General features: G+C 44.2%; 5 protein-coding genes and 1 long non-coding RNA gene across 17 annotated transcripts; 3 read left to right on the forward strand and 3 right to left on the reverse strand.

Annotated features, from left to right (window-relative positions):
- Nucleotides 1-9,486: 9,486 nt before the first annotated feature.
- WNT7A (Wnt family member 7A) lies at nucleotides 9,487-47,327 on the reverse strand. 2 transcript variants are annotated; one of them, XR_011812549.1, is made up of 5 exons: nucleotides 45,635-47,327; nucleotides 44,536-44,762; nucleotides 33,350-33,621; nucleotides 12,952-13,906; nucleotides 9,487-10,001 (listed from the first exon to the last, which is right to left on the reverse strand). XR_011812549.1 is itself a non-coding variant. In XM_005016509.4 (4 exons), the coding sequence occupies exons 1-4, from the start codon at nucleotides 45,703-45,705 to the stop codon at nucleotides 13,427-13,429; spliced, it is 1,050 nt and encodes a 349-aa protein (XP_005016566.1). In that variant the 5' UTR covers nucleotides 45,706-47,327; the 3' UTR covers nucleotides 9,487-13,426. The 2 variants fall into 2 exon arrangements, 1 of the variants encoding a protein (XP_005016566.1); XM_005016509.4 differs by having other exon boundaries at nucleotides 9,487-13,906.
- A 4,113-nt stretch (nucleotides 47,328-51,440) lies between these two features.
- On the forward strand, nucleotides 51,441-69,381 carry LOC110352140 (uncharacterized). 4 transcript variants are annotated; one of them, XR_005269005.2, is made up of 6 exons: nucleotides 61,820-62,166; nucleotides 62,479-63,556; nucleotides 65,061-65,252; nucleotides 66,430-66,635; nucleotides 67,426-68,402; nucleotides 69,249-69,381. It is a non-coding gene; the product is annotated as an uncharacterized lncRNA (long non-coding RNA). The 4 variants fall into 4 exon arrangements; XR_011812551.1 differs by lacking the exon at nucleotides 61,820-62,166 and adding an exon at nucleotides 51,441-51,672 and having other exon boundaries at nucleotides 63,447-65,252; XR_011812550.1 differs by having other exon boundaries at nucleotides 62,479-65,252.
- A 7,824-nt stretch (nucleotides 69,382-77,205) lies between these two features.
- LOC113841991 (uncharacterized) lies at nucleotides 77,206-119,169 on the forward strand. Its single transcript, XM_072044503.1, has 14 exons — nucleotides 77,206-77,236; nucleotides 78,506-80,235; nucleotides 81,041-81,092; nucleotides 82,012-82,086; nucleotides 92,851-92,965; nucleotides 93,092-93,172; nucleotides 93,920-94,014; nucleotides 94,903-96,952; nucleotides 97,432-97,559; nucleotides 104,390-104,503; nucleotides 106,497-107,931; nucleotides 108,219-108,329; nucleotides 111,503-111,590; nucleotides 118,581-119,169. The coding sequence occupies exons 1-2, from the start codon at nucleotides 77,206-77,208 to the stop codon at nucleotides 79,618-79,620; spliced, it is 1,146 nt and encodes a 381-aa protein (XP_071900604.1). The 3' UTR covers nucleotides 79,621-80,235; nucleotides 81,041-81,092; nucleotides 82,012-82,086; nucleotides 92,851-92,965; nucleotides 93,092-93,172; nucleotides 93,920-94,014; nucleotides 94,903-96,952; nucleotides 97,432-97,559; nucleotides 104,390-104,503; nucleotides 106,497-107,931; nucleotides 108,219-108,329; nucleotides 111,503-111,590; nucleotides 118,581-119,169.
- Nucleotides 84,842-88,821, reverse strand: LOC140003632 (tripartite motif-containing protein 54-like). The gene is made up of 4 exons (XM_072044504.1): nucleotides 88,555-88,821; nucleotides 87,920-88,078; nucleotides 86,564-86,725; nucleotides 84,842-85,450 (listed from the first exon to the last, which is right to left on the reverse strand). The coding sequence occupies exons 1-4, from the start codon at nucleotides 88,726-88,728 to the stop codon at nucleotides 84,842-84,844; spliced, it is 1,104 nt and encodes a 367-aa protein (XP_071900605.1). The 5' UTR covers nucleotides 88,729-88,821.
- On the reverse strand, nucleotides 97,614-121,856 carry PTPDC1 (protein tyrosine phosphatase domain containing 1). Of its 8 annotated transcripts, XM_027468017.3 has the most exons (10): nucleotides 121,737-121,856; nucleotides 108,629-108,721; nucleotides 105,743-105,914; nucleotides 104,820-104,900; nucleotides 104,476-104,594; nucleotides 103,547-103,684; nucleotides 101,730-102,937; nucleotides 100,809-100,994; nucleotides 99,279-99,389; nucleotides 97,614-98,606 (listed from the first exon to the last, which is right to left on the reverse strand). In XM_027468017.3, the coding sequence occupies exons 2-10, from the start codon at nucleotides 108,711-108,713 to the stop codon at nucleotides 98,490-98,492; spliced, it is 2,217 nt and encodes a 738-aa protein (XP_027323818.3). In that variant the 5' UTR covers nucleotides 108,714-108,721; nucleotides 121,737-121,856; the 3' UTR covers nucleotides 97,614-98,489. The 8 variants fall into 8 exon arrangements, with proteins under 8 accessions (XP_027323818.3, XP_071900530.1, XP_071900534.1 ...); XM_072044429.1 differs by lacking the exons at nucleotides 108,629-108,721; nucleotides 121,737-121,856 and adding an exon at nucleotides 106,485-106,698; XM_072044431.1 differs by lacking the exons at nucleotides 97,614-98,606; nucleotides 121,737-121,856 and adding an exon at nucleotides 121,348-121,654 and having other exon boundaries at nucleotides 98,675-99,389.
- A 13,561-nt stretch (nucleotides 121,857-135,417) lies between these two features.
- On the forward strand, nucleotides 135,418-139,315 carry BARX1 (BARX homeobox 1). Its single transcript, XM_027467932.3, has 4 exons — nucleotides 135,418-136,203; nucleotides 137,858-138,146; nucleotides 138,263-138,347; nucleotides 138,675-139,315. The coding sequence occupies exons 1-4, from the start codon at nucleotides 135,999-136,001 to the stop codon at nucleotides 138,837-138,839; spliced, it is 744 nt and encodes a 247-aa protein (XP_027323733.1). The 5' UTR covers nucleotides 135,418-135,998; the 3' UTR covers nucleotides 138,840-139,315.
- The last annotated feature ends 2,296 nt before the right edge of the window (nucleotides 139,316-141,611 follow it).

Raw genomic sequence — 141,611 nt, forward strand, 5'->3', positions numbered from 1 at the left:
GCTCAGCGGGGGCTTGGGGCTCAGCCCACAGCTCCAGAGGACCTGCACAGTGTTGGGGCTGGATTGGGAGTGTGAGAGGGAGTGCGGCACAGCAAGAGCAGTGCCCTCAGCCGCCAGGCCAGGCTGGCACCCCGAGACAAAGGCAGCTCCGTCTCCACGCTGTCTGTGGGTGGGCGAGTGCTTGTGTCTCTGGATTTCTCCTGGGCTGTGCATGAAGGACAACTCCCGCTGCATGTCCCACCAGAGCAGGGGAGGGTTGGTCCTCCAGCTACGTGTCTTTGTGTCTTAGACAACAAATTATGGAATGACTTCTGGTTTAGGATTCTGTGGAGTCTGTCTGAACTGACACATTCAACTAACTCAGCATAAAACTCACCTTCTGTGTCATAAAATTTGAAGGGGTATGTGGGGTGAAGAGAGAAACAAAAACTCTGTCCAAGTGCCCACAAGTGTCTGCTCATGAGAGGTGCTCTGGGTACAGGTATGAGCTGACTTGGCAGCAGCCAGCGTGCTGAGAGGCTTCGCTTTCTGCTGTTGCAACAGATACAAGTAGGACCTTGCTTCTTAAAATTATTTTTAATTAAAACACAATTAAATGCATTAAATAGAAAGCAGTTTTCTGTAATCTCATGTTTCAATAAAAAGGTTTGCTAGAAATGTCAGCCAGCAGAGTGCTCAGGAATGTGTATGCTCAACCACCACCCTTCTTGCTTTTGTAGGTTCGGGCAGCCGCAGCTTTGTACAGCGTGCTGGGCTGGGAGATTTGGGCTGTACCTGCTCTGGTGGAAGCTCTCACCAACCACACTAACCTACTTGCAGGCTGATGAGCTGTTTTATAGCCTCCCTGTATGTAGTTCGTCTGGTAAATAGTGTGGGGCATGATGTCACGCTTGCTTAAAGCAATTTGTTGAGTTGTAAATATCCCTGATCAATTCCTGTGACTGAATCCTGTGACCTTGGGTGTGATCCACGACAGTGCTGACTTTAATGTATTTTCTAGCCTTAGCAGAAGTACTTTTAGCTGCCCTTTCCCATTAACTTCCCATCTCACTAATAAAATACTAAGAGAATTATATTCACCACTTCTGCCAAATTTAACCGGAAACGATTCTGACTCAGGAGTATGAAATGCTGCACGCTGACAGGTTGGGTCTCCTGCTGGGACTGGCAGCCACCTCCTCAGTCCCATCTTAAAGCCAAACGTACCCTACAGTCCAAGATCACTTGGCCACAGTTCCAAACTTAAATTTAAGGGACTTTCTAGTTATACACAAGACAGCCCAGGGAATGAGCCCCTGTATGTGGCTCGGTTTTGTTGTGAGACTCCTCCGGCTGTAAAGCTTCCTTCTTTGAGCCCTGAGTATGTTCCTGCCCTCCCCTGGACTTGCATGTAAGCACTTCTGAAAATGTTTGGTATTTGTTTCCATTTCATCGTCTCCTGAAGGAGGAAAAATACTTTACTGAGTGATTTTATAGATCTTTGGAGGGGATGATTGAGACAGGACAAAGCAACTACCTGACAGGAAGGATATTTGCACTTAGGATTTTCCTCCTAATATTTTAAATAATTCCAGTGATACAGGCCCACATCCTATTAAACAAATTGTTTTTACGTTGTAGATCCTGGGTCATACACCTGGGTGGAGCAACTGATTTGGCCATGTTTCTGTGACTCAAGGCTGCTGAGCCCGAACAGTATTGCAGTGTTGTGTTCTCGGACGTGGTATTTCAAGTAAGGGCAAGAGCTTGAAGAGCAGAATGTCATCTGCCAGAAAGTCTTTCTGTAGTGACATGAGAAATAACTACATGTCAGGTTTTACTTCTAGACATGTAATAGGGTGCAGGTACAGTCAGCATCAGATGCAGGCTTTTAGGAGTCTCGATCTCTGCAGTCCCCACGGAGATTTTACACTTCCAGTTCTCTGTTCTGGGATTTAACTGGCTTGCTCACTCCAGCAAAAATCCTCATTGCTTTGCAACATCATGCTGAAAAATCTGTGTTGTAGCATTGTCTTACATCTTTCCCTGTACTGCTGATGTAGCTTCAGCATCTCTAAGTCTCCCAGCAGTTTAATTTCAACTGTCTTGGTACTGTAGCTTTCAGCAGATGCATCAGGCTCATTTCTGTGCTGCGAACCTGGAGGGCAGAAGTGCAGCTCTTAGTCTGTGCCGGGTGAGGTGGGTGGCGAGGAAGCACAAGGAATGGCCAACAAAGTTGTTGGAAACTTTGTTCGCTAGAATCCGAACTTCAGACAAATAGTACATGCTGGCTGTAATATAAATTCAATCAATATTCAGTTAAAAAATAAATAGAAAGCTTTTTAGATCGGTGATGTAAGGGAATGTTGGTTCAAGGAAGTAATTACATATTATGTAGAAAAAGTCAATTTAAGTTCTCAATAATTTACTTAAGTGATTTACTTGACTGATGTGTTGTCTTGACCCAATAGGGCAGAGTAGCAGACACTAAGTTATGGCACAGTTCCAGCAAAAGCAGCCGTTGTTACTGTCCTACATAAATCATTAGCTACTGTCTCATTCCAGGTGTACACAGGTGCTATTTAAAAAAAAAAAAAAAAAAGTGATAAATTTTATGTTTGTAAACATAACTCTGTCAAAACTAATCCTGTTTCTGGCAGATGAAGATGTTATCCATACCTCTTGGTAAGGCAATATGCATTTTCAGGAAATAAAGCTCCTAGGGTGTAATTAGCTCCAAATGGCAGTCCGCGGGGTCGCAGGGATACGTGCTGTGTTCAGCTGGGTAGCTGTGAAGGAACCTGCCCTCACTGCCAGTCTGGCACATGGCCGTGGGGGACAGCTGAAGAGGCGGCTGGGTGCGTGTGCCACCCGCCGAGCACAGTGGCGCCAGGTCGAGCTGGCGCATCCGCCTCCACCTCTCACTCCAGGCTGCCATCAGACACTGGTGGCTTTTTAAGGATGCTCTTTGGATTCTTCCCAGATTGCATACAGTACGTGTGGAAGACAGGGATTTCAATTTGTAGTCATGACAACGATGCTGGCGAATATTGCCTTCCTCTTTGCTTGCCGTACCTGTGATACACAGGGACCTTTTGTGCTGTGTTCTTTCTATAAGTTGAGAGAGAACTTTAGTCTTTGAAATGATTAAACCCTCAATGAGTCACTTTGGGTAGATGAGTTTGGGTAGCTGAAGCTGGTGTTGAACGTCAGCAGGCCTAAAAGAAGAGCCCTGAGTCCCATGCTCCTTCCGGATGGATGCAAGATCAGCTGAAACCTGAACTTAACCTGCTGTTCAGCTACATTAGGATGTCTGCCTGCATTCCTGTGCAAAGCTGGGAAAGTATTGGGAAAGTATGGTGAGACTGTGCTGAAAAGCTTTAAGTTACCCATTAATCCCTTGTTGTACCCCTGCTTTCCTTTCATGTACTTGGTTTCCTGGGCACATGCAGCAGCAGTGCTAGGGCATGCCTCCTCCCAGCTCAGAGAAGCGTGCTCAGACATGGGTATCAGGTGGGGCTTCCCCCAGCTCCCAGTTTCTGAACACAGTTTTCAACTGCCACTTCTGAAGCTCTGACTGTATTGCAAACTTAAAAAAAAAAAAAAAAAAAAAAAAAAAAAAAAAAAGGCATTGAAAAGCATTGGAAAAAGCTAAAAATTTTCTTCAAAAAAATTTGAAGAAATTTCTTTTTAAAAAAAATTCTTGGAATATAATTCAGCTAGTGCTAATTCAGCATCAGTGCTAATGTTTGTGTTCCCCCTTCAGTTTCTATGCAATGAAGGCTATCAGCTGTAGCACAAATACCTCTGGAAGAAACAGAAAGCTCAGGATTGAGAAGGAGAAACAGACATATGGTAGTTGGATAAGGGGTGGTAAGCAACAAAATACAGGTGCGTTCTTCCTTTAAAAATGTGATTTTGCATTCATAATATGAAAAAGCCTTTTAAAACATAATCAAACTGGGGCCTATAACAGCCAGTAAGTCACTACAGGGTGGTGGACTGTAGCTGCTTAGAATATAGCAAAAATGTCTACTGAGGGTTTTCCACATACATTCTTCCAGTAATCAGTAGCTTAAAAATTCTTGAGCTCGGTTATGTAACTAGATCATTAGATTAACGTTCGGGACCTATTTACTGTGACAGAAAAACAATACCCCTATGATCTACTATGAGCTGGTTTTAGATTTCTAACTCCAACAGAAAGTGTGGTTGATAAACTTGCAGTTAAAATAACGTGATATCCCTGAAATAATAGTAGTATTTTGTGCTCTACAGATGAGAATAGATGTTTAATTTAGTTCTCATGGAATTAATCTGAATTTCAGTCCTTTCAGATCTTCATTCTCTTCATACAGCCTATAAATACAACAGACATTGCTTATGTCATTAGTCTCCTAATGTTATAAACATTTAATGAAGTTAAATTTGAAGTACAACACATTGTAAAATCGATCTGATCTTGCTGGGGAGACAAAGGGAAGAAAATTGAGTCATTTGGAAAACAAATTAAGAATTATATTCACTTAACTTTGAGGTGGATGAAAAATTATGATCAAGACAGATAGACCCTTTCTATTTCTAAAGAAAGCCGGGACTGGAACCAGAAGAAGCCTCTCACTGTGTTAGCTGCCATACTACATATATTAACAGCACTGTCAGCGGCAGGCAGCCTGACATGAATCACTTGGGAGATGACAAGCAGTGCTTTCCTAGAAATCAGAGGAATTTCACTCTCAACATTGCAGCTCAGATTCATCTTTCACAAAGCAGCAACTTAGGAGCTGGAGATTGCAGTGCTTTTAGCGATACATCTTCACTACAGCATCCATCGGTAACTTCTCATGGGGACCTTCACCTGCTCCCGGTGTTGCTCCCATTTCCTCAGGCACGGCCTTCACTGCTTGGCTCTCAAGCATGCTGTTGTGTCCTTTGGCTGGAGGACAAAGCTATTCCTCCCAGAAATGCCAGCAAATGCTTTCCTGTAATTGGCTTTCTAAGGAATATGTTGGAGCATAAGCTGCTCTCACCTCCTTCCGAAAGAGGAGCTAGGGACTTTACTGGCAGCCCAGCCAGTTTCCTAGCAAGGTTTAGCAGCACCTAGCATCTCCTAAAATGCTAAGCGGGAAGAAAAGCAATAAATAAGAAAAAATAAAACCCTATTAGCAAAGGATTACTGTGTAAAAATCCAAGACAATGAACAGGAAAAGTGAAGGGGTAACGGACACGTTAAAATGCTGTGGACAACAAGCTGCTCAGAGGAAAGTGTATTTGTTCTTTCTTTTTAAAACTCACTATTTATTTTCTCTTTTCTTCAGGCTTAATGTCTCACTAATGAATTCCAGGGGGATTTTTGAATCATGGTGATATCATGGGTTAAACTCCTCTCTACTTTTTGAATGTAAATTCTTCTTGACATTCTTACTTATTGCAGAGCATTGACTTCTTTCCTACAACAAAACCAAACGCTATTTGGTTTTGCATAGTTAACATTTCGCTAATGGGTAGCCAAGATTCTCTCAGCAGCTCAACAACATTTTCTAAAGCACGCTGGCGTTGTTGTAGCAACTGGTGGCTGATCTGTGAATAAAGCAGATGTCATTGTGGCAGGATAAAGAGAGAATAATCTATCACCCAGCCACTACCACTCCTGCCCAAACAAGTCATCAAAATGACAACTCTGATGTGTAGTCATCAGTTAAGGTCTGCGTATCACCTTAACTCATCTTCTTGCAATATAAACCATCATTATGTTATAAATGTTGGGAATTTCTCAGCCCTTCACTGTTGCCTTTCTCATGAAGAAGGCTCAGCGAGGATGTGCTGAGGCACTGATGGTTTGCCAGCTTCCTTTTAGGCTTTGATTGATTTTGCATTTTCATCCAAGCTGGTCTGGCCTAAATAAACACAATATACATTCTGGGAAGTTTTTCTCTTTACTGCTTCATTTGAATTCAGTTCATGTGGCTTGCAACTAAAGATGGGCAAGCATCAAAATATTCTGACTGGTACCCAAGCTGAGTACAAAAGGAGAGACAGAAACAGATAAATTACTGTTCTAACTTCTCAGAAAGGCTTTAATCCATTTATTTATTTTTTAGCTTCTATTCTCAGTCTCACAATTTGTACTTAGCAAGCACAACTCATTGACCCGAGTGAGTCACCTCACGTCCCCCTTCTTCGGTGACGGAAAACACCATGCAGTAGCACTTCCCTGTTAAATGTTTTCCATTGGAATATTTGTTAACTTTTTTTTTTTGTTTTCAATGATGCAGCATCACAGAAACTATTCCCTGCTTTATGGAGCCCACAGCTGTTGCAGTGAGTTTCAGCTTGCCAGAAGCTATTTGTACTGCTCTCCACATCTTCTGGCTTAAAAAGCCTGCTCTCCACTAGCTGCTTTGCCACACATCTTTGTTAATCATTTGACTTAAGGAGACAAAACATAAGACCAGGTTTCTCTGATTTCCCTGGTGTATGACTCATACTTAATGTGAAGGCTATATTAATTACTGTGTGCTTAACATTTAATGAGGCTGAGAAGAGGAAGGAGTCTCCTCGCTTCAGCTATATAGAACGTGCAGTGAGCCTACTGCCTGCAGTGAATACTGTTCTAAAACACTAAAATCTGGGCATACATTTTATAAATGAAGGCAAATCAGACATTGCTTGAGTTCCCCAAAACAGCATGGCAAAAGCTGAGAAATCTGGGCCATGGTCCTAATTCTTTCACAGACTTCCTTTTTGCCCACCAGCCAACCCTCTTGTGCTTTGTGTCCTGACTTCCTGTCTGTTTATGAGGATAATAGCAGCTGACTGAGGCCAGGCTTAGGCTTAGTGCAGAATATTTGTACAACTTCACACCACAGCATTATTGAAGGCCAAAAGGAATTATCCTGATTTTTTTTTTTTTTTAAGATATGCATAAACAACATTTGTGGTGATAAATTATACACTTTCAGTTGTGTGATGGCATTATGGTCAAACACTACTGCCTGTACTGCATCTTCTCCGTCCTTGTCTGTTGACTTCTAGTTAATAGCCTCTGTAGTTTAAAACAGTTCTGATCAAACTGAAATAATTTCTAATGCAGCTAGATATGGACAGTTGCGTAGCCCATAGTATGTATTTCTGTGGGCCCACTTATAAAAGAAAAATTTCTAGGAAATAAATTAAGCACAAGAAGTAGCTCACAAAAATTTCCCTTTGCTGACTCAAAGGAATAGATGTTTGGTTTTTGCTTGAGCCAAATGCAATTGCACGAAGAGCTGTGTGACAACTAGGCAGCCTGAGCTTGTGCTAAAATCTATCCACTCAGCTAAGCCGGCTTTCCCTGGTAGACTTCCATGCACTGATGTTTTCTGGGATTTTCCTTCCTATGTGCTTCTTCTGTTTTCCAAAGTTTTTCTGGGCTACACCCTATCTGTAATAGGCCATTGGTTTCTTTATCATTCAAGTTGATTTCATTTATTCTGTAGGTACTACAGGGCCAAAACTAAGCATCAGCTCTGGTGCAATTCCTGTGCAGTCCCATTTAAATTGATGGGTTTGCCTGACAGAGAACAAAACTTAGCACTCCCTTCACAGGTTTTGCTACAATTCATTATAAAACTTTAGCCAATTACAGAACACTTGTTCTGGTCTTCAACTTTCTTTTAAATAACTACCAGTGTAGGTTTATCAGTAATTCTTACACAGTGAATTAGGGGGACGTGGTGTATTGGATGTGGAGTAATTCTAGATTTCTTTTCTTGGTCTGAAAAATTAGAGGTGCATTGTGAGAGGATGAATGATTTTGGTGCTGAGCATACTGCTTCTCTATTGTATTGTAGCTCACGTGCAGACAGAAAATCATGATACACAAGCCACCAGTGACTGGGAGTGGATCAGAGAGATTATAAACACTATGGAGAGCTAAAACTCCAAGTACTGGGAGAGAATAAAATAACTGGCACGTAAGTGCTGCAGGCAAGCATGCTAGTGAAAAGCAAAAAGTGAAACACTGCAGTAACAGAAAGTTGTGTGTAACACAGTGTTCCCGAGGAAAAACTGCCGTGAGTTCTTAAAAACTACAAGTGGGCAAGGTTTTATATGCTGCTAGTTTGGGGCTTGTGACATGCTGCTAGTGAGTTGTTTGTATCAACAGCCACAAAACTAACTGTAGATCTGGTATGATATATACAACTTATTTTTTGGTACAGGGAAAGGATACAAGCTAGCACTGGAAATACAAAAACTAAGGTTATTAGAACTAAGAGAATTTGTCTATGTGCTAATGATCACAGGTAACTGGTACAGTTTTGACACCATTCTCTTCATCTCATTTTTGTTTTTTGTGCATGCAATCCTGGAAACATTTCCGCAAATTAAATACAATCTCATCTTGTCCCAGGGATCTGAAATCCAATTACAAGGCAGGAATACTCCCTAACAAGAGTTTGATACAGCAACTTCTTTGACAAAAATACAAGATCAAGGCCAGGAATTATGTGAACCTGAGAGAACCAGTAGTAAATATATTGGCTGTGCTTAAAAGTGTGATTTCTCTGGAAGTTGATTCTGGCCACCCAGTTGCAAATTACAGTATATGCTATTAATGAATCTATGAATATGTAACAACAAAAGGGAAAAATCAGTTCTTCCCTAAAACTCCAAAGCACCAAAAGAAGCCTTTAAGGTTTTACAGCATCATCTTAGAACAAGGCAAGAGATTCACCAAGTTCTGGTATCCCTCTTCAAACACCTGGAGTCCTTGAAATCCAAGTACACATTTAAACTTAATCATATTATTGTTTGTTTCCAGAAGAATGATTAAAGAATAAGATGCCTGCCTTTGAGGAATTCTTGGTATGATTTTGACTAGAAGAACATAAATTAGGTGAGTCAGCTAGGTCACGTTTCATGGTGAGAGCTATTCAAGATAACCATGAATTGGTTAATAACTATGAATAACCATTTTTGAATAAGATGAACTTCATTATCTGCTGTACTGTGTGATAAAATTGCTGTACCTGGTTCAATCTGGGACATTAAAGCACTGACCCAGGTGGTACCCCAGCTGGTTGACAGCAGCAGTACATCACTTTTAGCCACCCCTGACTCTGCAGGTAAACCACTGAGTCTGCAGTTTAGTCCCACCAACAAGAGCTGGAGGGCTTGTTGTCCAGTTGGGCTTCTTGGGGTTACAAGCTGGGGGTAAGGGACTGTATTAGTAAATACTCTTATTGTGGATATTCACAGTGCATCGTTCCTGATATCTATAATAAAGATAAATGTAAAAATGGTGTAAAAAAATACTTATGTGGAATCTTCATGTGAATATGTTCACCCTGATTGCCATCTCTGATGGTTCTGTATTCAACTAATTGCTGTTAAAGTGTGGTCAGTTGTGTAATCCACAAGGTAATTCATTAACAGCTTTGCATAATATGATGATTGTCCATTATTTTCCTTTTCTGAGTAACTATGTACCCTTACAATAACTTAACCAAATGAGTCACTTAAGAATACATTTGAAGGATGATTTTCATTTAATGATCACTTTTGAAAGACATATCTCCATTAGGTTTGTGCATACATGGCAAAGAAAACTTAATCATTGACTGTTTTGGGTAGATACTTCAAGTATTCAAGCTAATTGCATTCAAGTTAGTTCTCCTTTAAAAAAAAGGCCAAAAGGTAAAATCCTTAAAACTTGCTTAGAAATCCCAGTGTGGAGCTGTATCATTTCCATGAATCAGGGTTTGAATAAGGAAGTGAGATTTCGTAAATAAGTTTCCCAACTTGTAGTTATGTTTGTTCTCTTACTCTTCCTACTCCTCTTACTCTTCCTGCTTCTTGAACGTATGTTTCATTTAAAAGCCTCTGCTAGGTTATTAATGTGACCGGCAATCCAGCACTTCCCTTGGTTAGCGGAGATGAAAAGATATATTTTCTTTTGAGAGCTGTATTGTTCTGCAGTTGTGTGCATTTCAGTCCCATTGTGTGGTTCTTCACCAAGTCAAAACAGAGCTCTTCTATCCCTGAGGACAAAGAACAAACTGTTGTTGGGGGGTGGAATATCTACAAAATCATAAATCTTTCTCCCTCTCCTGTTTATTCTTCATGCCATCCAAGCACGTTTAGGGAATAGCCAATTAACTCCAGACTCATGGCAGGTTCTTATGGGCCATATTCCTCTTCTCTAAGAGGATGCAACCAAATTTCCAAGTACTTTCTAGCTGAATACAGCATTTGTTTTTCCTTGCTCTTTAATTTATAGGTAAATAATAGATAATTTATTGTTATCCTAAAGTGATATCTCAATTATCAATAAAATTGAAATTTTTTCTAAGTAATGCACAGATCACCAGCAGTATTGTAAAATATTAGGCAAGTGTGTACCAAATTAATTTTACCACACATCCAGTTCTTTATTATATGAGTAAAACTGTTTAAAGATATTCGTCCTTCAAGAATTGGCCATTGCACATCATTGCATATTGAAATATATGGGAAGCAGAAATTGTACAGGTGGGTTTCCTATAGTAAAACATGCTGTGAAAGTAATAATTTGTAAAATAACTATAATCAGTGAAGAAAACACACTTTTGATGATGATATTATATCCACTAATTTAAAAAAAAAAAAAAAATCCAAACTGAGGGGGAGGGATTCCAAAGTCAAACGTTAGAACTGAGCTTTTTAACCATAACACAGTGTTGTAATTAACATCCATACTGTATGTACTTCATTACATTTTATGTCCTGTCATTTCTCAATGCGTGGTATTTAGAAGAACTAAAAGCAGTGACTCAATTCCAAGAAAAAATTGCTTTTATATTGCTTTATATTGACAAGTCATACCTTTGAATGTAAGTTATGTTAATAATTTTTTTTGATATCTCATGCTGGTGTCTGAATTACATAAAAATTATATGATGTGTTAAGTGGCAGGTCTGCAAAGAAACTGTATATTTAATCCTAATTATGCAGGATCAGGTACTGCTTGGGCTTGTGTTCTTACATGAACATATGCAAGAAGCGAGTCTGAAAAAATGCAGCACATTCAGGCAGCTTCCAAAAGGTCAGGCTATCAGGCTGAAACTGCAGCATCTCTTGTAGTACTTCTGGATGCCTTTTTCTCAGAAAGTTTGCTGACAGTTTTCTCCACTTTCGCAGCCTTAGGTAGGAGTTTTGCCTCAGAAAGACGATTGGACCTAAGATATATCTATATTGCCTACTGCTTGTAATGCTTGCTCTTATCTAGAGGAGTCAGTGAATGCACTGCGTGCTGGCTACTGGTTTGTTTTCTTTACCGACACCTCTGTAAAGGCATGAGGTCCTGTCATGGGGAAATGGAAGAATCTGGTCTGTCCCTGTTAGAACATACAGTATCATCTGTAGCTCCGCGTCATCTTTCTTACCCAATGAAAGACGATGTTAAACTTGGATTCTTTTTTTTATCAGCCAAAAAAGAATCTAGCAGGAGGAACAGAATGAATCCAAAATCAGAAAAAACATTTGCCTCTCAAATATCCGGAGAAATTAGCAGTGATGAAAAAGGAAATACTGTAAAGGGAACACAAGAAGATTTAACTGGGCTCTGAAAAACAAATGAGCAGCCTACATTTGTCTATTGTTTTTGTTTTTGTTTTTTGATTGTGGGTTGTTGGTGGGTTTTGGGGGGATTTTTGAGCTCTGGCCTTTTAAGAATAATGTAAATGCCAAAAAGAGCTGGACAAAAAGTAAGCGTTGTATCCTATCTATGAGAATCAGACGTGTATCATGCTAGTTGTTACAGTCATAGTCTACAGTCTTCAGTGATTAAAATCAAATTTGACAGTAACACAATATAGAGGTTTAACTGACAGCACACACAGCACATTTGCTAGTCATAACGCCAGAGTTTAATGACTGATGCATGTGGGAAGCTAATTTGGATTTTTTTCCTGAATGGGATAAATGAGCATCCAGTTAATGCCAATCATGAATTCAAGCCATGTGACAAGATTGATGCTACATACCCTGTTCTTGTTTTGCATATTCTGCAAAATGAACTGCAGGAAAAGAGCCAGTTTGTACACACATCCGGAGAGAAAGTTCAATCTGCTTTCTGACACATCCACCAATTGCAGCTGAATGTATCCAGCTTGCTGCTGTTGTGTCCACAAACTAATTACCCTTTCTCTGTTAAATAGCCTAAGAATTACAAATTGTATGCCTGTTTTGAGAAAAAGTACAGGTTGAACAAGCAGACGAAGTATAAATAAAATATTTATATAAAAATAGTCTCTTACAAAATATACTCTCTTATCCTATGGTTGATTTTCCAAAAGATGGAAGTTTGTCTGGAGTTTCTTATTTTTAGACATATTTCAAACAAGATTTTATTAATGCTTCTTTCTTTAATTGAAGAAAAAAAATGGTAAAGATTTGCATCCCCTACCACTTGACTTTTGTTCCAGACAACTAGCAGCAAACAGGAAAAATAAAAAATAAAAACGAAAAAAAACAGTGTGTTTGTGTATGTACATATATATAAAGATGTCAGCTTTTGCACTTAAACATCTAGTACTGTAGAACACATCCTGCAAGTCCAACTAGTAGAAATATCCTAGTTAAGAATAATATATACAACTCCAGTTTTTCCTTGCTGTTTCTACAAAATTATTCCACAAAGAAAGCAAGCTATCTACTTTAATTGCAGAATAGTTCAAAAAATGTTGGTAGAGTTCTTTTTAATTAAATAAATTAATATTAGTTTTATCTGAATAAATTGTTAAATATTGCTATTGTTATGCCCAAGTGTCCCAAATCCCTGTGCTAAATCTGCAGCACACACACACACAAAATGCAGATAAAGCAGTGTCTACAGAACATGTCAACAGTTCTACTCGCTGTAGCAAGTGGTATGAAGTGAAAAGATGGGCAAGACCGGCAGAAGCTTTTCAGAAGTGTAGAAGCCTAAATCTGTGTCATCTGCACACTCACATGGGCGTTTCACGATGGGGCACTGTCCATCCCATCCTGTGCAAAGCCCATGGCTGAGGACTTTTCCCCTACCCCACCCTGCTCCTTATACACACAAGTTTTCGACCATCTTTTTTTTTTCCAAACCGAGTTCATTGTCATGCTCAGAGATTTTTCTCTGGTGTCTCTTCCCAAGGCAGTCAATGCTTCTTGCTTCAGAGGTGCAGATTAACTGAATGATCTCTTCTCTCTGTTTTGTGTGTCAGGGGGCTGGGGGGCGGGGAGGGGGGTGTTTTTTGTTTCTTGGCTGACTTTCTTAAGAGTCTGAAACGTGTATCCACATAAGCAATGAAACATGAGAAGAAAAGACAGGGATCCATTCATCAGCGTTTCTTCTGGGAGAGCAGATCTTTGCTACGGTCTCATGTAGGTACATTGAGCGCATGTGCAAATGTACTCGCAGCCAGGGACACAGCCAGCCTGCCCAGCCACGTACTCATTTACAGGTATATACTTCTGTTCTTTCACTGCATGTGTTGCATTTAACATAGCAGCACCAATGAAATTTGCAGTTGCACTGCCACACTCTCGAGTACTGGTGCGTGTTGTAACCTCGCCCACAACACATCAGGTCGCAGCCATTGGACTGCTGGGCTGTCTTGTTGCACATCCTCCCCTGTGTTCCCACGCTGCCGGTGACGGGGTCTTCTTCACAATAATTGGGAGATTTTTCTATGTACACTAAATCTGTATCCATGGGTTTGCGATAAGAAAGTGGCTTCTTTATTTTGAGGAAGGTCGGACGTTTGTTGCGACTTGCCCTCACTGGTTCGACCTGAACTGCTTCATTGTATTTGTCCTTAAGGATGTAGCCCAGCTCCCGGAACTTAGGCAGGGTTGTCCAGCATGTCTTAGTGGTACAGGATCCCGAGACCCCATGGCACTTGCACTCTAACTTCATGTTTTCTTCCAGAATCTGGATTTGGAAGAACAAAGAATGATGCATTAATAAAAACTAAACACTTAAAAAATAAAAAGAGGTTTATCTGATACCTATTGAATAACAGTTACAGAGAGGGTTGCTCTCCAGCATTAGCTGTCACCAGGCACGGGCCAGGTTCCCACCAGAGCTATGGGCTTTGCTTGCCTGGTGATGCTGTTGTCCCAGGTAGCAAATGCTTACGGGTGTCAGCTAAGTTCTGCCTCCAAAGTTTGCACTTTGAGTTAAACAGGGAATGTGAGTGCCTAATTTCACAGACTGTAGACCAAGTGTAAATTGGGATCCTCGTTAACCACAGCTTTTCTTCACCTTGCCTTGTACAGTGCTTCAGATTCATCTGTTTTCCAATTTTTGGCATGTGGCAGTGAAATGAGGAACTGGCAGAAAATCATACCTTTACTGTAGCAGCTTTACACAAAATGCCACATGCAGAATGCTTTGAAAGTTCAATAATTGATTTTTGTAAATAGGTATTCCAAAATAAATTGAATTTCTGTTCTTGGACCTGAAAATGGCGTAAGCTGGTGTAAGATGTGAACAAGCAGATAAACTCTATCCTCCTGTTGGTGTCATGTTAATCAGCAGCGTAGAGCAGACTACTATTTAGTTATGCAATCATCTGTTCTAAATGTTGCAAGTTAATGCTGCAGTTTGGAAATCTAAGTATTATTTCAGTACACCCCAGCCTTACATTCCTTGCCATGCATATACAGTATACCACAATCTTTCCATTTTTTCCTAAAGCATTTTGCTCTCCTCTCTCACATGGGTAATGGAGCATACAAAATACCTGGGCTACTCTGCCAAAAAATGGCTTTGTCTTAGAGCATAAGGAGTATGAGTAAAGAGGAGGAATTGCTTTCATGTTTTGTCATCAATTATGGTTAAAAAATTTCCACCTCCTTAGTACCACAAAAGCTTCTCAATCACATCGTCTTGGCTCCACCCTGTCTCACGTTCTCTTCTTTGTAGGGTCCTCTTATATTTAAGGCTGAGTTGTCACTACTTTCCTTTTGATGATAACGAGCTTCATATTCCCTTCAGCCTTCACATCCCTTGAAACTTCAGCCTCTCCTGCTCTTTCTTTACCAGCACCAGTCCTTGCCAACTAACACTGGAGACCAACTTAGTCCCTGCTGTCTGACCCAAGCACTAGAGCTGACCTCACTTAGCAGCTACAGTGTTAATGCTAGAAAAATTGCTAATTGATAGAATAATTCCAGCAATTAATTTCCCACTGGTGTTGGCTTGAAAAGATAATAATAATTCTTCTGATTACATTCTGCCTAGCCTGGTAGATAGCAGCAGTGGGAAGCCCAGCTGGGGGATTATCTGGGTTCAGGGAGTGGCCACATCATTTTTCCCCTGAGAATCCTTAGCTGATCTGTGCATCCCCAAACCTGGGCAGCCTGGAAGGCTGGAGGGAGGTCAGCAATGTGGAAATTTGGATTAACCCTTTTCCGTAATGCCCCACTTTTGTTTTTGGACATTAGGAAAGCTTGCCATGCAGACATCGGCTGCTGCTGAACAGGACAGCCTGCCCTGAAGGAGTTGGGTCCAGCTCAAAGGCTAGACACGCGCTGGGACTTCAGGTCTAAAATCTCAGCATAAGAGACTGAGTGGCTAGGAGTCAGAGTACCTCTGAGCTTATGTGGCCAGCAAATCCTATGTAGCACACTAACACTGGTGAACACAACTCCATCCTACTTGTGGAAGCCTTAAAACAGGCAATGTAGAGGCTGCATGTAGTAGCTTATTACTGTCACACCTTTTGGTCTTGAGGCTGTTCACATGTCATCTAGGCACAATAATTGCTATTGCCTAACTTTAGAGTAGTTCATACCTGTTTTTTTTTTATTCACTGTTCCTTCTCTGCCATTTTTAAATGAAAAACTGGATTTAAAAAGCATTTAAACGGCTTTGGTTTTATTTTAGTCCATTGCTGATGTGTCAGTACATGTGGTCTGAAGATGAGATTAAAACCCCTAGAAAGTATAGGTCCAAGGTTTTGACAGGTGTGAACTTAGTTATATTACGTCACGTTTTGTGCTACTGTTTTAAAATTAAATTTTCAGGCAAACTATCCATCCAGTGACTTTCCAAAAACTGAAATGTGAGAAACTTCGATATTCAGATCTACATATTAACTTTCAGTTCTGCTCAAACTTTGGCTTACATTTTGCATTATCTTGTTATCTTGAGTTTCTCTCTCAGCCACTGCATACTTCTTTTATTGCTCACTCATTCATAAGGTAGTACTCTTAGAAGATAAATGAGGAGACAGAAAAGGAGTTATAGCACAGAAACCGGAAAAATAACATAAATTCTTTTAGCCTCATTTGTACTTTTTTAAAAGCTCTCTTTTTTTTAATTTGAAACTAGCCAGGGATACATTTCTCAGCCTTAATTCAATCACTGCTCTCATTCAAGTGGCTGGCCTTATATCTGGTACGATGTTCAAACTTGCAACAAAATATTTCTAACATCAGGAACCGCCAGATTGACTTGAAACATTAATACAAAATACATCATGACTTAGTGTCATCTATCCAGGTAGGGCTTTTCTCTGAAGTGTAAATAGCCTAAATTGCCTTTTGGTTTATTTCATTAACATCCCGTTTACAGACAGCGATCTCTAAGACAAGGAATATTTTCCCCCAGAAAGAGCTGAGCAAGTGGCTAGAGCAGTTCAGCAATGGTGCGTGTCATGTACTTGCCTCTTGCTCTGGGTGACATGATGCCAACCCAGACAAGAATCTGGATTTCTGGCCTCGCTCAGCTAAGGCCAGGCACGAGCAGTTAGGGTAAAAACATCTGGCTTTGCCTGAAGATGAGACATTTGACCAATATTAGTTAAGTCCAAGTATTAGGGGTACTTTTTAGATGACCAGAAACATTTGAAAGTGTGGGCAGAGGATGGACAGATAGATGAGAAAGATTTTTCTTTAAATGCTGTGCTACATTTATTGTTCTCTTTCTCTCTCTCTCAATTTCTCTCTCTCTTTAGGATAGTGCTTTTTAAGATGTTCTGGCTAACTTTGTATTTTCTCTTGCCCTACTGGAGTTGCATTTCTATTGCACTGTGCTAAAATCACTCCAACACATCTGCCTAGTTTGGGCTCACACTTTTTACATTAGACTAAAACTTTATATATGTTATAGACTGATTTTCCTAAAATGTAAGAGCTTGAAGAGCACAAAATGTAAAATCTAGATCCACCGTTTCTTACCAAAAGACCGTATCCTGCTCCATTAGCCATAGAGAGTAAATCTATATGCACCATTGAATGCTCTGAACCAGATTAGATGCTAACAAAGAGCTGGAGTTCATTTAACTTTGTCCACTTTTTCTTTGAGTTCCTACAGTAAACTGTCGGTACTTGTTTCTCTGTGTCTTCTTTGCCATTAGCCTCTGGGAAATAGTTTGTGTGAAGAGAACTTGCTCTGGCTCTCTCTATTGATGTTATCTTCAGATATAGTACCTTTGGGCAGTGCCATAAGGAACATAACATGTTTTTTCTTTGCCTTTAGTTTTGCAGAAAATGTGTAGGGTGCATCACGTGAGGGTGGCAAGCTGTAGCCCTGGAGAGCCCTTCGAGCAGCCTGCGAGCTGCACAGGCTCAGGTGCCAAATGCAGAGGTTGTTTGCATGGTCACAAAGTCCTCTGCTAATGGTCAGGGAAAACACAACCATTGGCTAAAAGCTGTGAATTTTTCATTACAAAAAACAAGGCAGGACTTGGAGAGTGGTCACAACATTTCTGTGGGCTGGAGAGGCCATTGAGGAGAGGCAAGCCTGCACCATTCAACTTGTGGCAGACGAGGATTTATGATTTCTATTACTTTCAAGAAGGCAATTGTAACTATACGACAAAGCTCCTCAAACTTCAGGGAAAATGTTAGATGGCTGTTTGGTTTTCTTTTGCAAAAGGATTCACTTTGTAAAAATATTATTTTAAGCTAATGTAATAAAGACTAATTCTTTCTAATTAAAATAAATAGGAAATTACACTGCCACCTGCTTTATTCAAGTGTGACAGTAATCTCAAAATGATACTACCTTTTAAATAACTTGTGGGACTCTCTTACACCAGAACTCTGAAACTAAATAGGAAAATAGCAATAATACTTGGTGCCTTTTGACTTGAAAACAAAAATTAGCATGAGAGAGCATAAAAGAGGAAATGATGCCATTTAAAGACAAACCCCGTGAAACCTTGTAATGTAAGAAACAGCATACTGAAAAAGTACCAAAATGCAAATCTGAAGTTAGGAAAGACATATCTAAACAGAAAAGGTTATTTCCCATCAGTGGATGTCTGCTAACGATATTAATAGAGCTGTTGTAAAAAGTGTTTTGTAGAAATATAACACATTTTGCATTGATATCCTATGGCAAACTAATTGTGGATGAGTCTGGAACTGCTTGTGTTCCATATTAAGCGTGACTCAGTCCAGCTAATCTTTCATATTTCAGTTGAATGTATTATGAAGCCCTTATTAAGCACAGTTAAATGATGTTCCTTCTTCACATTTTTTCGTTAGTAAAACTGTGCAAAAAGCAATATTTGAAGTCGAAGTCAGCATCAAACAAATTTGTTATGCTGAGCAGTGCGAGTCCTGACTATCTCAGAAATTCTACTGCCACTGGCAGGTTAAACCATTTTTACCATTACAAAAAAATCTCTGTTTCAAATAAAAAATGGCTGGGAAATCACCATAGCATATGACCTACACCGATCAAATCACAATTGTGTTTTCCTACAAACAGATGTCTGAAGAAGATCATGCAAGATATTGGTCTGAGGACTAATTGCAAAGATAGACAAGAGAATACTGATAAATGACAGAATGCTAGAAACATCCCAGGTTGCACAGAGTACAAACATTTACCTTCAGTAATAGATATCCAAAATTTAACTAATTGGAATTCTGATTCTAAGTCTCTAAAAAAATGTAGAGTCCATGAAATTTGTTCTCTCATTAGTTTAACTTTTGTGCCATATTTCTGACTTTTCTTTATGCTGCCACAAAGCAGGAGGTTTCTTACAATTCTTTATAAGTTTCATAATTATCATTATTATTTCTACCTTGGAATATTAGTTGTCCTTTATTTCAGCTTTATAAAGAACCTGACCATATGCAGCAACTATTTTCCAAGTGCAGCTTCTATTTTCACAATATACCAAATGAGTAAAGAAAAAATAGTTGTTCAGTACAGTCACGCTGTTCATGTACTATCCTCAGCACATGTAAACTAATTTTCTTCTGTTTCCCTTGGTAAGTCACATTACTCAATTTAAAGGGCAGAAGACCAAATACACTTTGGGGACCAAAAAATAAGCAGCAGTAGAAGAACAAATCTTACAGGATGCTTTCAGAATTGTTAGTCTGAAGAACATTTGGACATGGGATAGGAAGGGGACCACAGTTTTTTAACAAAAAGGTTTAATGAGACAGATTCTCATACTATATAATAATGCTCTTCTCAAGTTAAACCACAAAGCATAGCTCTTGCATTTTTTCAAACTGTAGGAACTTCTATGTGTAATAAAACAAGGTGTCATAGTCCTTCAGCTTTCTGCCACTGAGGGGTTCTAGGAGAAAACCTTATATCCCATTGTAGCTGCTCCCAGGATAAACTTCTGCCAAAACCATCTCAGCTTTGCAAATGTAACTAGGAAAGGGGATTTCATGTATGCAGCTCAGAGTATCTTGCTTGCTCGTTCCTCAATATTTTTCTCAGACACTTCTGCAAACCTAATCATGGCCACCTGAAAGTCAAATAAGGTTCTTCAGTTTTTATTTATCTTCATCAATATACTGCTTGCAGAGGTAGCAGGCACGATGTGGCAACACCTGATGTTAATAGCTCAGCAAAATCTGATATGGACTTGAAAGGAATGATACACAAAGAAATCTACACTGCCACGTCAGACAGTCCCTCCTCAGAGCAGATCTCATGCCAGGTATTCTCTTCTCCCTCACCCCCTCCCTTTTGCGTCGTATCTGATAACAGCTACAAGCTCGTAGTCTGTGGGATTCCTTGCCTTTTTACATCTCTCATGAACAGATTCCTGTTTTCCCCAGAGAGAAAGTACCTGCACCCTTGTCTCTCTCTATGGTCATCAAAATGTAAAACGAAACCATTAATTCATGAGCTGGAACCGTGAGCTTCAGGTTGAGTTTCACATGCTCTTAAGGGATATGGTTTGTGACAAAGTTTTCTGTGTATCTGTGTAAGACAAAACTGTCTTCCCCACCTTTCCTTCTGTTAGCAGGAAATACTGTTATAAAAGTTTTTCTCAACTATGAATTACCAAACTAATGCTTAGATAAGATTTTATACCAGGAAATGGACTTAAAATATTATGTTCCTCCTGCACTATTGGAAAATAAGTAGTGAGATTGGGGGTTCATAGTGTGGGATTTTTTGTTTTCTGAGTTGCTAATGACAAACACTCTTTACTTGAAAGCTGGCTTGAGAGTTTACTGGGTGGTTACTGCTCTGGTGCCCTGGTGCATCTGTCTGCAAGACTGGTCTGACTTGCGTTTTTTTTCTGTAGATTTTTCTATTTAAAAGCAAGACAAATATTTTAACAGAAAAAAAAAAAAAAAAGGAAAAATTAGAAAACATAACTGTCAATATGTTTGATAAAATACTTGCTTTTTTAAAAAAATAACTCTTGGGAGACCCATTATCATGTAGATTAGACTGGATCAATGTAGGGCCAAGTGAGTGTCATCATGTAGGAAGTTTAAAAATCAGTCAAAAAATAGATTAAAAATAGTTCTGAAAAAAAATATATATATTTTTTTTTTTAATATGCTTTCACCTACAATTATTGGAATATAGTTGAATCGTCTTAGGGTCATTCAACAAGTTAATCTATATTTCCTATTTGCATAAGTGAAAGTATGACTTCCTAGTTCCAGACTGAAATAGGATTGTGAGATTAAGCGAAAACTTATCTAGGATCAGTATTTGCTGCTGTCCAAGCAAAACTGACACTGTGGATACGATAGATTATAGCTCGTGAAATACTGAATAGTCATGTCTAGTCTATCTGGGTACTTTGTAGAATGAAGCTAAAATAGACTGGAAAAGGGGATGATGGTGTTACAGAATTACAGATAGAGTTGTTGGTTGTGTTATCTAATTCACCTTCTTATCACTATGTGAGTTGTCTGTAGTACGTATCTTCCTCTCCAAAAAGATATTGGGCAGTATGTTCATGCCAAAAGTGAATAAAAATGATGATCGAGGTGTTTTGAAAATGAAGCAACAACATGATGTTCACTGACACTAAGATGATTTACAAAGAAAATGAGACAGCAGTTTTTCTGGATTTGGGCATGTTATCAACATAAAATTTACTCTTATATCATATCTACCTTCCTTACATTCTGGTCACAAATTAAGAATCACTCCAAAATACTGTTGCTTCTGAAACAAGGCCTCTCTGAAGCAGTGATCTGTGCAGTATTGTATCACGTATTATAAAGATGATGAATGTCCATTGTTAAAAACGCCATTTTCCCTAATTCTACTTCAGGATAGGAGCTCAGTGTATGGATCAGAGACTAATGAGGTGAATGAAAGCTTGACAGTGATACCTGCAGGTCTGGACCTCTTCAAAGTCATTATAGTTCTCCTAGTATCCTATATCTTATGAGTCTGGCTTTAGTTCTGATCTTGGGATGGTGATCTTCATCCATATTCTGTTCTTCAATGAATCAAGCTGTCATTAAAATGCAGGATGAGGTGCTTTAAAAAAAATACATTGCGCATAGAGTTTATATTTTAGCATGCTAGTTCTGAAGTAATTTGGAGGTATTCCCAGGTAAGGTGAACTAAAACTTATTTGCACTTCACAGTTTGAGAACACAATGGGTTAAAGTCTTGGGGGTTATTCCAGTTCTGTTACAGCCTTGCTCTGCTAGGCAGGGATGTCAATGCTGTCTTTTGCTTTGGGCTGTCTCATGGAGCCTGAGTCATACTTCACTGCTGTGGTAAAAAGGTAGGGAAAACAGGAAATGACACAACTCAAATCCATCCTTGTCATAGTTAATGTACACAGTGAAGGATGGTACAGAGTTGACTCATTCCCACTAAACTTCACCTTCCATGTAATTCTCCAAACTGGTAGTGAAATGCTCAAATGAAGTGGTGCTGGCATTGTATAGTAAAGAATTGGGAGCAACCAGGTAGAGCATTTTGACAAATGCTTGAGCTGTCGAGAGAAAAGTTTCCAAAGTGTGATAGAAACCAAAAGAACAGCCTTACTTGTTCCAGACAACTCATCAGAAAACACCTCTTGTCCTAAACTAATAAAGCCAGGTGCTGGCAAGAGCACTAGTTGCAAAATAATATCACTTCATATCGCTTCCAAACATTTTAACCAATAGCCACACACAGTTAATTATAGGTTCATTTAGTTACATACCACACCATGAGAGTTAACCCTTAGGTACTCAGCAAATAATACTATGCAATATTTCTCGTGCTTCAAAACATAAATTTCAGTTCTCTAAGACAGCATTTTTAGTAAACGGTAGATGTTTTTACTTTCCCTCAAGCTTTTCAGGTGATTTCAAAGTACTTCTACAGTAATGTCTCAGTATCATCTTTATAAAAAAAGTATTTCCTAGCTCAACTTCTTCAGGAACTCCTTCAGGCTCCCCCAAAAAGAAGCACCAGTTACCTTCATGTTTGGTTCACAGGAAGACATCTCTGTGTCAAAATATTCACATGATAATAAAATATCATGTTTTTGGTTATGACAAGAATTGGGATATTCTTGTGGGAGTCATTTTTCCATAACGACAGCTTTCAAATTAAGTTATATACATAAGAGTTTTCCCCCTCCAGTTGCAGTTGGGACAATAGATCCGCGGTTCCATGTTTTCAAATAGCTTCCACTTATCAGAGATAAGATCCTACCAGCAGAGCCTATCTCTGTAGCCTAGCAGCTGCCAAGATTAGCATGCCCCAAGAACAGGCCAAGAATTTTAACACAGAGCTTCTGGCCTGTTGTCAATGAACATTTCCTCCAATACCGAAGAATGTGAAATTTCCTAATTTTACATATAAAGCCCAGTGCAGTCTAAGCAAACCTCCTTGGCTTTGTGTCTTGCCTACCTGGCATATTAGATTTTCTTCTTTTCATTCTAACAGGTAGTTTAGCAATAGCTGAAGCTTTCATTTTACAAGTGAGCAATCACGTATTAAAAGAAATTCACATTTAGGGTGTGTCATATTGATGGATGTAATTCCCCTCAGCCAGCTCACTCTCCAGGCATAGCTGTTGCTCTTTGTTAAGAAATCTGTCTGTTTACTATTTATAGATGAGTTAAGGAGAAATATCCAATTACATTAATAGTTCCTCTTAATAAGCCACTTATGTTATATTAATTGAGCCTTAATATCAAGACTGATGTTTTTACAAAGGGTTAATCAGTTGTAGGTCTTGTAGGTCTTTAGTTCAGAAGGTCATAGGATGCCTGTAACAACAGCTTGTAAGCACCAGCTTCACTTGTTCATAAACCCATCAATAACAAACCATGCATGTCTGTAGCACATTTAATGTGTTAATCAGATATTAATTTTGTTCCTCCCTCTAAGGGAACCTTAATATAAAGTATAACTCCATTAAATAGAATTCAAAAAATCTTAATGCTATGCTAGTCTTTAGTAGAGTTATTTGGATCTATAATGTTGTGGAAAACATTTTAAGATTACACCTTCTAGCCTAAATTTGCTGCAACTACAGCAAGGCAAACTTCTCGGACCAATTTCCAGAGAAAATGAAGCTTAAGTGCTCTCTTGGTGTCTGTCTCCCACTTGCTTTTCATGTCCCATTGGTAACAGCTGAACCTTTTTAGTAATTTCAACCAAATATGACGAAGGGTAGAAATTGTGAAGTAACTTCTGTGAAAACAAACGATCACAGGGAGGAGACAGATCCTATAAATGTGGCAGTGTGAATGCTTGTGTTGTTAGACCTCAGGCAATTCACAAAGAGTTTGCCATCAGCAATAATACATGCTTTTGTAGGAGGGCATCCCCACTGTTGCATTGTTTATGTTTTTGTTTGCTTGTTTAATCTTTTCTTTTTTTAACTGAGGTCTTGATCCAAGCCTTTTGGACACATATTTTTGACTCCTTATTGAACTTCTTTATTTATATATTAACTGTTGTACCATCTCAATAGATAATATTTTCATGGCTGCAGGACTTATATACCCAAAGGTATAACAGAATGTTATGACTCAATTAAAAACTCATGTTTGAGTAGTCTTGTAAGAGCATACGTAGCTGTACTCATAACTGTGTGTGGTCTTATATTTAGTATAAGATTTAGTATGCTTAAGGCAAGGCTAGTTTCCCTAGTAGGCCACCAGCTGACACTACAAGGAGAACCTACAACTGGAGCACTAGCAATAAATTTTGGCTTAGATGTTACTTCAAGTTTGCAAATACTGATGCTTTCCTTCTGTCTGTCCCAGGGGAGCAAATGCAGTCCATTAGGTGCAGCTCACTTTGAAGTACCAGAAGGCTCAGGGTCATTTCGATAACCGGTTCTAATGCAAATGAATACTAGTGCCTTTTGGCACTAATTGACCATGCAGAGCCAAGCATCCTCTCTGCAATTACCTGAAACCCTCATCCTTTAATAGATCCATGCTACACTCTTCCAGTACCAAAACAGGTTTTGTTTGTGTCCTTGGACTAAAAGGTTGTTCTTTATTTAATCGATTATTTAATTGTTTACTTCAAAATACCTGGAAGTTCTTTCCATTAAAGCAAAAGTCTGTTCCATTTGTACAGCAAACGCTAGCAATTATTGCTTTCGGTGATTGTTTCAGGGCTTTGTAACTTCAGAGTTTTCTGTCACCAAGTGTCTAATATAACATTTGGACCAAACCTTGGTTTAACTTCCATCTTTACCAAAACCTGTCCTATGCATTGTTCCAAGTGTCTTTACTTAGCCCAGCTATGTGAGTTTATGTTACTGACTCAGCACTGCAAGGCTCTTGGAAATGTTCCTGCAGATACTGTCAGCTCGCACTCTAGAGGTATGGGTTGTTAAGTACAGAAGACTCCAGCTTCTGTCCCCATTGACACAGCAGGGTCACAGAAATGCAATCACATAAACCTAGAGCTGTGTAGTGTGAATGGGTATGCTTTGTCAGAGATGCAATGAATGAGACTGCATTGTGCAAGTTCTCCAGCATAATTCAGTGTAAACTTTGTGTAGCAGAAACACTGTTTGCTTGTGTATGAAGATTGTTCTTAGTGAATAGCCTTGCTGGGCCTTTAGTGTCTTCCTAACTTGGCCAGTGACTGTTTTCTGTGGTTTTAAATGTCTAAAATATGCAGACAGAAGTGTCCAGCTTTATGCAAGTAAATCAGTCTTAGGTTTGGAAAATTAAATTTGAAGTGTGACAGATGTCATCTGGTGAATACAGGAGCAGCAGAACTGTGCTCATCAGCTATTTCTGAAAATTTGTCAACAACTTAATCCTACATCTAGTCATGAATTTTTTAAAAAATGGGTTCTGATCGAATTTCTCAGTAAAACATTGAAAAATACAAGTTAAACAATACACGGAAAAAAAGCCGTGTTCACGGGTCAGACTTCAGGCCAATAGATGCTGTGTTTTCTCTTTGTCGTGACTTTTATTACATGATCAGCATAAATTTTACAATACTCAAACACAGCAAGTATTTGCTTTAAAGTTATTACTCTTTGACAACTGCATTTGTTTCAAATTAGTATGTTTGTTAAGAAATGAGGGCTTTGTTCTGCAACGTGATAGACTGAAGGCTTTACCAAAGGTCTCAACCAAAGGTGCTGCAAACAGTGCGAGTCTTTCAGGGAGACCCAAATAACTTATACAGCAACTGTTTTGTCTGGATGATGTTCCTTCCTGAGTTCTGAATGACAGGTGTATGCACAGTAGGAAATGTTGCTAACTGTCCAAAGTGAAAGACTGAATTACCTTAGAAAATGTCCAAAAATGTGGGCCCCGTTCAGTGGCTTTGCTGAGCAAATTAATCATTAGAGCAAACATCTAATTATTTCAGTTCTAAAAGGTGGATGACACTAAATTTGGAATTTGAGATCTTTGTTATTTATTAACAGACCCTGGCCCTCAGTCCCAGCTATCTTTGTCAGCAGCATGAAGGATTGTCAGCTCTGGTAATCATATACATGAAATGCGTGTTTTGCTTATAATGTCAGAATCCTCTAAAATTGCAACTGCAAGTAAGTGATAGCATTTATCATTCCCTAATCTTCAGCGTAAATCAGGAATTCAGTTTTCAACCACATAAGATATAAGAGGGAGTTAAAAGCCAAAATACAAGTAGGACCATGTATCACAATTTCTGATTAGCTGAAAGTGGAGGACAAGTGGAATGAAAATTCCTTCTTGCGGATTACAGTTCTTGTGCAGTCCAATTCCCTCTCATAATTTAGACTAACATTAATGTTCCCTTTATCTTTACTCTGGGTTGTTGAGAAGATGCAGAGCTTGTCTCTCAAGTTTGGTCTTGTTTTAAGACTATTATCTAAAAAACACAGGAAAGCCATAAAATAGAACTTTGATCCTTTCAAATACAAACAAAATACTGTAAGAGTGCACAGATGTGTATTTTTTTTTTCACACCCAGCAAAATTGCCCAGCAGCATCTTGTCGCGCCCTGCAAACACCCAGTAGGGATTCAATTTTTGTAATCATTCAACTCTGTCCTGTGCTCCCACCAACCTCAATGGGAGTTTTCCCATTCAGGGAGCTGGACCTCCTCCAAATTCAGTGTTTGGCCTTTCTGGAAATCCCACTCCCCCCAACAAAGGCATGGTGAAGAAGCTGCCAGGAAAGACTTTGCTGCAGCTAACTTGCCTTTTTGAATTGCACCAAACCCCTGCTGCAGTGCCAGGCCTTGGGGTTGGGGTGCTCACGGAGTAGGAAGGTCCTTTGAGCAAGAGGGCAGTGACACACAGGAGCAGCCATAGGGTGGGACAGGACTGGGCAACCTCAGATAATGTGCTCTGTAAGTGGACGGTGCTTCCCTTTGCCTGTACCTTACAACCACGTTAGTTTGCAATGTTTTGCAGGCTTTTTTACTAACTGCTTCTATTCATGGCCATATGTACAGGCCATGTGTGCAAACCTTCTCCTAAACCTTCTCCTTCTGGTCTAATCTGGGCAAAATGTTGTATTGCTTAATTAAGCTAGCTACTAGGACCTTCTAAACAGACACTTTTGAAGCACCTAACATCAGATTTTCTCGATGTTGTGTGACATTTTAGCAGTGGAGCAGCATTTTGTGGTTGCTGTTGTTAAGACTGCTATTGCTTTGTGAGTAGTAGTGCTGTGTGTTGCATTGGCTGAAGATTATTTTTGCTGGTGATTTTGGCATCATCTCTGTTACTGACTGTTCTCTTTATTTGTGCCATTGCTCTGCCCCATTATCCCCCATCAAGCTCCATGTTAAGGTGTCTAGCAGCCTCGTCTATCAGACGACTAAACACAGCTGTAGCTGAAGTCTGTCAGACGTACCACTGCCAGTAACAACAGTGGGCATCTACCCGCTGACAGTCTGAGCTCCCCCTCTGCCTAAGGGAGCCTAATTCTGGACTTTTCTTCAGGCAAGAAACCTTGAAAAGTGCTCAAGCAGTTGTATGTTGCAGGTGCAGCACTGTGCTAAGTGTTGTGTTTGTTGCTGCTATGTACTCAACACACCTGTTGATGCTGGAGATCCACTGAGAGAGCAGTAAGGGGAGCTGTATGTAAATGAACAAGCTCTTACATGGGCATCACAACCAGCCCTGGGTGTCTTTCATTCTCCAGGATCCAAACTTGTAACTACACAAGGAAAGTTATTCCTGAAAAACGCTTTCCGACTTCTAGCCACTCTAAATCAGGAATGTACGACAGCTGCAATCATTTCAGTAGAGGCTAGTATCCAAATATAAAGAGGAAAATCATTCATCAGTTTTGCATTTAAAGAGCATCTCTCGCATTAAAAAGTAGAAGCTTCTGAATACAAAAATCAGTAACATTTCTATGGCTGTGCCAAAACAAAAAGCGAAAAAGAGTTGGAAAATAATAAGCGTGATTGCAAGGGCACTGTTAGGTTCTGGGCGTCAAGAAACGTGGCTGTGCTGCTGATGCTATAATATCACTTGATTGCTGGTGCCAGGAGTATCAGGGCAGCCTCACCCAGTTCTGTTCTGCTCAAAGCTGGTCTCCTAGACTCTCTGGAGTCTATGGTAATTTTCAGCAGCTCCAGACACAGTCGAGCTTTATTCTGGTGTGTATGTGCCATTAGAGACAATCTTTCTGATGGAGTTGTGAGGCAGCTGAATACAGAAGTGCATGGTTTTGGTTACTATCAGCCTGTTGTGCTGCGTGCAGAAATCTCTTGGGGCCAAATTCGGCTGGTGTATGGATGTGGGTAGGAATCATTTGGCTCTACTGTGGGACTGTGTCCTCCTGGCATACTGACCGTACCCTGCTAGCACTGCACTAGCCAGGCATTAAGCATCCCTGGTTGTCTTCTGGGAACAGAGTTCCCACCTAGAGCCACCGGGCTGCCGAGGTGCCCCCAGGAGGCTGGAGCCAGCCCTGGGCACAGCCCAGAGCCTCAGGCTGCCCTCCCTCACTGCTGGACCCAGTCCTGGGCACCAGCAGGAGCAGGGCCATGTTTTCATGCACATCGAGGCTTAACTCAGGCAGAACTAATAAACCCCCAGAATTTCACTCCTATACTCAGGAAAATGATAAAATGCTTGGTAGCCTCTTTTATTAGCCTGTTTTCTAGTGTGCCAGTGCTTACAGTCTTTCAAATGTTTCATCTGCAAGAGCTTGTGTTCTGCTCTGCTTCTTGTCGTCAGGCTAATAGGTTAGTTAAAGGAAAACGTATCCTGAAGCAGAAATAGCTGTCTCCTCTAGAGGACAGTTAAATTCTTGCAGTGGCGTGGTGATCTCACACTATGCAAGCAGGGAAGTCCTGTGGCAGCAATCTCCTTCTGAGGTCAGGGATGCTAGCAAGAAAAAGGCTGAGCATCAGAAAAGTAGGCTTTACAGAATGGCTTGGTAAAACTCCTGAACTCCATGTTTTCCAAGTGCCCGTGTTTCACCTCAACATTATTGTAGCCTTCCCTAAAGGATAAAATACTAAACACTTCAGATTGTTATGACCATTGCTTGCTCCACTTTAGAAACACCTTCTGGTTTCTGGTAGTTTTGCTTGGTATTTGCAGCAGCCCTATTAGGCATGTTTGGCACTCCTACAAGCCCTCGAGCTGAACAGGAAAGCTGAAATGCTACAGATTCAGAGGGTGAAGATGCATTGCAAAGTTAGTGCACCTATGTATGCCTCCAAAGAGAGATGCTGAATAAAAATCCACCTTGATGTGCTCTTGAATTGCAAAAGCCTTCTAATGCAGCCTGTGCCCATGATTTATAACAATGACTCATAATATTGCATTATACTTAATATGATGTAACGCTGATGCAAGATGCCATTCGTGGAATTTCAATGTCACAGAGGAAAAGAGAGGAGAGAGCAATCTGGTCATGTACCTTGCCGTGCTGTCAAAATGAAAAGTATCCAGTCAAAATAGGTAGAGCCTTTCAGTACCTGCTTTGCTATTTTAACAGAATAACTGGAAGAATAACATTTTTATTTCCTGGAGCATAAATATCTCTCAGACATACGTTATTGTGTTACTTACAGTAATTTAATTAACTTTGTACTTGAGAAGACAAATTTGCTAACAGACAACTCAGTCTTGTAATTATAGCCCCTCACATGGAAGTTTGCAGGGCAAATCAGGATTATGCCTTTAAATTAATTCAAGCTTTATCTCTCTTTTCTGACCCAGCTATTATGAATTCTCCTCCTGTTCTCCCTGTACTGCTTGCTTCTTCCTGCAGTGAATCAGCATTTCAGGAAATACTAATTCAAAGAGGAAAGACACCCTAGACTCCATTTCTGGAGGTCAGAAATAGCAGCTCTCCAGTAGGTTTGACAAATGATGTGAGGCTTCTTGGGCTGCTTGCGGCCAGTTCTGTAGGGTGTATGCAACCCCTGCTTTGAACTCTGCCCCTTCCCCTCCCAGTGGCTGGGGAAGTCCGAAGTCATGTGTATGTGCTACAAAACAGAGCCCAGGTGGCTTGGGGAGAGCAGCTGGCCCTAGATGGGGAGAAATGGAGAGCCAGAGCCCCGTCTGGTTTATAACAGTAAGGAAAACTGTTACCTGCCTCACCCCAGCAGTGGAGGCACCACGGGTGCTCATTCTGCAGGAGCCTTTGGCACCTCTGGCCCTAGTCTGGCTGCGGGAGCTGCTGGGGGTGCTGACACTGCTCACGCTGAGCCAGGTGGGAGCCCAGCTCACTGCCTCCTGAGTGTGTGCACCAGCACGTTTTCAGCATTACTCTAGAAGGCTTTCAGGAAAGGGAAAAGCCACGTTTGGTTTTTGTTTGGTTGGATTGGTTTGGTTTTTGTTGTTTGTTTGTTTGTTTGTTTTAATCCACCAATGGCCACTAAAATCCTCCAGGCTTGACATGGCTAATTTTCATTTAACTTCTCAGAGCTGGCAGATGCTCATGCTGTTGCTCTGCCAGGGTCAGGTATTCAGTAGGTTCAGAGAGACAGTTGTTGACACCATGGACAGCAGAGGTAAAATAAGACTATTAAAGTGGAAAGTCTTGAATTGAGACCTCCAAAAAGTCTGGATCGCTTTTCCTGGTGTCTCTTTGCTGGTTTACACTATGAAGTCCTTCCCATACCCAGTTGCCCTGGCAAGACCACCTCCTACTGCAGAGTAAAGTCTGTCATCTCTTGCTCACCAAGATGGGACAGATGAATTGACTGGTGTTTACTACATACCAACATGTGTTTGATTCACCAGGGTGCATCCTGAATTACCTGCATCTAGAGTCATTCTAAAAAGTACCTTTTCACAGGTCAGCCGTGAGCACCTGGGGGACTGGGGCACAGCACAGGGTGTTGTTTCACATTTCAAGACCAAAGAAGCAGAAGGGGCAGACTTTTGAACAAAGTAGCGGTGCCTACAGGTGAAGATAACAAATCAATGAGAACTGAACATCCAGTTTATTTTTGGAAGCCCGGTAGGTGCCAGTCTGTCTCCTAGGTGCATAAATATCATCAAAAACCTAGCCATGGGCAAGTAAAACTAGACAAGAATTTATAGCCCAGAGGAAAGCCACCAAGAATAGATTGTGCAGAGGCTGATAAGATCCATATTGCTCCAAAAGGGAGAGTACCACCTCAAAACAAGACAGTCTTTGTTGTGAAAGGGTTAGGTTGTGAGACCCAGCTTGCCAAATATCTGTAATGGCCTCCCTCTGCCAATTGTCTGTAAATAGCATGATCTTTCACATGAGAGCAAAGCCTGAAAGGAATCTCTCTAGCAAAAACATCATTTATTCATTCTCTGCAGGTTGGTGGAGTAACATGCCTCTTCTCAGTCATGTTACTCTTTCTTTGTTCAAACAAAGATCAGTAATTTTTCTCTGTAAGGGATGCAGGAAGAAGCGTAGAAATATCTCTAGATCAGAACAGTTCCTGAGCCTGCTGGAGAAATGGCAGATCGCCAGAGATAGCACAGCCACTGTTCTCCCAGATAACAATGCGCAGAGCTGAATCTTCCAGGCATATTCTTTTAGGACAGCAAATTGTGCACATCTAGGTGAGAAACACAAGGAGCTCACGTCCTCCAGGGAGGCTGCTGAATGCTCTGCCTTCCCACCAGCCACCTCCAGGGCCTCCTCCCTACTCCATACCTGGGAGATAATGGAGCCAAAGATACAATGAAATACTAAAATAAACTTTTTTTTTTTTGTCTATATCTTTGAACATCACATTTGAAATAATTTTCCAAGACAGAAGCTACTTCCATCTGTATTTGCAGTCCTCATAGGCTGGTGTGTCATTTCTTGGGAATGTTTTACTGACGTCACCTACCAAATAAAAGCAGACCTTTCAGGAAAGTAGCTCTCCCACAAAGGTGAAACTCCTATGCTGTTATTCATTCCTGTGGATTTGTACTTGTCTAGCAGAGCAGACTGTGGGCCTTGATGTCCTACCAGGCTCTACAGTATGCGCCTTTGTGCTACCAGAAGCCAAGTAATAAAGTCAGTGAGTCTGAGATAATTTGATTCACAAATATTAAAGGTCAGTCCCTGAGTTATGCTCAGAGTTCAGTGCTAATTCTGCTACGGTTTTGAAGTACCATGTTTGCACCAGAGAGCAAGACCTGGGCAGCTGGGATATTGGGCAGTCTAAAATCCATAATCTGACCTATAAAACTCCTACTGCGGCATGAAACAAAAAAAGAAAAGGTTAGTCTTTTTTTGGGTTGGAAATGGCTTTTCTCCAATACCATCTGCTTGGCTGCAGCACATGTACCTAAGTGGAGATGTCTCAGAGCCTACAGGTAATTACCACAACAAAAATAGTATCCACAAATTAATGGCTCTTCCTAACTTCCTTCTCCCGTTTGCTTCTAAGTCACACTAACATAATGCTGCAATGAGGATTAATGCACAGGGCTGCGAACAGTGGCAAAGGCAGAATGGAGAGCTAGGAGAGCAGGAGGAAGCGCGCTCACTGGGGAGATGCCATCAGCAAAGGGTGACTCCCATGCTCGCTGCTCAAGGCCATGCTGGACGGGGATGCAGCCACGGCCTGGCTGCTCTGGGTGGGGCAAGGCAGAGCCGCCGGCCCTGGCACTGCCACGAGGTGTGCAGCACAGCACAGCCTGCATGCCTCAGAGCAGCACCCCGACCATCAGCAAGCCTCTGACCAGAAAGCCGGTACAGTTGGTTCCCAGAGCCACCAGGAAATGTGTGTGCTGGAGGCTGCTGAACCCGTCTTCCCCAGCAGTAGCTGCTCGCAGCTACCTGCTCCCAGGCACGGGGAAGGGGCAGGAATGCTTCCGTGCGAAGCGATCAGCCCCGTGCCTAACACTGAGTCAGTCTGCAGTCGGCTTGCTAAAGTATTTTTCTCCTTGTAGAGGTAGTCCTCACACAAAGAACGAGGTTTAAACAGTTGGGTTGAAAATGATCCCTTTTCAAATGAGTGAGAAGTTCATGTCTGAACCTGACGGGAATCCCACTCACCCACACGGTAGCAGGCAAGTGTTTTGTCATCAGAACCATTTCACTTTCCAGATAAAATGTTTGTTTGCTTTTTCTTTTTACAATCGCAAAGAGTAACATTTAGACAAATATTTGATGGATAGATGGCCCAACAAGCGTGTATAACTTCCAAAGGTGCCTACTGCCTATGGTACCATGCGGACATCGGCGCTGGCGCAGGGCATGGGGTCCGGCCCGGGGCCAGGCCACAGGTGGCCACAGCAGGGAGTGGGGCACTTACCTTCCGCCCGGCCTCGTTGTTGTGCAGGTTCATGAGCGTCCGCGCATTCTGCTTAATCTCCCGGGCATCCACAAAGACTTTGGCGAACCCTATCCCGTATCTGATGTCAGCAGAGCAGCCTCCCCATTTCCATCCTTCCTCCTTGTGGTACTGTCCTTGTTTTTCTTTGTCACAACCGCAGTCGCTCAGGTTTCCCTGCGTGCAGGCAGCCGTGATCGCATGGGCTACTCCAGCAGCAATGATGGCATACGTGAACGCCGCTTCTCTGCTACCTGAAATTAAAACAGTGCTGTAAATGCATGGTGCGGCATGGTGACATGAGTCAGAAAAAGGCAGGCAAGTTCCTGCAGCGCAAACATCAGAAGGCTATTATTAGAAGTGCTGTAAATCTGCAAGCATAAGCAGGTCTCTACTCTTCTAAGTATTGATTTTTGTGGATGTTCACTGTCTGGAATGATAGCTCTCCATGAGGCAGTAGGAGATAAAATATTATTTAGACAACTTCATGTATATATTTCCAAATGGTATTAGAAGTAGTCAAACTAAACTATCCATAACAAAGGAGAGGTGGCAAATGCTTTAGGTCAAGGAGAATGAACGAACGAACAAACGAACGAATGAACGAAAGAGAGAGAGAAAGAGAGAAGGAGAGAAAGAGAAAGAGAGAGAGAGACAAAGAGAGAGGGAAAGAGAGAGAGAGAGAGAGAGAAAGGAAGAAAAAGTAGAAAGAAAGAAAAAGAAAGAAAGAAAGAAAGAAAGAAAGAAAGAAAGAAAGAAAGAAAGAAAGAAAGAAAGAAAGAAAGAAAGAAAGAAAGAAAGAAAGAAAGAAAGAAAGAAAGAAAGAAAGAAAGAAAGAAAGAAAGAAAGAAAGAAAGAAAGAAAGAAAGAAAGAAAGAAAGAAAGAAAGAAAATAGGTGGAGCTGGGGGGTGAAATTGCTAAAACAACCAGTTTCCACCTTTTTCAAAATCAGCTCAGAAATATGACTTTGTTTAGAAATTTAATTTTACACTAAAATTGTTTTTACAGGAAAATATTTTTCGAAATATTTTTCTGAAAATACTTTAGCTCAACTGAAGCATGTTTTTCAAGTCATATATGACACTGTTTTCAGCACTGACATTTGCACAGACTCAAGGAAATAGCTTTTTTTTTTATCTCAGAATTTTTCCAAGTATGGGAAAATAATAGACTTGACTTTTTGTAAGTATCATGCCAAAATCCAGGTGAAGTAACAGCCTCACCAGAGGGCCATGAGGAAGTGGTTAAGCCAGTATTATTCTGTGCAATACGGCTATAAAGGCAGGTGTGCATTTGTTTGGGGGAGGAGGGATTCTCACTTTAAGTCTATGATTTAATTGATTTTCTTGAAGCTTTCATGCATTCTGGTGTGTGGACTTCCCACGTGTGGAGCCTATGGGATCTGTGAGGCCTTTGGAAGCTGTTCTGCTCAGAGAGGGTCCATTCAAAACACACCAAGGTTTGCAAAGGTTGCTAATGGATATCTCACAGCCCACTGAAAATTGCCAGATGTCACAGGCTAAGAATCTACCCCTACTCTTATTTCTCCAATGGCTATCAATACAGTCAGGATCAGCCTCTTATTAGGACAGGGCAAAGGGAAGATCAGCTTCCCTTCTCCAAACACCTGCCAGTTGAGTTCTGGCAGACTTCAACTGCTGGCAGTAGTGTGCTATCCGTGCACAAGCACATTTCGGCTGTTTATTGGAATTCACCAAAAATAATCACTCAGAAAAGAAATCTTACAACCACTTCATTATCGGCCACATACCTTTCATATATATGAAATTCTGAATTTCTGTACTTGTCATTAAGGTTCTTTTAATGAAAAATATTCACTTTCTTATGTCAAGGAAGTAAAATGGAAAAGAAATGACACTCAAAATCTGTTAAGAGGCAACTTCGTGCCCTTTTATTGGCAGAGGTAATATTCCCATTTACACCGCTATGCGCTGTGCTTATAATGGAACTTGTAGTCAAGAACTAGATGCTCTCAAAGGATTTCTTGATTTCCCTTGTCAAAAATCAGCCATAAAATGACTAATTGTTGTGACTGTGGACTTTGTATATGAGGCTTTATAGAACTAGGGGGTTATATGAAAATCTGCATGTGGGATAGAAATCACCGGCTTTAAGTATATTCCAGTAGTACTCTGTGTGCCCCTGTGCCAGCTGCATGGGGAGACCAGAGGCAGCCCAGAGTGAATCCACAGGGACCAGATAGGGCATTTTAGTCGTCCTTCTCCAACTTATCCTCAACTACATCCTCACTATTTTAAGTACAGCACTATGAAAAATGCCCTAATAAACAGGGGAGGGTGCAATAAGTAGTCCCAATTTCTCCACTCAGAGGGTTCCTCCCTGAAGAGTCAATGCTTTATGCCAGGTTTCTGTCTCATGGAGTAGCAAGAGTGGGACAGTACCAAAAAAAAAAAAAAAAAAAAAAAAAAAGTTTTAAGTAGAAATTTGCATTTGGTTCTGTTTTTCTTTCAGATGGATGACTTCTAATCTAGCACAAGTTGTTTTCAAGATAGAGAGTAAAAAAACACCGGGAGACTATTTTAAGTCTCTACATTGTAAATACGAAGCTGCTGTTTTTTTCTTAGAGGGAAGCAAAATGCAATATAGAGGATATAAAAACAGCACAGTCAGGAACAGAATCCATTGTCAAGCTTGATCTTAAAATATTTTCACAAGTTACTTTATAAATTGGTCTTGCTTGAGGAAAAAGTGCGGCAGCTTTTCCAAACTAGAAGTTAGTAGATTGCAAAGTAAACAAAGCAAGAGTCTGGAGGAGTCGAGCCAGGTGGGAAGCACCTTGGCACTTGTGCGGTATTGATAAAGTGGCACAGGCTTGTCACGTCTGCATTAAGCTATCTGCTTTCCATAAATGATTCACCTTTTTAAGCTTCTGTAGCTCACGCAAGTGTCAGCACGTAAGGTAGGGGTAGGCATAGTTCATTATGAACATCTTTTGTGGCGCCGTTTTAGATACCAAAACAGTATAAGATTTTTTAACAAAATGGGGAAAACATGAAAACGTGTGTTTTCCTGCCGCTTTTAGATTACAAATACGACTGCTGTTCTGATTTCAGCAGGCAGCTGAAGTGCCTGAAGGATTAAAAATTATTTTAAAAAATAATTTAGAAAGTAAATAATAATTCCAAAATGCATATAACAACAGATCTGTTTATCTTTGTGGAGGATCGGTACACACCATGATCCTAGATGCTGATTCAATGTAAGTGCTTTGTGGAGGCTTTTCCAGCCAGCACCATACAAGGGTGCACCTAAAACCACTTGTGATGGGTAAAACTGTCAGAAGGAAGCAGGATGGCTGCCTGGGATGTAAACGAGCTGTGGAGGAAGGTGAGAGGTGGCTACACCTGTGTGAGAACTGTGATGTGTACTTCCCCTGGTATTTGATGGAGGTGCAACTCATTTACAGGTGCCCCTTCCATTGCACTGCTGTCTGCAGGGTGAACCCTGCTGATACTCCCCAAGTGCTGGGCAGTATCACACCTCTAGTGTCAGCCTTGCAGCAGCTGATGAAAAGACAGAGAAAGCAAAGAGGAACAAGGGGATCCCCAAACCCATCTGTGAGAGCTGTGCCTTCAGCTCCTAAACAACACGGCCTTTCCATAGTCTGAACTGAGCAGAGGCTGAGCACAGCCCTGAGCTGAACTCCAAGCATTAGGGACATCGGAACAGGAGCTGGCAGGCTCTCAAAGCCTGCTCCCTTTATTTACAAGGCTGGGGATCCAACAGGGCTTTCCAACCACGGCAGCGTGCCCAGGTATAAGCACTGGGCTAGCAGAAGTGATGTTCAAGCTCGGTGCAGATGCGCTGGGGCTGGCAGGGCAGTGGCACCCCTGCTCCCAAGCCACCAGTGCCACCTTCAGCACTTGGCTGGGCCGTAGGGTGTGGGCACTGACAACTGCCTGGCTCTGCTCCTCCATCCAGACCAGTCCAAACAAGTGCTTCAGTGCTGGACGAACACAAAGGCTTTTCTTGGCGGGTCAGACACAAATATCTGCCTGCTCTTTCTATTTTTTCTGAACTTACATAATGTATGCATTGTGTCCATGGGAAAAAAAAAAAAAAATGCTCACTCCCCCATGGAGCAGTGCATTGCAGCTCTGTTTGCTTTGATGGTGGGTAGCTTGGCATCCCTGACTTCCTGCAGCTCTGCAACTCCATTCTTCCCATGCAAATTGCCCTTCACAGCACTGAGTCCTGTCTTTAGCCCCTGCACTGGGTAGCACAAGGCAATCCCAAGTGCTCTCACTGAGATCTGCACTGTCAGCCACCACCACGGGGTGTCAGAGGGCAAGGGTGAAGATTATCACAAGTGAGTGAAAACATAAATATTACCAGCACAGGTGGCTCCCCTGTCACTGAACATAACTATATGGAACTCATACATAGCTTGGAGCATTAATCCTGCAAGCAATCACATGAACATCTTTGCTCTTGTGTTTAAGTGTTGGCAGGATTGAGCTTTGGCTGGTCAGCAAGCACCTGTGTACTGGCTGCAAGGAGGGCTCTGCATCCTGGTATTAATTCAGCCACCTTAAATTTTTTACATTTAATCTGAAAATGTCACAATTTATTAAAAACTTTGTTCATGTTGATTACAAATGAGAACTTGGATTTAAGAAGAAGCAAAATAACTTGGTGGAGCATCAGAAACAGGGTGTAAGCCTGCAAGATACAGAGCAGATTTGATTTCAGCAAGGCAACAAGTGCTCAGCCATTTGGTACCTCTCAGGATCTAAGCATGTTGCTAAACAGCTTGGCCCGTCTCATAAATTGACTGAGCTGTGAAATGAAAAAGACAAATTTCTATTTATCTCACCTGAAAACCTGGGTTATATTTTCTGCTATTTAAAGCCAAAGGGTCAAAGAGGGAGTTATCTGCAGTGACATGAGCTGAAATATGATTGTGAAAATATAAAGATGGAAAATACAACGTACCTTGCCAATTATGTGCCACAGCTAGCATTACTTCACATCCCTCTGTAGAGGTCATAACTCATACCTAGTTAGAACGAAGAACAGAATTCTTCCTCTGCCTACTTTGGGGTGTGCCGTCTCCTTTCTTGGTAGACTATGGAGTTGTTTATAATTCGGAGACTGTTTTTTTTTTTTTGGTTAGTTGGTTTTTGTTTGTTTGTTTTGTTTTGTTTTGTAATTTTTATTTAACCTAGCATGTGTGATTAATAAAAATGGTTGCTTAAATATCATTGAAATATCCCCCTTCCATTTTTCTCCTCCCTCCTGTAGTGACTCAGAGCTTTGAGGGGTTCGTACTGTCTTGAAACAAAAACGACTGTTCCCTATAAAACATGGAAGTACCTTCTCTGAAAAGATTAGCACCCATACATTAAATTAGTAGAGTTGCTCTAAAAACATTTGAGACTTTGAGGGTCACTGTTGTCATCACCACAGGACATTCTTAAACAGAAAGCAGCCCATATATAGTGACTTTTTTTTTTAAATACCCTCTTTAAGGTTGTAAAGTTACTACTCAATGTATATACACTGCAAAAAAAATCACAGCAAGTATTCTGGAGCTCAAACGATGGTTTCCCTTTTTCAGATGGCTTTGATCCCTCCATGCCAGTGCGTTGCTTTGGAAAAGCCCACGTACTGACCCTGCAGTAGGAGAGAGCTCTTCTATCTCTCTAGTGAAATGTAATCTTTTTGTTTCTCTGAAACATGTACTCACAAGACACATCTGAAGGCAGGTATGAAAACCTTCTGATGGGAATTCCAACTACAGTGACCTTGGGGCAATGTTTTATCTTACTGTGACAGTCCCTGCTTAGAAAGATTGACTTTTTGGCATAGAGCAGCATGCTGGGTTTTGGATGTTCAGGCCATATTTCAGCCTAGCCTCTATTTTGCCTGCAAATAACTGTTCTTGTGCAAGATATTTACATTGAAAAGTGGTTGGAAGAGTTGGAAACTTAGCACAGAAATGCAAATCCTTGCCCTATTTGAGTAGATAACAAGACTCCTGTTAATTACAGCAGTATTTCTTTTCTGTATATCTCAGGGTTTTCTTAATGCTGATCAGAATTTATCGCTCTCTCTTTTAGATATTGGCCACGCTGCATAGTACAGCACCACTTAGAGCATGTGCAATATGAAAACGACAAGCATATTCATGTTGGTTTGCCTGTGGTTATTTCCCTGGTCTGCTATTTTGTAATTCAGAGAGAATCAGACTGTTTAAAACCTGACAAAAGAGACTACACCAGTACTTAAAATCAGAAAGCTCTAGACAGTGATTGAACATGGAAACCCTTTTTGAACACACCTGTACTGGGATCTTTTCAAAAGTTTTTTGTCTTTATAACAATAACAAAATTAGATTTTACAGTGTTATGTATCTGTTAGCTAGGCCAGACCAGGCTACACAGGAGAACGAGCTAGAACTCGTTCTCTATGCACATGAGCAAAGGAGATGCTTCCAGCTGGTAGCTACCGAGCAAGCCTGTTAGAGGCTGCCTTGTGGGATGGTTGTAATTTGTTTCAGTAAGTGAGAGTGGAAACGTCCCCTCTTCCTTCACGCTTATTTTAATATAGGGAAAGTAAGTCACTGCTGAATTTGGACCAGTGAGCAGTGCAGAGCTAAATTTGGAGCATATACAGGAAAGTTAACAAGCTCTTCAGTTCTAAGGTGTACATCTGGATACATCTGCAGTGATCCCTGAGTCCAGGCAAGTGCACAGCGCTGGGCTGCCTGCTGCACTCAGAATTTTTAAGGGCAGTTTGTTCACATGGATTCTTCTTTTGCTTTCAGCTTTACTGGCATGAGTAATGTCAGATGGGTGGAGGTATTAAGGGGGTTATACTGAAAAGCTGTTGATGTAAAAGAAACCAAGAAGTGATGGATTTTAGAAAGACCTGGATGAATACTTGGCTGAAACCAGTTTTGCTGTAATGTTCTTCAGGGACCACTACATGTCTTCATAGCCCTCAGATGATCGGCTGTATCATCATCAAATCGGCTGTATGCCCTTCATCCTTTCCCATGCAGGGTCCATGACAGCTTCTGCAAGGCTGCACTGCCTTTCTTCTCAGAGATCTGCACTGAAATGAGTTTCCACTTCACTGTATCTCTTTGTAGAGATGCAGTCAAATAGTCTGTATTATTTCTACTTGGATTTTTTTCCTATGAGTCTCATTGAATAGTGGCAGTGAAGCTCCATTGTGACAAAAAGACAGATCTGTATTTTTGCCCTCTAGATGCCATGAAAAGTATGGGCATCCTGAAGTAATTATTTGAGATAATTATGCCCTGCTAGTACCTTGGCCTATCACTGCCACAGCCGGTGAAGTTCCTGCTGACCACCTGGCTGCACGCTGCAGGATGCTCTTTGCCATAGCACCTGCTCTTTCTGTGGTCCACCAGAGCCCAGATCTGATGGTCTGATTCTGTCAAAGGCTTCTCTGGTTGCTCGGATGTTCAGGCTTGAAGCACAAGGGGTGGGTGGGGGTTCTTTGGCCTATCTTGCTTCAAAATCTGGGGTTTTGATTGCGGCTGGCTTTGGGAACAGAAGTGCTGACCACCGTAACAAATGTGTCTGGTTTTAAAAGTGTCCATAATTGCCATGTTGCGTCATCTCCATGGTTATTTTAAAAAATCTCTTTGTGACTTTACATTATTAATAAGGTTTCTACAGAATTGTCTAGAAAAAAAAAATCCTTGTGTTAATCTTGTTTGCAGTTTTATAATTTCTGCTGTAACTGGACCAAGCCTAGAGTAAACTGATGTCATTTTTACTGTTACTTCTCTTCATGTTACTGGCACTACTGTCACCAGCTGTCACGATAAGATATCCACAGCATATTAGTAGGGAAGAATCTCTCTTTTGAATGACAAACCAGATAAAATGACACAAGAACCGGTGTATATGCTGTGCACTAGTTGGAAGCAGGCTATAATGAGTTGGGACACTCAGTCTGTGATCACAAATCGGCTGTATGAAGCATGGATGAGTTTAAATGATTGCAAGTTCTACAACTACATTATCACTGGGAGACAGATTAAATGTAAATTTGTTAAAATACGTACCCACACGTGCTACCGAGAAGAAAAGGAAAATTTTGTTTGATGCTTTCCTTCTACAGACTTCAAAGTGTTTCCCCAAGGCTAGAAGCCCTATTGCCATGTTAAAAAAAAAAAAAAAAAAAAAAAAAAGGGGGAAAAGAGAAAAAGAGAGGAGGAAAGGAGAGTGACAGGGTCCTTCAACCCCGCGTCAGCAAAGCCACTGGGAGAAATTAGGCCTCCTGAATCACCCCACAGTGTCAATGAGAGAATTTAAATAATTTGGGTGCATTTGCACAACATTCATAAACTAGATCACCCAGTAAAAAAGCAATGAAACCTGTTTTCAAAGAGACTTAGCTTGGTGTGCCATCAAAATCATGGGCTGGGAAATAGTTCCCAAGAATATGTGGTATCCAGGGTAACTTATTTGTATGGGCTAACACACGCAAATCCTATTAGCATAAGAGTTACTTAAGCACATCCTCCCAAATTGATATTAGAATTTGCCAGTTGCACGCGCTCAGCAGCGCAGCGGCAAGGCGAGCCGCATTACTGTCATTCTGAAGTCATCCCCTAATCATAGAGCAAGCACAGCAGTGCTGCTTGAGTCCGAGCACCGCTGCCTAACAGGAAAAGAGGAATGAGGTCATGTAGCCCCCGACTCCATCGCCCGTGGCCAGACAAAGGTGCCCTGCAAGCTTCCAAGGGATCACTGTAAGGATGCGACTGAGCAGGAAATATAAGCAGCCTCTGAAGACTATAAAAGTAGTAATGCACTGCTGTTTGAATAGTATATTGCAGTACACGCTGTGTCAGAGGACTGAGAAGCTAGATCTGTTGCTATTAATTAAAAAAAAACGGCGGGGGTACAGTATCTTTACCCTAATGATGACCCAGTTTGTTCTTCTGCAAACTAAACATCAAACACATCTGATAGGGTATACAGCTCTTCCTGCCACAACCTGCTTAGGGTAAGGGATATTGGCCTGATCTCCTGTTTCTGGACACCACATTTGTATTCTGGCTTTGTGGCATGCGGGTGTTACCTTTTTAACCAGATGCAAGTACTAGTCCCTGTTCTGTGAATGGTAACCCAGAGCACAACTCTACACAGAGATCTTAGGGGAGGAGAGGGAAATCAAGGAAAGGTGCTTTTTCCTAACAGCCACAGAAAGACGAGCTGTGTCAGATATTCTAGGTCTCTGTACATGCCGATAGACAAGAAGCAGAGGAACAAGGAGACAACCTGAACCAAGCTGTTACACTGTAGTATTTCATGACAATTGAGGGCCTGAGTATTTTTATCCTTGAGACACCGTTGCATATCTTACATGCATGTAGGATATACTATTGCTGATCTCAGAACCTGCGTGATTTTTTGAAGGTTATTTTTAAATGTAAATGCCAAAGCTGTTTAAATTTGAAGTTTTTGGTTATTCTTTGAACAACTTTTATAATTTGGATGATATTCAACACTTGATTCTGCTCTGAAACCAGCGATGAATTTGCGCTATCCATCTTAGCATCGTAATGGGTAGATAGAACGTATTAAGAGTTATCACCTCAAAGACAGATCAAAGTCTACTTCCTTTAATATTGACTTTCTTTAAAAGGACCTAAATATAACCCAGTAGCTAAATAATTCAATTTTGGGAGGGGTAGAGGAACTGAGTGCATGTTTATACAACAGACCACAATAACTCTGCACTTTTATGATTTGTTGGAGAAGAAATCCTTCTCACATTTTGTGCTTAAGGAAATGTTACTCTTAGGCTAAATGAGCCCAAACCTGTCACCCATCCAAATGGACTCTTCACTGACATAAGTGGCAAACACTTGCATGGATCGCTGACAGGAACAGCCCAGATCAAGGAATAGAAACAATGAGCTAATCTGAGTACAGGGTCCATTTTCAGATGTTTCACAATGTCGCACAGTGTGGTTTTCACGTACCCTACTTGACTTACTGTGCTTGATTATCAAAGGTGTTGAAAGACCTGTTACTCACACTGGACTTCAAAATTTGGTTGGTTTGTTCTCTTTCTGCTCCTTAAATACCTCAAGTTATTGTAAAATACACATATCAACATGCACACATGATAAAATGATGTTCAGTTAATGCCAAGCATTCTTGGGCTTTCCCAAGCAGAGTGGCAACACCGTCTCTCTCCGTGAGAATGTGAGGAATGGGGTACTAGGGCCAGGTCCTGCCATTTGTCCACACACAACTAAATGGCACCTGGAAGCCAGTCCAGTCCAGAGGGTTTCCCCATGAGCTGGAAGCCAGTCATAGCTGTTGTTTGGGGTTCTCATGAAACACCCATGTTTTTTATCACACTGAGCATTGTTTGACTGATTTTGTGGTTTTCCTATCTACCTTCCAGACGGGGAGGAGGCAGAGAGACCTGAAGGCTGGAAAGCACAGGTCCCAGCTTCACCTCCTGGACATGGAACAGCGTACTGTGAGTGATCAGCTTTCGACTACGGCTCTAAAAATTGTTATGCCGCTCTTTGGAAAACTCTTTTCCTTTCTCTTTAAGTGCTGTGGAATCAACAAACATTGAGTAAGCTCCACTACTGTGTGTTCCGCAGTCCAAGGGCATGAGAGTTTCAACCTCAGTTCCATTTCCTCAAATGTGTTCATCATTACTTATGCCAGCTTAGTTAAGAATTTCAATATACTTTGTACTGCAAAAAATGGAAGCTGGAAATGGAATCTTCTGACTGTTAGTTGGAACAATCTGTTTGTAAATGCCCTGACATCTCAAACTGCAGCGCACCCATTCTTCCTGGTGGGAGAGGGGTCACTACAGCAGCTACTGCAGAGCAACTGTTCTGTGTGGTGGGTGACTGCTGGACCTCCATCCTAACAGGTACAACCATCGGGCAGTATCACTGGTATGTTTCTACACCCAGACATGTCATTCAAACCCCGCTCAGCATTCAGTCTCTGAGCACTGCCTTTAACCTTGTTCACATCCTTAAGTACGCAGACACAGGTGGCGTGCACAAACTGCCCCTTCCCAGCACCCCGTGGCCCCCGTGTGCCCCTTTTCAGTGTCATGCAGGTGAGAGCCGGCAGTAGCTAGCAGAGAGGCAACGTACCCACTTTCAGCTCCTTCCCGAAGACGGTCCTCTCTCCCAGGGCTGAGCAGTTCCAGCGCCCGTTGCGAAACTGGAACTGGCACTCGTTGATGCCCATCTGGGACCCTTCCCCGATGACGATAATCGCGTCGGGCCTGCTCTGGCAGATCGCCCGCTGCCGGGGGGCAAGCCCCGGGATCTTGTTACAGATGATGCTGGCTCCCAGGGCCACCACCGAGGAAAATCCCCTGCAACGACAAGAGACCAAAGGTGGCCGGGGGGAGGCTCGGCACGGAGGCAGATGCGGCAGCACCCCGCTGGGACGGCTCGGGCAGGTGCCCCCGGCGAGCAGCCGCCTTTTCCCCCTGCCTCTTCCCTCTCCCTGTCTCTCCCTCCGCAGCCCGAGCAGAGATAAGGAGCACGTGGGCTCCTGCCAAAACGGGACCCAACTTCCTCATTCGTCAATGAAAGCGCAGGCAACAGCGGTGCGTGCCCGGGCACGGGCAGCGGGCAGGGGGGGCTTCGCCTCCCGTCCAGCAGACGGAGCGAGGGCAAGAGTCCGAGCCCCCTGCCCCTGGCCGCGCCGCTTGCCCCGCAGCCGAGCGCACCTGGCCCGGCCCGGAGATGCTGCGGGACCTGAGGGGGACCCGACGGGACCCGCTGTGTCCCCTCGGTGGCCCAGGGGCATTGGGGGGTGGGGAGCTCGGAGGTCGCCAGCGGCAGGTGGCTGCGTGAGCCGGCCGGGACGAGAGCGGCCGCGGTACCCCGAGCCGGGCACGGAGAAGGGGCTACGGACAGCCCCGGGTGTCCCCCCAAAGCCCGGGTGTCCCCCTGCCCCCAGGTGTCCCCCCCGCCGGGGCCACGCATCGCCGGGGCCGCCTTGCCCCGCGGAGGCTGCGCCCCCAAGGGTCGGTGAGGCGCGGGGGCTCTACCTGTCTCTTAAAAAATAATCGTGATCACCAGCATCGGGTGGTGTTTTTTTTTTTTTGAGACTTCCCGAGTTAAATAGTAACACGTCTGGGCAGGTTGGGCTGAGAGCGAGAGAGAGCGCAATTGTTATAAAAGGAGAAAAAAAAAAAAAAAAAAAAGAAAAAAAAAAAAGAAAAAAAAAGTTACTTACCCGATCTTGATATACACAATCCCCAGGCTCAGGAAGATGTGGAAAATCCAGCGCCTTGTTTTCCTGTTCATATTCCCAGCTTGCCGTGGCTCAGCCCAACATGCGAAATGATGCCCGGGGTGCGCTCCGGGTGCCGCCGGGTCAAGGCAGCGCGGCCGAGCGGGGCAGCCCCCGCCGCAGCCCCCGCCGCCCGCCGCCGCCGCTGCGCGCTGGGGACCCCCCGGGGGCGCTCACCATGGCCCTGGGCCGGGGCTCTCCGCACCGCCCGTCCGCCGGCTCTGCCCCTCTCGCCTGCTCTTTTTCCCTCTAGCCGGATTTGTATGCCTGTCACACGTAGCGCTTTATTGCCGGCGATGTATGGGGCTGCGGGATCCTCCCGAGCGCCGGCGGCTCCGGGCGCTCCCCCCAGGTTCAATGTTAACTATCTCCCTCGCTCGCTCTCCTTTTTTTTTTTTTTTTTTTTTTTTCCTCCCTTTCTCTCTTCTTCAGCTACTTGGGCGTGTTCTCCAAAGGAGGGAGTTGTCCAGCCGGGGGGGAAGAAAGGCGGGGGAGGTGGGAAGCAGGGTAACAAGAAATGGCAAACGGATCACCTGCCGGCGAGGAGGCTCACAGCGATCCCCCCCGGGCGGAGAGCTCGGCTCCTCCTGCGGGCACGGCCCGGGGGCAAGCGGCGGGGACCCCGCGGGGTGGCGGCGGGGGGCGCCCCCGGGGCTGCACCGACGGGGCGCCCGGCTGGCCCCGGGGTGCCGGGCGGCATGGGGCCGCCGTGCCGGGACCGGGACCGGCACCGGGACCGGCACCGGGGCCGGGACCAGCACCGCTGCTGCGCGCCGGCCGGCACCGGGAGGGGACCGAAGTTGAACGGCGCGGCTGTCGCCTGCTCCCGGGGCTGCGCAGCACCTGGGGCCGGTTTTATGCGTTCGCTCCGGCCCCGACGCTCCTCCCCTGGCTCTGCCTCCCCGCATGCAACGTGCCGCTTCTCTCCCGGGCTTTGCCCAGCCGAGAGCAGCCGGCGGAGCGGGGCGAGCCCCCGGCACCCGCAGCATCCCCGGCGGCGGCGGGGGCACGGAAAATCCCCCGCGCTGCCGGCGCTCCCCTGGAGCGCCTTCCCCACTTATTTTGCCACCGGTTCTGCCGCGGCCAGGGATGGGGCCGTGGAGCCCCGAGGGGCGGAGCGGGGAACGGGCCGGGACCAGGTGGCTGCGGGACGCGGTCGGCTCCGGCCCCACGGGAGGCACAAGGCGGGGGGGGCACCGGGGGCGGTCGAGAGGAGTATCCCCGCTCCGCGTTGCGGGAATTTGCGCGGATACGATGACTATTTTATTATCCACTTGAAATATTTCAAACAGGGAGGTTACCTAAATGATAACAGGGGTGTGGTGCTGGAATTGTTCTGCTGATAGTGTTTTGCTGAAAACAAAACAAAAAGAAAACAATAAAACGTGCCCGGGATCCGCGCCGGAGAGCCAATCTGAAGCCCCCCGGGTCGAGCGGCGGCCCCGGTGCGCCCCAAACCGGGGGGATAAAGCGGGGGCGGCCGCCGGGATGCGCAGAGGGGCAGAGGGGTCCTGGCGACCCTGTCGCGGGTGAGAATAGGGGCAGGGAGGGGGGATCTCCCCTACCTCCCCGTCCTCGTCCCCCCGTGCCCCTCTCCCCTCGTGTCCCTGTGCCTCCCGGCACACCGGCTGCCCTCCCATCACCTTTACGCCCCGCAGCCCCCGCCCTGGGGAGGGGGCTGCCGGCCCGGGGCCGCCTGCGAAAAGCGGAACGCGGTGGGGCCGGGGCGGGGGGGGCTGGAGTCAGAGCCCCCCTGGGGGCGGTGGAGGGCGCCCGGCCGCGGGCAGGTGGGGCCAGGAGCCCGGCGACACCCGCAGAGACTTTGTCGCGGCGACACCTGGCGGGCACGGCGCGGAGCGGCAGCCGCGGCCCCGGCACCTGCGGGCGGCCCCCGGGGCTCCGCGGCCTCCGGGGAGCGAGGGGCGGCCCCGGGCGCACAGGTTGCCGAGGGTTTCGGGCAGCCGCGGGGATGTCTGAATGGGAAATAAATCCCAGGCTTAGGGCACAGCCTCTTGGGGTGGGAGGGAACCCCCCCGAAAAAGAGGTGAGAGGGAGGCAGGAAGGCGTTATTCCAAGTTGCATCTGTCTATCTATCATCTCCTCAGCTCAGCGAGGAACACGCTGTGTTGAGACCAAAAGTGAGCCCAGCCCTGAGATCGTGCTGGGACAGGCTCTAGGCGCTGCGCACCGGCACAGGCATCGCGGCAGCTGTGCGTGTGGGGAAGCAGCCGAACAGGTGGGTCGTAGCCAGAGACTGTCAGGGAACGGCAGCAAATCCCCACTGAGATGTTCATCGGGCTCTTTGAGGTGTCCAGGCCAGCAGTTCAGGCACAGAGGGATCGCACAGCATGAGGCAGCAAGGTAACACACGTTTGTTCTCAGTTCTGTAAGGGAACATGGATGTGCTCCGGGCACTGTCCCCCTTGCACACCAAGCTGATGTTTTCCAGGTGGCCTTATCACTCCTGTCGGTCACAAAAGCACATGTTTTGCCCGTGCAGATGTGAGAATGAAGGTCTGCACTTTTTGCTCGGTACAATGATGCCCTCATCCACCACTCGGGCTCCTAAGAGTTAGGGTAAAGCAAAGCAAAATGCTGCAAGTGGGCCATGGAGCTGCTACTGAAGAGGCATCAGTGGCAGATTGGAGGAGGGGGGAAGAGGGGGTGGATAGGCACAGGAGCTGCATTTTCTGCTGATTTTAGTGCAATTGGTCACATTGTTTCAATAGCCCTTGAGCAGAAATGGGAAAAAACAGGCTCAGGAGTCCCATTCTGAATCAAAACCTGCTCTCCAAAGAACAAATCCACTCCCCAAGTTAGCCTGTGAACGCCAAAAATACCGGGATATCATTTTAAATGTGCCTCAGAATTTCAGCCCACGTTCCCTGATATAGTGATCTGTCACACCAAGCATTGCTTGTGAGCTCCCTAGGCTGCAGTTGTGCTTTTTCTGTATTTCTGGTGCTGCAGCTATGGTCGTTTTGTCTGACCCGACTTCAACAGGTTGGCTGTTTAACACAGGATAGGGTAGGTCAAGGCTAAGTAAATTGTTGTCTTAAGGTTCAATAAAAGCAGAAAACGGTAAAGCCTCCTCAAAAAAAAAAAAAAAAAAAAAAAAAAAAAAAAAAAAAAAAAAAATTTACTGAACTAATCAATGACTTTCTCTTACTCTGTTCCTAAAAAAATTGTGACCTAGATATGTGTGAGCGTGTGTGTGCGTGTGCACATGCGCATGTGCAGCATACATAAAATAACATTCCAGTGCAGATTACAGGTAGGTAGTTTGTCTTGTTTGGCAAAGTTTCTAAAACATTTTGATTACCATTTAAAATGTTTGTAGACCTTAAATGGTCCTTGCAACCATGTGGTTTTTATGGTGGTCCACAGTAACTAGTATTTACCTACCACCTGTTTTACAGTCCATACGTACCCAGCTTTCTTTTTTGTCCTTCTATTTACTACTTTTTAATTTCTGCATAATAAAACCAGAGTGAGGCGTTACAATAGATTATTCTATTTCTCTTAACAGCATAGCAGAGTTACAGGATGTTTGGTAAATTGACACAACAATTAGAAATTCATGACAGAAAAGTAGGAATCAGGAAATTGCCTTCGGAAATTAAAATGAACTTGGAACCATGGTCTTCAAGGGGTTAAAAAGAAATCCCAGCACTTCCAACCTACAAGAAGCTGTCTGCAGGTGAAAATCCAGCTCTTAGCAGTATCCGACCAGCACTGTGTCTGGGACTGAACCTGGACAGTCGGAACCAGCCTGCTCCTTTCATAATGTAAGGCAGCAATAACCAGCATTTCTGTTAGCGGTGAGGATCCCCCAGGTTTTATCATTTGGTGCTCTGACAAATGGGTAGAAGTCAGGGTTTTTCCTGCTTTTTTAAGCCAACGTAACCAGGGCTGTGTGGTGCTCTTGTAGGGATTTAGAAACGAACTTTCTTACAGTGCCCGATGTTCTCCTTTTGATAATGCAGTCCTTTTATCCAGCACTTAAAAGGACTCTGCGGTCTCAAAACCTAGACAGTTGTTGCAAGTCCACAAAGCCAAAGTAGCTGCCAACACCATCAGACGGTGGCGGACCCGTTCCAAATGCATTTGACTCTACAAGGGAGGGAGCTGAATGCATCTGGGAGGCTCAGACCCACCACCCCCAGGGATCCTCCTGGTGCAGCAGCCTCCGGAGCAGGTACGGGGCAGCCTGGGGGGCCAGGGGCAGCCTGGGGGGCCAGGGGCAGCTCTTGCAGAGACTCAGGGAGTTGAGAGCCAGGCGGGGGGCTCTGCAGGCCTGAAATCACCACGTCCTGAATGCACACAGGGCAGAGACCAAGCAGCCCGGCTTACTGCCCAGCCAAGCAGGCGCCGTGCTGCGCCCACCCAGAAGAGGGGAAACTGGGAGAGCATTTTGTCCCAGGCCGTGCAGAAGTAGGGCTGGTGTGCAGCAGTTTCTGTCACACGTCCGCCCTGAGCGATGGGGCCTGCCTGCCTCTCATGAGATGCTTGCTGCTATGAGGAAACATACCCTGAAGGAGAGCAAATAGTTTTATTCTAGATATGATCTGTTCACTCTCACCTTTTACTACCCAATTCTTTATTTAGCAGCAGCAACTTTCTTCTGAACAAAGGCCAGGCCCAAGCTACACCCTTGAACCATCCATCACTTGTTGCCACAATGGTGTTTCTATTGTTAATTGTTTGTCAGGGTTGCTTTTTGGGGTTAGGCAGTGCAATGATTTAGTAGGCTAGCTAATCAGCTCTGAAAATATATTCTCAAAATAAATTATATTTTAGAAAGAACGAGAAGCTCCAAAAGCCTGTAGGTCTCGATGCAATCCTTCTGGACTTTTGGACTGCGCTCACAAGGCCAGAGCTGGACCCTGTGGTTTCCTCCAGCTGAATGGATTCACGGCTGCTCCTGCTCTCTGCACCAAGCGAGGTGAGTGAAGCTATGGGGGGAAGTTTGCACAGTGCCCGTCTGCTCGGTGTGTGGCTCTGGTCAAGGTTAGTAATGTCTCATTTTTCATAAACATAAAGAAACACAAGAAAAATATCCACATAAAACAAAAAAGAAAGGTTGTCTGTCTTTTTTTTTTCTTTAAGATGGCCTCTGATAACATGAATTCACAAGGGAGAATGTGGTTAAAAGCCCATTTTGTAACTAGATCCTAGATGCACATACCATCAATACTCCAACTCTGGCTCCCTTTTATCAGGCTAATCATAGCTGCACAGTTTTGTTGTCAAAACAGCTCTGTAAAAGTCAGGCTAGAGAGTCCTTTCAGTAGCAGAAATGTGAGCTTAATATATCAACGCTCCCTGTATTGCAAATCTCCTAACTCCTAAAAGGGCGCTTGAAAATACAAAAATAAATATAAATAACATTCACAAAGGCAGTTTATTTCCTGGGTCCTTCTTCACCTGCTCCCCAATATGTCGTATCACTGGCAACTTCTCCGTTTGCAGATGCATTTGCAGGCCTGCCAGACGAGCACTAAGCAGCCTGCTGCAGAGTTTTGCTCCGAGAGCAGCCGGTGACGTAGGAGCTGCGGCAGGTCAGGGCACAGGAAGGGCGAGAGCTGCCCTCGCTGCCGGGCTGGGTTTCCAGGATGGGTCTCGGCTGGCCGGGAGCGCTCGTGGCAGCACAGGGGCGACACGTGCCCTGCGATCGGTCACCCCGTCATGGGCTTGGTGATGCAAAACTGGGTCTGGTGAGCTCAGGGCAGGGCTCAGGGGGTTTGCAGCCTGTGGGAGGGAAACCCCAATCCCCAGACCCATGGGCAGGGGGCTCCAGGTGGAGCCAGGCTGGTGGTGACCTCAGGGGTTAATGTGAGCCAGCAGTGGTTCGGGCAGGCAGGTGTACCTGGGAGCCAATTACCTGCGGCTTCCACAGACAGTAACTGACTGCTCAGAGCTTTAGAGGAGCTGGAGCTGGCAGGAGCTGGTTCATTAGAAACTTCTGGAAGTTTTTAGGGGTAAGGAAAACATTGATGTGTTTATGTTTCTGTGATTTAAGAGTCTACCAGCTTGGAAGATGCACTTTTTTACAGTGACAGTGTAGAGCTGTGTCTGTGTGCAGGCACTCGTAGCTGTAGTCTCTGTGGTGTCTGCTGGTTTTTAGAGCTGGATGTGGCTGAAGGAGCTCTAAAATTAAGGTTTGGAAGCCCAGGTTTTCTCAGAGCTTAGGTTGTCTTGAACTCTTGAATCCAACTATGCAGAAAAGAATACATTAAAGGCAAAGTAATACCTTGGTGAAGCTGCTCTAAGCTTGAACTGCTGACTTGCACCCAGCTATGTTCGGGGAGAAAGCTGTCTTCAGGTTTTGGGACTTAGTCAAGGATATTTCCTCAGGTAAAGACATGATGCTCACCTTGTTGAGTGTTTAATAAAAAATAGTTTAAAAAAAAAAAAAAGGTAGAACTCAAGGGCTGTTTATCCACTGTTTTGAAACTTTCTCAAAGTTGTTCTTTTGTTTGTTTGTTTTCCCCCTGCACAGTCTCGAGGACTGGGTAACTGTTGCTGCACCTCGAGGGCTTTCCTCTGCCCCTCAGGTGTGTGTGCACGCCTCAGGCCTGGTGGGGGCTGCTTCCCAAAGCAGATCGGTCTTCAGGCTGCACGCCGCCATGGGCTGTGGCTCCCTGGGACCATCCTGACAGCTTGGAGTTTGGACCCTGCAGTTGTTGCACATACCAGAGAAGGAGCTAATGATTAATGCACGTGAAGTAAGCTGCTCTCGAACAGTAATCTGAAATGGCAGGAGCAGGATTGGAGAAGCAGGCATATCCTGCTTTGAGCTAAGTACATGAACCCCCTGGTCTGTGTGTCCTGTGGTCAAGTGATGTGGAAGTGCCACTGGGTGCCAGTTGCACCACCACTTGGGCACCTCCAGTTCTACAACAGTGCGTTTTTCCTCTTTATATCTCTTGTTCCCTGACAGGTATAAACATGGCTACTTGTGTAGAGGGATGCTACTCATCCAGATGTTTTTGTTGTTATTTTTTTTCTTTCCTGCCTAGTTTCTCTAGGAGATTTTCCTGATTCTACCCTCATATCAAATGTAGTGGGGCGTCTGTTGCATTTGGAAAAAAAAAAAATAATACTCCCTGTTTGTCAGAATGTGCACTTAGGCAAATATCATTTTTGTCTGTTTTTTAAGGAAAAAATTACATTTCCTTTATATATTTATTAATGGACACAGATGTGAAATGAACTGGCAGAGCAGATTATCTGTTGCCAAAGGAAAGTCTTAAGCACCATGGATGTGATCCAGCAAATGTGACAGTCCTCCAGAGAGCTACAGATGATGCTAAGGAAGAGGAGAACTTGACAGCTTTGGAAATACCGGGTCTACAGAGAGATGGAGTAGCAATAGCACACATTGAGGGATAAGAGATGTGTTGTAAAACTGGATGTCAAACGCACATCTTGGTTAGCCATAGCCAGCCAGTGCTGAATATGTGAGTCCTGGTGGTATATCTTCAGGTAACAAAACCTGCTGGATGCTAGTGATTTGCCACAGAATATGCTGAGCTCTGACAATTGTTCACAGTGCTGGGGCAATGAGCTGAGGGGATGGGTGAGACGGAGCTGTACCTGATGCCAGTCACTGCAAAAAGTAAGGCAGGCTTTTTGTTGGACAGAGTGCCTGTGTGCACAGTGATGTGCAAAGCAGATAGCACGTGTGGCTGGGTGGAGAGCAGCAGCGTGGACAACAAGGGTGTTGTCTATTCCCTGAATGTGCGCAGGGCGGAGTCACAAAAATTGTGTATGGGAAGGGGTAACAAATAGCATGAGGAAATCATGTGGAGATCAGGGGAAGCAAACTCATGTTCATGGCAGGAAGGAGAGAAAGGGTGGAGAAAATGGAATGATGGAATGATGGAGAGGAAGGCACAGAAAGACACAGGTCTACTTTTTGTTCTGATGAAGGCTGACCTTGGATGCATCTGTAAATTTGACAATCAGCAGAAGAAATCTTGAAGTTATCACTGCTAGCAATGAGTCTAATATTACTAAAATTATAGCTTTAATTAAAATAATAGAACTGAATACCCGTCTCCTCCAGAAGGAAGTTCCCTTTCCCCCCCCTATTCAAAGGTTTGAAATGCTTTTTTACAAGGCTGATGTCAAGATGTCACTAGAAATGTGGGAGGGCATGGTGATATCATGGTGTGAGAGACAGTTATGGGCAAGGCACATAAACTTTATGAAATATATTGTAACTTTTCTCCCTTCCGTTTTAGCCATTGCCTAAACTGTAACCATAAAACTGTTCTTAAAATAGCACTGCAGGTTTAAAAAAACAAAAAAAAAAAAAGGAAAAGTACTGAATTAGACTTATTTATTTATTTTCAGCCAACTTGTTCAAACAGCCTTTGTTAATAGGAGAGCTTCAGGGGGATTCTGTGGATCCTACGAAAGGGAATCGTATTGTGGCTACTGGGGCTCTTACTAATAATTTTCTATCTCCTTGCAAAGTCAGGAACTTCTTCCTATCTACCTATGCACAGAAATGTATGTCTGCAAGACAAAATAGGTTTGCATTCAACATTTACTCTAAATCGTGTAAACAAGATTAGCTGATCTGTCTAAAAGCATGTTCATGGAAGATGCTTGAATAGGCTGGGTCATGCTGTGGGAATGTTGCCTGCACAGACATTTCAAGCACTTCTGTGGAGCAGAGGCCAGCTAATGCCTTCACGATGGTCCACTCAGTCTTCCAGATGTTCCCAAGCAGTAACTGTGCAGTAAATAAAGGTATAAAATATGTAGTTGTAAACTGTTGAGTGTCTAATGATAGCAAAGATAACTGATTGAGTCTTGACGTGTTTGATATGGTTGAGAAGCTGTAACACGGAGATGAATCAGTGCTAGGCCACAAGACTTAGGGACTGGTTGAAACTCTCTGACTGGGTTCTGGTAGTTCTGCTTTCACTGGTTTCAGCCAAGCTTGCTGCCTTAAGCCATGGCACAGGAAGCTGATGCTTCTTTTTGCACTTAGAGGGTGGCATGGCAATGCTGCCTTGTCCTCCTGTGCTGCCACACAGATGTCACTGTCTGAGACCAGAGCCAGAGGTGGGGTTGTCTCTCTAACAGCCAGGTGAGGACACTCATCTGCTTGAGTTAGTAGTTCTAGTGCCAATCTACCAAAATTGCTAACTTTTCTGATAATCTCCATGTGCTGATTCGGTGCCTCCATATAGGCACAGAGGATAACTGAATACTTGGTGTCTGCTCTCTGAGCTGGAAATGACCCCCAGACATATCCTTAACTCGTGGATCGGGTTAAAATAGCTTTCCACCTGTGTTCTCGTTGGTCTGGTTCAAGTGTGTGCTCTTGTCAGTGAGGGTGTTTACTGTGCTGCTTGCCAAGTGAAGGCCTGGAAAGGGCAACAACTTTCACTGATGTGTTCCTGGGAAGCGTTCTGGGAGATATGGCTGGGGTGTGTAAGTGCATGTAAACTCCATGGGCAGCTCAGCAGTATGCTGAGCTCTTGTGAAATGCCTTTCGCATGGACCAGACAGTAAGGGCCATTTGACAGGTGTCAGCATTGTGCTTGAACTGAGCAGGGGCTGCAGACTGAAGTGACCTTAGGAAGGTTTATGTGTTTGATAAAGGATATGTGATAGGATGAGATTGCAACACTCCACAAGTCAGGGCTTCCTGATAGGTCCATACCTATCTATTCAATAGGATGGCATTCTGCAGTGTCATCTACAAATGCAGAACATGGATTTCATCCCAAAAAAACATTATCGAGTAGAAGATGAGTGTGGAAGATAAAGGAGTAAAAAAGGAACCATGTTGGTCAGTATGGCAGGCAGCTGCTGGCAAGTAGGACACTGCAGCATTAAGAAGTGTAGGAGAAGAGCAAAGTGCTTCTGCAAGTATTCATAGGGAGTCCTAAGCAGAAATTCAGCACCCAGAAAGAAGGATGCTTCCTTGGAAATAAGATGGTGAGGCATAAAGAACAATGCAGCAGCCATCCTTACAACAGCTTTTTATTTGAAAAGTAAAGACAAGTGACTTACGCTAGATGCAAAGTAGATTGATCGCATGACATGGATGGGAAAGGATGAGGCGATGTCAAAATGCCAGTGAGGAGACCAAATCTGCTGCAGAATACTGGACTGGTGTGAGCAAAGCAAGAGTGAAACTGGCGGTCTAACCAAGGTATGACGTGGTGACAGTTCAGCCAGGTGGATAATTGTCACTTCTCAGTATTCTATGCAGGAAGTCTTCAAGAGAATTAAACCTCATGTGGAGTTGGAGGCTGTAATTTGTTGTGGGGTGTCATGTAGTCAGCAATGCAAGAAGGTGGGGATGGATGGAGGCATGGCTACGAGCCTCATTTCAGCCAGGAAGAACCTGAGTTACATGTAGGTCTAAATAAGAGATGACCTCTGAGATGGATACTTCTTACTGTAATTATTTTATAACTCTTATTTAAGAGGGGACAAGTCTGAAGCTGAGCAGTGAACCAGAAGTTATCTCTGTGGAGGCAGTCATTGACTTTGTGTATGGAGGTTTTTGTTTGTTTGTTTCTTTGTTTGTTTTTTGCCCCGTGTGAAAGAGACCAGGATCTGTTCAAGTCTGGTGAGAAAGACCCCTTAGCAAGTGTCCAGAATCCAGAAGAATGCAGAACAAGACCTCAAGAGCTTGATCAACAGTAAATGAAGAGGGATAAAGATGAAGTGTGTGAGTAAGAAGATGTGACAGATATTAGCCAGAGAAGTTTGGGTAAGACGTGAGGGGCAGGAGCTTCTGAAGGAACATCAGGATAGTATGAACAGCAGTAAGCTATGAGATGGAGTGGTGTCCAGAAGAGCGAGAAGAAAATCAAGGATTCTGGGGTGCATTTTAAGGAAAGGATGTGCTAAAGGATACTAGTGAGGAGGAAAATAAAGAATATCATGTTAAATGAAAATGGTTAAGGCTAATTAAAATAGAAAGGGTGAAGGAAAGTGAGAGTGCCCTGTTTTAAGGGAGGACAGACCAGTGCTCTACCACAGAGACAAGGAAAATACATCACTTAGAGAGAACAGGGGAGCCAGGAAAAGCAAGTGGTTGACAGAATTTGCATCAGTGAGAGCTGCAGATGTACTTCTTCAGACTCAGGTGGATCTTACAGCTGCTTAGTTGGGAAGGGGACAATAAGGAGAGGCAGAAAGATGAATTTGTTGTGTTAATAGCTTTGGGGGGAAAAAAGAAGAAAACAAAAATTGAAATGAGTAGTCAGTAGGCCAAACTCTGGGTAGGTAGTCTAGACTGGAGTGGAATGAAGCTTGAAAGAAAAGCAGCAATTTCCAAATTGAGAAGAGGACAGGGAGGAGAAGTCTGCAAACAGAAGAGGAAAAAAACTAATTGAATGGTCTGGTTGAGCAGTGATCAGAGCGGGAATCTGCAAAGTGGAGAGGTGAGGAAGAGCAGTAGTAGGTGAAAAACAGCAGATTAACCATTTCAGAGTGACTGAAAGAATCAAATGAGGTCTGCAGGCCAGCTTGGAGGCCCAAGCAGGCAGAATTGGCAGTATAGGAAACTGGTTGGCTCATTGGGTCAGAACCTGACACCACCAAGAGTGGATGCGGGCATCGGGAACAAGGAGAAAGCTTTGGCTTGAGAATGGAGGATGAGGAGAGGCTGGGCACAGAGTAGAAGAGGCAAATTAGGAAAGAGAAAGTGCTTGGAAGCAGTGGGGAGAGGAGGGATCCCCCCCCCCAAAAAAAAAACTTGTTCCTGATCCAGGGAGCTCGGAAAAAGGAAGATGCTCAGGAGAGGAAGGGAGCACAGGTGAGGTCCTGAGAGCTGTGGGTGGCTGGGGTGAGCCCAGAAATGGCCAGGAGGGGAAAGAAATTCAGTGGAGGCAAGGGGTGGATATAGCTGGGTGGGAAGGACTGGACACCAGGAGGACAGGGACTCGATCCAGGGTTGTCAAAGGAAGGGATGAGGGGCATGGTGGGAAGAGGATAGGCTTGGCACGGAAAATGGAAGAGCATAAGGAAGATAACGGGGCCAGATGCTGCTATGAACAAAGGGTGAGGTCAGAGCAATGGCCGAGTGGCAGACAGACACATGTACAAAAACAGAAAACAAGAGGCAGCTCCTGCCTGTGGCTTCTAGGTACAGTGTTTGGCTGCCTGCAGTCAACAGTGATTGATTACAGTTAGATGTGTGCTATTTCAGCCCTCTGACTTCAGATGCTGTAATCTAGGCCCACGATGTGCTTATCCTCGGTGTGGATAACGATTCGAGCATAGGGATGATTTTGGGGGAGACATGTCAGAGAGCTTGTCCCCAAACTGCGTTTGTAATCCTGCCACTCCTCTCATCAATCATCAGGCTAATATAAAACTGGCAGCGTGCTTCCTGTTAGAGTGTTGTGAATTTTCAAAGGCAAAGTGCACTATTGTTTAATAGCCAATTATTCACTGGCATTGATAAACAGGCTCTGCTTGTGATTACTGCAGCAATTACTCACTCTCCTAATTTAGACATGAGGAAAAATTAATTCAAGCTTCCAGTTGATCATTTATATCTTTGGCTTCTGTAATACACATCACAGAGCGCTGAAAACAACTCCACCATAAAGGAAACCGATCTGGTCAAATTGATAACATGTTTGACTCTGGTTCTGTCGCTGAGAGGCATGACCAAGTCCAAGCTGAAGGGCTGTGGCTAAAGAGGTTTTTTTTAGGCTTTGGGGGATATAAAAATATGAAAACCTTTCTGTGAAACCTTAAATTAAAAACAGAGGGGAGGGATGTTCCAGTGGTCAGGAGGGAACTCCACGTACAGCTAAACAAGCAAATAAACCAGTAGGATGTTTAAGTAACTTGACCTCACCTTCCCTCCAGACCACCCTTCGAGTGCTGACAGACCTGTCTCCAAACAACAGGCATCCAAGACCTTCGGGGAAGGCTTGTGGGGAGAAATGAAGGGATGCTGGCTGCCTAGTTGAGAAGGAAGTACATAAAGCTGCTGATAGTTTTAGCGATGGTGAATTGCAAGCATAGTGTTTGCTCTTTCTCATAATCCAGGAGCAGCGAGATGGAAAGGCATCCATGTAAAGCTGGGACAAGGAAATGCCTTTATTTATTTTAGCATTATTACAGTTACTTCACAAATTGGCTTTCTGTTGCAAAGGGCACAAGAACTTTGTGGTAACGGCAAGTTCGAGCCCTCAACATCTGGGAGAGAGGGAGCAGTGCCAGGAAGCACCCTCTCCAGGCTCTGTGTCCCCCTCGGCAGAGCACTTTTGCTTTCCAGGGCTGTCTCAAGCTTGCTGCTGGCAGGCGGTCAGCTGGGCTGGGAGGAGAGCAGGAAGAGCAGTGCTTCGGCTCACCCCACTGTGAACTGGTCGGGTGTTCCTCGGCAGCACGGGCTGCCTGCGAGGAGAAGCCTCTCCTGGGCCCAGAGAGGAGTGTGCACAGACAGAGCAGCCTGGCATCCTTCATGGACTCCCTGCCTTTTTGTCTTCCAAATTTTGCTTTATTTACCCAAGTGCCCAGGTGGGGAGCACAGCACAGCCAAGGCAAGGCTGGGGCAGCTCCTGGTCCTGAAGCAGACAGAAGGGAGATAATGGTAGAAAAAAGCAAACAGCAGCAAAGCTTTGTCTCCCTAGGGCTCTGACCAACACTGAGGTAGCCAGCAGTATTTAGCAAAGGTATCAGAGTGCCAAGGCTAGCCTGTTAACACAAATTTAACTATTCTTTCTACTGGGAGAAAGAACAAGGCCTTTATGTTGTCCTCCTGTGGTGTGGTGAGTGCTTGACCAGCAGCGGACTGGTGTTGGGACTGGGCACTGGGCAGCGTTCCTGCCTGGCCCTGCTCCCACACCTCATCCCTGCAGTGACCGTGCGTCTGGTGGGGTCGTGTCCTGCCTCCCTCTGTGCTGCCGCCTCTCTTTGGGATGCCTCTGAGCTCCTCAGAGCACTGCGGGTGCTGTTGGTGGGAGCTGCTTGCCACAAACGCTGTGCCCGCACGTCGCTGTAACGCTGGTACAGCCATGGGCAACGCACCCGCTACATGGGTGAGTGCTGCTGCCCTGTGGTGGGGGGCTCTGGTGCTTGCCCTGGGTGCAGGGCAATGGCAAAGCTCTGATGGATGCACTACAGCTGGGCTGAGCAGGGGCAAGAAAAGAAAACTATAGTTCGGAGCTCCTCTTATCTGAGACTATCATGCACACTCAGGAACTGTGTAATCCAGTTGCCCTGCTTCGCCAAAAGCTAAGTACTTTCTAAAGTTTATTTCCTGCCTTTATAGCAACTGTCTGTCCCTTTATTTATTTGCACTGAAAGCTACTGGCATGCTAAAAATAATTTTGGGAGCAATTATTGTTGCAGATTGTATAACAATCGCAGGCTGAAGTTGGAGTGGTTGGGAAGTGAGGGATGCATCTTTGGCCAATCTCTTCTTACGAACTTCCATAATTCTTATTTTTATGGTCTGTGCTAAAGCATTTTCTGTTCCTCACAGCTGAGAAGAGCTGACGGCTTGCATTGTTGTTACCTTGAAAGGGCAGTTATCACAGCTAATCCACCCTCCAAGGTTTTTCCTCAGGATAATTATTGTTTCAGTGATTCATCTTGCAGACCCTGCCCTTCCTTATTCGCGCAAAATATCCTACTGCCTGCAATATTTCTGGGTCAGGCTCGTGCCACACATGTGACTTCCTCTTGGGCATGCAGACAAGAAGCGATGGATTTAAAGGTCAGCTCCGCTGGGCTGGCCAGCCTCGGCGCACTGTGTCGCCCACAGGACACCGCCGGGCAGCAGGGCAGGGCCGCCCCGGGCTGCTGCTGTGCTGGAAAACCTCCCTGCTCCTGTCTTTGGTGGAAAGCATTATCACCAGCACATCCTGGCATGTAATTTGCCTCATTTGTTATCGTCTAGCATTGGCTTAGTGCTTATGGTGCATTTCTGAGGTACTTGAAGAGGGCTGTGGTTTCTCGAGGAAACATAACTCATGGGGGGACAGGGGCGGGAGAATCCTGAAAGGTTTTGGCACAAATTGAATCAGTTCGTACTGAACGTGAACATAAACCTGTGCAGGCTTTGACATGAGTTCTGCGTGGCCCAGAGGCTGCGAGGAAGGGAATATGCCCGACGGGCAGGATTACCACTCGCAGGGCCTGGGCTTGGCTGCTCCTGCTTGCTGGGGGAGCTGCTTTACGTCCCACTTGGGCGCAGACCACTTCGCTGGGTAGCGGGCAGGCATCGCTAACAGGAGCTGTCCGATCTCGGCTTCCTTCGCAGGGCACAGAAGCGGTGCCTGAGGGGATGGTGCCAGCAGGGCCGGGCGGTGGCAGGGAGGGATGGAGTCTGCACAGCCATCGCCCTCCTGTGCACCCCTGGCTGCTCTGAGCTGTGCCCCTGCCCACCTGCTTTCACCCACCCTCATCCTGTGAATCCTGAGGGGATTCCCTGCCACACGTGGCCTTGTTGTTTTAAGGCTCCGTTTAATCCTGTCCTTGTAACTTTCCTTATTTCTTTTTTTTTTCCTCCGCATTAAAACTCTTTGCTTTGCTTCTTTCATTTCTTTCTTTCTTTTTTTAATTAGGCAGTGCGTTCTAACATCCCTGTATCAATAGACTCTAGCAGTAAAACGCTTGTACCGTGCACCCTTCCTGCACAGGTGGAGCACAACAGCTGCCTCCAAACACGGGTGTACAGCTTTTGGTATCAAGAAGTGACAAGCAGCACGCCCAGTGACGCCCACAGAGTGAAAACCTGTGCAAGCAGCAGTCAACCGATTGGTAACACGCTTGCAGCGAGTCCAGCTAGCTGTCCTACCGCAACTGCCAGCCCATAAACCACGGGAGGTGTAACACTCCCCCCGTAACACTCCCCCCCTCCACGGTGTTGTGTGAGGTGCTGGGTCTAGTTCAGTGACTCCCTACTGCTGAGTTTGTGGGATCATGCAGAATAAATGGGATAGGGGTGGTTCCTCATAACTGTTACTATTTTCAATCCCAAATTCTTTTGTACGCGATGGCTGTCTTACTGCCCTTAATTCTATGGTATACCGTTACAAATGTAACCTCTTCATCTTTTTTTCCAGTGGGGGGAAAAAAAAATGTGAAATACTAGTGATTTTTATCCTCACATTTCCTCACAAGTTAACATAAACAGTGACCAAAATTATTTGTTTTGAAAATTCCCCCACAAGCCTATGCTTACACTTACAGTTTCTCTGAATGTTTCAGAGCAATGGTTCAAAGAATTGAGGTTTTCGTGGCAGAACAGGCTCAATCTGGTACTCTTTACCAATCTGGTAATCCTTACTTGACAGCAAAAGCTGTCAAATGCTTTGAATCAGTTTCAGTGTATCTAAACACCTTTTTTTGGCACAAACAGTCCTGGAGCAGCACTTCAGAGAGCAGTTCCTGGGCAGCAGTGCTTCTTTCAATGCTCAAACTATCAAAGCTGGGTTGTACAGCATTAAAAAGAAACCATTCACCCTGTACAGGTACATCTCGTATTGATCTGTTTAGCCTTTTAAAAAAATATTATTTATTTACGACTATGCAATGCAAACAGCCAGTGTTATGGCCAGTGAAAAACTGCTGGGGAGGGGGCTGGGGGCAGTTCTGTGGCAGGTGGGACAGGGATGTTGCTGAGCCTCACTGGGCTGCATTGAGAGCAAAAGTTTCTGCTTTTGTCTGTGGTCTCAAGCAAATATATTGAATATTTTGGTTTGAATATGCAATAAATATACACAGCTAGTGATTTTCAAACTTACTGTGCTATTGATTCTATTTTCGTTAACTCTTGCATGCAGGGCCATTGTCATGCTCGTTTCACACAAGAATGCCCACGTCACCGGATCTCTGCAGCATCTTAAATGTGATTTCATGGTTTTCAGCCAGGGAAGAAGAATCATCTTCAGCATACCCAACTTAAATATCAGATGGTGTCAGGCTGGCCACCAGCTGATTACATGCACATGCTAATGAAGCACATGGCAGCAGAGAAAATAGCATTTTGCTTGGGTACTTGCCTCATGGCACCAGTTTTCAAAATGCTCAGTTGGAATTAACTGATCTTTGATGACACTCACAAGGGCTAATATTACCAGAAGCTACAGATAAGTTTTATTTAGAGATGAAATGCAGCACTTTGAAAGATTTTGTGTGCAACTGTTGCAGGAGTTCAGAACACAAAACCATAATTCTTTTTTTAAAGCTTTGGCCATCAGCAGAAATGTGGAAACAAATCACCTCTGGAAAAATGGCATTTGTGTGTTGTGCTCTCAGGCTAAAAATAGAGCTGTGCCTGGATTATCCTTTCGTCATGAAGTAGCAAATGTAGCACTCCCTTACCAGCCCTAAAAATAAATAAATAAATAAATAAATAAATAAAAAATTACATACAAGATGATGATGCAAAGCCTTATCTTGTTGGCATATCTCATCAGGTCAGCAGTGAAGGTAGAGAAAGAGCATTATTTTTAGTCTTTAACCCATCTTCCCTGACCATGTACCAGATTTGAGGAAAATGTTAGCTACCTATAAATACTGCAAATGTGCTTATTGAGCCTATAGCAAGATGTAAATGCCTAATCATCCTTAAGAGGGAAACTCTCTTATACATGCAGTCATTCAATATTACTGAGTAGGATGCCATCTAAAGGGCACGTTATTTTTCCATGTGTACATTTTAAACACTCTTGAGCTTGCGGAGAATCAAATTTTTCAGTCCTATGGAATGACATTTTGTTTTTTAACTTTTTTTTTTTTTTTACTGTAGGAAAAATATCTGTCATGGCTTATCTATCAGGCAATGAATGTGTTTGGGGTGGAAAGTTGAGGTCTGTTGCTTGTACTGATGGCACAGTTACAGCCTGGAATGTGCAAGAGGTGAGAAAATCCATAAACTTCATTTCTGAGGGAAAAGAAAAATATGTGAACTTAAGGCCCAAATCTGCCCTACCGTATTTATGCCCTCTAGTCCTTGTGTTGTTTTTTTGTTGTTGTTGTTTAGTTTTACAGACTCCTACTCCACTTTGTAAATGACTTTTGTGCTCTATCTGCTGAAAGCTAGCCTGCACAGTATTTCGCATGCTGAACCCTTTCCAACTCAGATATAGTAAACTCTGCTTGAAACACAGATGGCGGAGTTGTTGTATGGAAGTATGCAAAGGTACCCGTCATTCAGGTTTTCTATGTTTTCATATAATTAAAAATTATCTTGTGCAGAAATCTCCAGCTATTTGGGTTGCTGATCACTTTTTTTAAAAGCATAGTTTTAACCACTGCAGGGAAAAAAAAAAAAAGGCACATCAAGGACCTACACATATTTTATTGCTTCTTGATCTGTCTGAAAATAATGAAAGGAATAAAGAAATGTGGCAATTCTAAGACAATTCACTTCTGCTATTGAAGTCTCTTTGCAACTGAGAGGTCTAGTAGTCATCTACCCAATCCACCCAATTTGTACTGAATCTAAGAGTAGCTTTTGATTATTTTCTGTTGCTGATTTTGATGGAGGGAACTTTGGATTGTAGAGGGACTATGCAATGATCAACCACATACTGCTGTTCATTACCAGATTTGCTGATTAGCACTTCAAACGTTTTTTATTTTTATTTTTGGAAGTTAGTTCCTGAGCACTGTTGTCTAGGGTAGTTGCCCTAAAACTTCTAAATATTATTCAAGAGCAGCTTATTTTTGATTACTGTCACAGTTGCATATAAATGCAGTCTTAAAATGCCTGGGACATCCTTCTATGAGTCGGCATTGAAACAAATTGGCAAAGGTAGAAAACTTTGTGTACAGCTGTGCAATATGTAGATCCAGAAATGGGTTATGGATTTCATGGGACCATGGAGCTACTCCAAAACACGAAGGAAAAGGAATGTAAGGAAGATTGGTGAAGGAATTCTGGTTTCTGTGTTTTAAGAGAAGTTGACTGGAAAACTGCATTGCCCTGACCTGAAGTATCACAGTCTGCAGTCACTGAATGAGATCTGAAGGGCAAGCAATACAACGGATATTTTTACTTTAACAAGGTAATCTTTGGAAGGAACTACTTGGCTGTGTTTCAGAAATGCAGAAACACAATGGAGCGTGCTGAGTCACGGTAATCCAGAGGGGATGTAGGTCCAACCAGAGAAAATGCAAATGAGAAAACAAGTAGTGTTTGTTTGGTGGTGGTTGTTTTTGGTTTTGGTTTTGTTTGTGTTTTTTTTTTGTGTGTGTGTGTGGTTTTTTTTTTTCTTTTAAGGAAAATCATTGCACACCTGAGGAGTAATTTTTGAAGCGTTACTGGGAATTTCACATAGCCTAATTCACTTTGATGTGAACAAACAATACTGTAATAATTAACTCTGTTACTAACGGGCACCTTACTGTTCGTGACCAGGGTGAGCAGAGGCGGTCAGGCTCCTTGCAGGCAGTACCACATCCGAAAGCCATCACAGCCCCAGCACGGGCTCACGACGGCTGCTTGCAGAGCCTGGCAGGGGCAATCTGGGCAACAGCTCGCTGCTTTTCCACATCGCCGCTTTCACGCTGCTCAACTACTCACTCAGTAAACAAGGAGCTTTTCCTATCTGTGAGTAATTAAAATATATATATACTAATGTTTATTAATCTCTTATTATCTAAATAACTTGATTTTGCATAATAATGAGCTAGCTGTTCACCTCCTTTCAACCACTAGTAAAAACATGCTTGGGCTCAATGTGAAATCCTGTGCAGAGATTAAGGGAAGGATTTCCATGCGCTTGAGCTGAATCAAACATGCCTGTTCCTGTCAAAGGATACCTTTCCAGAGCCTGTTGCTGGCAATTCATTCACGTAAAGCATGCCCACAACAGAGCTTTACACACTTGATGGCAAATTTTTGTTGTGACAGTTAGCTGAAACTTTTTAATCGCATCCTAATGCGATTCTTATATCAATGTGTTTGCATCCTTCAGGTACTTGTATACTCTAGTTAATTTCACACGCTATTTATTTATTCATTCCTTATTCTCATGCCTAGTGCTCCAGCTGTTTAAACTACCTTTTTTCCCCCATTGTGCTGATTAGTTTTGACCTACCTCTTTCACTTCTCTATATGAATTAGCTTGAGACTATTGTATCAGCACAGCATCTGAAAGTACAGAAGTGATGGCCTGGAGCAGAGAACAGTAGAAACACTGTTTTGATCACTGCCACCACCACTGGAACAGAAAGAGATTAGTCAGACGTGTTGACTTTCCTTATTTGCTCTGCAGTGGTAGAGTTAACTGCTGGCTCTCCTATGCTATTCACGGCAACTGCATTTAACTTGAAACACTAATGGAAAATGGAAGTACATTGCATTTGTTCAAAATGTGAAGAGCTGAGGAAAAACTGTTCTGAGCATTTGTTTCAGCAGCTATGCATCACCTCTTTCATTACCACATATATTTTACAGCAATTTAGGCAGTGTATGCCAGCTGATGAAGTAATAATCAGGATCATATTACATCAACCTCTAAAAAACAGCTTCACTTTTTTTTTTTCTTTTTTTTTTTTTTTTAGGTCAAAAAAGTCAAGTGTCAGGGAAAAACTTTGTGCTCAGTTTGGTTTAAAGATACATTTTAGTTTTATACACTGGGTCCTAACAGCATCAAACATGGCTTAAACGGGTAGAATGTTAGTCAACAGTACCAGCTCTTTGACATTCCTACAAATTTTGTAGGAGTTGGGAAGTTCAGACTCTACCTTGCTTTCTTATCCCTCCTCCCCTCTCCTCACTTTAGACAGCTTCTGCAGGAGGAACCACTTGTGCACTGAAGAGTCCAGATGTGAATCAGGCTTCGTGTGACAGCATTTCAGGATGCCAGGATCGATTTACCACTGTCTCACCTAGCAGTCTGTGGGTAGCTGTTGGGACTACTGCGATGACAGATACCTCTCTAAGGACACCTTATTAAAGGGAGCAGGACGTATAAGGCCATGTATGAAGGTAAGGATAAAGCACTGTAAGCACAGAGTATTGAACCCCCTCACAGAACTGGGACTTGGAGTTGCAGATTTGATCCTTCTCTCTGCTCTGGTTTATAATCAGCTATGTAATATATAATTTTATAATAATCAGCTTAACAACATTTATACAAAAGTTCTTATGTCCAATGAGTTTTTTTTTCCAGTAACATTCTCCTATTTCAGTCACCAAAATACAGTCCTTAGCAGCACTATGACTTGCGGTAGCTTTGTTTTACGGATGCTTTTATACAACAGCCTGAAATAGAATAGTTTAGTTTTCCAGTGCATATAAACCTTCCTCACATAGTGGTTTTGTTTTAAGTGTTTGAAACAAACTAGTAGGAAAAAAAAAAAAATCAAATTCCAGTAACTCCATACATGCAATAAGAACAAATCTGATTTCTTGTGTTGCAACAAACCATGCATTGCTATCTGATGCTTCCAATAATTCCTATCACAGCTCATCTTCCCAGAATGATTTCATAAAATATACAACAGCATGTTAGATGAAATCTGCTTTCTTGACTAAATCCAGCTGTCTCATCTGCTGGACTCAAAGCTTAGCAGGGGTCTGAAAGCCAAGCCAGGCACCGATGCTTCTGGAGTTGAAGAACTTTGTTTAGGAAACTCAGGTGAATGTTCCCACTGAAGTTCAGTTGAACCTGACACACTTGTCTGTTTTAATTGGTACATTTGAGACTTTCTTCCCCTTCCTTCTTTTTTTCTTGCACATATCACATATTCTATACCGACTGCTTTGTAAAACCAAGAGATGTTGCACCAGCTGTCTGTACCTGTTGAGGAGTCCAGTCTGCTGGTAACCAAAAGAGACAGCAAGAGCAGCCTTTTGGAAGAAGGATGGCATGGCACTTCAAATCACCACCGTATCGGATTTGGAAATCCAGCAGTGTAAATATAAATAACATGGAAATGCTGTGTGTGTGTTCCTAACATCTCTTTATATGCATTTGACAGCAAGAGCTTTTTCTTTGCATCTGTTCCCTCTGCTTGGAAGGACGCTGGACACAAAAGCACAACGGGGAACTAATGGTTAAGAACGCAAAACCCTTTGGCAACCAGAGGAACTCCAGCACAGAACACCTCTTGAGCTATGGTAAAACTATTGTATGTACCTATGGTGGAGCTCTATTATCTTCTGCATAGCATAAAGCATAGAAACGACAAACAGCAATTCTTGTGACATTATTTTAATCAGGTGTCTGCCACAATCCTAGATCTGAGTAAGGCAGCACAGTGGAGAGCATTTTTAATGCATAAAGCTAATAGGCTGTGAGCGTGGCACCAAGTGCTCAGAGTCCCATTTAGAAACATGAACGTTTGGCTAGTCCTGTTTTCTCTTACAGAAAAATCTCAGCAGGTCTCAGGTTTCATACTATCAGGAAGATTTGAAAGCACACCTTCCTGCATGGAAGGGCACAGAACAGAAATAATTCTCCTGGGATGTGGATCAGCACTGAAGCAGTATTCTATTTTCAGAGCTCTACTGGAATGTTTCCAAGACCACCATGACACAACTACTTCAGTATGGGTGGTAAACATGTCTCTACTGCAAACTTTTCTGCACTGTTTGCTGTGCATTCTTTAACCATGGTTGCTGTAGTGGAAGGATTCTCTCTGCTGCCACCTCATCCTTGGACCCCTCTCCGAATATGCACATGGAAAAAAGCAAACAATGTGCTTTGCTGAACAGATGCCATTTACTAGGTGGAGCCTGCGGATAGTCAAGGTAAGAAATAATCTGATCGTTATATGAGTGCTAAACCACAGCATAATTACTTTCTGCTTTGAGCCTTGTCACTTAATCACACTGCTTCCAATTACAAGGAAGTAAATGCCTGTACCTGTCATGGGTAAGGCAGTCACTAGTGGAAAGATGGAACTGGGTTAGCACCCTTAGATAAAGAACTAATTATCCAGTATTGATATTTTTTTAAATAAACTGAGCATTACTGCCTTCCTCCATGGAGACACGATCAAGGCTGCTTACAGTGTTGTGTAAGAGGGACTATATGGCTATGGCAGAACAGATACTGCAGTATCTCTCTCCAGCATCTGCTTATCACAATATATTGTGAAAGCACACAGACATTAATCCCAAAATTCAGGTACTTTTGCTTAAGTAGCACTTGGGACCCTGTGAACAGAGGTTCTGCTTTTAACACTTTATGATCAAAGCCATATTTTATTTTTGAAGTTGAGATTATTTAATTTCAGCCGGACTAATAAATTCAAAGCTACATCTACTTTCTGTTTTCCAAAGTATACTGTTAGAGACACAGCAGCACTGACAGCTAGTAATATCACATGGACAGAACTCTGGACATCAAGCCTCAAACATGCATACTACACTGAACAATTTTTTCTAGCTACTGCTTTTCATCTAGGACCCAAATTGTAGTTCTCTCACAACACAGGTCTTATAGATGTAGCAGGTACAATGGGAGCATCGCCACTGCAGTTGCTAGCACTGATTCGTTAAGTCTTACCAAAATATACCTTTATAGTTACCTATAAAATGTTATGTGTGCTAAAGCTCTTAAGGCATTTTGTAATGCTAAAAGTAATTTTTCAGGGTATCTCCCCAAATCATATCCGTTGACACCTTACCAACTGTATTTACACAAGAAACGAGGTGTTTAAGAGCAGTAGAGACCACCGTCCAGAAAGTCCAGACTTAGGAGCAGCAATTAAAACTTAAGCTCAGAAACCAGCTCCAGAGCAAGCAAGTTCCTGCATGTTCATCAGTATTGTTGTAAGGATGCCCCCCTTCCCCAGCAGTGACGTCCTGTATATACCAAACCTCTTTATCAAAAACCACAGTTAATGATGGCTTTTTATTTAACTTTAATCACAGTTAAAACTTTTTTTTTTTAACATGGTCTTGATTTTATTTTAATATGGGTACTATTTTCCTGTAAAATTCAGTTCTTTATTTTGGAGAAAGTAAAGTCCGTTCACTGTAAGAGTTACTTAAATTGTTTTATTAAGTAAATCAAATGTGTACAAGTAAATTCATACCGAATGTTCAATACAAGCATACTTAACATGTTTATATCTAGGATCCCGTCTTATTGTCAGAAGTTTAAATACTGCCTGATGTGGGCCTAATATATCGATGCTGTAAGATGTCCAACACTTCACATAGTTTCCACATCCTATAGTACAGGGTGTCTAGATGAAACCCTACCAGAACCATCGCAGCACTGCAGTGTAATTACATTTAAAAATAGCTATCAACTACTTCTTAACGTACAATCCCATAATGGCCATGCAATCATTCTCACTGAAAATTTCTCTCTTGTAGGACTGGAAGTAATCCATGTCTGAGAGCATGTTTTATCAGGAGTGCCTGTACCTGCTTAGAAACCACCAGCTTTCAAGGGAGTGGTGAGCCAATCCTTGGAAACTTCAGTTTTTCAACTTAAAATCCACAAAGTCAGAGGGAAGTTGCCTGTTCGTAAGTACCCAGTACTAGTACTTCAACTCTCTGTTAAGAAGCGTGTAACACCTCTGTCCTAATTGTAAGGGAATTAGGTCTTGCTCTTGGAGTTTTCTTCCAAACACGGCCTTTTCTTTGCAGGCTATCACAACCCTAATGCTGCTAAAATGGTATCCTGAAATGCAGCATTTCCCCATACGGAAATCCAGCTAGCAGTACTATGCTTGAGTTCGGTACCAACTATGCTGACACACCAGTTTCAGTAAACCTCAATATGCTTAGAGGTCACTTCTCTTCATATGCCAAAGCTGCAGAGGTTAGGATGGAGCCAAAATGGTCCTGGTGTTATAATAAAGCCCTAAGAAAGGCAGCAGGTTGTATAGTTACCTCCTTGTGAGCAAAATCCCTGCCCTAAAACTATGCAACCTACTACCTCTTCCTAGGAGCCCAATGCTTCCTTTTTGCAGTTCTTCTTACATAGCAGCTCTTTAGGAAGTCACCTTAGCTTACCAGCTGCTTTTGGCCTCCTGCATTTTTAGGCCAGGGCATGTCCTGTAAGTCTGCACTGTTCACTAAGTGGTTAACCAGTTCACTGCTCCTGGCTTAAATACTCTTGAATGGCTCCATTTTCTCTCTTACTATGCTAGATTTTCAGTCCCAAAAAGCATTTTCATGCTTTTTTCTTTTGTTGTTGCTAGAGCAAGATACTAGCTGCTCACTCTGCTGCAGAAGCAGCTAGACTTGAGTACACCTAAGACTTAAGGGTGAAAAAAGAACACAGTAAGCTTTAAATCTCTTTTATAAAAACGTAACTACTTCAGAGAAAATTTACAATTCTGGATCTTGAGCGCCCAAACTTCATAGCTTTACACTCCTAAACAGTTCAGGGGTGAGTTTTGGCCATTCAACACTTGAATCTTTGTATTACATTGTTTAAGTCTCACTTGCTAGAAGAGCTAGAGAAAAATAAGCAGACATATTAATAAAGCATAACTATAAGTTTTCCTTCCAACAACTACTAAACAAGTGAAGTAGTGGAATTTTAATGCATTACAGGAATTTGGGTCTCAAAACAGTTTAAGTCACACTGTACATGCCTGAGCCACCAGAACTTTTAGATTAAACACCAAACTGTTTTAGAATAATTTCTGGTCTGTGGGGTATTCCACTCCATAGCTAGTAACAGATACATTTTCAATATCCAGTCAGCACTGTGCCACTCACCTTTGAAGAAACATCACAGCAGTCGAATACCATTTAGGGTTTGCACCATCCACACCAATTGTTAATCAGTGACAGAATTTACAGGATTAATTTCATACTTTATAACCCGGAACTTATCTAACAAAACTGTATTTACTCACTCAACGTCGAAATGAATGACTGCAAAGGACCGAAGTTTGTTTTACTCCTCAGGGAAGGCAATAGATTGTATAGTTATCTCCTGAACAGGGTAAAATAACTACCCTACAACTATACAATCTACTACCTCACTCTGACAGAGAAGCGTGTACTTAAGATCTTTGCTGAATTGGCTAACCATAGCCTCATTCTGAAGAGTATTGATATTTGATGCTTCATTTAGCAATGTTAAAGAACAACTTATCAGAACATCAATCATTTGTAGCTGATTACTCAACCTTAAAGGAATCAATCTATTTTTATTTTTATTCTTTAGAGGAGAAAAATTAATATAGAATGACAACCTAGATTTTTCTAAGAATAACAGAAATCTAAATGCAATTACCTGTAGGTGCTGCAGAAATATTTTTCCTATAAAGAAAATTCCAAGTACAGAAGTTCAGTAGAATCTGACATTGAACTTTAAAAGTGAAGTGTTTCCAGTGTTGACTTTCTGCCGCTTTAGGAAAGACAGTAGATTGTATAGTTATCTCCCAGTTGTGGGTATGACCCTAAAACTATACAACCTACTACCTCATCCCACAGTGCAGGCATCTTCACAGGTGACGTCGAAAGATCGTTGCTTTAATAGAGACAAGTTAAGACAGCTGCAAACAGCATTTACAATGGAGGATACCGATTACAGAAAAAACATTCCTCTTTCTCCCCAGTCATACAATGAAGTTATCTTAAATGCAAATTCCTTAGTTTCAAAATTTTACCAACTGTTTGGTCTTAATATTTTAAACTCTAGAAACTTAGCAAGCTGTAGTAGTTACAGCAACTACAGTCATCAAACCTTTCTGTTACAGGAAAAGCACTGTCAGTGTTCCACAGATATAACCTCTCGTCTGAGGTTAGAAAACAATGCCTATCAGAAACATCACACACAGACCTAAATTTCTTCTTCTTTAGAACTTGAAAGTAATAAAATCTAGGACTGTTAATAGCTCAAAGAAAATCACGTACTTTCTAAAATAGTATTTTGTGGTTTCTCTGTTAGTCTGAAATGGCGTATGGTTCTGTGCACAGGGCTTCTTGTATTATAAACACAACTTATTAAGGCCCATACTCTGACACTTAATTGTTAAACTGCCTTACCAAAAGGCCACTTAAAATATACTCTTTTTTTCATCAGAAACCAATGCGTTTCTCTCACTGCCCCAACAGAACCTTAAAGCCATCTACATTACCATAGCTCAACATGACCTTGAAGTAAAAATCTTAAAATATTGAAATAAAAATACTTGCCAGACTGATGTGTGACTTACAATCCCCTTCTTAGCAAGGACATCTTGAGAACAGAGCTGAAGAGGAAAACTGATCGTTTTGTCAGTGTAATTTATAAGACTGCTGAAAGTGTTTACAGAAATGCACAGTTTTTCAAACATTAAATACGTGTCGTACTAGTACTTCATCCCAATTCTAAGCTGAGGTTTTCAGACCAGTCATCAAACAAAGCCTTGATAGAACAAGAGCTCCTAATGCATGTTAATGTCCTTGCCAAAAAACACAACGCGTGATCCAATGCATTAATATACAAAGGGATGACGTTATTCCTTGAACGGAGGAAAAAAAATAAAAGTACTTTCCAACCCCCTCAGTGCTTTACTCCAGAAACCTTTATACAAACACTGACGACAAAATTTGGTGAATCACTCCTAATATCTTGCTTGTAACTGGTTAGAAATCCCATTATTGGCTTTTGTTGACTTACATGCCTATTGGAACGGGTACTTTACCATGCACAGATGGACACAAGCATTTGGTCCCCATATCCAAAACAAATAAATTAGAACAGTAGCAGTGGGACAAAGTCAAATGGCTATGAAGCACTGGCACATACCACATCCTTTTTGTGAGCTCAGGCAGAGGTCCTGCTGTCAAGCAAATATTCAATGGAGTTGCTGGCAGTCCTTTCATAGTTCCTTGTTCCTACACCTAAACCTTCAACTGACTTGCAAAATTCATGTAAAGAACCAGTTCCTAAATGGGAAACGCAGCCTGCTTGAGGCCTCAGTGCGCTGAGCCTAGCTACAGGGAGCATCGACTCGCTGTTCGTCACTCAGTGCTTCCATGAAGTCCAAGATCTTTAATTTCAGGTGGAACTTTAAGACGGAGCTGCTGATTTCCTACACCCAGCTAGAGCAAGGTATGCCAAAAATATAAAATGTATTAAATATGCATGACACTTGTTAGTTACCTTTTTTAAATGAACCCTGAAGGGCATAAAGATTACTTTCTTGTTTCACCACTTCTAGACAGAAGTTAGCTGAAAACCTAACCAACTTGAGAAGATGCATCCTTTTTGTTTTGTAGTTGTCTATTTCTACTGACAGTACGACTTCCCAATCAAGTTCTGTTATAAGACATTTTAAACCATTTTCTACTGCCACCATGACATTTTCTTGTTATTTGCAGCTCCTCAATCCATAAGCATTTGTCTGCTTTCAGCTTCCTGAAACAAGAGCCATTCATCTATTACCGGTCTGGAAGGGCTATGTGTTCCTTAAGGTCATAAATGTCCTTGAAAAAAATATTTTGAATGACATCCAGTTGTTAACCTGTTGTTACATACAGCACTCTGGCTTGAGATTGATTATAAAGTGCACACAGGGCACTAGAAAAACCTCATTCTGTAACAGATACGTCTTATGAAGGATCATCATGTATCCTGTCTTTTAACTACCTGAGAAAAGCACTTTTATTGACTTGACGTCACTCAGATAGGGTACCTACTATTTTTAATTTGGCTTAATGCTAGAAGGGTACAGAATTAAAAGAACCCAAGCTCTAGTCGAAATTGTCTATTGAAAGTGTATTCACACAAAGTCTAGCTCATTAGTGGTTTGCTTCATGTTGGTCCTGAAGTTTTGGGGTTTATAAGAAGTAAACACACAGGTTATTTCTAACAGTTTCTGAAAACCCTATCACCTAAGTTGCATTGTCCTTTCAAGGAAAGGGAGCTGCCAGGTTTCCCTGCAGGTCCGCTGTATGCCTCTTCCCTGACACGATACATCATGCTTTCCTGGCAGGCACACAAGCAGAGAACCTTGAGGTACGGCACGCTGGATAAATTATACTCCTGGCACAGCCTCTACTGACTTGGTATCATCTTAGCTCGAGGTGAATCTGTTCCTGCACACAGCCCTGCTGCTGAAGTCACCCTGCTGGTGACATCATGCCCGAGCATACAGGCAGGAGTTTCAGGGCTGGCTACCTGCACATTCTGTACTTCAGCACTGAACACTTAGACAATTAATTTTTTTAGCTTTTAAAAATACATAATTAACTCTTTTTCCCTTGCAGCGCTGTGTCCAAAGGATATTTTTCCAGTCACTGCGTACTTTTATTTATACATCCCCGAAGCAGCGGAAGTGAAGAAAACACCACTATTTGTGCAAGTTTCCCACAGCACCCACAGGGACGACTGAGTTTGCTGCCAAACGAGTGCGGTGCCGCTGCCTCCGCCAGCCGAGGGCTGAGGCCCCAGCCTGTGCTCTGCTCTAACCACACGATGGAGCTCCAGCGTTTATGTTACAAGCATTAACACCGCTTCCTCGCCCCTTAACTTCATCGTCCGCACTGGAGCTACACTTCAGCTCGCACCAACTCTCGGTGAGTGCATTTCTGCCCCTTCTCCAGCCCCCCGATGGCCCTGCCCATCAAGCTCCCCCGCTGGCTGCACCCAGACTTACAACTCACTTTTCCTGGGTCGGTTTCGCTGGTTTAGGGGCTGGGGCTACAACAGTGTGAGTAACACAAACTTAACCAGGCTTCAAATTGCTTCCCTTCCACCGACCTTGTGCTGCCATCGCATACTGTGTCCATACGTCATCGCTCTCTCCAAAAGAGTTTAAGTTCACATAGTTACTGAAATTAAAGTTTTAATTAGTGTGAACTAAAATCAACCCTTCTGTATTCGCATTTTGATTGTTACCTTCCTTTTATTAATACAGTGCTCATCTTGCCATTTGCATCCAAGACAAGTGACAGTAGTAGAATCTAAATGGGCTCTAGCTTTCTGAAGCACACTTTTCAAGTTTTTGGTGTGTTGTTTTTTTTTTTGAACTACCCATACGTGCTTGAAACCTCTGAAAAGTTCCTAAACTGTATAGGAAAAAAACTCCTGACAAATTCTTTATCTTCTAACTTGATTTTGTCCAATTCACAGCACAGGAGAAATAACCTAAAGCAGAAAGCATGTTTGTAAAACCAATATTTCTTACCCTAACTATCCTTTACTGACATCTATACGTGATATAAACAGATGCTTTGAGGCATATAATGAATGCTATAGTACCTCCTTAAAGGAAAAGACCATTTTGCAACTGTAAATGCGTAAGTGGCTTGTTACAATAGACTTTGATTCTAATGCTTAATTTCAACTTTAAAACTCAGAAGATAAAAATTAAATGTAGCAGAAAAGTCAAAGCTGTAAGTTTAAAATAAAATAAAACTATGTGAAGACTGAAACTGAACAGGTGAAGGGCGTTGTTTTTTTTGTTATGCCACGTAAATTCACCTACAGTGAAACAAGGCACTGACCAAGAAAGTAAACATTGTTTAATCAGAACGGAAGCCGTGCCAAGCGACGGCCAGAGGCCTTCTCAGGAGTTCTCCAAAACTTACAATTTAGTTCCTTTATTTGGACACGGTAGTCAATTAAGCAGCAATACAATGGATTAAGTGTAACTAAACAATACCAGAATACTCGTTTGAACTGGCAAATTCTACAGAGGGGAGAAAAGAACATGAGCAGTTCCAGTGCCCGCTATACTAAGATATAGGTGGGCTCAAACTCCAAGCATGAGCAGCAGCAAAGTCAATGCAGCTGGAAAGGGAGATGTATCCACTACAGTATTTCTTTGTATTTTTCATACAGCAGCATGAGATTAATGCCTCTGTCATCAATAACATCTTTGACATTCCTGATTGAGACACTAGACAAAGCTTTTCACAAAATCTATATTCCCCACTTATGTTTAATTGCTTTAATATAAAGCATCCTGGTTTTAAATAATTGTAACGTGAAATATTACTGGTTTGTTCCATTTTCAATTATGTTTAATTTTCATTTATTTTTCTGATCATACAGTTACAGAAAGAATATAGATATCCAAAAACCACAGCTTGAAAGAAATCTGAAGTCCCTGCTAACCACTCATGCACGGAATGAAGCAGATCTGCAGAAAAGTAAAGTCTGTGATCATGATTAAGGAACAAAGAATGAACATAATGCAAATTGCAGCATCTTCTCAAATTTTTACATCTGTAATAAGCCATTTATATGTAAGTGATCATAATTCTTTAGTTCTGGACTTAGACTATATAAATGAATGGTTCATAGGCCTAGTTTAATTCTTTCTACGCTAGTCAAAAATAAGTACTGTTAACGTATTTCAGTGACTTACACCAATTGCCTCTTGCTGTATCCATATACAGGAACACTTCAAAAAATACTATTAGTAATCACATTGGAGAAGTAGCTTACTGTTTAATAAAGACAAGTAAAAAAGCAGATGTAATCTGTCCAAATCGGTGCATAATTAGTGCTCCAGCGCATAAAAAAGGTTTACTACTTACTATGGCACCACCACGGCAGAGACTATTTCACTTGACAAACCAGACTAAAGAAAAGCCTCTGGAGGCTTTTAAGCTTTTATAAATACTTTGTAAGTATGTATACATGCACATTTATCTACATAAAGATGCTGGAAGTAGAGATTATTGAAAAATAAGCCAGTGAATTTCTTTACAGTATGCAAACTGACCTCACCTTTTGCAGACACGTTAATTCTGGATCCTGTTGACTGAGAGTATGTTACATGACAGAAGAATCATTTTCATGTTTCACATTCAGCGTACAGTACTCCCTGCACAACAGTGGGAACGTTGGCTAAAGCCTCAGTAACATTAGGTAACACTTCACAGTAAGAAAACAACTACCCTAATACGTCTTATTTTTCACAAATCCTTTTGAATGTATGTTTGTCAGCCAGTGCTTTGGCAATACAAATACGTAAGTGAGCATGCCTCGGTTTAGCCACAGCTGCTAACACCATGTAGGTCTCAAGGCATTTCTCAATGGAAGCCATCACTTAGCTCTTCCTGCTTCAAACACGAGTGTACGTTCATCAGTACACAGACGTGCATTTATTCACTGTATTTGTCTCTTACCATTTACTAATGGTAAGTGAGCTCTGCTTTTGTTCCTGCAAGGCAGGTTAACTTATCAGAATGTAGGCAACTGAGGGGAGAAAACTGGAAGAAATAGACCTAACTGATACTGCTTCAATTTACCCAAACAGTTAATATCAGTTTTCTCCCAAAGAAGAGCAATTAAGGAAAAACTCCCTTTTACCTATTAAGAGAGCATGTTACAGACAACTTGTTTGGCTTACAGTTTGCATGTTAATATAAATACACGAATTCAGCAAATAACGATGCTAATAATACACGTAATGTTTTCAAGAATGCTGTGTTATATTAATTGCTAATATAAGTAGCTATTACCTATTATAAGTCATGGGAGCCTTTTATTTAGGAATGAAACGTTTCCACTACTAAGCAACAGAGGAAGACGCAGAACTCGTTTATCAAAAGGAAGGTAAAAACAAGGATTCTCCCTGGTGGTGTTACTAGCAGTAGTAGGGAAACGAAGCAAGTAATTTGATTTGTCTCTGTTTCCTTTTGCCAAGTCTCTAATCTTATTACACAAAATAACTTCTTAGCATGACCCACAGAAATTGATGTTGCATTGCAAGGTACTTGGTAAGAAGTGCAGCAGAGAAGTTGCAACCAACAATTTAGAAAAATATAAAACTGCCACACAGCTGTTTAATAAGTCCATCTTAATGAAGATGGTTATTGTGGGGCAAAAAAAGAGAATTACTGAATTATTTCATAAAGCTGCCTGGGCTAGGAAGTTTGAGGAGGCCCCGTAGGTAAGCCCCGGGCTAAGTTCGGTCTATTCAACACTCGAGCAGCACGGGCCGGCTCTGTGCATGGGGACACTCGCAGCTACACAACTGCTCCAGCGACGTCCCCCTGGCAGCCGGGGCTGAGAACGAAGGGGAAGCAGGAAGGCGATACTCTCTGCATTACACACCCCTCGGGGCCCCGTCACTGCTTACACGAGGCCAGCTTCACCTCCCGGCACTGCGCCGCGCCGTTCCCTCTGACCCCAGCTCACCGCAGGGACCCCGCTGCCGGGCGCTGCCCGCGCCGATCCCCGGGGGCCGCTCCGCGCCCCGTGCTCGGCCCCGCCTCACCCCGAGCCGCGGCTCCCAGCGGGCAGCGGCCCCGGGGCGGGCCCGGAGCCGGGAGGTGCCGGGAGGTGCCCGGAGCCCCCCCCGCAGCCCCCGCTCGGCGCCGCGGCCCCGTCCGGGCCCTGCCCCCCCCGGGCCTGCCCCCGCCCGCCCGCCCGCCCTTGCGAGCGGAAGTGACGTACCGCGCGCTGACGGCATCCGCGGCCTATGGGCGGCGGGCGCCCAGCCCGGGCGGCCACTCAGCAGCGGCGGGGGGCGGCACTTCCGGGCCTGCCACCGGGGCCTGCGGACGGGGGGCGCGGGGCGGGGGCGGCCCGGGCGCGGGGAGCGCCGGCGGGGACGGGCGGGCCCCCAGTCGCCCCCCCCCCCGCGGGGAGGCCCCGGGAGGCGCCGCGCCCCGCCCCTCACCGGCCCGCGCGGCTGGGCCGGGCCCTCCGCCGCCCGCAGCGCCCAACAGGGCCCGGGCCCGGCTCCCCCCGCTGCCCAGCCCCTCCCGCCCGGCCCCGCGGCGCGATGCGGGCCCCGCGGCGCCGCCCGGTACCTGCGGCGGGGTGACCCGGAGCCGCGCCGGGACCCGGATGGAGTCGCGGCCGCTCCTGCCGCCGCTCGCCGCGGGGCACCACGGGAAGGCGCGACGCGCCCCGCTCCGCCCCCACCATTGGCTGCCGGGCCGCGAGCCCCGCCCCCGGGCGCCGCCGGCCGACGCGTCCATCACCCGCCTCCCCGCGCGCTCATTGGGCGGCGAGCCGCGAGGCACCGCCCCCGCCCCGAGGGCCGGCCTGCCATTGGGCGGCGGGACGCAGAGGCCCCGCCTCCCTCCGCCATTTATTTGAAGGGGGTCGGGGGCAGCCCTAAGATGGCGCCCCCCGGCGGCGCGGCGCGGGGCTGGGCCTCGGGGCCCTGCGGCCCGGGGAGGGGCCGGGCGGTGCCGCTGGGCCCTGGTAACGCCCGGCCGGGCCGCGCCACCCCCTTCCCTTCCCTTCACCTCCCCGCGCCCGGCCGCGCCGCGCTGCCCTCAGGCTGTCCCGGTGAGCCGGGCGCTGCCCTCAGGCTGAGCGCTCCCCCCCGGCCTCGCCGCCGCCATCTTGGCGCGTGCAGGGGGAGGCGGCGGTGCCTGAGGCGCTGCCGGCAGCCCCCGGAGCTCAGCAGCAGCCTCTCGCCCTCACGGCCCTGACGGGCTTTGTTTTCATCACATTTTTATAGCCTCTCTGTGTTGAACAAGCATCAGAACGGATGTTTTACTTGGTGTGCTGATAACATTCCCTGATAAATGACGCCCCGTGCCCAGGACACACCCAGGCAGGCTCGGTGCAGTTAGTCACGCTGCCTCACCCTCCTGCCCCTTCGGCCTGCCCTGCCGCCACGCAGAGCTCCCCACGGAAGGAGTTTGTGCTGCTCCTTGCTGAGAAGGGGGTGAGACAGGTCTTTTGCACCTGCCACCCTCGTAGGTGATTCCTGTTTTCACGTTACTTGTCTCTGCAGTTGGAGAAGATAAACCTCTAGCTTGCTTTCAGCACTATTTCAAAGTTCCCGTGTTTTTCTTTCTACTCCTCTGTTTTTTGGTTTTACCGTGAGGAAGCAATCTGACGTGGAAGTGTTATGTCAGTGTGTTGTCAATTAATCAAAGTATCTTTTTGAGGTATATTCCTGATGAGTTTCTTAATGTTGTGGGGGTATGCAGGGCCTGTAGGGCATGTAGTTGTCTTTCAGAGGAGGAGAGGTGGTCCTTCAACCTCAGTGCCAGTTTTCTGGACTAGTAAAAGTTCAAGGAGGAAAATGTGCTTAAAAACAGCCTTTAAACACAGATATCTTCTGTGTCTCAGTTCTGACAAGATCAGTAAAACAGAGATACATTAAAGTGTGGATGCGCACAGAGAAGTCTTTTCAGCCTTTGTAAATACACTTTTCTGAGAAATTCTGTAAATAATGAAGCTTTTGTGAGTGCTTGACAATTCCGTAAAAGTTTAGAATTCATATGGTAAAGTCTCATGAGTGTGCTGTCCCATCTTACTTCACAAATATGAGAAGGGAGGATGGGGCCTTGTTTTCAGTGATCAGAGCAACAAAGAGATGAAACGGTCTGACCTCATAGCTTTCTGGATCATGCCGCTGTTTTGTGTCTGGAAAACACAAAGTACCGATGCCTCAACAGATTAAAGGCAAACCCAAATGCAGCTTTCATCCTTGTTCGGGTAAAACTTTGACACATAAATTCTGCCAGATGCTAAATTACTTTTTCATTTTTACTTTTAGGAGAAATTTGACTCATTTTCTGATGAATACAGAAGCTGCAGCCCCTGTTAAGGTGAGAACCTTCTATCGGGTCTCTAACCGGGCACGAGGGTCTTTTTTGTAGCTCCTGCACTTCCACGCTAGGTCACAAGATGGGGTATGAACACCCAGAAAAGATGAGTGTCCGATTAAAACATTCCACAGTGAAATGCTATTTTACCATTGTATTATAACCAGGCACTGTAATAATTCTTGTTCTTGCAGAGACAAAAAAATTACAAGAAGTAGTCATTATGAAGTTTTATTTTTCAGGAGTTATGTTCAGAAAGGTTCTAAGAGGCGTTATGTAAACTCAAATACACACTTCTAGTAATTTACAGATTATCCTGTCTGTAGTGAGGATTGCTGGACAGAACAGGATTTGCTGGCAGAGCAAAGTGCTACAATAAGGAAGTCGATTCCAGCTGTTAGATAAACAAGAAGGGATACAGAAGCATTTTTCAAAAATGAAACATTCTATAGATGACACATTTATTTTCAGAGCAGGAAATACTTACTGCCTGATGGTGTTCTTTCAGGCCTGCCGCTTTGCCAGATGCAAGCTGATTCATGGGTGGCCGTTGTTCGTTATACCCATAATTGGGAAGTGACATTGTTTTTGGCTTTGAAACAAGAACAATTCCGCAGCGTATCCAATCAAACACCAGACAGTTGTTGAAGGGGCATTTTTTCTTCAGAAAGTGAATCATTTTATCACTTTTTGAGAAACTGATGTCTTGTATGTTAACAAGAAATGCCAGTCTATCTGTTTTACTGGAATGCACATAGCTTTGGACTAGGGGGTGACTTTCAATTGTGGTAGTTATTTTGAAGTTGATTAAGGGACATTGAAACTATGTGTCCTGCAGTGTAATATTCTAGGAAGAATTTTTGATTTTGCAAAGTAGTGCCAAAAAGGTCTGCTCACCTTACTCTCTGTTTCTTTACCACAGATAGTAATTGGAGAGTTTGAAGTCTTTTCCCCAGCCAAAAGTGGACCACAGCGTACAAAATACTGACAGCAAACGGTATGGACAAACACAGTTGGTATGAGTACAAAGGAATTCAGGTGTATAAACCACTTGTTATGACAAATTTGTTAAATAAAGTTCTTTGGAAAAGAGATGATGTAGAAAGCCTAAGTGGTGGTCCTGGCTGGTAGAGGCAGTAGGCAGCTGGTGCCATGCCACTGGCTGCTGAGGATTTCCTCATATGGTAAGTGAGCTTTTGTTAAGCTACATGTAAAAGATCAGGAATGACGGTGACATTATTCTGATCGTTTGACTTGTAAAGCACTGCTTGATGGCAGCAGCAAGTGATTACGAACTGTAACCTTAGTCTTGTGAAGCTCAGTTTACCTTTTAAACACAGTATACATTACAGTTAAGCAGCACCTGAGGAGCACCTTGGGGAAGCACCTTGTCAGGGTCTAAGTGAGAAGCAAGAGATGAAAGCTTGATAAAATTTGTGGTTGGTCCCAGTTCTATTCATTCTGTGCCATGTAAGAAAAAATGCTGGTTCACATGCCTGTGCAAATTACATGAAATGCGAAGACAGTCAGAGTAGCAGAAGTGAAAAAGGCATCAGAAGACCTGGCGATGTTGAGGCTGGGGAAGCATCCGGGCCTAATGTAGAAGTGAATGGTCACACAGCACTGGATCTAGTGAAACCTGTTTTCGGTTTGTTTCTGGATTTTCCATTATCACATTTACATTATCTATTTCCATTATCACATTGACATTATCTATTACATTAGATATGTACAAGGAACAACTGAAGCTTTTCTCGCAGTTCGACTCAGTCTCATCATTCACCCTCACTAGCAACATCTGTGCGTACACAAGGAGGTTTGGTACTGGGTGTGGGCACGCAGGGCTGATCTGTGAGCCCTCAGGGTCAGGGCTGCGATCAGTACCAGCCCCAGGCCTGATTTGAAAGGACATTTTAGAAGGAAATCGTCCAGGTGTACAGCATAATGATCTCCAGAGCCCTGTGGATTTCTTTTCTGACAGTAGAAATAGCATTTGACATGTCCTGTTGTAGTGGGTTTACGTAGCAAGGTTTTGGTAGCAGGGGGCCATAGGGGTGGTTTCTGTGAGAAAGATCTAGAAGCTGCCAAGGAAAGAAACCAAAAGCACCTTTTTCCCCCATCCACCCTCTTCCACTTCCTCCTCCCGAGCAGCGCAGGGGAACGGGGGAATGGGGGTTATGGTCAGTCTACAGCACTTCTTCTCTGCCGCTCCTTCTTGGTCACTCTTGTCCCCTGTGCTGTGGGACAGCACGGGACCCACGGGATACAGTCCTTGATGAACTGATCCGGCGTGGGCTTCCCACAGGCAGCAGCTCTTCCAGAACTGCTCCAGATATGGGTCCGTACCACGGGGTCCATCCCTCAGGAGCAAACTGCTCCAACCTGGCTCCCCCATGGGCAGCAGCTCCTGCCAGGTCACCTGCTCCTGCGTGGGCTCCTCTCCACAGGCTACAGGTCTGGCCCGGAATCTGCTCCAGCAGGGGTCTTCCACAGGCGGCAGCCTCCGTCGGTGCAGGGCCACCTGCTCCACCGTGGTCTCCTCCACGGGCTGCAGCGTGGAACCCTGCTCCACCGTGGTCCTCACCACAGGCTGCAGGGGGACTTCTGCTCCAGTGCCTGGAGCACCTCTCCCCCTCCTTCTACACTGACCTTGGTGCTGTTCCTCACTCCCTTGACTCTCCCAGCTGCTGTGTGGCACAGTGTTTTTTTTCCCTGTCTTAAATATGCTCTCACAGAGGCGCAAAACAACATCGCTTATTGGCTCAGCTCTGGAAAACAATGAGGCCCTTCCCAAACATGGGGCAGCTTCTACATCTTTCTCACAGAAACCACCCCTATGGCCCCCTGCTACCAAAACCTTGCCACGTAAATCCACTACACCTGTGTTTGTTAGATTTCCAAAAAGTAGTTCTGATACTACCAGAAGAGTCAAGGGAAAATCAATCTGATAACTTTTCATTTTTCCAAAGTTAAACTGTGTAGAAATTGGAGCAGAAATTACCCTGAGAAGCAGAAATGCTTTTGTATAAATTAGCAAAGGAATGTAGAGAAGTGATTTAAGGAAAAAAAAGGGGTAGATAGGCCCCATACCTGCAGTTTAAGAAGTGAATTTAAATGAAGCTATCGTTAATTCTTCTTTGCTTCATCACTGGAAAAAAATGATCATGAAGATAATCAAATACATGAAGTGTAGTAGCCTAGCGTTTATCATTTTAAAACAACTTCAAATTCCTTTGTAATTGCCTTATAGAAGTAAATAACTGTAAATTACTTTGGAATTCCCGTATGGAAGTTACAGCTTACCTTAGTAGGTTGGTTTATAAGGAATTAACTGTGTTTGTTTGTGGTTTGAAGCTCAAATTTAGGGCTTGGGATATGAATTACATTTTTAATAAACTCGAAACATTTGCAGCTGTCAGAGTCACAAGAAGGAGGCTTGATTCACAGGACGTGTTGGGCACGGTCTCCCGTCTGCCAGCTCTAAATCCACGTTCTTAGGCAGCCTGTGTTACTGTCTTAGGCTACTCTTTTACTGCCACCTTCCAACCAGTTTCTGATTAGTGGTGGAACAAGAAAGAATGCAGCAGAGCACAGACTGACATTAGATACCTCTCATTCTGTTCACATTTCAAGGTGATTTTCAGTTGTTTGGTGGAATACATAGGCAGCACATATGAGTGGAAAATGAAAGCTAAATGTTAGGAGATAGTGTTTTAATTCATCCTTTCAGCAAATCTGTAAAAGCTAACTTTTCAGTGCTGGTGTTCGCTGCAGTGCTGCAGTGTGGATGGAGCTGCGTTTTCAAAATTATCTTGGTTGATCTCATTTGACTTCTCAAATAGTTGCAGTAGTTGTTTGCAGAAGGATTGATCAGGACTCTGACCTGAAAAAACAAAGGCAGGGTATTCTGATCTGCATGTCTCAGCTATGTCAGTGGTACTTCTTAACGTCTCCTGGCATGCACTGGAGAGGTAATCCTTGATGTTAATTCCTTTGATGAGCTCTTCAAAATACTGCTTCACTGAAATTTTGTATGTTGGTGGATCCTGATATGAAGCTTTTCCTTCTAGCATTTTCTCAATTCTTTCCTTGAGCTTTTTGTCCTCCTGCAGAAATTGTACAGAATTTACATGCTGTTCCAGGAGGGCTTCCATTTGATGATAAAGCTCTCCAGGAGCTTCAGCTTCTTTTGAGATTACTTGCAGTGTCTCCAGTTTCGTAGAATAGTCTTTGTGTAACTTGGAGTGCAGCTCAGCCATCCTGTACAATATGCCCTTCAGCAAACCAGTTCCAACCGTGTCAATCATTACCTTGGTGTCAGTAGCATCAGCTGTTAATTCACTAATCAGCTGTTCACTTTCCTGAGTGAAATAAATTGATGAAAAGTTCTGTTGCATCATAGTCATGTCTCTGAGCAGTCAAGTTTAGAATAGTCAAGTGCATTATTAACTTTCAAAATACAATACCCCTTGTGGGTTCTGTGCTCTAAAAGCTTAACAATTACGGCACCCATTAGTGCTCAAAGCCAAATGAAAATATAAATAATTGTAAATGCCTTTTGAAACGTTAGGATCCATGGCAACAGCATGGAGCTGCGACAGGGGAGGGTCAGGCTGGGTGTTAGGAAAAGGTTCTTCACCCAGAGGTGGTCAGGCACTGGCACAGGCTCCCCAGGGCAGTGGTCACAGCCCTGAGCCTGCCAGAGTTCAAGAAGCATTTGCACAGCGCTCTCAGACACAGGGTCTGATTTTTGGTGGTCCTGTGCAGAGCCAGGAGTTGGATCCAATGATCCTTGTGGGTTGCTTCCAACTTGGGGGTGATTCTGTATTTATCACTCGAATAAGCTACTTGGTTTGAGGCTTAGGCACTATTAAAACTCAAGATACCTTTGGATAAAGTTCAAATGGTAACGAAGTGGCAGGTTTTTCCGCCAGCCCAGCTCTGATGTGCCTCCTTGTGAGCCTACTTCCCCAGGAAGGACATCAGAGGCAAGGCATCCCAGAGGAATACCTGAGCTCCATACAGGTGTTACTTAAATGCAGGTGTTTGGGATGGTACATGGCACGTACTGCACGTCCCTTGCAGAGAACAGCAATTTAAATTTGCAACCCCACATTCAGTAATACATCCTAGTACACTAGTAAATACATCCTAGTAAAACATCCATGTTTCTCCATCCATGTAATGAAGCCAACCAAATTCTGAAGACGTGGGAATAGCTTTGGTAATCGTATCTCACATTACAGCTAGGTGAAGGTGAGCCCAAGAGGCATTGTCTGGCCAGGGCCAAAATCTATCATTAGATTAAAATATGTTCTCTCTTCTCAACCAAGTGCTCAGGTAGGAGACTCGATGACCTTTGTAGGTCCCTTCCAACTGAACTATTCAATTCCATTCTAAAATCCACAAACGTGGCTCTAATCTACCCAGGGAGCGTGTGATTTTGCTAGTGTCATGGCTAATGTCACTTGTACCTTCCTGGCATCTTCAGATTTCTTGTGAACTAAGTGTAATTTTTGTATAAATTCTTTTTTTCTTCCCTGGTAAGCTTCTGATACTTTAGCAACGTTGTGGTCTTTGTGTTTTCCAAAGAGTTTACAGATGGCACATATTGGTTCATCATCAGTCAGACACATCTGAGAGGAAAAAAATACACGAGGAGAGTTAGTAGCTATAGAAAAGCAATACGAGTCAAGTAGCTTGGTGGTTCGCCTGCTATTAGCTGCTGTTAGAACTGCCAGAACCGAGTATTGCTGGTGGTGCTGCAGTGTTTGTCTTGCAAACAAAGACTGCTGCTACGCTGCGTTTGTTCCACTGATATTTGCAGGACAGCACAGATGATACACGTTTTGCCAAACTACATGCCACTTGCTTGCTGTCCAAAAAAAAATGTATTGCCTTCCGCTGTGTCATGAATTTTGCTACTAGCACACACAAGACGTGTTTTATAGGGAAAAGAAAACCATGGGTTAGTTCAGGAAGTGCTTTTTGTGCATTATCTTGCATGATAAAGGCAGAGACCTGTGTGAAAAGCAGTGAGCAATGGCTTCACTGGTGGAGCAGCAGGGGATACTGGCATGGCAATGTAAGAATGAAGAGCAAGCAAGAGGCAGGCATACTTTACATTATTTGTGGTATGTGAACGAAAGGCTTGAGTGACAGTGCTGCAGTGGCAGTAGAGTGGCCGAACTATTTGACTTGAGGAATGAGAGCTTGGCCTCAATAGTCAAAAAACCTCCTGGAGGTTTGATTTCAGTGGGACTGCGCCTGTGCTAACCTCTAGCCATGCAACTTTGGCTTCTGCAGCTAACTTCATTAGTAGATAACGGGGAAATAGAGTATTGGGTATGAATTATGGAAGGGAATTCTGGCCCTTTTGAATCATTTTGGCATGTTGCTTAGAAAAGGCAAAGATGACACACCACTCGGTCATCCTCAATAGGAATAGATTCAGTTCTGCAGTTACTCAGTCTAGAAGGCTGAGCTTGATTTTCAAGAAAGTTTACAGCTCTTTTGGAGTTTACGAAGCTGCTTGTGAGTGGCTGCAGAAAGCTTACAATTAGTGGGGTGGGTAAAATTATTCTGGGTAAGGAAATCTTAACAATAGTTGGTATTCACTGATTTTTCTATATTGGAATAAATTGAGATAGATTAATATTATATATTTTGGTATTGTAAGGACTTTGGTATGTTTAAGGCCTTCATTATGTATTGGTTGTCCACTAAAACTTCCAGTACATATATATTTTTTATTTAGCATGTACTTGATACATCCAGAATGGAAAGCGTGCAAATTTCTGAAAGTAAAAAGAGTAGAGAAAAAATCATACCAAGTTCACATTTTCCCCATGTTCTTCACACATTTGGGACAACTGTTTTTTCTCCTGCACACAGTTTTTTTCAAGTTCATCTTTAAATTTCTCCAGGATACTTTCAACTAGGCTATTTCTTAGCAGGCCGACGATTCCTCTGCCTCTCAGATAAATTACCTTCAGATGAGAAAAATTGTAAAATAGATTGAGGGACATGGGAATGGCTTGTTGCTTTGATGATTTGGTATAACATAGAAAGACGCATCATATCTATTTATTTATTACATTCTGTAATGTTTATTACGTTCTGTACACGTGGTTTTGGACCATAGTGAACTAGTACAGAAGTACCTACGTGCCCGTTTCATTCAAACACGTATATTTTAACTTTGAGGCTCCCAAGTATCACCTGCCCACACTTTGCCTCTGAGTATAGTTGATGCTATGGAAGGGACCAGTGACACGGGTGCCACACTGTTAAGGAACAGGGGAGTGACCTGCTCCTTTCCTTTCGCTGTGGTGTGGCACGGTATTCCTCGCAAGAACTGTGGCCCTCAGGTGAAGAGCTGGGGCGTACCTCCCACTTCAAACCACAACAAAAAGTCTCCTAACTACAAGAGGTCCCAGCTGCCCCAGAGCTCACCCCTACTTACTTTGCGGCACAGGGGGCAGTGGAAATGGCCATTGACGTGGTGGCAGTTCTGGTGAATTAGGATCTTCTCCAGGCACTGCTTGCAGAAGTTGTGTGTGCAGGACAGGACCAGGACTGGAGGGGTGAACAGCTCCAGACACACGGGGCACAAGAGCGCCTCTCTTAAGGCTTCCATGATGGTGTTTCACCACATGAGGAGGACCTTTCCCGGCTGCTGCCGCAGCCCCTCTTTGCTGGCAGCCTGGTACTGGCATTCTAGAACCAGCCCCAGTCTCTGTAGTAACATCTCCATGGCAGCAGCAGCTCCCTTCTTTGACATGCTGACAGTTTAATTGGATCTTCTGCATCTCTGATCTCACCGAGCCCGTGCACAAAGTCACTCTGTTTCACCAGGATGTGCTCCTTCCTGTAGGAACACCTTGGTCTGGATGTAAGCACTCTCTCGGGTGTTTAACACGCAGAGGTGTTGCAACAGGCCGGCGTCTGTTGCTCCGATTAAGAGTTTTGAATCTCAGTGCAAGACAAGTTCCTTGGGGTGGTCAATTATTTTATTGCTTGTGTGTTTTCATGTAGAATTGTGTCTTCTGTTCACTCACTGCAATTCACATTTTCATTACCTTGTGCTGAAAGCTTCTTCAGAAAGTCAGCCTACACCTGGTTAGCAACATTTCTTTTTTATCACTAACCTCTTTAAAACGTGTCTTAGAGAATGGAATCCTGCATGACACTGAAAACTAACATGGCATCTGGGTGAGGAACATTCCAGTAACTGGTTCCTGGGGATTTACTGGCAGATACTGAAATTCATTAATGGATTCAGTGCCCGGTGTTAAGTCTCCAACAGGCATAACCCCAGGCGTCAGTAGGAGCAGCATATTTATCAAGACACTAGTCTCACCGCTTTCAGATGGATGTAGAAATCACATAAGACATTTCTCATTTACTGTAATGTCATATTCTGCACAGTGTCTAGGAAATTAGAATTAATAGTTTAATGACTAAAAAAAATCAAGGTAAACGAAGAGGTATAACCATAAACAGGTGGGTAGAGTGCCTGTGTGCACGCACACTGATCGGACATAGCTTCTTTGGGATGTTAATACCTGATTGTTACAGGAATTGTGTTTGATCTTTTGTCATCTCTAGCCCAACCCACAGTTATCTGTGGGCCTGATTGAAACTCTGGGGCAGAGCTGGCTTTGCTTACTTTGGACAGTCGTCCTACACAGGAGTGAAGATTTGGCATTGAAGTCTGTGACATACATACATTTATATGTAGCAAACCCATGTGAATTACATAGAAAATAGGACTGCAGCCACAAAACCTCAGTGCAGTAGTTAAGGAGAGTTATTTTCCCCCATCTTTCTCATTCAAACCTTTCCCAGAGAAACCAAGGGGAATAAAAGGTGAGGCACCATGCTAGGAATTGAAGACAAAATGCCTGCTTGAACGTCCCGTCTGGTTGTAACCTCATCAGAGCTTTCCAGTCACTGGTGCATTTTGCAAATAATTTGTAATCCCTGTTTTCCAACAGCAGCCTGTTGCTGCTCTCATCTCTAGGCCTTCTCCTTTTCCATAATCTTTGTGTCCCTGTATTGCGTGGTGCAGACGAGCAGAGGATGCTCTAGGGAGGTGTGCTCTGTAACGGAGACGGGGCTGTGCAGGTGTAAAAATAGGCATGTGAGGGGAAGTATCAATAGGAGCGTGTGGAAACCTTGTGTGGGAAGTACAGTGTTCTTTGCATCATCTACTGCAGTCAGCCAGTGTTACTGCCAACACTGAGCGGTTTTTTCCTTCATGTTATTATGTAGGACATTCTCTTTGAATTTTCTGTGCTCTAAATTAGTGTGGAATAAGTTTTTTTGCCAGTAGAGCTCTTTTCTTAGCATGTAGTGGGGCTACAATGCAACCAGGATTCAAGGAGATATATTCACTGTTTGGTGTTTGATGGGTTAGAGCTGACTCAGAGCCAGTTTTCTGTTTCAAACGATGGCATTTTTTCATTCATTGTCTTTACCATTTCAGTCTTTGGAAGCCATTCACTGCCTGCATGCGAACTATCATTGAAACTGGTACAATTCATTGCAATGTAAGGAAACTCACTTATGGAAGTCCAGGATACAACTTACTAATTCCTGGCTGACATTGGCTAACCCTTACAATAGCACAGAGGTCAGATCGCTTGGATAGATCAGGTAGGGCAGGTAACAGTCCCACGCTGCTGCTGGTTTATGGAGCTAACCTGATAGCCACAGCATTTGTGTCGTGTCCTTCACTGTGTAAACCCAGACCAAAATGTGGTGCTGAAGCACACCTGGTGGCAGCGTGCCAAGGCAAAGAGCTGGATGATGTTTCCTTCTCTGGTACATAGAGGGAATCACAAATATGAGCTGAGTTTTGGACATGACTAGCATTTCCATGGAACCAGGTCATTTTTCACTTGTCCAATAGGATGGAAATCAGATGTAATTAAAAAAGATAGCTATTGAGGTCATATCCTCCTTAATGGATGTATAAAAGGTAATTTTTTGGCAAACTAAGTAAAACTTTGGGGAAAAAAATTACATGCTATGACAGAATGTTCATTGGAGTACTTAAATGGAAACTGTGCCTTTCAAGACATAAATACATAGGTATGGCTGTCACAGATGAGTAGTATTTTAACATCCACTCATTTTTAATAGCTTACCACCTACTAATTTCTGAGACGTGAAACCTTTCTTGGCAATGGAATTTTTAACACCAATTATTTGCTGTCTGAGTGGATTTTTCCTTTGGAGACTTTGGAGTCAGGCTATTTAGACCCATCCCTTATGCTGCCCATGGTTGGGGTAACTTTTGAAAAAGAGGCCTTTACCTGCAGGCCTACACAGAAGCCCTTCCCGTAACCATGCACTTCGCCTGCAACACAGAACACTTACTTTTTTGAGTAACTCAGTGTACGTTTAATCTTTAAAAGTATATAAGGATTGAGAATAGATCTACCTGAAGAGCTAGAAGAATCTTCTTGAGCTCAGGTAACTCTTTCTCAGAACTCAACCATAATTCCATGGTCACTTGTACCACTGATAAAGTTATTATCAGTGAGGCATCCTAAATCTATTTGGAAGTTTCTGTTGGCTGCGGAAGGGCAGCTTGCCTTACATTCAAATCTAATTAGTACAGTTGTGTCATTCTCTTAGAATAAATATTAAATCTCTAGTGCAATATTATGGCATGCAATAAATGCCACAATAAATAGTTATCAGCACTGTCAAAAGCCATATTGTGCTACTATGTGGGTATCCTCCTCTGCCTGACCACTGGGGTGGGTATAATCACAGTGTGTCTTCCAGTACACAAGCACAAGTTGAGCAAAGGTGCTTTGAGACCCCAGGGCAGTACTCTGTGTGTTGGCTTTGTGGTATGTAGGGTATCTCAAAGGAGTTTTCCAAGTTCTGGCTGGCAGACAAAGTAGGTTGGTGTGGCTTTTTACATCAAGGCTTCTACCAGTTGGTTAGTACAAGGGTGCAGAGACATGTGAGGTCTCTGATCTCCTCATAAATGGTCCAGTGTTTTCTTAAAAGCCAGTACTGGTGTTATTGAAGCAGGGGAGGAAAATGGACTAGTGGTAATTTTGCTGAGAAGTGTGGCCATATTAGTGCACACTAGGGTAGATCAGTCAGGATTGACAGGATGGGATTGTGTCAATGATGCTCATATTCTTTTCTCTTTTTGTGTGTGTTCGTTTGGGGATTTGGGCTTGCCTTTTTTTTTGTTTTGTTTTGTTTTTGGTTGGTTGGTTTGGTGTGGGGTTTTTTGTTGCTGATTGTTTTTAGACTGGGTGCCATTTTGAGTCAGTTTAAAGGGTGAACGAACTGTATCTACACATTTTCTTGAGCCTATCTGGAACTGAATAGATCCCTTGCAAAATGGGTATGGGCGTTAGATTTTTCTTTTTTGTGTGTGTCTGTATACAGATAATTTGACTCAACATTTATTACTGAAAGTATAACTGTAAAATAGCTGAGTAGGTGTAGGAACCTAAGGTGTTCTAAAGATTAGTCCCAAGCCTTAGGCTGTATTGGAAACTGGGGTTTATAATTCAGCAGTGTACTGCAGCTGGCACGTGTCCATAACCAGCAGAGGGAGCATAGAAGCTGTGAGTTTAATTAAAGTAGGGGAGGAAAAAATAGGTTGTTTTATTGTGTCCCATGAATAAGTCTGTTTATTTCACTGTTTGTAATACATGGGTCCCTATCCACTCCCCTCCAGGAGCCACTGGAAGAGGGTTGGTCTTTTCCTGCTGTCTCACAGGTTGCCAGCCCGGGTGCTGTAGGAGATGGAGCACCTCCAGGCTGCCTGCTGTCCCGTGGCTGTAGCTGCCCTGACAGCGTCACCTCTATCAGCTGAAACAAAAGCTTCACTGAAGGTAATGATGAGATTGAAGCCTTGTCAGGACCGTGGTAGGTGAGACCTTGGACAGCAGAAGGTGAAGCAATAGGGACAGGTTTCTCCCTTATGAGATCCTATTTTTCTTCTTTTTTTGTCACCAAAGGTGAGGCTGGTGAGGAAATGCTGGTGGAGGGACGAACGTCTTTGAACAAAGGCCTCCAGACACAAGTGAAACCCAGGAGTGGTCTGTTTCCTTACTGTCCTTGGCGGTAGGGCACATGAAATGTTTGTGTGCAGGTGCATGGCTTTGCTCCCTGACCCTGGAGGAGGGACGCTGCTGGCCATGGCGAGGTGATGCAGAGGATTCAGCAGCTGACTCAGGACCTCTCCGCAGTCATGAAGATTAACTGTTTAATCTAAAGCTCTCACTAATTCTGCTGTGACAGTTCAGAGGATATGCTGAGATCTTGTAATAAAGATCTAGGAGAAACAAAGTGGGAATCAAAACTTGTCCGAGGCAGCAGTGCAGAAATTCCACAAACCGAAATGCCTGCGACAGCGGGGTGGCCTCGCACCCCTCTTGGCACTGAGACTCCCCTGTACTCAGCCAGGCTCAGGATGCTAGCGGCCCCCCAGTGTTGTGTTGTGCTAGCATGAAGCACTGACACTTGGCAGCATTTAGCACTTTCCCCTCTGCCACCAGACTGTCCCAGGTTCGCTGCAGGGTTTTAGCAGGAGGCACTTGCTGCTGTGTCCGTGTGGCGTTTCCAGCACAGGCTGTTCTGTTGGGCAGTGCGGAGCTGTCACAAAGGGTTGTGGTGATACGTTTGCTCATGCTTCTAAGTCATAGCTGCGCAGATAAAGACCTCTACAATATTGCGTCTCTCTTCTGCCTTCTTAGATGCAAAACTGCTGGCACAGTGAATTTCCTCACTGGTAGATGTAGAGGCTCAGAAAAACTCGGCCTGATTTTTGTTTTGCTGGTTCACAGGTAAAGCAGGAACCTGTTCCATGGAATTCCTTCCCAGCCTGTGTGCTACTTTTGGATCTTGACTTCTACCTCAGTTTTCAGCTTCAAATATCCAGGTAGTGTCTCACATGTCTCCTTCTGAATGTCAGGTTCTTTTTTAAAATACTTTCATATTTTAGTATCTCTTGTGTTGGCTGACAGAATCATAGAATATCCACAAGAATCATGGAGTCCAACTCCTGGTTCCGCACAGGACCACCCCAAAATCAGACCACGTGTCTGAGAGCATTGTCCAAGCATTTCTTGAACTCTGGCAGGCTCGAGGCCATGACTTGCCTGGGGAGCCCGTGCCAGTGCCCAGCCACCAGTGAAGAACCTTTTCCTAACACCCGGTCTGAACCTCCCGGACACATCTCCATGCCATTAATGAGGAATGGCCCTTTACAGGTACTCACTCTAAAGAGTACGAAGCTTGAAGCAGGGAGCTTGCTTTGCTTTCTAAAATTCTGCAATTGTTTAAAAGGGAATATTGATCGGGCTGGAAACAAACCTCTCAGAATTGGTCCTGTAGGACTTCTGATCTCCATCGGATCTCCAGCCTCCTGTCTGGAGAGCAACTTTTAATTTGGCAAACATGGGAATCATCTCTTGCTAAGTTACTTTGTTGAAAGCATGTCCTTCCTTTTCTTTTTTTTAAATTATTATTATTAGTAAGCTGCTACCCTATCATACGTCATAAATCAAAAGTAATTTGACTGCACGGTCATCTGTAGAAAATAGATGCGCAAAGCAGACCAGATAGTGCCACTGAAACCTCTTATGCCATGTCACTGAAACAAAGGGAATTCATTTTAACCTCTACTACTGATTTTAGCGAGAATGTGCCACACATTGTGCTCGTGTGGGAGCAGCTGTCAGTGCCCATTGCTTTTCTTCGGCTCTGTGCAGTATGGCAGGAGAGGGAAAAGGAGGAACAGCAATAAATCTCAATTTGTTGTTTCTAGATGGCCTTTTACTGATTGTCCAGCAACCTGAAAGCACAAGAATGAAGCAAATACTGCATCGTGAAGTCACTGGCCATCAGAGACTTAAGATCCCTTTCCCTTCTCAAAATGTTTTATAAAGTAGCTAGGTATGCGTGAACTATCTACACCTGAAACTACACAGGGTAATGCAGAAGAAATCTTTGTCAGCAGTCAGCTATGCACAGTTGACACGCTGACAGACCCAGGCCTGGAATAAATAGATTTTGATCCAAGAGCCACAGGAAAATCTCAGCTCTTTGTTCCTGCACTATTCTGTGTGGGTGGAGAGAGAAAAAATCAAGCATTTGCCTCAGAGCAGCACTCTGTTCTCAAGAGACACGTGGAGCCAAGTGAAAGAAGTGGCAAGAGGAATTTATCTGGTAGTTAAAGACTTGTCTTCATCCAGGAGTCAAAATGAACAAAAGGTCACGTTGTATTTTTCACAGGAGGAGACTCTCAGTTGTTTTCACCAAGATGCAGAATAAACATTTACAATTAAAAATTGATAGAAATTAACATCCAAAGTGAGTGCTGTCTCTGTATGGAAAATTCATAGGTAGAAATGGTGGGGGTGTGTCTGTGTTCCACGTTGCCTTAGCATGTAACGCTTAGAACCAGCCTGTAGCTGAAAGAATACCAGCAGAGTAGTTCAGCTGCAAGGGACCTTCAGAGATCATCTAGTCCACTGCCTGACCACTGCAGGGCTAACCAAAACTTAAAGCATATTAACGAGGACTATGTGATGGCTTGCAGGGATTAATTGCTTTGAGAGGAACACTCCAGCCCTTGTTGACAGCTGGCATGGTGTTTTTCAGAGTATTTCCATTTTCCATTTATATGGCTGGAGAAAAGAGCCAAAAAAACCTCACCTGACCAGGACTTGCCCAAAGCCAGTGGAGAAGGCAGTGCTGACAGCCAGCTCGCTGCCAGAGCAGGATGAGTTGTGCAGAACTAGGTAAGTCCTTCATTTTGACTGGATTTGTGGTAGTGGAGGGATCAGACCCTCTCAGGCACTAAAGTTAATGCAACTTCTACTCCAGGCTGCTGTAAACCACTGGGACCAATTACATCTTCCTCTGCAGTGTGCTTTCAGGGGCATTTCACCAATTACAGCAACATGATGCTTGAGGGGACAGACTCATAGTTGTAGACTAGAGCTGACTTGTACATAAAAAACTCCTCCTTGCATCTCCCTCACTTCCACCCACCCCACCCCCAAAATGAAAATTTTCATCACCCTTTGATGACGTGGGAACTCCCCGTAGAACCAACCTAGGCCTGGTGTGGGGACAAAATCCCACCCAGGCTTTTCTGCCTCCGGCTGCTGAGAGTGTGTTTGCTCCTTGGGCAGCTGCTGCACTGTATGAATCCCTTGTAGCTTCAGTAAAATAAGACACACCAGACGTAGGTGGCTGCCGCTTTGCCTGGTGCACTGCCGTGTGAGGTGGCAGAGCACAAGCAGACATTGTGGAAGGAGGCCTTTGGCATTGCTTGGGGTCAGAGGAAGCTGCTATTGCTGCAGTCCCCTCATGCCGGTTCACTGATGGACAGGGGAGTGAAAAGATCACAAAAGAACAGAGGAGTCTGGAAATGCTACTCAGGGTCCTCCTGTCCCACACTGGCACTAGCTCCTGGCCATTTTGCTGCAGTGGGATGAGGTCACGGATTGTCAGCATGACCAGGCAGTGACAAGCACAAAGAGAAATCTGCCCACACAAAACCCACAGCTGGAAGGCTGTCACACAAATCTGTGAGTCAGGTTTACTGCATCAGGAAATGATGTGGAAAAAGCCTGTTTGCAATTTAAGCATTTACATCACCCAGGTGAGAAATTAATTAATAGGATGCTGCTATTTGTGAGTTTGCTATTTCATTTAGATGGGCTGTTCTTGTATTTTTCCCCATGGTGGCTTCAGTCAGATGGAGGGGTTGGTTTGGTGGTAATTACAACCACGTTTGTCAGTGAACCAAAAAACGTACTAAGTGAAAAAGCACCCAGTTCTGCAATATCCATCTGCATGGACAGCCGGTAGGTAATTTTTCAAATGTGAACACTTGACATTAACTTCAGAAAGATTATTCTAGCTAGTTTTAATGATACACAGTCCTTCTTAATTATCCCCATTTAAACAATTCTGAGCTGGTCTCTATGCTGTGAGCACGTGAGCTATTTGGAACTGTTCAACTCTGGATTTGCTACAGTTGAAATAATTCCTTGGGAATTTATGATACCTGCAAATGCATCTCAATTTTCCCAAGTCTAACTGCTATGATACACTGGCTAAAGCTGAACTACACACTGTGTTGCACAGGCTCTTTACAAAGCTGCTTTCGTGTATGTGATTCGTATGTGATATTTTAATTTCAAGTGTGCTTACTTCAAGATGATTTTACCAAAGTACTCATTTGGCTCTGAATTTGGTGTATCGCCATCTAACAGATCAAGTAGGTATAATTTAAATATATAAAACTGGTCTGTTTTTAACTCTAAATATTATTCATTTACAGGGCAAAATAAAAATATTTTGGAAATGGACAAATTCTTATTTAACCACTAAAACATATCAAACTGGATAAACTGTTAATCTCCAAAATGACATTCCAGTCTGAATCCTAAGGCTGTCATCAAAAACTCGGTATGATGATATCCCCGTTGTTCTGTCCTATGTGATGAAAATACCGCAACAAAGTGTACCGTAGATAAGATTTTCATTGATTATTTTTGAGTGTTATTCTGTTACATTTCTGTATAAGTTTTTGCTGAATATAAGTACAGAGAGAATTATATCTTTTTTAATGTTTGATGATTACATATTTTTTCCACTTAAAATAAGGTCTATAAAAGTTTAACTAGTAAGGTAAAACTTTGCTCGTATTCAAAGCATTTAAGATGACACAGCCTATCTTCCATTAAAAAAAAAATCTAACTTCAGACCTTTATAACTTCATACTCAATACGTTTAATGTATTTCTCTTCTGCAACACCTCTTAGAAATACATTGGTGAAAATTATTTAAGGTATCTACAAGAAAAAAAAAAATTATCTGCTGCTAACAGTAGACCCTAAGCTCTGTTCACTATTTTCTAAATTTTCTAAAAGCAAAAGTTTTGTAAGTTCAGCCAGTATTTATTTTTCTGCAAAATAATATCAAGTAACATTAATGTAAACATATTTAATGTTAATACATAAACTCAATCCATTAAACCTTCATGTACCATGGCACTGAATTTATGGCAACCTTGTAACTTGAAAATAGCATAGCTTGCCAATGACAGAGGAGTCTAAATCATTAAATACATCTGAAGAAAAGAGAACAGTTCACAAAATAAAAGCATTGTACTTGAAACCAAAATGCTACAGTATGGTCACGCAGGAGCTGTTCCTTAGAACCATGTAGATGGAACAATTGTCACTAAAACTCCCTCTAAAAATATAAAATGTTTTGTTAATAACTACTGTCACCTGAAGTTAAGTAAATCATACCAAATAGCACAAAATACAGTAGCTGGAAAATGCAAAATAATTTGGTAGACCCATCTAATTCTTCAGCATTGCCATGCAGAAATCAAGAGGGATTTTCTGTTCCTTCCTTAAGCTTTTTTCTTTTTTCTTCCAGTGTTTGTTTAAATACTTTTTTCAAGGTATTGTAAACATAGGGTCCATCTTCAGAATCGAAACTTGTCTAATAAAAGGAAGAAAATTGAGTTCAGTTGTTAAATAGATGTCATATAGCAAAATGCAAAGTAGATGACCAACATTTTTTTTAATCAGTTTTCAGATTTATCAAAGAAAATACGTGTTGTGTTATGGCATGCTTAATACTGAGTATTTACAATTTTTTGCTGACTAAACATTAAAACAAGCTAACCAGAGGAGAGGAGAAATGTCATGATTGTTTTAACAGGTGGCATGTCTGTAGATTTACAAAAGATTAGGAAGCAATTAACTTTCTTTTCAAATAATTTCACTTGCTGAACTGCAATGTAATTTTAGAAAATAATTTAATCTGATGATAAGAGTCCAAGTAGTAAAGGCTACTCCCAATGCCTACTTGATCTCACCCCGTAGAAATTATCTTTTCCCTAAAGTGAAGAAGTTCATGAATCGGACTTGAGCCAGAAATAGAAAAATGAGACTAAAGGACTGAGGCTGTAGTGACAGAATGTAATTTTGTTGAGAGCATTTCCTATCTTTTATGTAGGCTGGTTATTATAAAATATAAACTCTGAAATAGCATGAGTACATGAAGTGTGAAGGAATTACTGTAATTTTTAACACAGAGGACTGCTCTGTTGATTTGCCCTACATGATTTACAACAAACAAATACGATGTCTTGGACAAATGGTTACTTGCCTTAGTGAAAGCTTTAATAGCACGAGCAAGTAAGGCCTCCTCCACATCAGCTGGTAGCATTTGCAAGTTCACCACACAGTGTAAAATACAAAGGATAGTCTGACACTGTTCCTGGTGGGTAAAAAGGAACAGCAGCTCGTTAGAAGAAATCTTTTCAAGAAAAACATTTAACTTTCCATTTTTGTTAATTGCTGTTCAAATATCAGACTGTGCCTTTCTGTATTGAAACCTTCAGGTGTAGGAGTTGGGGAGAGAATTTTTACAAGCCTTAAGAGTTTCTGTGTAATTGTTTCAGTCATGATGGGAGAAACTCTTCTCTTGTGTATCTCAGACTATTCTGGAAATTTCAACAAGGTCAGGCATTCCTCTGGAGACCTGGCATTTCAAGGTTCCCAACACAAAAAGTGCAACACTCACATGAGGTAGCATAGAAAAAGTGAGATTAGATCTTTTCAGTCTCAAATGCTATGCACATTAGCTCTTTCCCCAGCTAATGTAGCATGATCTACATCTCCTTCTGCCCTTACCAAGTATCCTTCACCATGAAAAGAAGCTTGCAGAGAGACGAGGATGTATACAAATGGAGCAAAGTATCCTTGGAGCTGCTAATTCCCATCCCTTTGGATGGGATTATAGGTTTCTATTTTGATAGATTAAAAGTGTTCTTTATTTTGATACAAACAGAAACTTAAAACTCGATAGGGTGGAAGAATGCGTCAGGAAGAAACATGACATTTTGAGATGAAGAATTCTGAATGTCATGTCATTAAAGTGGTCACTGCACACAAAGTCTGCCCACCTACTGTTTAGAAGCTGTATTCTTGGGTATCTAGAGGTTATTAAAAGAGGCCCTATCTTTTTCACAAATATTTTGGAAGCAATTCCCAAAGAATTACGAAATGAGTTTGCATAATTAAGAGGTCAAGAATAGAAGTGGGTTTGTTTTGTTTTGTTTTATTTACCCTACATCTAGCTCTTTGGGGTAAGCACAGTTAAGTGATTGTGGATCAGAAGTACCTGTTTCTCATTTCAGAGTTCAAATGGCCACAGTTCTGAATTATAAGTAAAGGATTTTGGCCTGCCTTCTGTATCCTTCAATTGGCAAATTCTTCCTATTCCTTGTCCAGTTCTTCCGAAACTGATGGAGTATGGTGTTTGCACAGCAAATATGACGACTGTTAAGCACAGCTGACAGATTTGACATTAACAAAAGCCATACAAAAGGCAAAAGTTTGTCTTTGCCCCTGGATCTCCAACTGGAGAATCTGCAGGCATGCAAATGCAGTTGGGCTTCTACCAAATAAGTTCCAGAGATAACTCAGACTTTTCTTATAATATTCATCATGGTAGTATTGATTACAGCTCATACTATTGAATATAAAAATAATCCTCATTTTGATTTTTAAAGAGATTGGAGTTGCCTTTAGAGAGTACAGTTTCTGTGTCTAAAGGCAATAAATGAATGGTTCGGCATGTATCAACAAAATATACTTAACAGTAAAATAATGGATTGACATATATAATATCTACCTTTCTCAGCAAGTTAAGTGCATCTTGTGATTCTGTGCAATTTTTTGCCAACATGTCAATATCATCTTTGGATATAATAGGTTCTTTCAGTTGCTCAATCCAGGACCACATCAAGCTACAGAGGATGAAAGGATCTCTCTCAGTACAGATTTTATCCCAAGCTCCATCTCGAGAATTCAGTTCTTTCTTTAGGGGAAAAAAAAAAAAGGAGGGGGGGGGAAGAGGGTGAAAATGAATCATCTATTTACTTTTACTGGCATTCTCTTTGATTGTAGCAGTACTTGGCTGCTTACATTCCAACATGAAAAGAAGACTTAACAGTTCCAAAAAATATATATTTTTTCTTTTTCTAAAGCATCAACATTAATCAGCAGTAATACAAGTGATTCTTTAAAACAGAAGGATGACATAAGTAGTGCAGCTCCGAATCTCCCAGTTATCTCCTAGAACATGTAAAATAGCTTTGAATTCCTACTTTAAAACAAATGTTGGTAGGAGGATTTGGTTTTCAGAATAAGCAATTAAGTTTCTATGAAATACTTTTACACACAGAATCCTCTGATTAGGTCTGAGAAAGCACTGATTAAAAACATAGCTCTAACTTAATATCTGTAGTACTTTTATGCTATCAGCAATGAAGTTAAGCTACGGATAATAGCATCAGTTTTCATTAGTTTGTAAAATGAATAAATGGAACCAGAAACAATGTTCTAACCTCCAGTTACATAACAAAATTTGTAGGTTCACTTTGTTTCCTACTGAAAGAGCTGGTGATAACTGACAAATACAATTATTTTCTTAACCAGAGCATAAATCTGCGTCTCAGCTCTTTCAAAGCACGTGGTAGCATTTTGGCATTCTAGGAATTAACCTAGGTGAAATATTGCAGAATATACAACACTGAGTCAAATTAAAAATTACCTGCCACATTTCTACCTTCTGCTTCACTTCATCCTCTTCCAGAAATTCATTTATATTTGCAAGTGCTTTTGCTGCCAAAACCCTTCGGCCTTCCAAACTTAATTCTGACTGCAGAACAATGTGTGGAATTGCCTCTGACAGATCTTTGCTACCTTGGCTTTCGCATCCAATGGAAAAGTTCACTTTAGAAGAAGAAGAAGAATCAGAGTCCTCGGAGACATAGACTTTTCTGCTGTACATATTAGTCATGCGTTCTTTCCTGTGACCGATCTCATTGGCAAAATTTTGCCTTGGTGTTCTAGTTTCCCTGGAAGTGTGGATAGATGATAGACCTGAAGAAAATGTTCTGCTGCGTTGTACTTCTTTGGTAGAGTTCCTTCTATGATGAACTGAAGATCCATCTTTTCGCCCATCCAAATTAAATTTAGTCTGACTCCAAATCGTACATGTATTACGCACTAATGCTTCTTTGTTTATATCCAGCTGTGGCTTTTGGTCATCTTTGGCAGAACACTCCTCACCACGGTTCTGCTTAAGTTTGTTGCACTGTAATATCTGAGCAGGTACTGTCCATGCAGTTTCTGCTTGTTCTAAGAGGAACTCTGTTCTCCTTAAATCTGACTCGCTATAGCTAAGACGCCTTTTCACATGAGTGAGAGGCTGAAGGCAGTCGATGTTCCTTCTTTTCCAAAGAGGATCACATTCATGTGCCAGGGAGAAAAGAGAATCCTGGGTCTCAAAGGGGGCCGAGTGGGCGTGGGAGGAGTCCGACGTGTCGCTGTCTTGCCTTGCCAGTTCTTTATCTAGCTGTGCAGACACCAGCTGAGAAACAGTCTTTTCAATTTCAGCTGAGAGATCTGGTACATCTAACAGTTCTGCTTCTATCACTTGTCTATTTTCTGCCAAGTCTAGCAACAGTTTGCAAACTAGATGAATGAGTTTTGGCACGTGTTTGAGATGCCTGCTCTCGTAACCATGGAGCAGGTGTCTTTGGCGGGTCAGGTACTGGGACAGTGTCACCGTGTGTGCCTTGGGCTCGCAGCATGCAAACACATTTCTCAGAGGAATCAAAAACTGAGTGAATTCTCTGATGCATAGTAACTGCCCTCTAGTCTGAATAGAATTAGGCCTTTTTGCTCTGACAAAAAGAATTGCTTGGTCAGCTGTCATTCTTGTTGCAAAAACTAAGTAGCAAGCTACTAGAACACCTGGGAAACATAAACACAAAAATTAGCTGAAGAACCATCAAACTGAAACAAACATTCAGAAGAACCATGGGGTAAAAATGAATGTAGGTACAGATAGAGGTTTTGTGCCCTTTATTACCTGATGCTGTTAGGCAAGTATAGTTGCTTTCCTTGGACCACAAGATACAGTAAACCCACTCTCACTACACTTGAAGTGAGAGCTAGTTTCTCACCACAGCATTTCTAGGAGTTGCGTCATAAGTGAACACGGGAGCGATGGTGGCTTCTACAGGAACAACTCAGGCAAACGAGTCTTGAAAGAGCCAGGAGTAATTGAAATTTTAGGTGAATTTTTCCCATCAAAAGATAGCTGTCCCATATGAATGTAACAGCTCATTATTATACAGATTCAAAAATCTTCAAACCTTACAGGTTTCTGTTTTTATATATTAAAACTGATCTCTTCCACTTCTGACTGACCATTTTCACCAATTTGTTTAGCATTTTTAACCACTTCATAGATATACATCTTTCAATGATATAGAATTTAAATCATTAACAAATTATGACAATAGGGGTTTGCATCTTCAGAAAAACAATTCTGTTGATCTTGCAGTAGAGCACACTTACCTGTCCGACCCAGTCCTGCATGACAGTGAACAGCTACCCTTCCTTCCTGCAACGCAAAAGCCATGACTTTTACCATATCAAGTATAGTAGTGAGAGATGCCACTCCATAATCCTTCCATCCAAAATTATAAAAATAAACTAAAATGAAAAGAGAGAGAGTTATTTGCTTTACTGAATGTGAAATTTTCAGTACTAAATTCAGGGGAGAGATGACTAATAAATGATAGTATTAAAGACGCATAAAGAATCTTAGGAGAATATGACTACATATTGTTTGCAAGAGATTATTTTCCTATTTCAGAGTACTTTTGCTGTTTCACTTTGATAAATACGTGACGCTAGCAAAGATTTGTCAAACTCAAATTCAGCTGGAATGTGAAAGATATAACAAAGCGGAGTGATTCATACAAAAATTACTGAGCTATACATAGGTAGAGCATAATCTTTTCTTTTTAGAAATAAAAGCACCGCTTCAGTCCAAAGCTGTTTCTTACACAGAAGCACTTTTCCTCATCTCAGCATTTGAAAATATAAAAAGACTGTCGTTACAAATGTCCTTTAATCAAAAACCGTTCTATAGCCTAGGTAAGAAAACCTGAGTTATACCAGATCTTGAAACAACATTAATGTTTTATACGTTTGGGAACTCAGAAGAAAAAAAAACAAAAAAAAACAAAAAAAAACAAACACAGCTGTTGTCCTTTCTTTATTCTAAATACCTGAATGTAAACCCTCTAATATCACTCTACGTATATACAGTATTGGATAATGTGTTATTCACTCTCAATTATATTTGCCAAGGTTTATGTTTACACCCTCTTTTGTACAACATTTCTCATATAGCTGCTTTTAATACATGAGAATTCAAGTAAAAATATCTGGTGCTGAAGTGAATAATTAATGAGGAATGGCAGCAGGATTGAACTTACTTCCAGCCTCCATGAAAGCTTCAGGAAGGTAAGTGAAACCACTTTCTTGTTCCAATGGATTCCCACAGCTCGCATGCTCCCCAGGACGCTGAAGGTTAATTATGGTTTTTATGCCACATCTTAAGGAAGGAATAGATGAGTCTAAGCATTATATGCAAACAAAATCTTATTATCCCTTATTTTCTGAAACACACATTTATTCTTAGGGGAGAAAAAATCTTTATACTGTTGCATCAGGAAAATGAGAGGATCTTTAGCAACTATCCAAATCTGTGTTGAAAGAGAAAATGGATTGGGAATGATATGAGTAATACCTACAATAAATAATGAGTAAATTTTGTTACCTTTCAAACTGCTCAATAATGTTGTACTTTTCAATTAATTCTGTTGAGGGTCGAGCCATAGCCAGTATGTTATCTGTTATCCTAAGAAATTAAAAAAGTAGTAGTTTTTATTACTGGTACACTAATAAAGATGATAATGATATTATTAATAACTTCCCTGGTATGAATTTGCTATGATAAGATTACTATGTGATTTTTAAGAAGGACAGAAACACATTGTTGATTAAATAGAAATGATTTTTCAAAGAATTCTACTATCATACAGCGTTAGTGGTAAATCCTATTAAACTAATACAGGTATTACATATCAAAAGACCATTACTTGAACTATTTAAATGCCAGTCCAATTAACACATTAAAAAATTCCTTTGAATAAAAATCTGGACTGATCCCTGTTTGTCCCTTTAAGGCTCGTATGCTTCTCAATAGCAGTCACTGTTACTGTTAAAAATTTAAAAGATATTTTTCACATAAGTAATACTGTATATGGATATGCTTTTTTGAACACATACATTATTTCATCTCCAGTAACTGTTTTTACTTTGAAATTCTATTATGATCACATTTTAATTAATTTGCATTTTAAATCTTAGCCAGAAATGTCTGTAACCCAGAATATGTATATATATGTGTGTGTGTGCATATGTATATATATATAGTTCAAGACAGATAGGTATTTATTCTTTGAGATCTTAACCAAACCTATTGGAAATACACAGAAGTCTTTCATCACTTTTACTGGGCTATGTACAATGGCTATTATGGTTTACTGTTAATTTGTAATTTTGAACCACGCTATCATTATGTTTTATACTTAACTTGGAAGTGGTTGATTTGAAAAAAAAAATCTTAAGTATGATTCTCTCATTTAATAAATATACTGGATCCAGTTACATTTAGTGACAGTAAATGCTGCATACTACCAAGAAGAGTAAAGCCCTTTAATGGCTTGCTCCTGGTCACTCCATCGAGCTGGGTTCTCATACTTGCAGGCACGTCCACCGCACGCCATGGAGCACTGCATGTGACCAGGAATGACATGGCGAAGGCGCTCCCCGACTTTAGTGTATTTTGCTGTTGGACGCCGTGAACCTCCTGTAACACAAGCAAAAGCAGTTAGTAAGGTGGCTTACAAATTCATTTCCACCTTAAAAGCATCTGTTCAGCCTTACGTCAACAAAGTTACAAAGAGCATACAGATATGAAATATGTAAATTTACAACTCATTTTTAAACATGGACTTTAAGGATTCTAAGGAAAAAAAACATTGATTTAAAAAGCTTTTTAAAAGCAAAAAGTTGCTTTTTCTCATAGCAAATTTGTTTTTTCTGATGAAGTTATAGGTGTGTGATAACCTGTGCAGCAGAACAAATGTCACTGTCATCTTCCACCTAAAATCAAAAATAGTTAGTCGTGTACTTGGTATATGTATGAAGGTGTGCTTCTGTTTTATCCGTTCTCTGTAATTGAGCTGTTAGAGTGAAAAGCATGTATTAATACTCAAATACGAATCTATGAATGAAATATAAAATACAGAAAAAAAATATTTTAAACAGTATTTTATGCATATGTATGTAATACAGTCAACAGAGCAAAAGCATATGAATTGGACAACAACAGCAACAAAACCAGAACTGCCAACAGTTTGAATGAAAACTACTTTACTCTTTTTTTCAGGAAAAGTTGCATCCAGCTCCTCGGGGCTCAGAGATGATATCGCCACCATAACGCGCTGAGTTGATGATGAGAGTACCTCCACCACCGAGCTCCGGCGCCTCTGGATTATGCGGAGAAGGGGATCGGAGGACGAATGCCTCCGGCCCTGGAAAAAGTTGCTAAAAATACTCGCAGCTGAACGCCTCCGGGGTGAGCCCTGCATGACTGCCTGGCCCCAGCGACAGTGGAGCAGGGTGCAGAGGACGCGCTGATCGAACAGCCCAGTTGTTCTGTGCCGAAGTTGCAGGGATGTGCAGCATCCTCCCGCCCGCTCCGGCAGCCAGAAGGCAGGGGCTGAGCTGTCACCATAGTAACTCGCAGCCAGCCCCGAGGCAGCGAGATGCTGTAGGGGCTGGTTCTGGTTGGGACAAGCTGTTCCGCCACCGATGAAAATAGTTGCATTTCAAGTAGATAATTTTGGAAATGGACGGGGAACGACCAAAACATTTTCCGTAAACAATGTGAGTATTTTAGTTGGTCATAAATAACACACATTGAGAACTTGCTAAGACACAAAATAGTATATTCAAAAGAACAATCAGAATGCAGTTGGGGGCTCTGCTTCCTGAGAAATCTGTAAGTACATTATACTCCCCCACCTCTTGGGTTAACATTCCACAACCACCTCTCTCCCTCCGCTTAGTTGCTCCAAAATGCATCATTAGCTCTGTAATGATTGGGATTAGTGTGTTCCTACTGAAATGGCTCAGTACATGATGAATTGTAGACTGTTCGCTCTGGACCATTCATATCTTCAACAAAACACAATTTGTTATTCAAAACAAAAGGCTTATTTTTTTTCAGGGCACAGCTCTTTTATTAACCAAAGCTGTTAGCCCTACAGACTGAGATAAAGCAGATTATGGGGAGGAGAAGATGCATTGGTTGAGTGCTTTAGGCTTATGAAGGTAGATATTAGGTGGCAAATTGCCTCCCTCTTTGCTTCTAGCGTGGTAAGAACGAGCTGGCCAGAAGGACTGCTCAAAAACAGGACTGTTGTTTTCAAAAGCACAAAATTGTTATGCAACTATGCGGAGAACAAACTACAGAAATGTTTAAAAAAAATTAAAAAAATAAAATAAACCTTCCCATTGTTTGTGCATTAGACTGGATGTTAAAGGAGAAAGCCTGGGGAAATAATGAAGAAAAGTCACCACAGCTTTGGTCACCTGACAAATAAATGCTGTTGCATTTTCCTAAGGATATATACTACCATCAGTCAGTGTTTGATTTTTTCTTTTATATTATGAAACCAGGAATTCTTAAAGAGGAATTGCGTATGAGAAAGCTCTCTTGATAAACATTCCTCAGGTAAACATGTACTGTTTTCTTCTAGGTACTGAACAGGAACAGAGTGACTGAATTTTGAATACTGCTCCCCAGCTCTTCAGACATGGTAAGGTTTTCTGTAGATACCAGGCATTAATTGTCGGTAGTGATGTGGTATGAGAAAAGGAAAACATTAAAGCTGACTGTTAGCTGTCGTCTCAAAGATCTGAGTATTCTAATAAAGCTGATATTAGGAGATGAGAAAATATTTGAATGTGTTTTTATATGGGGTGTTAGGTTGAAGAAGAAGGAAGGAGATGAAAGAGGCTACTTCAAGTGCTACCTATATCCAGCAAATGCCAAAAAAAATGCTTTCCAGTTAATTTTATGGCTTCTTATTCTTTCTCTTCTCAGAATCTTTTCTTCAGGATATATTAAATGATGGAGTCAGAAATGAGCAAGATAAAATGCTGCACACCATATTTTTCCATTGAATCTACCATGATTTGCAAGTACTCACTCAAAGTAAGACTTGAAATATTTTATTATAGAGTTCTTTTTGTTGAAGAGTTGTTTATACTTTCAGAGAGCAAGGCAGTTTCTGAACATGGAAATGACACAGGTTCTTTAATTAAGAGACTTGACAATATGGAAGTAACATAAAAGCTTAAAAACACATCACGGTGATAATGTTACGCAGTTTGTTTTTGTTAGAGACATTTTTAAGATTATAATCTGATAATGCATCTTTTCTCTATGGAAAAAAAAAATCATTATTTCTTTAAGCACTTTTTATGAATGGCACTATCAGAGGAAGTTATTACCTGAACTCATATTTGCAAGATGTACGCTGCTCTCTAGCAATGAAGAATATGGGAGTTCATTTTGTAGCAAAACTCCTGCAGCCATTGCAGTACCTGTTGAAACAGTAGTGTGTTCATTGTAAATCTACAATACACTAAAAAAAGGCAAAATAAAGCTGAGTTAAAGTTGAGTACCTGACACGTGGTTGTAAAGTTGCCCCAAGCTTAAGATTGGGGCAGTCAGACATGGACGGTACTTTGGTTTTGATGTGCAGTCATCTTAAAGTTCAACTGCTTCACTGTCTGCCCCAGCAATTTGAAGTTTAGTTAATTGTGTATTTCCAGCTCCAGAGTCTGGCTGACTGTGTGCTTCAAAGTGTGTGCTTTATATGGACAGGAGGCACTCACCTAAATGCCTTTAATGTAGGCACCTGGGTGAGTGCCTCCATCTTGATTTTCTCAAATTTGTAAAGGTAACCATACAACTGTCAGTCTAACTGGAACCTTCCAAGGGGCAGTTCCAGCAAATCTAATGATCCCAGAATGGCAGCACTATTTCTAATTCATACCGTTCACACTTTTAGCTGATGCTTGCCCAACAGACTATCCACAAGGTACGTGCTTTCTCTGCTCTCCTCCCCCCACTCTTTGTTTCTGGTATGATGTCAAGTTTGAAATCACATATATGAAGATTCTCTTCTAAAAACAAAAGGGAACCCAAGACTTCATCTAAGCAAACATATTTTAATACAATTTCTGATACAAACCAAGTAATTTTCTGAAGAGACTGTGTCTGACAAAGAGAACTAAAGGAAGGCTGTAAACACAAACACATCAGTCACTGTGATGTGTAAGTAAACCAACTACATGGATGCTGACTGAAAATTTTTACCCGTTAAAAGATCTCTTCCTCTTATCTCAATAGTAAAATAGTTGCAAATGTAATGTTAAAAATAAATAAAGATTATACCAAGTTAAGTAGGTCTCTGCTGTAACTATTGAAACTTTTCTATATAGACGAACCTTCTGTGCCACGTTTTGGAAAAACAATATCAGAATTTAGCAGCATAAATAGCATTTTAAAAGATTTACTAAAAATATTGAAAAAAACGAAAATAAAAAGTAATGTAGGGATTATGTGGTAAACAATCCAGTGCTGTGTTGAAATGAGGTATTAACTGCTTGCTGCTTACTGTCCACTCTTTATCTATAATACTGCATAATTATTTTAAGTATCTGAATAGGGGCACATGAAATTTCATTAACTCATATTACACTATCTGCCACATAGTTGAATAAATTGAAATTATTCTTCCAACCATGCTTATGGATTTATTCCATATCAAAGTCACCTAGTACAACTCTGTCCTTTTCGAGATGCTTGAAGGTGGGAACTGAATATATATGCCCATTAACAGCCTTTTAATACCGCTGCATCAGTGGCCTCAAAAATACAAGAATTGTGTGTGTGTTTGTGAAAGCCAAGAGGCCTTTCAAAACTTAAGTGAAGTTAAGGAATCCATTTCTAATGTACATCTGTATATTATTAAGAATATTCATTCAGATGAATCTTACACTAGACTAAAGGGTATCCTGAACATTTTCTACTCAGCTACTTGACCATCTGGCTGCACTTTTACAAGTCAATGCCTTTAATAAATAAGCAGGAATACAGGCACAACTTGCATTCTATTTTGAGCTCTAATTATCTTAATTACCTTTTTCTTTTTTTTTTCTTTTTTTCCCTCCCCTATGGACTTTGAAATCAGTAATAGATGGCTTTCACGATCAGAGGAAACTCAGCAGCTAAAGAAATATTTCTATTTCTCAGAAATTTCTCTCAAAAATCTTAATAGCTTTGCCAGATAACATACAAGCATTTAAAAAAGTCCGATGCAATCATACGGGTGGCAGGATCACCACCGGTCACGCTGTTCTGACAATGAACGGTAGCTGCCAGAGAAAACCCAGTCCAGTCAGGCTGTGCCCCACTAACCCAGGACACAGCTCAAGCTTCTCTGCATGATTCCCCCATGGGGAGGAATGTGGGTGAAACACCTCTATCCTGAAAAGGCCATCATCTTTCCCTAAAATGTTCCAGAATTAAAGCTTCAAGCTAAGTTGGAAATCTGGCATTTCTAACATTTGTAGTTGAACTAACAAAGTACCACATTTGTTTTAACAAAGTTTTGGATATGCAGTATACAGCACTTCATGAAATTGTTGGAAATGGAATTTGATTTCTTGAGCTTTTATCGGAGGCAGTGTTTTCTTATGTATGCTAGGACTGAGTTCAGGCAACTCTTTCTGAATCTATAGTTCCATGAAATCATTGCTTTTTTAATATTTTTCCATAGTCTGTTATCTGTGTTGCAAGAAGTGAAACAGCTCGCTGTGATTTGTTTGAAAATATAAGTGAATTTACTACAGAGTTATTTAATCACAAACTAATAGGTTGCTCAGCACAGACTACAGACTCGTGTAATATTTGTGCTGCACCTGTCTGAACAATATGCTTAACAATAAATGCAAATAATTTTCTTGAAATATGGAATAAAGAATATGAATGTTATTTAAATAGAGACAGAGTTTTCCAGACGTACATCGCAGGCTGTGTCAGAATGAATACTGTATTATAGAAAGTCTCCATTCAAAAATGAAGACTTACATGCTGCAGCAGTATTACCTGCAACTTACTGGTAAAATAAGGCTACTCGGAACAATAAATGAAACCGAACATCATCTGTTAGTTACTGTATTTCACAGACATTTATGTATGCCTGTTAGTTTTCCTATTTGCTTGTACCCAGTGTTAGACAGAAGAAGTAAGATGAAATAGTAGAAATATTACTATTAATCAAAATTACTTTCCTTTTTTTTTTTTTTTTCAACCAGATTTCAGGCCTTTACAGAAGAGGGAAGAGATGCAGACGACATACCTACAATATACAAAATACTAGCAAGATTGCTCAAAATGGCAGAGGTAAACAATGTGGTTTTTTGTTTGTTTTTCTTTTTTAACAAATTAGACCTCTCTCAAATTTTTTTGTAGACCAAATCTCTATTTCCTGTTCTGTACGACCAGGCAATTCCAATTCTCTGTTTTGTTGTATATTTTTCTGAAACAAACAAACAAAAAGTTAAATAAGATTGTGATAAGTTTACAGAGAAATGATGCACTCCCTTGAACAAAGGTAAAAAGTTTTATTTTGGGACAGGCAGTACTATTTCCGTGTTGTTACTACAGAGAGGGGTATTACTGTCCTGCAAAGAAAAACAGCATTAAAAGCTAAAATAGTGGTTGGGTAAAAGAAACAACTCTCCCGTTTTTTCTCTGTACATTTTTTAGTTTTAAAAAGGTCCTTTTCAGCATTTTGTTCATCGTGTTAACACTTGACAGATGCTAGAGAAAAAACAAGTCTCAAATGTTATTCCAGGTCACGTTCCTTATTAGCTCCCTGAGGGAACTGGGTCACGTGCCTTGTGGCAATCATGACACCACCTTAATCAGATCCCCTCCGTTATCTGGGTGACATGCATTTCTATTGCCATGACAGCAAAGAGGCTGGCCTTTTAATCCTGCTATCACAATTTAAGAAATGGAACGGTGTCTTAGGTGATGTTCCATCTCTTTATATTTTATCATGGGAAGCAATGTCATTAAGCTTGCATGAACGCCACAGGTAATGCAACCAAAATGTAGTAAAAATAACACTGATGATGGCTGACTGAAGTAAACAGCAGAACCCCATTGCCCAGGAAAACAAGCGTACATTGAAATCAGATATCAAGCCCTAAGGGGATATTTCAACAGGTCCCTCTGAGGTGTGGATTTTATACTTGTTTTGGTGTCTCTTTACCTCATTTCTTTTCTCTGTTTCTGAGCAGCCCGATCCCTAACAGAAGGGATGGATCAGCTTTTGTTGTCTGTTGGTAGCACTGCTGATTCACCTGTTGCATTTGGTAACAAATGACAGCTGTCAAATATGCATCATCTACGCAGAGGTGAATTTCGTGCAGAGGAAATAGTATAGGCACACCGTGGTGCCTTTGGTGAGGTCAGTCTGTGCTCCCACGTGTGTTTTAGGGAGTGATGCAGCCTCTGGTCTACATCCACTTCCTCTGGAATGAAAGGGCTTCTCTTTGTGGAGATACAGGTTAAGCAGCAAAATGCCACACCGCAAGGAGGGCAAGGGAGAGATCAGGGATCTGCAACCAACTGGTGGGCAGGCTTGGCCGGGAGGAGCATACAGGAGGCATGCCTTCCTGGTTCACAAGAGCGTGCAAAAAGGAAGATTATTTCGTAGAATTTCAGGACCTGGAAATCAGTGGTTTCCAGTCACTGGGCTGATTTTTTGCTCCAAAATGAAATGAAAGAAAGGAACAATGTCCAATGTCTAATGTTTTAGCAGCCAGAAAAGCCAAAAAGTGCAAAGACAAGGGCTGGTCCCAGCTGACCTTAGCAATTAATATGGTTATTTAATAAATGCAATTACTATCTTTAGAACATGTTTTCAAAACAGAAGAGCTTGTAGTTGAGACTGGAATGATTACAGTTGTGCCAGTTCAGCTGCCAGCACAAACAGGAATCCTCTCCACATTTCTGTGGAGCTGTTTACTAATAGTGGAGTCCCATTTCTTCAGATTTATATGGATTTGGTAACTAGAATATGACAGCAAACCACATATTCCAAAAGATTAGTTTTTATGTTAACATTAGAAACCTTGGATAAGCTTTCAATTTTTTAATGTCAGTGAATAAGAAAAGCTATTTTAAACCTCAAATATATTCATGCAATAGAGGTAAATGCTGGTGCTTATGCTTGTCATATAAAATGCAGGGATTGTTTTTTACCGTTTTCTTGCCTTTTGAAATGAATTGTTCTCTCCCCTGTTGTATTCACATATAAGTAACTAACCAGTGGCCAATTTTTAAAGCAAGATAGTCAACTGCAGATGCAGGTAGTGGCCATATTAGCTTAGCACCTATGCCCACCATTAAAATTAAACATCATTAAAATTCACTCTGTGGCCTGATTCTGTAAGTACTTATCTTCTTCAGTAGCTCTGCTTTTGTGAGCAGTCCCATAGAAGTCAACAGGGTATTTGTCAAAATGGAAGATTGCATGGGATAAAGTTTCATTTCCAAAATGCAAAGTTCTGAAAACTGCACTAATTAATTTACGTAACTAAAGATAACTCAGGTAATTAAGCAAAAATATGATCATGTACTGAGGACTGTTTTATAGTGGTTAAGAGCTAATAAATTATAACTTGGTCATTAAATTCAGGTTTTACATCTGATAATATAGGCAGATCATTAACATTTTTGATAGAAAAATCTAAGTACACTGAGGGGTAGTTAGTGACTTCTACAGGAAGCACTGGTAAATGAAATCATATTGAAAAATACAACACACTATCTACTTTGAACATTGCCAGAAATAACAAAACATTTATTTCTAAAGTTTTAGAAAAATAGTACTTTTTTCCTTAAACTTGATCATTATGATTAAATTTCTTGTTCTAATACTTATTGCAGGAAAAAAAAAATCACTGATAAGCCATATCACAAATACTTTAGCTACAAGTAAAAGGCTTGAAGGCAGTTAGCACACATATTTCAATAGGCACACACCTCACTTCCCTAGGCTTGCTTGAAATTTGAAAGGTTTACTACCTATGAGCAAACATGAGAAAATCATAAAAAGAAAATAAACACAGAGATATAGGACAAAGGGAAGATAAGGTAATAACTTGAATGCATGTTCAGCTATATGGAATTTATACAGCAGAACAATACTACAGCTGTTGTCAAACTCTGGTGAATTCACTGGGAATGCAACAAAAAATAATTTGTTATTTCTACGAGTTGGGTTGTTGCTTTTATTTTTCCTTTAGGAAAAAAAAAAAAATCATCATGTGTTTTAATTAAAGGTGAATGTCATTTAATCATTAAGCATGATATTTACAAAGGACTACAGCTCCTTTCATGTACAAAAGAGACAAAAGAATATAATCCGTTAGAAAATTATGTAGGTGTTGCTCTGGTGATTCAGTATTTGCTATTAATAGGTTTTTTTGGACATAAATAGCAAGAAACTGCAACCTAAGATGATGGACAGGTCTACCAATTGACTTGATTCATCTCATTAAGTCACGTCAGCTTTCTGTGATAGTGTTAACGCAGTAGTTAAGAGAAGTTATTTTAAACTACCTTGAACAGGTTGGCAACCAGTAATTACTATTGAGAATTATAAAGTAGATGGTGTAAAAATGAATAAATTAACTGTTCTACAAAGAAAAATGAGTGACTCAGATATTACGGATCATGAATATCATGTTTACTAAGACTAGTAGATTTGTCAGACTACATACAGAAGAATGAAATATTGTCAGCACAGCTGAATGCTACTGAAAGCATTCATAAGTGGAAAAGTTTTAAAACTGCACTCTACGACTTAAAAGGAAATATTTTTATACTGCAGATAGTCAAAACCAGCAAATTTACGTGACCTTTAACATAGAATTTCAGTAATTTCAGTTGAACATCTTACCTGTTACCCTGCAAAAAGAGTGAGTTAGTGTTGATCCCTTCATTGCTGCTGTATCAATTTCAAGAAATATATTGTAGGGAATTCGCCTTTGCAGAAGAGATGCTGAATGGTGTTGCCACAGTATTTCCTGGAGTTAATTGGATTCGTGATGGTAATCTGGGAGGAGCCAGTAACTATCTTTTCTTAACTTAAGACTGTATGAGGAATGCCTTACAGGCGATGCAGATAATCATCCCATAAACTGCTTTCTGTGTCTGCCTTGATTTTAAAGGGATTGAGGCAAACAGGCCACACCAACCTGTTTTAATAACTGAACCCTCCGTATCGTTCTGCTTCATCCATTCCATTCACCTCATTTTCCTGTTATCAACCACAAGTAAATATGTGTGTCTACATGTGCCAGACCACTAAGCACACAGTTACAACAATCATTTGGGGAATGTACCTTAACTGCAGTTAAACTGATACAGTAATTTTATAACAACATGGAAAGAAACTGTCTTTTGTTTGTACCTGTGGTTGCACCCTGAACAAAACTTACTATTTTTCAAATACTATCATTAAACTATGTAAATTGAGTGTAAATTAACTGTATTAAAATGAACACCTCAAAAGCAGAAGAAAAATAAGTTCTGAATGGAGAGGATGTGATCTACCAAAAAAAAAAAAAAAACAAAACACACAAGGACTTTGTTGATTTAACTAAGGTGAGCTAAAACAAAGTAAGAAAACAAGCTAAATAAAATAGGATATGATATTCTATTTTACTACAACAATTTCAACTACTAAATATTATCTGACAAAGAAGAAAGGCTTTTTTGTCTATTTCCACAGCTTACCTACACATTTTATTAAAAAAAAAAAAAAGGCTAGTGTTAATTAAGTGCTTACTCACTATTTGTCATTAAAAATACCTCCCAATTACTTAGAGAAAAAGAAAGTACTAGTGCAAGCTTCTGTGAATGGGGTGTGTGTATTATTTAAACAAGCAGGGACAGCAAGCTGCAGGAGACAACTCGAGACTAATGCCAACGTACTTGTGCTCTGAACTGACCCTGCCTCACTCTGGCCAGCAGAGACAGGGCATATAACAGGACCATATTGTTTCATTAATTTTCAAAAATAATTTTGTAGCAAAATCTCACCGTTATTGTAATAATTGCAGCAAAAATCAGAATGAAAAAGAATCCGACTACTTTTGGATAGAAAAATTAATGTACTGAGAATAGAGAGAAATGAATTTAAAAGTCCTTAAGATTACACATCTAGTTTCTTACTAATGCTGCAGGGACAAAAAAAAATCATGGGTGTTTGTGAAAAAAAAAAAAATCTTAACTAAAAATGGGGCTTCAGAAGATTTGTATGCAGATTTGGAAGCCACTGGGGTACTGTCCTTCCTAACTGAAACCAGGACAGGTACTTTAGAAAATACGGTTGACGATTATTCTCTGATCACTTATCTTCAGTTAGATTTTTGAGTTTACATTTACTGTTTGCTACGTGTCACTGTAAATATATTTATTTTTCAAAACCAATGTTTTGTAAACACTAGAAATATTTACGTATGTTTGAATGTAAATGTGACTGTAAAATGAGACAAAAGCCACATAAAAGCATCTTCCTGGGGAAAACAGGCTTTTTTCAAGGCCCAAGTATGTCATTAAGAAATTCTACTGGCAGTTTTATTTTTTAATTACAAAGCTTTGTGAGGAATTTTACCTCACGAAGAAACCAGGTAGTGCTATGTTCAATCTGTTTTATTTTTCAACAGATTCACCTCCCAAAATGAATGCTAATTGAACCTAAGATAATCTCAGTGCCACCTGCGTGATATTCTTTTAGTTTTTCCAAGTGTTTATATTCCTTTGTGTAGCTGAAAATGCATGATACGTGCACACAATGGAAATGCTTTTTTAAAAAACAAACCTGCAACTATTTGTAATTGACTATTTTAAAATTATTTAATAACAGCCTGTAACTATTTTAACTAAGGCATATTATGTAGCCACACATTCCCGCTTCTGTAACCTATAGTGTGAGTGCGTATTGCTAAAAACTTGAAGTTCACTAATTTGAACTTTAAGGTTAGAAACTTGGGAGCTGTGTCTGAAATACTGCAAAACTGAGTTTCGCCACTCCAATGACAACCAATACACAGAATGTTTTCTTCCACTACAAAATAAGTTTTCAAAATTCTACAATTTTACTCATTCACTTCTTTAATGGCTGGTAGCGGTTTCAGTCCCACGGGTGCAGCACCCGCAGCCTCCCTGGCGTGCAGGTAGAACAGGAGAGCTCCAAGCCTCCCAACGCTGTCCTTACAGACAAGAAGCAGCCAGCAGCCCCATGGCCTCCAGCAGTTAAATGACCGGCTGTAAGCACGTGGAATTGCACATTCACTTTGGTATCTTGTGGACCCAGGCAGAAACTAAAGCACGTCACTGCTTTAGAGGCCTGGCAAGTTCCTGGGATATAGAGAGCTTTGGAAGGAAGCTGTGTTACAATCATGGAAAATTTAGGTCAAAAAGACTTGAAGGTCATCCAGCCTGCTCAAGGCAGGGCTGACTTCCAGATCAGATCGAGAAATGCCAGTTTCCCTCTCTGAAGAGCCCTGCCCAAGTAACACTCCAACAGCAGCATCGCTTCTTGGTTTCATCACCCATTGTCTGTCCTCATTATAGAAGTGGCTCTAGAAATCCTGATCTAAGAATTGGGAGTAAGAGGACACATTTTTCAAGCATTAGCACGCAAAAATGCGTTCAACAAGTGGAGCATCTGGTAAAATATTTTGTAGGAGTAAACGGAGGAAGGTAGCAGATTTTTTAGTTGACTAAAGAACAAAAAGCAGTTCAGAATAATTAAGGAGCACTAATTAACTGAAATTTTTAATAAAAGTGTAGTCTTTTTTTTTTTTTTTGAAAGTTACTAAATGCTCACATTTGAGAGGCTGTCTCTGACATAACTTGGTGATTATTTTCCTACGGCTAACACCACCGCACTGTTTACCTACGCGATTCTGGAAAAGGGCTCAGTCTTGGATGCTTTCAGTTCTTGGTGCACCAGCCTGCCACTTGGCTGTGTCCGTCTGTAGGTGTTAGAGATTCGCTTGGCTGTCCCTTCTATCTGTTCCTGCATTTGTACTCCTCGGTACTAGCGGCAGTTTATTCAGCTGAAGAACTGATTTTTTTTCCAGTGATCTGCAAAGTTTAGCTAGTTCCAGGAATTGGTGCCAAACATGTTTGTTCAAACAGACTTGTCATCGTATTTTTGTCAAGACAAGGCTTTGTGCTAGCTGAGGATGACTTTTTGGGGGAGTTAACCATTAGGCTGAAATAATTTGCCATTTCCAAAGAAAGAATACAAAGAGTAGGTGGGAAGCTAGTGACTAAACTAATAATCTTTCTCTCTCTCTCTAGGCTTGGCATTTTCCTACTTAAATTGAAGAATCCCAAATCCTCTGGAAAATTCTGTTGAACTATGATTGCTCTTTAAAGATATTAATGAGCTTTTTAGGTAAGTAGAACGGGGTTGCCAGGCTTCTGGCAGTTTATTTCTCGGGCTGTCTCATGGCTACTTTGTAGTGGACTTGGTGAATCCACCTGTCCTATGACCCTAGGTATGAATTTATCAGATTAGGCAGGTAGAAAAGTGTCTCACAGTGATCTGGATGCAATTGGGATGTTTGTTTAGACTGCAGTGTTTTCATTGCTACATAGAATAAGAACATTAAATTATCCTAAAGCTTTAATAAAACTTAATTGTTTTTAATTTTACTTTAGCACAAATTACATATTTAGATTCCTAGCTGGCTTGGTACATTTTCTGTTTCATCTTCTGCTTTTTCCTCTTCTTGTAGTTTGGGTAATAAAAATCAATTAATGAAGCATTATTTCTGACTTGCATTAAAACACTGTACAGAATGCCTTAGCTTTGTGCAGGGACTGCTTTAGTTTGGTGTAACTTAAAAACTGTATGAAATGTTATTAAAGATTTTTTAGAAGCTTTGCTTTTAGACTTTTTTTTTCTGTCCCTTAAGCACCATGCAATATCACACAGCAAATCAATCACAAAAGCAGGATCAAAACCTATCATTTGTAGACCTCAAGTACACCGGCAGTGTTAGAGTTGCGAGACAAATACATGTTTAGATCCTTAATGAGATCCCAGAGCAACAGCCCACCTATGATCCCCACCCTCTTTCATCACCTGTACTTCCTACATTCATTCTTTTCCTGTTCTGTTCCACTGTCAGTTAAAATTGTCAATAATAAGATAAAATGGAAATGTGGTGAAGTGTTACGAAGGAGCAACATGATAATATGAAAATTTCAATTCAAAAGACAGTTCTAAAACTGAAGAATTGCATCAAGCATTACTTAAAGGTCCTTCAGTGGACTGGCAATGTAATAGGTGACAACAAGCCCAGGGAAATAACCTAGAACCTCTTTTTAGCCTCAGGCTTTGAAATCAAAAAAAAATTGCAACTTTAACTAGAGATTTAAAAAGGAAAGGAGAGGTGTCATAGGGCTAGAGCAACCCAGTTTAGCTTTCCTTTGTGAGACAGCCTGTTTTCTGGCTCTATCACACAGTGGCACCCAGGTGGCTGCAGAGCCCACATCCAATAACTTTGGGTTAGTAGCTCTGTCTTTGAAATAGCCAGCAAATGTCAGGTAGTTGGAAAACAGAGAAATTAAGAAAATAATTCCTTCTTTCATACATTTTGTAACTTCTGAAGAGCTACCAACTTGTGCAGACCCTTGCAAAAGCACTGCTTAATGTATGTGTGGTTTCTAGGAAACGCTGGTCCTACTGTGAGCATGCAGAGCAGTTGTGGAGGATATGAATGATAAAGCGCAGGTGTTCAGAAATGGCAGATTCAGTAAAGAGGAAATGTTAAGAAAATGAAGTAGATCTAAGGTAGCCACTCCTTTTAGGCACTTTATCATGTGCTTTTTCTTAAGGAACAGAATGGTCAAGCTCTGTAGCACAGGGGACTGTTTGGGTGAAGAACCAAAGGAAGAATAAAGTGGCAAGAGTTGCAGGTGGGAGACAGCTACCTGCAAGTGATGTGTTACCTCCTTCTCGCTCCTGTGATAGGATTAAGGCTAGGAAACACTCCAGTGCAGAGAAAACAGGTATGTTTTTAATGTACTTTTCTAATTTACAACACTAATAGACTACCCAAAATCAGGAGCAAAAATGCTTAGAAATCCTTACGCTTTCTTGAAAACCACAGAATGCAAAGCTAGAAGTTACTTGGGTATTGCTGTGTATGTGCTTAAGCAATTCTGCAGTCTGAAGCTTGTTTCGCAAAGCAGTGAACCTAGCGAGACCCATGCCTGGGTACTTGTATCAGAGGAAGAGTGGGGAATTGCAGTGGCTCAGGCAGCACCCTGCCCCGGAGGGAGGGAAGGGTCTCTCCATAACCTGTCAGGCACCGGGTCACCAACAGCATGTGGTGGTGACCAGCGAGGGCTGACTTCATGTTGCGATGTGCTGGTTTGAAGGAGTTACAGGAATTACCTACACTGTGCAGCCACCGAGTGCTTTGAGGCTGGCAGTCAGCACAAGCCCTCCAGCCCCGCAGCGCGGCACAAAACACCCACCTGGGGCTCTTCTGGGTTGCCTTGCAAAGCAAGGGGAAACGTGCCTTGCCTTGTTGGACTGAGCGTCTTTAAACAAGCCTGTCTGTGATTCTGAGTGATACACTAGCATGAAGCAAAATCGAAGTAAGCCAGCAAGCCGTAGTCTGCATTCAGAAACTGGGAGTGTTTTGCCACCTGTAAAACCACCTTGTGCTTTACCTCAGCACTTGCAGTCCATTTAATTTTTTCATCGTGTTTGCAGAGCCCCCTTCCCAGCCACGGAAATTCCACCCAACTCAGATTTCACAATTTCTACCCGTGGCTCCTCTCATGTGTAACTTTACCACTATTATAACACCATGTATCAACGGTATCGTTTGATTTACCATGCTTAAGGGCAATGTTTCCTCAGGCCCGTGGCAGAGGCGCTCAGCAGAGGGGTTTTTGCTGCCACTGCAGCGCTCAGCAGGGAGCGGATCAGGCTGATGGCAGCTCCCCGGGGCCCCGAGCTCGGGCTGCCACACGTGTGGCTCTGTGCAAGCTTTACGTAAAGTCCTGATGAGAACGGGCCAGAAAAACGCTTTCCAGCCACACGGACCTGCAAGTACCGGTGTCTGTGTTGCGCGCAGTCTTTTGGCATTAATTACTTGGCAGACGCGGTGCTTCGTTTCACTACCTGAGGCGCAGGCCTCCCCGAAACACGGCTCTTTCTAGGAAGGGCGAAGCCAGGCAGGCACACAAAGGGGCAGCATTTAAGCCTGGGTCGCTAACACTCGCGGTCCCCTCTTCTCTTCGGTGCTGCTCGAGGAGTGCGGCTTCAGCCTCCGGCCCAAAGCAGCGGCTGAAAACCACAACCCCCCGGCAGCGGCGCTGCGAAGCTCCCCGGGGGGCCGAGCTGCTGCCAGCGGCCGCCGCCGAGCCTGAAAGCGGGGCCGCGGCCCAGCCCGAGGGCTCCCCGCGGGGCCGGGAGGGGGGCGCGGGACCCACCTGGGACCCGCCGGGCTCCCGCCGCGTCCCGCCGCTGCCGCTCCGCCGCCGCCCGGCCCGGGGGAGGCGGTGCCGGGCCCCGCGCATGCGGGCTGGGCCGCGGGGAGGGCGTGGGGCCTGAGGGGGGGCGGCACGGCCCGGCCTCGCGTGTGGGTGAACGGCCCCGGGGAGCAGGGCTGGCTGCGCCCAAGGCTGTGTAAATCCGGAGCGGCTTCAGCGCGGCTCGGTCCGCGCAGCGCTCACCCTCCCCGTGTCCTGCAGCACCCGCAGGCGCCCAACAAGCAGCGCAGCCCCTTCCCCTGCCTCCCTGCAAACACCCAGTGCGCTTCCCCTGCTGCTGGCGCTTACAGGCCTCGGTGTGTGAATTCTCTGTGACTTGGCCTGTGCGATGTGTGCCCTCGCCACCAGCTGTAATTCACAGCGTGCTGAGCGCGGCTGCGAGCGTGCCGTGTGATAGCTGTGCCCTAAAGTTGTCTTTATCGTTACATAATTAGGTGAATAAACACACTTCCTGCATGCTTCAGAAAGAATTTATGAAGTTCGTACTATTCCTAAAAGCAAGCGTAAAGTTTTCTTTGTTTTGTTGTAAAGATACAGCCACAGGGGCATACCACGCTTTTTGCAAACAGCCACTGGCTTTGCTCCTCTGTCTGAAATGAGGAGAGAAGAGCAGTTTTTCTCCACATCACGCCCTTGATCCCGCTCGTCGTGCAGCTGCACAAACACTTGTGCCAGCACAACGGTGTGTGGACGGGACAAGCCTGCCTCTGTCTCTGTGCTTCCCAGCAGACTGCATAGGAAAGGGCCCCTCTCAGCACTAGTCCGTGAGGAAGGAGCGCTCAGAAATGCCTGGTTTCAAAAAACAGGGGTGTTCCAGCACAGAATGAGCCTAAGAGAGCAGAGAACTCACCAAAAAGACTGGGGAGCTCTCAGACACAGACAGGAGAACGTTATTTTGGTTAGTTAGAGCAATTCCATAGAATATAAGGAGTGAAAAAAGGAAAAGGGCAATTTTTGTTTTCCCAGGAAGAGGCACGGATTCAGGTTTGGTGATACTTCTAGGTACATGCTGATTCTCTAATAGTCTAGGGCCGAGTTCAAACCTGACACAAATTGAGTAACTCCCGCGAAGCCAAACCTACCTACCCCAGATCTGCGCTCTGCTGTTCAGATTTTACAAACCTTACCTGGCTGGAACTTATTTTAGATCAGCACATGCCACCTTGTGGCAAATTAACATCGTGCATCTGTTGTGTGTGGGTTTTTTTTTTTCCTTTTTTTTTTTTTTTTTTTTCTCTTCCCCTCAGCTCTGCAAGTTTCTTTCTTTATTAAGGTACTGCTTCTTTTTATATTCCTTGTATTTGGGGGCTCAGATTGCTGTGGTGCCAAGCTGGGTTTCATCGCAGAAGTTCTTCTGCTTCATCTCAGTAGTTCCTGCATATGTTGGAAACTCAATTTGGTGATATTTTGTACCTTGATCACATGTTCTGCCAACATAATGTGTGCTTTTCAGCAGGGCCTTCTGAGCACTTTCCAATTCAGAGCCATAGCAGCAAGCTGTAGTTGGTTAATCTGGAGAGTAAAGCATCGCAAATACTGGGTGCCTACCTTTAAACTTTTACTGTGATTTCTGCACCCAAATCAATCCTGCTCCTTACCTCTCTGGCACAAGCACTAGACTTAAACACATTATTCCTCTTTTTTTTTCTCAGGTCCCACTCGCTCACTGGGTATATCACTGTTCTTTTCCAGCGTAAACACAGCCTTTACAAAGAGGGTTTAGGTTTTCGGTACAGGCCTCTCATTTGCAGTGTTTATGCAGGCGTATCACAGATTATACAATGTCTGTCTTGTTTGCAGTGAGCATCAGTGTTATGGGAAGAGAACAAAAGACTGCCAGAGATAATCAGCAGATGTAATGAAACAATGCCAGTAGCAAGAAAAAATAGCTGGAAAGGCCGCTTTGAGGTTAGAGCCGTCCGCAGTGGAATGTGGTAATGCTGTTGTTAGTTTGGAGAGTGGATCTTAAGTAGGAGCAAGTTTGCAGATCCATTGCAGCCAGTGTATCTCCTAGATACCGTGCGAATGTTTTGCTGGAACTCATTCACCTTTTTGGCTTGCAACTTTTTCCTGGAGCAGACAATGATGACTATTGCCACGGGTTTTCCACGACGTTTTGCCTGAGCAGAGTGTTGGTGACACCTCCCACTCATCCCTCCCATCCTCTGACGTGCAGCACCCTGAGGGTGGAACTCCTCGGGCCAGGGTGGGTTTTGTTTCAGAGCAGGACAAGTGCAGCAGACACATTTCTTCCCATCTCACCCATTTCTTGTCCTTTCACTCGGTTTCATCTGGATTTGGTTCCTATTCCTTTTAAAAAGGTGCAACCGTTTCTCTGTCATGTTACCGGTCTTCCTATTCTGTAGGGGTTGGTTTATTATTCTCACTGTTTTGTTTTTTTTTGGTTTGTTTGTTTTTTCTTTTAATTGAGTGTTTGTATGGGATGTTATTGAGTTTCCATCTATTTATCTTTCCAGATTTTTTGTATATACTTTACATTTGTTAGCTTCAAGACCTTAAAAATGCACTTTGGCCTTTACGGTTGTGTTAGCCTGGGAAAGAAAGTTGGGAAAAGAAAGAAGGGTAGGGAGTAGGAACTACATCTTAATAAACCATCTGGAATGGCCAAGGAGCAGAGTCAAGCAGTGAGTCAGTGTGCATCTTTTAGTTGCCAAAACAGAGCAACCTGTCACAAGATTTGTGCGGTAAGACAAAAAATGCAGATCAGGAAGACTGAGCTGCAAAGGTGAAACCTTGTGTTTTATGATCTTTAAGGCATTAAACAAAACCCAGAGACCTCAGGATTAGACTTTGACTGCAGATATTTGTAGGAATATAGCTCACTGAACTCCTGGAGCTGCGTATCCAGAGGGGAGGGGACAGCTCTCAGGTAGATATGGAAGTATTGCTTGAGAGCTGTATTGCAGATTGTCTTGGATGAAGGGTTGTTCCAGGTGCATCTGCCTGGGAATTTGTGTGATACGTTTAGCTAGCACTTTCAGTAACTCCAGTCCAAGTCTCTGAATAAACCCATCCCTGTAAGAGGGACTCGAATGCTCCTGGAGGCAGCAGTGAGCCAGATTCTCCATCTCTCTTATGCTGTTCTCTCTGTGGGAACAGGAGTGAAAACATGATATGAAGTAGTAAGTGCCGTAAGTGCCATCATCGTGTCTTAAAGCTTTTGTACATTCAGCTGCAGTGTTATCCAGAAGGCTGTTCCATAGATAACAGTCAAAAGTACAGCCCATAATTCTACCTTTCTTGACATGATAGTGGGACAACACAGGTGTTTTACCAGCTCTGTGCCACTCAGAAAAATCAACCAAACCAAACCACCTGAGGCATCAGATTGCTTCAAGCTCACAGCATCTGCAGTGTGCTGCGAGTGGTGTTGTGGGCCACAGTAGAGCAAGGGTTTAGAGCACGTGGTGTATGATGACCACATAACCAGGCATGTCTGAGTGCAGGGCATTCAGAAAGGTGAATTTGAAATACGTCTGTCTTCACTCGCTGGGAAAATAAGTTATGTCAGTGCAGTTATCAGAAAACAGTATATATGGCAGAAGTGGACTACTCTGTGAGATTTTAAAATACGTTTGCTTTGGCTGTGTTCTTGTCACCCCTTCCGTGAATGTCTGTGCCAGTAAAAACAGCTTTGGAAGCCACGTGTCCAGAGTTTAAATCGACAAGCGCAGGCGTTCATGCTTGAAGGGCACAGACACTTCTTAGGGGATGTAAACAGCACAGAGAGATGTACCTGCTTTATCACAGCTAACCATTTCGCAAGCAGCTTTTCTAATTCCGCGGATTTGAGTTACTTTGTTTTTAATAAAAACAGAGTGCTTAGCATTGTAGTTAGACTTGAGGAAACCACATTTGATTCAGGAATATTATGCGGGTAATAAAAAGAGGCTTAAAAAAATCAGCCGTTTTCTGGAGATTATTTGCTCAGCTCTACTATTAATATTGTTTTGTTTGCCAGACTATGATCAAAAACATTTGGCAGGCGAGACTCAGTCAGGAAAGTAAGCCAGTGAAGTTGAGCTGTCATCTGAGCACATACAGAAAAACTGTTCTCTTGGCATAGAAAACAGACTGTTTACAGAAATAATAAACATGCCCTCTAAAATTATGTTCCTTCTCTCTAAAATCATGGAAGGTCACAAGACTTTGACCCTACAGAAGGAGCATAACACTTTATGAGACTTCTGTCAAAGCACATGATAAAAAATAAATACACTGTAATAAAGAAGTGTCAGTCTGATGGCTCAAATGTGCCTTCCCAACGTATTCTGTCTCCCTTCCTTAAGATGTGGTATGCGTGCTGCCACGCAAAGGAAGCCCATCTGGAGGGGATATCAAATCAATCCATTTGCCTGATGTATCAGTTGATGTAATTAACTTTTGTTTTATCTCCCGAGTAAACCTTGTAAACAATAAAATGTGTCAAAGTAAAATACAATCTATTGAAAAGCGTAATTTGTAAATGTCCCTGTGGTGATTCAGCTGCTGGATAGAGCCCCAGATGCTGAATATCCATGAGGAGTAAAGGACTGATCTGGCCAAGACTTGGATTTTTTCTGAGCCCTGACGATAGATGGGTGAGATACAGGCAAGGGAGCAGGCAGTGGCTGGCTACTTCAGCAGCTGCTTACAGCTGGAGCAGGACTGCCTTCACAGCCTCTGCCAACGTGCCCAGAGGGCAGGAGTCTCACCTTATGTTCACCTTCAGGATTTCCAGGTTTACTCTTTATTTGGGTTCCTTCTTCCTCCCCCGTAAAGCTGTTTGTTTAAGTTCTGCTGCGTAAACTCCAGGCACGGGAGTGAGAAATATCACTCACGGTCGAGAGCTCAAGCAAAGCAGCACGGCTTTCCTCGGTCGTTTGAACACCCACGGTGGGAGCCCTCACTCAGGTGCTTCTGGGGCTTGCTGCAGGGCGGGGGCAGACAGAAAGGTTGTGGTTATGCCAGCCATGGACTGAAACGGTTTGGGTGTTTCCATGGGAAATTTTGTCTGGGGTAGTCTAGCATCGGGTAACCTCTTGGCGTGTGAGAACTGTGATGAGACAGCTATAAGACTTTTTGACTGCATAAAAAGAAGCAGGGTGAGCATTAAGGCTGGGCTTGCCCTGAGCCCTGGGCTGTTATAAGTTTTCTGGTGTCTAATTGAGATTTTTATTTTTATTAAAAATCTGTTAAGATGCTTCAGCTCTGTTTTTGAGGCTCACACAGATCTGTAGTCAGCGCTGCTGGGCTACCTGTGGCCTTTATGAACTCAGGCACCCACGTCGCTCTGCCACACAGCCACGAGCCCTTCCTCTGGCATCCCAGTAGTTCAGAGCAAGCAGAAGTGTTTCCCTACTGCCATCCTCCATTCCTGTTTTCCTCCTCTCATGTACAGCACAAACCCAGTCAGGTGATCCTGCTTTGGAATTCTACCAGTACAGATAATACATGTGAAGAGCATAAAAGATATTTAAATTTATAAAGCTTGAGCTACCAGCTTGCTGAGAATGAGTGTGCAAGTATTTGGCCTTGAGCTTTCCACTCAGCCCCAAACCCACAAAAGAGTTTTACGTTAATCCAGAAAAAGAAAAAAATGCTCCATTTGGTGGTAGTTTAGATTCTGTTCAGTTATAACTTACAACCCCAAAACATAAGAAGTTTACAGTTCATAAATTATACAGCACACAGCACATGCTGTTGTAATCTGCACATAATCCATATGAAGAATTAACACCGATGTCTAAACAAAATACAAAGTCACTATAGGCAATCTTAAACCTCAGCTGTACAGTTTTTCTGAACTATTTTGGCTATAGACATGATTTTTCACCCCTCTACCCTCATATGGTATTAATTCAATTGTTTTATATGTTATACATGCGTAAGAGCTAGAAGGGATTTCCTTAAACAACAAACATTGAGGATAAAAAGGTTGGTGTTTATAAAAACGTCAAACTCAAAGGCTCTTCCATAACTTGTTAGAGGATTGCTATCATTTAAGACTCAAAGCCCAGTCATTCAAGAAGTCCTCCAGAGAGGAAAGGTAATCCTGAGTTTCCACTCGTGAGTTACTGGTCTGATCCCTCAGATGAGAATGAGCAGTAAGCATGCGGAAAGGAGAAATTTGGTTAGAAAGATCAGAAAATGGCTATGGGATGGCTCAGTTCTGCAGGCCGTAGCATTTGGTCACTCTGTTGTTTGTTTTTTGCTTAGAAGCTCAGTATGAAACCAGCAGGTAAATGGCTCCGAGTACACACAGTTGGCATTGGTGCAACTGCCTGATGCTGCAAGGTGTTGAAAGGTGAACTTCTCCATTGCAGCTGAGCTGTTGCTCTTCCAGAGGCAGGCTGGCAGGGCAACAAGCGAGGAATGAATAAAAGACCAAGGATTGTCACACCTCTGTGCCATTTGCCTGCAGGTCAAAGTCTGTGCTGGAAGACAACGCTCACCCAGAGGGCAGGACGGGAGAGCTTCCAAAGTTGCTGGGTCCAATCCCAGTCCCAGCAGTGACTGAGCAGCTTCCTCCTCTGTGATCAAATAAAGCATCAGCAAAGAGCATAGCTGGAGTGTATGGCGTGGGTTTGGGAAAAAGAACGATTACGCAGGAGCTGCATAAGAACAAAAGACTTAGGAAACCACTATCTCAGTTAAAAATGTGAGCTCCCTGGGGTTGCCTCTTGTACAGAGATCTCAAAGAGCCTTCGGAGGCAGAAGTAGGGGTTAGGAGGACCAAAATTACTGCTGTGGTTGGGAGGTGGGATGAGAGAGACAGAGTAATCGGAGAGGGAATGCTGCGGTAATAGTGTTTGGAGCTTCAGCGAGAACTAGCTGGTGAGTGGAGCGGCAGATTTGCGTAAGGGAGAAGGAGCAGAAGTGGGTGTGCAGAGACTCCCCTGTGTACTTCTGGCACCCTGTTTCTGGCACAGCTGAAATATCAGCTCAGTGCCAGGGCGCACCGAGGTCTGTGAAGTTGAACGGGACTGTCAGTGCTGGGGGAGGCTGCTCGGCACCCATCGGCTGCTTTGCCGAGGCTGCTGCTGGTCTGCTGGTGCTGAGCTCTCAGCTGTTTGAGGAGGCATCACTACTGCTGCTTGCGCACAGCAACTTCTCCAAAGCAATGACTCTCATTTATTAGTCATGGTGAAAATCTTGTTTTTTCATGTTGCTATTCACTAAAATACGAAAAGCAAAAGTGGAACTTTCCCTTTTTGCAGGAAAATCTTGTGATATTAACAGCTTAGAAAGCATTTTGCTGAAACTTCATTTGTGATTTGAAGGGAATAAGCTGCATTCTACAGCTTTTTTTTTTTTTTTTTTTTTTTTTTTTTTTTTTTTTTGAGTAAGCTAAGGCCCCAATTATCTTATGAAAACTAGTGGAAAGATTTCTGTTACCAGTGTTGTACCGCTGAATCTGTTTTCAATGTTGGAGTGCTTACACTTTTTTCCTGTTTACTTTGGTGCTCAGTGTTGTATAAATACAGTACCAAGGAGATGCTGCCTTGCTTCTCAGAGCTTCGTCCTTCCTCTTGTGCACCTGGAGGGGATGTTTCTGCATCTCTGCTCCCTCCAGGAGCACCGGCAGGCTCGGGCAGGGACACTGCTGCCCTTTGGTCCCGCAGCAGCAGGCTCTGTGCTGGTCTGCCTGGCCCTGTGAGACCTGAGGAGGACAAGAAAGCAGTGAGATCCTCTAAATTTGAGGTTGGAGTCCCTTGTTTGAGTAATGTGCTCATAGCCTAACACTAATATTTTATTTCAGAGCGAAAAGCCCCTTTCCAGGTGAGAGCCTCACTCGTCCTCAGTGTTGAAGGCTTAGTACACGTGCTTGGGAGTCTTTAGGTTGATCCGGCTCTGGCTAAGCGGTCACCCAGCTGTAGGAACAGCCAGAGGACACAAAATGCTCCGTCCCCGCCTGCCACCGACCTGCTGGCTGCCGCGGGGCCCGGCTGAGCGCTTCTGCTGCCTGCCAGCCCCGGGGCGGTGCTGCCAGCCCGCTCTTCTGCGGGGCTCCCCGACAGGCCAAAACGCGATGGCCGGGGGCGAGGCGGTTCCTAATCGCTCTTTTCCTCGCTGCCAGCACTCTGTCCCGCCGCTTCCTTCGGGGGATGTTGCCGAGGCCCGGCCAGGCCCGGCAGAGGGCACCCGCGGCACAGCAGCGGCGCGGGGCCGAGGCCGGGGCCGGGGCCGGGCGCACGGGGAGCCCGGCGCGGGGTTGGCCTGAGCAGGGCCCGTAGGGTCGGGCAGGGGGTCAGGGGCTGTGACGCTTCCCCCGGCGGTGTAGGAACGTCATTCGTTCGCAAAAGTAGTTTTAGAAAGCCCTACAACCCCCGTCAGTCAGCTCTCAGAAGGCAGGGGAAGTCTGTTTGGGCACAGGGGAACGTGCAGGATCGCTGCAGCCTTCCAGTTGGTGGTGACGCCTGTGTATGGGGCCCGGCTTTACACTGAGGCCTGTTGTGCACAGAGTAATTAACTTTTCTCATACAGATAGTTGTGTTTGTGTGAAAGACAAAGCAATTCATCTCCCAGAATCTCACACCTTCAAGGGAAAAGGGAATTTTCTGTGTACTGATTGGCCTTTATTAACATGTCTCCTTTTAAAGTAATTTTGCTGAAGTCTGACCTTCCTAGTCCCCTATTTCATTCTAAATTAGGTGGATCCATTAATAGGAGCAAGAAAAACATGGTTATTCCCCTAGCAGCAGGACGCAGGAGGAGGAAGGTAGCCCTGCAGAAACATTTGTACTTTCTCTCTTTTACCCCCACCAAAGTGAACCCACGGGACAGCCTTCCCGTGGCTGTAAGTATCGCCTCTTAGTTGGCCCCCAGGCAGCGATTTCTGTGTCCCAAGGCAGCTGTGCGAGCCCAGGAGGGTCGCTGCAGGGGACAGGGTCTCAGCTGGGGGCAGAGCTGCCTGAGCCCCCGCTGAAGCTACCAGATAAAGTTGGGCTTGATTTTACTTGCAGTCCTCCGTGAGCTGGATCAGCTTTAGAGTGGGATGCACAAAGCAAAGCCCTGAAAGGTTTTTGGCAGATCTCTCCTGCAGGTGCACAGAGGAAGCACAGGGACTTTACTCAGGCTGGCCTTAGAGCTTAGCAGGTGCTTTTGGCAGGACACTCGTGCTGCTGGAACCATGACCCCTCCGTGAGCCCCACCTGTCTGTGACAACCCGGTGCCATCAGCTGCCTGCCGCCTCATGAAAATCACGTTCCCTTAAAACAGGTCCTGCTGTGGTTGAACCAGAGGCATGGTGGCCAATGTCCTGGGGCTTTTGGTGTGTTTAAATTCAGCCTGCCAGTGTGAGGCACCCACAGCTCCCTATGGACAAGGCTCCCCTGAGTGGCTGCCCAGGTTCTCCCGCTCAGGTACCCTGCAGAGCTGACCCCCGGCCGTTCTCCCATGGCTCCCAACTCATGACCAAGCCTCCTGCAGCCAAAGTTACGTTTTTAAGAACCCGTTGAGTCTCAGCCAAGCTATAGAGATTAAAACGGATAAAGGCTCTTAGGAATGTAAACAGCATAGAGAAATCCTAATCCACGCGGCACAATGTTATTCAAAAAGAAAAAAAAAAATATTCTAGCCAGAGGTGGTAAATCGTCCTCGCTTCCCGAGCATGCCAAGCCTGGGACCCCACGTGCGGCCTTCTCCCGGCGGAGCTCCAGGCCTCGTCCCAGAGGAGGAGCCCACGGGAGGCTCGGTGCCGGTGCTGCTGCCCTGGCAGGTGGTGTGTGCGCAGCAGTCCGTGCTGCACTGGGCAGCGTCTGAAAATAGGAGATGTTTGGGAGGTGTCAGGCACCTGGCTGCTCGCTTTAAGATTGTTTTCCTGAGGTGTTTTTGGTCGGGGTAATTTTGAGTAAGTCTCACTGAGCCCACTCTGCGGCACCTTCCGTGCCAGGAGGTTGCACCTCTGCGGGAGTGAGGGGAGATCCCAGCCCTCGTCCGGCACGGGGGTGCTTCGGTGCCTCTGTGCCTGGACTTTGAAACGAGATCCACGTACAAATCTAAAGCTTGTCTGAGAAATAAGCTGGCAGAAAGGAACCCTTCGATGCTTAATTGTTTTATACTGTTTGGCTCTTAAAGAAAGCTATATTATGTAATTGGCTCTCTTAACAGGGTTTTTAACTAGCTGTGGTGGTGCTCGTGAGAGGCCGGGAAGTCAGCTTTAATATGATTTTAATATGTATAAAACATCTTGTTATTTTAAAAATAAAATGTTTCAATTAGCCATTATTGTGTTAAATGACTTAAACATCTCCCTGCTGATCTATAAACCCAAGCCATCCAGATCTGACGTAGCACTTGAGAACAAGAAACCCAAACTGACTGCGGGCTAGCCGTAAACCTGAAGAATGTAGGGATTTTATTCTGTTTCTTCACTTTGCTTTTAAAAACTGAAGGCCCCAGCTCCACACAGATGTAGTCATTAACTTAATTTTATGAACTATAAACAGTCCTAGTCCAGTCAGTCAACTGTGTACGCAGTGAATAACCTAAGCACACGTTTAAGTGTTTACAGCACGGGGGCTAATGTGATATCATTAAGGGCATCTCTAATTTTGCAACAGATGCAGGGATTGCTTGAATTTAAACTAAAACGAGGGTGATAAGGACAAGTCATTGTTTTCTGTCTGAAGGTAGTTTAGCGCCCAGAAATGGGTAGTTCAGCTGTAGCTGCTGTTTCAGGTTGAAGGTATTAACTGAACTACCTACTTTTAAGTACCTACTTTTGACTTACCCTTTTATGTATATCCTGCCATTTGCAAACCACACTTGTTGCTTGCAGGGTAGTCCCAACACGGATAACAGCAGCTTCGTGTGCTCAGTTCCACATCCACGAGTGGTTACAGCAGTGCTGTGTGGTCAGCTTTGGTGTGATTCAAAGCCCAGCTTGGCTTTTCCGAAGCCCTGGACTGTGGGGTTTATGTCAATGGCAGCCTGGGGGCCTGTGCTCGCCGTCACTGAAGGACTGGGCTGTCACTCCCCGTGCTGAACCTGTGCATCAAAACCCTGTTTTGTACGTGTATGTGTTCACAGGTTTGTGTGTGACAGAGAAGGGCTGCATGCAGCGTCACATCACCATCGACACAGTGTCTATAAAAGCCACAGAGGTGCTCTCGCTCCGAAGGAAGGCCACGGCTCCAGAAGGGTATTGCAGGAGACTCCCCCATGCCACCAACGGGCTACTCCACTGATGGTTTTCTTGGGTGGTTGTTTTTTTTGGTTTTGGTTGGGTTTTGTTGTTGTTTTGTTTTGACAGCAGCTCCAGGTGGAAGGAGGGTTATAAATACACTGTCAACGAGGGAAAGCGAATTGCAGCTGTCTGGTAGCTGGGACAGCATTTTGGGGGGCTGGTGAACGAGCCCCTGATCCTACAGACCTTTGTAAGCCTTCCGTAGAGGACAGTTTGTAGAGGAGACACTGTTACAGGAAATATGTCCGGCCTGAAATCTGTCACCGTTTGCGTTTAGCTCCTGGTTTGCATTTCCAAGCATTGCTTCCCTTGCCTGGGGACTAGGCAAAATGAAAGCTGAAAGAGAAAAACAACAGCGACTAAAACCAAACCAAAATCAAACCAAAACCTCCTTTACAAGTCCCATTTATCTGAGAAAAGAGGAAGGCTTAGCATCCTTCCCGGTGCTCCCTTACTCACCGCTCGTGCCCTCCGTCGCTGTGTGCCCGCAGGGGAGCCCCGGCACCGACCTCCGGCTGTCTCCGAGCAGGATTTGAGGCTCCGGAGCAGCCGGGCTGCCTGCTCGGCCCGGGTGGCTGCAGCAAACCGCCCGGGGAGGGATGCGTGTGGCAGTGCTCGGTCCTTCAACCCGCAGCCCGGGGCACCCGTCGGGGCATCGCCGTCGGGGTGACGGCGCCGTGCCGGGAGCTGGCTGCGGGCTGCAAGGGGCAGGGAGCGCGCATTTGGTCCTTTTGCTCCTTGCTGTGGCTCAGGGGAGAAGGACGCCCCGAGAAGTCGCGTGGAAAAGGCGGCGGAAAAAATCTTTCCCCGTCCAAACGGGCAGCAGTCGGCGAGGGGAAAGCCCCCGGCCGGGGGAAGGGTTTGGGGGCGCTGAGCGGGCTCCCCTCCTCCTTCAGGGCGCGGCTTTCGCTGCCCCGAGCCCCGGCCGACGCGCAGCCAGCTGCCGGGATGCCCCAAGTGCAGAAGAGAGCAAAGGGAGGCTCCAAACGCTCCGCGTTTACAGAAAATAAAGATCGGGAGAGCTCCTGAACAGGGCAGAGGTATTGATAGGTTCTGAAACTAATGACGTACGTGCGAAAAAAAATGCTAAAAAGTGGGTAACTGTCGAAATAATTTGTATTTCTAACACTTCGATAGACTCTTTGCTTGGTGCGAGCAAAATAAACACTTCTTTTTTTCCTTTTAAGGAAAAAAGATGATTCCTTTCTAGCTGATGGAAAACGAAGTGCACACAATTTGGGGCCTGCAGAAACGTCCCTTTCGTCCCCAAACCCCGCCGAGCTCCGAGGTGATGCTGCTCGGGGCAGCGCGGCAGGGTGCAAAACCCCGTGTGTAAGAGCACAGGGAGTTAGGCGATTTCGGTCCTTTCAAGAATCACTGATAAAAAATACAAATCAAGCACCGCCCGATGTCCTCGTAGCAGCAGGATTTGCTCCGCAGCGGGTTTCTGCCGCTCGGGAGCGACGTCCCGCAGGCTGCGCCCCGGGCTGCGGATGCTCCCCAGGGCAAAGCAGGGGGATGCGGGGCTGGCGCTGAGCTGCGGGGCGCAGGGCGCTGAGGGAAGGGCAGCGAGGTGCGGCACGGGGAGGGGTGCTCGGCGGTGTGTGCTGTGTGTGTGCCGCTCCCGGAGGGGAGGCTGGGTCAGGCTGCTGTGGATGTGTCCGCTCGCTTGAACGGGCCCCAAATTCTCCCCCAGTTTACGCATGAATTATTCTTCTCGTTATTCACCAGCGGCCTCTTTTGCCTCGGCCGTTAGAAATCGGTACCTTGGCGTGAGAGTAGCTCCTGCTCTAAATAAAGACGGACAAAAAATACAGACAGACGGACGAGTGGCCGCGGAGGGAACCGGGCGGGTCCCGTCCCGGTGCGCTGGGCTCCGCCGAGCTCGGAGGGGTCGGTGCCGGTCGGTCCCGTCCCGTCCCTGCCCGCAGGGGACACGGCAGCGGCAGCCGGGGCCCTAAGGAGGGCAGGGACAGCGGCTTTCGGCGTTTGCGAGGACCGAGGGGCACGGCTGTGAGCTGAAGGGACACGGGGCAAGCAGCAAATCCAAGCGGAGCCGCCTGGTACAAGTGGCAGCGAGGGTATGGAACAGGTTACCTCGGGAAGCCCTAAAAGCACCGAGCAGAAACGAATTCAAGAAGCACCTGGCTTTGGGCGCATGCAATGAAAGGCGGAGGAAGGACGTGGCGGGGGCATTTTGGCCGCGGCCCCAGGACCGCGGGGAAACCCTCCCAACCTCTCCCCTTGCTCGCCGAGCGACCCCGCGGGGCCAGCCCGGGGGTCCCGGCAGCCCCGAGCCCCCCGAGAGCGCTGCGGGCGTCGGGGCCGGCCCCGGGTCGCCTCGGGCTCCGCGGCTGGGGAGAGGAGGGGGGGGGAAGAGACGGCGGCTCCTCCTCCGCTCAGCCCCGGGGGGAGCCGGCCCGGGGGGGCGGGCAGGTGGCGGGGCGGCGCCCGGGGACTGCCCCGGGGCCGGGGGCCGGGGGTCGGGGGGTCGGGGCCGCGCTGGAAGGGCCCGGCGCTTGTTTGGGTGTCTGCTGTCCCGCGGCGGGCAGGCAGAAACGTGGGTAATTTGCTTTCTATGGCAGGGGATCAAATGCTCTGCCCTAACCTCTCGCTTCCAGGTACTCGCCCGCCCCGGCCCCTTCCTTCCTCCGCGGCCCCTCCCGCGCCCTCCCCCGCCGCGCCGCCAGCCCCGCCGGGCCGGGCGCTATATAGGCGGCTGCCCCGCGGCCCGGGGCGGAGAAACGCTGCCCGGTGCCGCGCCCCGGTGCAGGCAGCGCTCGCGGCCCGGTGCCGAGCCGTTCGAGCTGGGGGGGCCGAGCCGAGCCCTGCCCGGGGGTAGGGGTAGGGGTAGGGGCAGGGACAGGGCGGGGGGCGGCGGCGGGGCGATGGGCAGAGCCCCCCCTGCCCGGCTCCCAGCGGCGCCGGCCGGGGGGCTGCGCTAGGACGGCCCGGCGGAGCCTCGGCCCCGCGGCCGGGGCTCACCCCCCCCCTCCCCGGGGGCGGCGAGGATGCAGCACCCGCTGGAGCTGGGGGCCGCGCACTACTTCCCGGCCGAAGCCTTCCCCGACCACCGCTCGCACCGCTACCGCAGCTTCATGATCGAGGAGATCCTCACCGACCCCCCGGACGCCAAGGGCGCGGCGCCGGCCGGGGAGCTCCTCAAATTCGGGGTGCAGGCGCTGCTCTCGGCCCGGCCCTACCACAACCACCTAGGTACGTGCTGCCGCGGGGCCGGGCCGCCTCCGGGATCCGGGCTGCGAGCTCCGGGCACCGCGGCCCGAGGGGTCCCGGGGCCGGGGAGGGAGCAGGCTCCGGGCTGCGGCTCGCCGGGACCGCGCTGCATCGGGGCGCCGCTGGGCTCCCGGGGCTGGCGGGCAGAGAGCGGCTTCGAGCCGCTCCTCGGAAGCAAAGCCCGTTAATTTGGGCAGCGAGCAGCCGCCGGGCTCCCTGCACACCGGGCAGGCTCGGGGCCGGCGCCGCGGTGTAGCGCTTGGGGCCTAAAGCGGAGCTTTGCGCGGCTGCCACTGACGGGCCCGGGCAGAGAGCGGCTGCCCCGAGGATTTGGGGATTTTGGGGGTTCGGGTGAGGTGCAAGTGCCGGGGCCCTGCGCGGCGGGCACAGCCGGGGGGCTGCGGAGAGCCCCGCGGACACGGCGTCAGCTGGAAGCCCGATGGATGGACGGACAGACAGACAGGGCGATGGATGGAAAGCGCGATCTGTCCCCTCTGTTACAGGATCTAGGACAAATGCAGAACGTTAATGACATATCTCTCCTTTTTTTTTTTCATTTTTTCTGTTTTCTTTTTCTCTTTTTATTTTTTTTTTGGTCGTTGGTTTTTGTAAACTCGAGTTTTTCGGTGCGCTGCCAGAAGCTTTCGTTTCCAAAGCCGTCGCACCGCAGAAAGGCCGCTCTTTCACCCGTACAAACGAATGGAACGGGACCGTCCCGATTTCTTTTTTTTTTTTTTTTTTTCCTTTTAAAAGAGAAAAGCATCGAGCCCCACAGCCAGGGAGCAACATAGATTAGGACACGCGGAAATCTGCGTTGCTTTAAGTACCGGTTTCAAGCACCGGTCCGGCTAAAACGCAGTTCGCAGGCTGACGGGAGGCGAGACGCGGCTTCGAGCAGCAGCGGGGTTTCTGCTGCGGCCGAGGAGGAGGAACCCGCAGAGAAGTTCCTTACAGCCCACCCGTGGGGATTGCTGCCGAGTTTTTAGGGCCGGGGAGAGCCGCGGCGGCCCTGGCCCGGGGTCCGCGGGGGGCGACTCCGCACCCGGCGCGCCCGGGACCCGCTGGGGGCTGCGGGACCGGGCCGGGGCCCCCGGGCCCTGCAGGGCTCTCCCGGGGCCGAGAGGGGCCTGAGCCGCTCTGTGCCGGCCCTGGGGTGGGCTCGCAGCTCGGTGCCATCGAGGGAGCTCCCGGCCCTGCTCCCGAGCGCGTTTTCGCAGCCAAGCCGGGGGCTGTGGGTCCCGGAGGAAGATGCGATTGTTTGCGGGTTAAAATCGCGCTGCGGGGCCCGGGGGAAGATGCGATTCAGTTGTTCGGGGACTGAAATCGCGCTGGGGGGCTCCGGGCAGGGAAACCCGCGGGGGGCTGCCCGCCCGGCCCCGGCTGCACGTCGGGGGCGAAGCCGAGCCGGCGGCTGCGGCAGCTGCTCGGGGGCATCGGCGGGGAGCGCTTGGGAATCGTTTGGGAATCGTTTTAAAGCGTTTCCACCTGTACGCCGGGAATCACCCGGGAATCACCGGCTGCCGGCCGGAGGGCAAAGTGTGACCCCGCGTCCTCGGGGGGACGGGCGGGCCCGGGGGGGCTGCGTGCGGGCTCCCCGCGGGGTCTGCCCGGCTTTCACGGCCCCTCTCTCCCGCAGCCGTGCTGAAGGCGGAGCCGGCGGCCGTGTTCAAGTTCCCGCTGGCTCCCTTGGGCTGCTCGGGGCTGAGCTCGGCGCTGCTGGCCGCCGGCTCGGGGCTGCAGGGCGGCTCCGCCTCGCCCCATCTCCCGCTGGAGCTGCACCTCCGCGGCAAGCTGGAGCCGGGCCCCCCCGAGCCGGGCGGCAAGGCCAAGAAGGGGCGCCGCAGCCGCACCGTCTTCACCGAGCTGCAGCTCATGGGGCTTGAGAAGCGCTTCGAGAAGCAGAAATACCTCTCCACGCCCGACAGGTAGGGCAGGCCGGGCCCTCCGGAGCGGGGCAGGGCGCGGGGGGAGTTTGTGCTGGGGAGGGAGAGGAGCCGCGGGCCGGCCGGGCTGGGTCTCACCGCCTGTCTCTCTCCCGCAGAATAGACCTGGCCGAATCGCTGGGGCTCAGCCAGCTCCAGGTGAAAACCTGGTACCAGAACAGGCGCATGAAATGGAAGAAAATAGTAAGTGCCCGCCTCTGACCCTTCTGCGCGCCCCGCCGCGGTACGGGGGCAGCTCTGCCGCCTCGGCCTTCTGCATGCCCAGGGCAAAAATGCATGTGGCGGGGGGAAAAATAAGTTTTATTCTAATATTTAAACTGATATATTTGTGTGCCCGCGGTCTCTGAGGCCAGCATCATCCGGCCCGGGCCCTCCTGGTTTTGCTGCCGCCCCCGTCGGGCTGCTCGGCTCGGCTCGGCGCGGGGCCGCGGGAGGCTTCCCCCGAGCGGGGCCGCCCGAGAACCGCTTTTACTCGGCTGTCCCCCCCTGTGCTCCCTCCCCGCCTCGCAGGTGCTGCAGGGGGGCGGCCTGGAGTCCCCCACCAAACCCAAGGGCCGCCCCAAGAAGAACTCCATCCCCAGCAGCGAGCAGCTCTCGGAGCAGGAACGAGCCCGGGACGCCGAGAAGCCGCCCGAGAGCCTGGGCTCGCCGGCTGAGGTCAGCCAGGAGGAGTGACCGGCACGGCCCGGCCCCACCGCCGCCGGCCCCGAGCCGCTCCGCCCGGCCGGGAGCGCGGCCACCGAGCGCCGCCGCCGCCGCCGCCCCGGGCCGGGGTCCCCGGGAGGAGCCACCGGCCCCGCACCTCCCCGCTCCGCCGGCAGCGACCCAGGGGGAAGAGGGCTGGAAGGGGGGAACCAAGCGGTTCGTGGACTGCTGTCGCCTTGGGTTTCCGACGAATCCAGCGTTTGGCCCGGCCGCGTCCCTGGCCCCAGCCCCGCCGCTCCTCTCCGCGCCCGCGGGGCGCTGCGCCCCGGCCCCCGCTGTGCGACGGCCCCGAGGGGCCAGGAGGAGGACACTGGACCCCACCTTCACGTCCGCTCGCTGTCTGAAACCCTGTGGTGCCCCTAGTTACTCGAAAACTGCATTTTACGATCAGTTTTATTAATGCGAAGATATTTACTTTATTTCAATAAAGTATTTTATGAACTATTGCTCTGAGTAGCGTCATGCTTTTCCTATTTTTTTCCTATTTTTGCTATTTATTTTTTTTTCTTTCTTTCCCTCGGCAGCAGTTAATCTGTCCGAGATTCAGACGCGAGGCCCGAGGCCGCCTGTCCCGGTCGAGGGCAGCACCCCCGGGTTTGCTGGAGCGCAGCGGGGCAGGAGCGAGGCGATGCTTTCGCACTGTACAAACAGGGAACGAAGCGCTGCTGGTTGGAGCGGCTTTGGGGCTCAGCACGCCGGGTACGGGACCCTCTCGGCTCCCCAGCCCCGGCTCCTTGCCCGCCTCTGCCTCGGGTCACGGCCCCTTTCCCGAGGCTCTTTGCTAATTGCGGCGACGTAGCAAGAAACGGTGGCTTTTTTTTTTTTTTTTTTCCCTTTTCGGTCTTCGCTGTACTTTTTCCATTGAGGTATCAAATTATAGAGCATCTACAGAGACGTGCAATTATCATCATCGTGAAAAAAAAGAAAAAAAAAAAAAGAAAAAGAAAAGAAAAAAAAGGCCCACCAAAACCCAGAAGCGTCGCAGGAAGCGGCGAGCTGAGCCCCAGCGGCGGGGTGCTAATTGGCCTGGCCTCCCAATTAATTAAAGGCGGTGATTAATGCAAGGCTGCTGAAGGGAGGTCCTGCAGCGGGTGCAGGGTACGGTCGCTGCCTCTCGTCCCGTCGGGGGCCGGGCTGAGCCCTTCCCCGGCTGTGCCCCGGGGCCGCGGGGAGGGCCGCTTCCACGGCGGGGCCGGGTCCCCAGTGCCGTGCCGTGCCCTGCCGGTCCCAGCGGGTCCGTGCCGGGTAACCGAGCCCGCACCGAGCTCCAACTTTCGGTAATGCCGCCGTTTCTCGTTAAACGGCACGACGGTGGGGCAGGAGCGGTGCTGAAGGCATCGACGTGCCGTAAAAAGCCCTAAACAGCCCTAAAAAAATAAAAGCAGCCCCGGGTCCCTCTCGGCCGGTTCTCCGCTGAGGCCCGGCCCGGTGGGGGCTGCGGGCGGCTCCTGCTCGCGGAGCCGTGCCCGGGGTTAAATAAACCCGGGATGAGCGATGGAGTGTTTGTAAGCACGGGACGCGGCCCGTGCCGAGCAAACAGGAAGCCAGCTCATATTCTTCTGCTAAAATGACTTCTGGATTTAAACAAACAAATAGTTCGAGCTGTTTTATTTAACCTGGGGATGGGGATTAGGGCTGGGCAGGGCGAGCACGGCGGTTTCGAGGAGGGCTGCCCGCCGAGGGGCCGCCCGGCGCGGAGCTTGGGCTTTGTCCCCCGCAGCTTTCGGCTCCCGGCGGTTGGCTCCGGCCGCCCCACAGCGCCTGGAAAGAGCAGCCGCTCTTAATTAGGAGGTAGATTCGCGGGTGCGTTTACCTAAATTACCGGGATGACGAGCGGTGCTGAGCAGAGCTTCGGAAGCGGCTGGGGTCAGTTCATTGCTGTTACAGCCGCGATGCAACCTCCGGACCGTAATAACCTCCCTACCGTAGTCCCCAAGCAAACCCACGGACAGCGAGATTTTCTTTCCCCATCTGAGGAAGTGGCGCACAAGTGATTGTTTTTCACAGACCATGAATGAGAAAACGTATTTTACTCTTCCCTTGCAGACAAGGCGGAGGGAAGGCAGGAGCGGTTCCCTGGCGGGGCCGCGGCCCTTCCCGGGGCTCCCGGGGCTGGGCTCGCCTCGGCCGCCGCCGCCCGGCTCCGGTGCCCTCCGGTGCCCGCCGGCTCCGGGGGTCTCCCCCCGGGGGTCTCGCAGCGGCTCCTCCGCGGAACCCGGGGGATGCCTCTCTCTCCCTTTCCGGTGGACCACGACACGAGAAGCCTCGGCGGAGCCGGTAGCAGATGCCCGGGAGCCGCCTCCTGCGAGGAACGGAGGCGCCCGGAGCCCCCCAGCCTCAGCCCCCCGGGCAGGGCACGGCCGGGCGGCCCCGGGATGCGCTCACCGTGTTTGTAAGCAAAGGGCGAGGAGGATTTTGGATACGTAAACACGGGGTGAATGAAAACCTTGTATCTCCAGCGCTGTGCTGTGACCTCGACATTAACGGGCTCCATGTTTGGAGCCGCTTGCCGATAAACGTTTTTTTTTTTTTTTTTTAGTAGTAACGACTTTAATTACAAACTTTCCTTTTGGAAGGAGCTGCTCACACCACGGGTTATGTGTGTGCTGACTGACTGCCCCCAGGGCATCTGCACCGATGCGAAAAAAAAAAAAAAATCCTCTTAATCACACGACAAGTCAGAAGAAAACGAAAATGTGCTTGATTTGTTTTTTCCTTGTAAAATACTTCTTTAGTTCGGCG

Source organism: Anas platyrhynchos, chromosome 13 (genome assembly GCF_047663525.1).
Source record: "Anas platyrhynchos isolate ZD024472 breed Pekin duck chromosome 13, IASCAAS_PekinDuck_T2T, whole genome shotgun sequence".
Classification (NCBI taxonomy): domain Eukaryota; kingdom Metazoa; phylum Chordata; class Aves; order Anseriformes; family Anatidae; genus Anas; species Anas platyrhynchos.

Coding starts and splice junctions, on each gene's coding strand:
- PTPDC1 (XM_072044433.1), bottom strand. CDS start 106,698: ATGCAGGGCTCACCCCGGAGGCGTTCAGCTGCGAGTATTTTTAGCAAC. Junction 105,915..106,484: donor AACTTTTCCTGAAAAAAAGA/GTAAAGTAGTTT, acceptor CTTGTGTTACAG/GAGGTTCACGGCGTCCAACA. Junction 100,995..101,729: donor AGAAGGTAGAAATGTGGCAG/GTAATTTTTAAT, acceptor TTTCCCCTAAAG/AAAGAACTGAATTCTCGAGA.
- BARX1 (XM_027467932.3), top strand. CDS start 135,999: ATGCAGCACCCGCTGGAGCTGGGGGCCGCGCACTACTTCCCGGCCGAA. Junction 136,204..137,857: donor GCCCTACCACAACCACCTAG/GTACGTGCTGCC, acceptor TCTCTCCCGCAG/CCGTGCTGAAGGCGGAGCCG. Junction 138,147..138,262: donor TACCTCTCCACGCCCGACAG/GTAGGGCAGGCC, acceptor TCTCTCCCGCAG/AATAGACCTGGCCGAATCGC.
- LOC140003632 (XM_072044504.1), bottom strand. CDS start 88,728: ATGGAAGCCTTAAGAGAGGCGCTCTTGTGCCCCGTGTGTCTGGAGCTG. Junction 86,726..87,919: donor ATGGGGAAAATGTGAACTTG/GTATGATTTTTT, acceptor TTTTCCTCTCAG/ATGTGTCTGACTGATGATGA. Junction 85,451..86,563: donor AATCTGAAGATGCCAGGAAG/GTACAAGTGACA, acceptor TATTTCACTCAG/GAAAGTGAACAGCTGATTAG.
- LOC113841991 (XM_072044503.1), top strand. CDS start 77,206: ATGCACATTTATCTACATAAAGATGCTGGAA. Junction 77,237..78,505: donor TCTACATAAAGATGCTGGAA/GTAGAGATTATT, acceptor ACACTCGAGCAG/CACGGGCCGGCTCTGTGCAT.
- WNT7A (XM_005016509.4), bottom strand. CDS start 45,705: ATGAACAGGAAAACAAGGCGCTGGATTTTCCACATCTTCCTGAGCCTG. Junction 33,622..44,535: donor CGGGAAGGAGCTGAAAGTGG/GTACGTTGCCTC, acceptor TTTTAATTTCAG/GTAGCAGAGAAGCGGCGTTC. Junction 13,907..33,349: donor ACAACGAGGCCGGGCGGAAG/GTAAGTGCCCCA, acceptor TTCCAAATCCAG/ATTCTGGAAGAAAACATGAA.